Below are 104,384 nucleotides of genomic sequence, written 5' to 3' on the forward strand. Positions count from 1 at the left end.
CTCTTTCAGGACTTTATCCCTCTTTCTATGTAAATATATATATATAGATATATATATATCTACTAAAAAATGTGTTTAGTTGACTCTAAACTTTATTCCCATCCTTTAAATTGATAGATTACTAATTTTAAAATGAAGGAAAATTAACCAGGATAGAAAGGACCAGTGTGGTTTGAATTATAAAACAACATATTTTTCTCATAAAATCATTATGGTATGCGTGACTAAGGGTGTGATGGGGGCGTGATCAGGGGTGTGGCAGGGGCGTGGCTTAAGTGTACCTCTTTCTAATCTGAAAAAGTTGGGAGGTATGTTATTCATTTTTATTGATAAAGCGCCAACATATCGCTACAGGGAAAAGGAGTCAAAAGAAGGTTTTTCAAGTATAGGCGTGATGAGGGCTTGCTTGAGTGTGGAAGGAAATGTGCCCTTGGAGAGAGAAAGGTTGAAAAGGGAGATTAATGCAGGTGAGATGGTAGAAGATAGGTAATAAGGTGAGAGGGAATGGGGTCAAGGGTGCATGTAGTGGGATGTGATTTAGAGATGAGGCAGTGAGTTCATATAGGCCTCGATTCATGGAATGCAGAAAACGGCACACTTTACCGACCACACAGCAAGATCTGTATTCATAAAGGCTTTTCCGCATGAAAAGCCGACATTCGCGAGCAAAGTGATAAATCACCGCCTTGTGCGGTGATTATCACAGCAAAAGTAACAAGTGGTCAATTCATAAAAATTAGAGGTAGCGGTATGCGGACGGGTATTACCGCTACCTCTGATGTGGCGAGAAGCGTGCGGAATCCGTTGCAGTGAATGGGACAGACCTCCCAAGCAGCTGCAGAGAGAACACCGCACGGAGGGATTCCGCCTGCTTCTCCGGCTTCCGCATGTCTCCCGACAGCCTAACGCCTGCCTACAGCGGAGTATCTCCGCACGCCTGTCACAACAGGCAACATTTTTATGAATTACCACCCTGAAGGCGGAAATACCGACAGCGGTGTTTCCCCGCTCGACTTTCCCCGCTCGCAGGCACTTTTATGAATCGAGGCCATAGTGTTGAGATCATAGGAGAGCCTACAATCTCCAGGCAGAGGGTGTCTCCGCCAGGATTCAAACCCGTAGGACTCTGGTGCTAGAAGGTGATAGTACTAACCACTTAGTGTGGGTGCACACATCCATTTTGATTGGCCAGTTTTACCACATACATGTAGTATGAGAGCCAACAGATTTGGAATACTATGACCAGATTGTGTAGGTACTCATACTACAGGGAGGTGGTAAAATTGGCTGCATCCATTTCCAATCAGCAGGGAGGGAAGGGACGCGGGCGGAGAGTGGCGTCATAGAGGAGGCGGGGGAGCGGCGAAACTGACAGTGGCAATGTAAACAGCCGGCTATCGACACGCTGCATGTCGCTTAGCACAGCGTATGATTTATGGGGGCAAGCAGAGCGCAGGGGGAACTGTATAGCAACAGAGGCTGGGCATTCTATGCAGACCCAGCTCTCTGTGTGCAATTAGGATTCTTAGAACCCACCTCAGGATCTCTTTAAAGGATACCCAAGGCGACATGTGATATGATGAGATAGACATGTGTATGTACAGTGTCTAGCACACAAATATCTATGCTGTGTTCCTTTTTTTCCTTTCTCTTCCTGAGTTAAATATCAGGTATGTAAGTGGCAGTTCCTGTCTGAGTCAGGACTGGGTCAGACTACAGTGTGACCCTCACTGATAAGAAATTCAAACTATAAAACACTTTCCTAGCAGAAAATGGCTTCTGAGAGCAGGAAAGAGATGAAAAGGTTCAATTGTTTATAGATTTTAGCTCTGGCATACTTCAATGAATGTCTCATTGAGCAAAAACAATAAAACAATTAAAACTTGAAAAGTAGATTTAAACATAAAATACCGTGGATTATCTTAAAAAGTCATTTTTAGGAGAAGGAAGATAGATACAGTTGTTTATTTCATTAGTTTATTTTCGCCTTGGGTGTCCTTTAAAGTGAACCCAAGGTGAAAATAAACTGATGGGATAAACAATTGTGTTTATCCTCCTACTCTTAAAAAAATGTCTCTTTTTTAGATATCCCATGGTTTTATTTTATATTTAAACAATTAAAGTAGATTGAATGTCTTATTGTCTCTGCTAAATGGCAGTCTATTAAGTGTTCTAGAGTTAAAATATTGATTCTTCTCTATCTTTCCCCTGGCCTCAGAAGTTGTATTCTGCCAGGAAAACTTTTATGGCTGTAATTTGCTTATCCGTGATGTGTACTATATTCCCAACAAGATGCTGAAAGGACAGAAGCTGTCACTTGCATGCCTGAAAATTAACTGAAAAGTAAAAAGCCTGGTTTTTAATATTTTGCACTATACATACATTTTTTATCTCACTCTTTAACTGCTTCCGGACCGAAGTAGCACACATTTACGTCCAGCAGGTGGTGCTGCGGCTCTGACTGGACGTAGATTCTACTGCTTCGGTATCCCACGTCCCCGCCGGTACGCCGATCTCGCCGCTCTTTCCACGCCGCAATCCGTCTATAGGATGGCAGAGCTCTGTGAGCAGGTCGGGAGCTGCTTTCATTGTCTTCTGACCGCGTAATCACAGAGAGCCAATCACGTTGGCTCACATTGATAGACAGCTTCAGGAGCCTTTGAAAGCAGCTCCTGACCGGCTGACAGCGCTCTGCCACCATAGAGACGGCAAAGAGAGGAGCCTGTGGCGATGGGACACCGTCATGACCGGCGGATATGTACGGCGATTCGCCAGGTTTTACTGTACCAGCAGTCTCTGGTCCTTAATGGGTCTGAGACTGCTGGTACGGAGGTGGTTAAGCTAAAGACAAAAAATAATATAACAGACGGATCACAGCCTGAACTAACATTACACAAGTCATTCTTTATTTAGAATTATACAATGGTACAAAAAATGCCATATACATATCTATACAAAACAGAGCATCTCTTATGACAGGTTAGTGGTACACAATGTTGTTATGCAGGCACACAATCCACAATGACTGGACTCATCCTATAAGAACACAGGTAATTGTAATACAGCGACCAGCCACAATCTGCAAATTCTCATTTATCCAATCTGGAACTGCAATGATAAAGGACACTTTTACAATTGTACTAAGCTAAGTACCCAAAGATAAGATCGAGGAGCTCCGTCGACGAACAATAGATCCCTGACCAATCTTTCATTATCGGCGTAACGTGAACAACGGGACACGAATGATTCTTAAAATGATTTTTCAAATTAACCAATGTTTTTGCTTGAGTAGCAGACCCCCTCTTGGTCGCTTTAGTTACGCCACTTAGTTTGAGGCTGTTCAATAAATGTTAAATCTCAAAAAATTTGGCCCGAGACTAGCGATGATGGGCAGATTCGACCAAGGGACAAATCTTTCTCTGATCGAATCTGATTGGAGATCTGTTGGCTACCCATACTCTGCAGGACAATTCCCGATCAATTTCATGCTGAAATCAATCCAGAATCAGCCTTGTGACGCCGCATCCGACCCCCTCGCTGCCCCGACGCTTCCCCCCGTGCATGTTATACATTACCTGTCCGCGACATCCGATTGTCCCCGCTGGCTCCGGGCGCTCTCTATTTTTCATACCCGCGCACTACATGGTTGCCTAGTAATGTGGCTGTGTGTATGACGCCATATGCGCCCTTACTGGGAGACCACGTGGGGCGCGCGTGTATGTACAGCGCAGTGCTCCTGCAGCAGCAGAGGACAAGCGGAGGCCGCAGACAGGTAATGTATAACATGCACGGAGCAACGGGGGGGGACAGCGACGGGGGTTTCGTCACGTTCATCGATCGTCCCGAAATTGCTCGCCGTTACTGCCGCACACCCAATCGAGCAATTTGGCCCTACATGTTGCAGCACACACAATCGACTTACGCGACCAATTTCGTCCTGAAATTGGTCGCATTGTCGGTCGGGCATGCACTTGGCTGCACCATTTTTAATCGAATCGTATAGTCGATCGGCCGCCAAGTCACCTGATGTATGGCCACCTTTAGACTACATTTTAGGTTATAGTCCCTTACATGATTGAATTTGACACCCCTGGTATGAAGTCTCTAAGTATTAGTATTGTAGCCCATTCTAATATACTACACCACTGGGGTCCTGCTGTCTCTACTCTTCGGACCCGCTTCCACTTGTGCGTTGCGATTTTGTTGCAGAAAACGCGTCAACGAATCCGCATGTGGATGCGGATTCGTTCGCGTTTCCATGCGGATTTTCGCGCGGAATCACTCGCGGTTTGCGCTATGCGATTTTAACCATGTCAATGCCGGTAAGCATTGACATGGGTTTTTATGCGACGACGCACGCGAAAACGCATGGAAAACGTCAAGACAAAAACGTTTGCAGTTTTCCCATTAAATTACATTAGCGCCGATTCGCGTGCGGGTGTGCGGCATTCAAATTCTGACGGCTCTGCCATGCTTACCCGGGGCTTCTAATGGTCCCCCGCAGACATCATGTGCCCGCGCAGCCAGTCCCTGGTGCTCTGGCCCCGCCTCCGGTTCACTTCTGGAATTTCCAACTTTAAAGTCGGAAAATCGCTGCGACTGTGTGGCCGTGTCCTCACTACCTCTAATGTCACCAGGAGTGTACTGTGCAGGCCCAGCATGGCCTGCGTGTGCGCAGTACCCTCCTGGTGACGTCAGTGGGAGAGAGGGCGGGGCCGCGCAGGCGCAGTGGTTTTCTGACTTTAAAGTCGGAAATTCCAGAAGAGAACCAGTGGGACTGGAGCATCGGTGAGCGGCTGCGCGGGCACAGGACACCTGCGGGGGTACATTAGAAGCCCCAGGTAAGTTTAACTCTTTTTCCCCTACCCTCCTACAGTAGTCCTTTAAGGTTTTATTATTATTTAGTATTTATATAGCGCCGACATCTTCAGCAGTGCTGTACAGAGTATATTGTCTTGTCACTTAACTGTCCCTCAGAGGGGCTCACAATCGAATCCCTGCCATAGTCCTATGTTTATGTGTGTATCGTGTAGTGTATGTAGTGGGGAGGAGCATAATGAACCCTGGTTGGCTAGTGAGGAAAGCCAGAATATGGATTCCCATACAGCAAGCGGGACAATAGCTAAACAAGGAGATGTAATTGGATCAGGTGGATGTTCTATTTATTTCATTTGTACAGTACAGCTGAGTTCTGCTGTGTCATAACATGTTCATCAGGCAGAGTCCAATTGTTATTTCCTGTGGAGGACCTCAAAATCGACAGAGAATTTGATTGGTTGATACAGAGCGGCACACACAGTTAATTCCTCAGACATAATATATACATATATATATATTTTTTTTCTAATATATATTTAATTGTTCAGTGCATTCATTTTTTTGTTCACTCGAGTCTGAAGCGAGAATAGATCTCGCTTCAGACCTCATAGATAGCAGGGGCCACGTGTGCCCCTGCTAAAACGCCGCTATCCCGCGGCTTAACGGGGGTCCCTGTCCCCCCAAATCCCCTCCGTAATGCAGGGGAGCGCTTCCTGGTTGGGGCAGGGCTAACCGCCGCAGCCTTGCCCCATGCGCGTCTGTCAGCGCGTATCTCCGCCTCTCCCCCGCCCCTCTGTCTTCCTTCACTGAGAGGGGCGGGGGAAAGGCGGCGATGCGCGTCTGATAGACGCGACTGGAGGCAGGGCTGCAGCCGTTAGCCCTGCCTCCAGGAAGACAAATTCTACGACCAACTTTGCGACCAACTTTTGCGGGGGTTGGGTTGGGGGTGAAGGGACCCTCGTGCAGCCGCGGGATAGCGGCGTTTTAGCAGGGGCACACGTGCCCCTGCTATATATGAGAGCTGAAGCGAGATTTAGTCTCGCTTCAGTGTCTCTTTAAAGCACACCTGGGGCTTGATTGACTAAACCGTGATAACTCAAATATCACACCTTATCTAAGATCACATATTATGAAAAGATATCACACCTTATCAAAGATATCACACCTTATCAAAGTTAACACGCCTTATCAGAGTAGCACAGCGAGCACTACAAACTTATGCCTGCTAATTGGCAATGGCACTAGTCCTGCCCTGAGCCCCTGCGGGTGTGTAGCGCTCGCTATGCTACTCTGATAAGGTGTGATATCTTTGATAAGGTGTGATATCTTTGATAAGGTGTGATATTTGAGTTATCACGGTTTAGTGAATCAAGCCTCTGAAGTGGGAGGTATATGGAGGCTGCCATATTTATTTCCTTTTAAGTAATACCAGTTGCCTGGCTGTCCTGCTAATCCTCTGCCTAATGCTTTTAGCCATAGACCCTGAACAAGCATTCAACAGGTCAGGGGTTTCTGACTGAAGTCTGACTGGAGTAGCTGCATGCTTGTTTCAGGTGTGTGATTCAGACGCTACTGATGGCAGAAAGATCACCAGGGTTGCCAGGCAACTGGTAATGTATAAAGTGTACCTGAGATGTCCTCAATGTGTGTATTTATGCTTACCTGGGGCTTGGGGTCCCTCCCTGTCCGCTCCGTTGCCTTGTAATCTCCTCTGGTTATCTGTCCAGCTGTGCCCTTCTGCGCACGCTCGGCCACACGTGCGGCGGGGGAGTGCATGCGCAGAAGCACACAACTGGACAGATTACCAGAGGAGATTACAAGGCAACGGAGCAGCCGGAGAGGACAGGGAGGGACCCCAAGCCCCAGGTAAGTATAAATACACATATTGAGGACATCTCAGGTACACTTTAAAAGGAAATCAATATGGCAGCCTCCATATTCCTCTCACTTCAGGTTCCCTTTAATATATAAATAGCATCAGCATTCCGCTGCTCATAAGGCAAAAATATAATCACAACTATTAACTTCCCTTTACAACTATTAACTTCCCTTTACAGATTCCCTTAAAAGCCACATCATTAATCTGTATTTATAAGTGGCATTATCTTTATATTGAGTTACCACCAACCAGCTGAAATCAGGCTTGCAATAGGAGTGGCTACTTTGCAACTGACAGATACAAAGGAATTGAATGGCATAGTGGCAGGTAAAGAGCTTAAAGTGTTCATCATTGGTGTGGTGACAGGAGGAGGGGCAACAGACAGGAGGAGGGGCAACAGACAGGTGGAGGGGAAACATACAGGAGGAGAGGCAACAGACAGGTGGAGGGGCAACAGACAGGAGGAGGGGTAACAGACAGGAGGAGGGGCAACAGACAGGAGGAGGGGCAACAGACAGGTGGAGGGGAAACATACAGGAGGAGAGGCAACAGACAGGTGGAGGGGCAACAGACAGGAGGAGGGGTAACAGACAGGAGGAGGGGCAACAGACAGGAGGAGGGGCAACAGACAGGAGGACAGAAGTGACACAGAGTCAGAGTGCAGCGAGGCTTTGGTTGCTCTCGGCACTAGGCTTCTATATTAAAGGACAACTGAAGTGAGAAGAATATGGAGGCTGCCATATTTATTTCCTTTTAAACAATGCCAGTTGCCTGGCAACCTTGCTAATCTATTTGGCTGCAGTAGTGTCTGAATAACACCAGAAACAAGCATGCAGCTAATCTTGTCAGATCTGACAATAACGGCAGAAACATCTGACCTGCTGCATGCTTGTTCAGGGTCTATCGCTAAAAGCATTAGAGGCAGATGAGATGATCATCAGGATAGCCAGGCAACTGGTATAAGCAAATAAATATGGCAGCCTCCATATCCCTCAAGTTACAGTTGTCCTTTAAGTGAGCATGTTCTGGGGTTAGGGTGAAATGAAGGTCAGGTTCTGGGGTGGGTAAAGTTGCTGGGATATAGAGAGGGCTTATTTTTGGAGGAAGGTTATGTTATAGAGTGGCTTGCTAAAGTCTTGTACACACATTAGATAAAAGTCATTTGAAATGTCTGAGAACTACAGCTTTCACCGTTTTAGACAACGTAGCTAAAACGATAATGACGAGTGACCGATATTGGTTATTCTGCCTGACCTGTCGGATCAACTCAGACGATTATTGGGCAGATATCGTGCAATTGGCCAGGTGTGTACAAGTTGTTCAAATGACATGGTTCCAGCCCATTAGCACGTCATGTCACTTTCCACTTGTGTGCCCAGTTTTTGAACGCCATAATTGTTTAGAATATTGGTGCGTGTGGACAACATTGTATCAATTATTTGTCATTTCTTTTTTTCCTGGTAGTGTCATTTGAGTGATGCTGCTCCTTTGTGTGAGCCGAATTTTATCTAGCGTGTGTACAGAGGAACCTAAACCGATGTGTAAAAAGTTTATGCCGACCCCCTGCAGCCGCCCTGTGCCCGCGCCGTCACTCAAAGATCCTCCGGTCCCCTGCTGCGGCTCAGTTTCAATCCTGATGACCCAACCAGTTGATGGCCACTGTGCCTACGCAGCCCTGGCTGCACGCGTCCTCGATCAGGCATCCTGCACATGCGTAGTAGAGATTTTCTCGCACTGCGCATGCGCAACAAGCTCCTGGCAATGGGAGCGTGATAGAAGACACACGTGGCCAGGGCCGCGCAGTGGCCATCAACTGGCTGGGTCATCAGAATTGAAACTGAGGAGCAGCAGGGGACCGGAGGATCGTTCAGCGCTGGCACGGGCACAGAGCGGCTGCAGGGTGCTGGTAGAAGCCGCAGGTAACGTTTTTTTACACGTCGATTTAGGTTCCCTTTAAGACACAGGGAATAATCTTTTATGTTGGGGGCGAGATGGGGGGCACATTAGAGAGCGGATTGCTGGGACATAAAGAGCAAGTCTATTTTTTGGGTAGATTGAGAAGAATTTTCATTTTGAGGAGGGGGGAGATACTTATGGCTGGGATGGGGGAAAACTAATGGTCACCTTTAGCCCACAATACATTGCAGTGTGCTGACAGCTCTGGAGCCAAAACAACCCAGTGCAGAGTTCTCTGAAGTCACAATTATACATACAGGACCAGAAGTGTTACATGCATTATTCACAGATCTTTCCTAGAAAGTTCCTATGTATGCATGTTTCTACAGTGTCACTAGCACTAGACTGGTGGTGTCCTTTAAGGAACTACAATTCCCAACATACCATTGAAGTGACCCAAGTTGCCCAGATTTAAGATAAAGAGTCCCGGTGTCACACACGTATGGAGAGGAAGCAGCAAGGCTGTAAGTATAATGGATTCTGTCTCTGTACAGAGCTGTACACACCTTCCCTTGCAGTGCGTAGATCAGAACACACAGGCTAGACTGGGTTCCTAGCTAGTTGTATATACAGATGGGGCACAACACTTCATGCGCACACACACTCTGCACACCGCTATGCGCGCATACACACTCACTGCGTGCGCACATACACTCTCATGGGGTACACTGCTGCCATCTCACACACACACTCCTGGGACGCACTGCTACGTGCGCACACACCAGCGCGCACACACCAGCGCGCACACACACTTTGTCTTCTGCTATTTCCTGGTCAACAGCTGAATCTTCAGACCTGCAGAGGAAGAACAGTGATCAGTTATGGAGGATATAATAATGGTCTCAATTCACTAAGCATTAGCGCATTCGGTAATGCAGAAAACAGATGATTTTACCAATCACCTCGCCAAATGCCAATTCTCTAAACCTATTACCACACTGAAAAGTAAGATTACCGACTTGTGTGGGAAATACCTCAAGAAATGTAAATAAATTGCAATTCACAAAGATTTACACATTCGGTAACTCAAGTAAAAGTTTTTGGTATTTACCTTCAGCCGGTAACCTGACCAGCCGGTAACTCACCCTCTCAGATGCCGACAGATAGAGCAGACAGCCAATAGGGAGAGCTACACAGCCCTGCTTCTCACCCCATTTAATCCAATACTCTGGAGGGCAGGACTTCAGAATGGCAGAGCAGGAGAAATTTAAAAGGGCTTTTCTGTATCCCTTTAGATGTGCAGATCTATATACCTGTATACTGAAGAGTTCCCTCTGGTGGCTGCAGCACATCTAAAGGGATGGCAGGGATGCACTGGACAAAAAACCCAGAAACCACTTGTGGGAAGACTCACAGCTTCCTGCCTGTCCTGCTCCACAGCTGGTAAGTGTGACTTACCAAGCAGGGCTTAGTGAATTGAAATACGTTTTCTTGGTCAATTACCGAACTTCTACTGGAAAAAAAAGATTTAAAAAAGATTTAAAAAAAAGATGTAAAATACCGAATACAGTATTTTACAGACCTAAATTATTTTACCGAACTGTCAATCAAGTCAACGTTCTCCGCGGTGTACGTAGTACACTGCGGACGTCAACTTGATTGACAGCTGCGCTCGTGCAGGCACAGTAGAGGAGGTCGGCCGCTGCACCATCGGGGACCCCGGGCCAGCGGCTGCGAGCGGCTGCAAGGGGCTTGAGGTAGCCCCAGGTAAGTATTTCATGGGGCAGCAAAAAGTGATTGATGACTCCTTTAAAACTACAACTGTGATAGAATAATAATTCAATGTTGTAAAAAAAAAAAAATATATATATTTATAACTCAAACTAAAAATATGAGACTCTTTTCTTTACTACTTATGTTCTATTTATTATTTGTACTACACATACATTTCATTATATCAGAAAGTTTTTTTCGCTTCAGGTTTGGTTTAAATCGATAAATAACATCAGACAGAGATGTGAGTCAGGTGACACGTTACCTTGTGAGTCTGGGGTGGCATTTCGTCTTCAGAGCTCTCCTCTGGCACCGGTTCCGGGTGCTTGGCATTCTGTGCATCCTCGCTCCACCCTCCCATTGGCTGTCTCGCTACGTTAGTCGGGGCTCTCTGCATGGCTCCAAAATCTGCAAAAAAGCATTTCCAGCTCATACTAGGCTTGTTCTGAAACAGCATAAGCACTACAAACAGTTTTATGTGTTCAATAAGTCACAGCAGAGACGGCAAATAGGATGCTGATGCCATAACAGCTTGGAAATAGGCCAGTCAAAATCAACAGGAAGTTCGTTTAATTAGCCTAATTCCAAGCTGCATTGGATATGCATGAAATGTGCATGAAGGCTAGAACTATTGCATAACTATACATCTCACCGTCCATCTCTAGTCTCTGCACACTATCAGGGCCGGTTTTCTGTAACGCCACACAGGCCCGGGCTTTGGGCGGTTGCTGCCCAAGAGGCGGCTTAACATGGAAGAGTAAAAATGCACACAGAAAGAGGGGTTGCACATGGAAGGGCAATATTGTCCATGGATTGGGAGCAACAAGAAAGTTGGCCTGAAGCTGAAAAGTGTAAACCCGGCCTTGCACACTATGCAGTCTCCCTTCTGTCAGGAATGGAGCTCTACAGAGCCCCAGTGAGTCCTCATAGTCACATGAGAATGAACCCAACTACCAACTCCCTCCTCCCTTACCATCCTACAGTGGCCTTGGTATAAAGACATGACGGGAGGAGAAAAGAACAGAATGGGGCAGGAGGGGTCATAGCTGTGCTTCCACACCACGGAGTCCATGCATTTCCCATCAGATTGATGGTTAAATCGATTATTTCCAGCAGGTCCGATATGATTTTCAATCGTTTTTTCTGATTTTTGGATCTCTTCTCTACAAAAATTGATCAGAAAAACGATTGGAAATCAGATGTGTTGGAGATTATTGATTTGACCGCAACAAGCATGCCTGATCGACGATTCAGCAGATATCAGCCGAAAATCGGTCCAATGTATGGATAGTACATGCTGGGAAATATTGGGCCGATGTGGTGCGTAATGGCGTGTGATTTGGTAGTATCACAGCGACTGATGAAAATGAGGGAACCCTTGGCCGCTGTCCCCCAAATGTAAATGTGCCTCCCTGTTGCCTGTGCATTCAGATCTCCCCTGCTCCAGCTGCCGCGGCTGTCTAGTTGCTCCCAGTCTCGTTCCTTATTCTCCGCCTCCAAGTGCATGTGTGTGACGTGACGCGAGTCATGTGATATATGCAGCAACCACACAGGGCGCTCACGGGGAAGCAGCGGACGAGACCAGGAGCTGCTGGACAGTCGTGGTAGCTGGAACAGGTGAGATTTGAATGCAAAGGCACCGGGAGGGAGGGACACATTAACCTTTGGGGAGGACAGCAGCCAGAAGTCGTCATTTGGCCGATTCCCGAGATGCTGAAATCGATCGGGAATCAGTCTGTGGTATATGAGCAGCTAAAGATCTGTCTCTTCATCGATCTGCCCATAGATCGCTAGATGTATTGGCACCTTTTACCTCCTTAGCGGTAATCCCGAGTCAGGCTCGGGATGGAGGTCCATAGCTCAGAGTGGTAATCCCGCGCCTGAGTGAGTTATATGCAGGGGCAGCTGCAGATCGCTGTATGCTTTTTTTCTTGTTTTTATTGTCTAAAAGCTGCTTTTAGGATCTAAAAGCTTGTGTAAAATGTTCACGGCTTTTAGACCCTAAGGCCCGGTTCACATTAGCGGTTGTTTGCCAAACGGACCGGATGACCTGACCGGATCCGGATCGGAACCGTACGGTTCTGATCCGGATCCGATCCGGATCCGGTCAGGTTGCATCAGGTGGTAATCAGGATGCGATCCGGATCCGTTTGGCAAAGTTAACGTAAAAAAAAAATAAAATGTTGGGGTCTGGGAGGTCAGCAGAAGGGGGACCTGTGGAATCAGGCCCTCTGCTGTTTAGCACTCACCTCCACCTCCGACATGCTGCCAACATCCTGCCAACACCTCCAGCTCGTGCTGCTCCACTCCAAAATGCTTGCCCATGTGTCCCCAGCCAATATCGCCGCAAAAATCCGCATAGGAAGTGGGGTAGAACATCCGGATTTCTCAGCCAGTGTGTTGTGCGGCCTCCGGTTCCCATTTGTTTGTATTGGCCGGATGGTGCAGTCCGGCTCCGCCCCGGATACGGCTGCCGGAGGGGCCGGATGAAAAAATAGCGCATGTTGGAACGGAGGCCGGAGTCCGGATCCGGCCCGGATCCGGTCCGGCTCCGGTTCTGCAGAACGGACCCATGTGAACGGACGCATAGGCTTTAATTGCTATGCCGTGCGTCCGTTCCGTCCGTTCTGCAGGCGGTGCGGCTCCGGCACGGCGATTCCGGAGGGCCACCGCAAGTGTGAACCGGGCCTTAATCTGGAAATAATCATAATGCCTTGGAATGACATTAACCACTATTCATTTTTTTGCTTTGTTTAATGTTGAAGAGAAAAAATGTAATTTTGTTTCATAGTTTTGTAAATCTGACCTCTAATCGATTTCAAAAGAACATACCGTAGGCCTACCTAAAAGAAACACAACTGAAGTTCACCTAGATGGATCTGTAGAATGCCACTTACCGGTGCTGGCGCTGAACCTGTGAGTGCTGATAGGCTGCATCCTGTCCTCCTGCAGCAGTTCTCCGGGGGAGGGGCAGCTGGCAGAGGATGGAATGTTGGATGTAGTGTTAATCAGCCCATCCCCTGGCCCGCTATCTCCGCTGTCATCACTCTCCTGTCTGTGCCATATGTGCCGGCCGGGTGCCATACGGGTGTGCTGCTGATGCAACTGTCAGATGGGGGCACACAACAGAATACAGTACACTCATTATTAGTTTCTGTAAATGTTAGTGTCTATTTTCTAAATCACTCAACTAGAACAAGCATTCAGTATTTTCCAGCATATAAGATGCACTTTTTCTCCCCCCAAAAATGGGGATAAAAGGTTCCTGCGTCTTATATGCTAAATAAAGGGAGTCCCCGACTTAAAGAGAATCTGTACTGTCCGATTTGTACAATAAAAAAACATACCAATCAAGTCACTGTGATCTCCTGGATCCCTCTTTGCTGTTTCCGCCTCCCCCCGCCATGATCCTGGCATTTAATCGATCGTATATATATATATGTGTATATATATATATATATATATATATATATATATATATATATATATATATATATATATATATATATATATACACATATACATACATACATACATACACATATATATACAGTCTGGGATTCTCACAGCTTCTTAGCATGTGACAGGCAGCTCCCTCCCCCCTCAGCCTCACAAAATGGATCACAGAAAAGCTGAAACTGAGAGCAGAGAGTGAAGTGTAAACAAAGCACACAGAGCCTGCAGGGGGCGTGCATAACTTGTATTCATTACAACAGAGGCAGCCCATTCCTCCCTGAGTCGACAAAGCTTGACAAAGAAAAGAAGATTAGATATATTACAGAGACAGTGCAACTAGAAAAGGCTGCAGTAATCCAGACCACACTAGAACAGGTATAGGGACTTATAGGATAGAAGAAATAAGGCTGAAAATTTTGTTACAGTCTCTTTAAGAACATCCACTGATATGAACCGTTAACCCGCCAAGATGTCGGGACTACTTGTATTGTCCCCTTGTGTCCTCCTCCGAAGCCAGGGCTGCTGCTACTTACATTTAAGCACAGGGAGGGGACATGGGAGGGAACAGAGGAGGAAACGGGAATAGAAGTGCACAAACGGGGAGCAAAGAAGGATAAATGGGGACACAATAATTGTAGAAGAACATCTACAAGACGCTACTGGAACTTGGACGTACCAGGTTTAGTATATATATTTTTTCCCTTGCTTTTCCCCTCTAAACCTAGGCCAGACACAGAACATTTATATTTTCTCCTGGCGGACTCAAAGCGCCAGAGCTGCAGCCCCTAGGGCAAGTCTCCTTAACACTGCGTGCGCACCCATCGCGCTCCCATGCCCAGGAGTGACAGAACACTCCCAGAGACTTGAGCGTAACGGGGTGCATGCGCAAAAATAGCATGATTGGCAGCGAATGACCAGTCTACCGGGAATGGTTCTAAGGGAATGGAACGGACGGGGATGGCGGCGATGGACTCCAAACAGCTTCTGGTGCTGGAGGTAGCACCAGGTATGTAAACATTGGCCCATACACACCATCTCAGGCTCCCTTTTCCACTACTGTTTCAATACCCCATTGTTTCACCTACCACTCCCCACCTGTTCTACAAGAGTTATGCACATATTCTGTGCATTTACCACTCCCCACTTGCACCTGTTCTACAAGAGTTATGCATATATTCTGTGCATTTATTAAGCTTGGTTTGTATGGCGTAAACTTTCACCTCCAGCCGCTGCGGTAGAGGAGCTGTAAATGTGAAGCACATACTTACTTCATGCATGTACAAGGCATGTAGGCTCATCTCCATGGAGGCGTACTCAGACAGGGGTCCGCTGTTCATGGGACCCTCCCACAAACTGCTGCCAAAGCTTCCTCCCAGCAACCTAAGGAAAAGGATTACATTCATATGAGCTTACTTACATCTCCATGAAATGCAGCAAGGCATATAGCTTACCCCAAACACGAGCAGAGAGCAGGGCACTAACTATATAGCAGATTAGGCATCCTTTACACACGTAGCTAACGGTTAATCATATCACAGCGATATTATCCACTTTATCCACCACTACAGTATATCTACGTCCTCTGTGACTTAATCTAAGAGCTGTATGACATGACTGCTGTGGGGACAAGGGCAGAGGGCAGAAGTCCATTATTACACATTGCCTCCTCACCCGCTGTGGTTGGGCGCTGTATGACAAGACTGCTGTGGGGACAAGGAGCGGAGGGCAGAAGCCACCTCGGACACGGCAGACACGTGTGGTGAGCAGAGGACGTCAGAGCGGGGTGGGATCCCTCCCGGAGACATTCCAGTAAACACATTCGCCATAAGGCTTTGAGGCTGATGGAAGACAAAAAGGAGACTTTTTACACAAAGAAAACTCATAATAGGTAGACTATGCAATGTTTCATCACTGATTTCCTGAAGAACCTGAATTCTGTCCACTTCAGGTCAGGATCTGGCTGGCCAATGCGAGACGTGGAATGTACAAACCACATCATATGGACTTACGTCTTCGGACTTTGGTCGGCCAGAGTGGGAAATGGCAGAACCCGGCCGGCCAAGTCCCAAAGATGCCTATCCTGTAGCGGTAGTCAGGCCATCTGAGACCAAGGAGCGGTGAAGGTGTAGGGTGAAGACCAGAAGGGAACAACGGTGACTTAATTGCTATACCAGTCCGCTGCTTTACCAGTCCACCTTCCCTCGGCTACGCCATGTGTCTCCCCCCTCTGAATTTGACTTTCTACTGATTGTCTCTCTAGCATCCCACCACTGCCCCCCCCCCCCTCAATTAAGAGTTGGCATCTTACAGCAGGGAAAAGGGAAGCGGAAAGTGGGGAGGGCTGGCCAGATCCGAAAGCGGCCAACTTCAGTATCTGTCCATAACATGTTCATCTTCTGCATTTAAAGGTTTGTGTGCAAAGAAAACGCATCCATTCCGCAACACGGCAGAAACCAGCAGATGCAAGTGGACCCTTGCAGACGTTTTCTGCCTATTATGCTTAAACCATTTACTTACTTTGGTACCAACATTACCAGCACACATTTCATATACCCCTGGAGGTACAATGTATGGCCTTGGCACTCTCATCATCACTGTGAGGTTTGAGCCCTCATTGTTTATGAATGAAGTTTGAATTTTTAATGTGGTTTATGGATCACGAAAGTCTGAAGATTTCACCAGGATGTCCACCTCTCGTGTTTCTACTTGAAGACCTGTACTTTATTTTACGAGGTAGCACGCCACAGAGTGCCACTGTCTCTCCTCACTTTATGACACAATAGTAGAGTGGTGTACGTCAGCCACTTCAGGGAGCAGGTACATTTAAAGTAAACCTGAGATCTTTTATTAAAGTATGGTTCTTTTCCGTTAGCCAGGCAAAACCACTAGGTGGCGCCAAAACGCCAGCGACCGCTGGCAGCAGAGTTACATTCTTTTCCCTACTATCCATGGCGGCCTGGAGGGGGAATAGTAATTAACGCCACCTAGTGGTTGCGCCCGGCTAACGGAATAGTACCAAAAATATTTAATAAAAGTTAAAGTGTTCCTGAAGTGATGCCAAACTTAAAACAGAAAGACCAAAATTACTTACGGTAACGTCTTTTCCAGTAGTCGCGAAGACCGCACCCCTAATGAGACTTGTCTCCCTCCGAGCAACGGACAGGAAGCTGCAAAAGATTTAAAAATTTGCATAATCAGGCGGTCAATAGTATAAATAGGCATAGTCTCTCACTCTACCTTCAGTTCTATACAAACGACACGGACACCAAATGATGCTTAATGTTTTTAATATCTCTCTCTATATATATATATATATATATATATATACACATATACATACAATATATATATATTATTATTATTATTTTTGTACCCAGGGTGGGTTGTAGGGGTGCTGTCTTCGCGACTACTGGAAAAGACGTTACCGTAAGTAATTTTGGTCTTTCCCAGTACGTCTGCTCAGACAGCACCCCTAATGAGACGATATACACGATACATATATATATTTAGGGAGGGACCACAGCCTGCAGAACCTTTCTGCCAAATGATAAATCAGCGTTAGCTAACACATTAAGTCTATAGTGCTTTATAAATGTATTCTGGCTGGACCAGGTAGCTGCCCTGCATATCTGTTCGATGGAGGCTCCAGCCCTCTCTGCCCATGAGGTTGAAACAGCTCGCGTCGAATGTGCTCTCACTGGTGAAGATAGCTGTCTGCCTTGAATCTGATAAGCTGTCGCAATAGCCTGTTTTATCCACCTAGCCAGAGTGGTCTTAGACGCTCCTTTTCCTTTAGATTTTCCGGAAAAGATGACAACCATTGCCTCAGTCTGTCTCCATGATTTAGTTCTTTCCAGGTAATAAAGCAGACATCTCCTTACATCTAAGTGATGCAACTCTCTTTCTTTATCATTAGCTGGATTAGCACAAAAAGAAGGAATATACAGCTCCTGAGATTTATGAAATGTCGATACAACCTTGGGAAGGAAGGCAATGTCCAACCGCAATGTAACTCGATCATCAGATATCACACAGTATGGTTCCTTGATAGAAAGAGCTTGTAATTCCCCCAGTCGTCTAGCAGTAGTGATGGCTAATAGAAACGCAGTCTTAAGGGTTACCATCTTGTCTGATGCCTGTTCTAAGGGTTCAAACGGAGCTTTGCAAAGCCCCTGAAGGACTGTATTCAAGTCCCAAGTAGGCACTCTAGACTTTATAGTAGGCTTAATCCTCTTTAAAGCTTCAAAGAAACGGATCACTAAGTGTTCCTGAGCCAGTCTCCTCTCCAGAAATACAGACAAAGCAGAAGTTTGTACTTTAAGGGTGCTTATACTGAGTCCTTTCAGGAAACCATCATGTAAAAATTCCAGCACGGATGTGACAGAGTTATTGAGCATAGATTTCTCATTGCACCATTCATTAAACACTCTCCAGGCCTTTTGATAAATCTGACGAGTCACCTTCTTTCTACTCTGGATTAGAGTTTCCGCCAATCCATCAGAGAGTCCCTTTGCCTTTAACAATTTCCACTCAGGTTCCATGCTGTTAGATGAAGTAGATGTAGATTCTGGTGAAACACAGGTCCCTGAGACAGAAGGTCCGGGAGGAGAGGAAGAGTGATTGGCTGAGATATCGTTAAAGTCTGTAGTAACGTGAACCAAGGTCTTTTTGGCCAAAATGGTGCGATCAATATCACTCGAGCATGATCCCGTATGATCTTGTTCAAGACCTTGGGTATGAGAGGCAATGGGGGGAATGCATACATCAGATGGTGACCCCAGTTCATGGAGAAGGCATCTATCGCCCAAGGCTTGTCTCGTGGATGGAGCGAACAAAACTTCTGATACTTCGTATTTACTTTCCTGGCGAATAAATCTACCTCCGGACACCCCCATAAGTCCGTAATCTGTTGAAGGACCTCCTGCTTGAGAGTCCACTCGTTCTGGTCCAGGGTCTTTCTGCTCAAGAAGTCGGCCAGTTGATTCGATGTTCCCTTCAAATGGCTGGCGCTTAGGGAATCCAGGTTTGCCTCTGCCCAGTTTAGAATTCGAGATGACTGACGCCACAAAAGATGACTCCTTGTTCCTCCTTGGCGATTTATGTATGCCACCACACTGCTGTTGTCTGATCTTATCAAAACATGCTGGCCCTTGATGTGGCTGCTGAAAGACTGTAATGCCTGCCATACCGCTTCCAGTTCTCTGCTGTTTGACGAGCGAGACCTCAGCTTGGTTGACCAACGACCTTGGGCTGGAAGAAGATCCAGGTGGGCTCCCCATCCCCACGAACTGGCATCCGTAGTTATAATTGTCTGATTTGGATACTGCCAGAGACGCCCCCTTGAAAGATGGTCTCGATCATCACCTTCTTGTCTAGGGAAGATTGCTTCCTGTTCCAACTTTTTAAGATCCATATCTGTAAGCTTCTCGAGTGAAACTGTCCCCACTGAACCGCAGGGAATGAAGCTGTTAATAGTCCCAACATCGCCATTGCCCTTCTCAGTGAAATGCTTCTTGATGTCTGAAAAGAGAGAACAGCATTAAGTATGGAAGAGATCTTCCTATTAGGGAGAAAAACTCTTTCATTCAAAGTATCAACATTGAACCCTAGATACTCCATATTCTGGCAAGGGGATAAGGAAGACTTTTCCCAGTTTACTAGCCACCCTAACGACTGAAGGAAGGCTATGCAAGAGTCAAGATGGGAACTCACTAAGCTTGCAGATGAACCCCAAATCAGTAAATCATCCAGATAGGCTATGATATTAATTGATTCCATTCTCAAGACTGCAAGTACTTCTGCCATGACTTTAGTAAACAACCAGGGTGCTGAGGCTAACCCGAAGGGGAGAGCATTAAATTGAAAGTGTCTTACCTCTCCGTCCAGCAGGACTGCAAATCTGAGGAATTGCTGCGAGGACAGGTGGATAGGAATGTGCAGGTAAGCATCTTTCAGGTCCAGGGATGCCAGGAAGCAGTCCTTCTGTAAGAGACGAATCACAGACAAAATGTTGTCTATCCTGAACCTTCTGTATGTTACTGACTTGTTTAGACCCTTCAGGTTGATAATGAAGCGGAAGTCCCCTTGAGCCTTTTTGACCAGAAATACTGGCGAATAGAACCCTTGGCCTTTCTGACATGAGGGAACCTCCCTGATTACCTTCTTGTGGAGTAGAGATTTTACCTCGTTCTGAAGAGCAAGCTGTTTTAGCCTGTTTGAAGGTAAGGGAGTGAGAAGGAATCTCTGAGGAGGCGTGACATCGAATTCTATTCTGTACCCTTCTAATACAATGTGTAGGAGCCATGGATTTGTTCTGTAGAGCTGCCATGTCTCGAAGAAGTGGGAAAGTCTTCCTCCCACTGGGAGCCTGATGTCATTGTCTACTTGACTTGGTAATCGGGGGGTTGTTGGGCTTGTTCCTCTGGTTCCTATAAGGGGCCCATCTCCTTTTTGTGTTTGCTTTATCGTTACTCTCTGGCTTTGATGGCCCACGAAAGGGCCGTTTAAACTGAAAAGATCTCTTCCTAGTGGGAAAGTTTTTCTTTGTGTCAGCTGTTCTATCTAAGGTCTCGTCCAGTTTAGAACCGAACAAAAGACCCCCTTCACAAGGAATGCCGCAGAGTTTTGACTTAGACGAGTTATCGCCTCCCCAAGTTTTAACCCAAACTCCCCTTCTGGCAGAGTTCACTAGAGCAGTGGTTCTTGCTGTTAGCTTAACAGAGTCATCAGCGGCATCAGTAAGGTAATCAGCTGCATTAAACAAGTTGGGAAAATCTTTGAGTATCTCCTCCCTAGGTACGCCTGAAGCAACCTTGGCCTGCATCTCTAAAAGCCATGTTTTCATTGAACTACCCACTGCTGTGGATGCAACTGCAGGCTTGAAGGTCAGAGAGGAAGACTCCCAGGCTCTACGTAGGATATTGTCCATCTTTTTATCGATGGGATCTTTAAGATTCCCGAAATCCTCAAATAATAGGTCAGTCTTCCTTGACACCCTAGATAATGATGGGTCAAGCTTAGGCGGAGGACCCCAAAACCCCGAATCTTCGGGACTGAAGGGATAACGTTTGGACATAGATCGCGGCCAAAAGGCCCTCTTTTCTGGCATGTCCCATTCCTTCTTAATCATAGACTTGAGAGAGGAATGGACAGGGATAAAATGTGACTGGGGGTCCGCCAAGCTCTCGTACATTTGGTCGAGGGGTGTCAAGGATTTCTGCTCAGTTTTAATACCCATGGTACTATGTAAGGCAGAAATAAAATCTTTCATCAGTTCTGGGGAGAAGGCAAATTTCTGGGATTTATCTCCTTTTTCCCCAACCTCCTCTTCTGAAAGTTGTTCAAGAGAAGAAATCTCCCCTTCTGATAAATCGGATTCAATCACATCCTCAGCAGACCTCTTCCTCTTAGCGCCGATAGGGAGAGGTAAATTCACAATAGAGCCTGCTGGGGATACTGGTGGGAGAGAGGCAGGAGGTGCGAAAAAAACCACCAACAAAACTAGACAATAGCTAAGCAGTATGCCCCGCAGACTACTTGCCAGAGAGGATTCAGAGCCAGGTTCCACAGATAATGCAGTAGAGGATCCTGCAGCGTCCTCCATGATCTCAGCCGACATCTGAGATATGGGAAAAAAGGTGGCTTTTCAACTATCGGGAAAGTGATTTGCATAATTACCCCCAATCACCTGATACATTTCGTCCAGCTGGCGCTGCCCCGCCGCGGCCCCTGCCGCTAACTGCTCTGCAGCGCTTCCTGGTCACGTGGGACGCCTCCGCGTGACGACTTCCGGTTTCTCCGAGCGGAAGTTCCTGGAGCGCGCGTCTGCGCGCATAAATCTGCCGCCTTGCTGGGAGAAGCCTCCTGAATGCTGCTAGTCACATCATACCGCTCTCCCCTGGAGCGGACTATGCAGGAGACCTTGCAGCAAGCCCCAGTCATCTGACCGGATGGCACCTTGAGACCTCTCCCTCCTTCACGTCCGGACAGGAAACTAGAACTGAAGGTAGAGTGAGAGACTATGCCTATTTATACTATTGACCGCCTGATTATGCAAATTTTTAAATCTTTTGCAGCTTCCTGTCCGTTGCTCGGAGGGAGACAAGTCTCATTAGGGGTGCTGTCTGAGCAGACGTACTGGGAAAGTGTCCCCATGTGCTCTCACCCACCATGTTATCTTCTTACCCCCCCAATAAATAAGTACAGTGCATTAATCCCCTCGATCTACCCTACACCTCCCCCCCCCCCCCCCCCGTGTAATGTCTCACCTCTCCGCTGATGCAACTCCTGGCCTCCTCTTGTGTTCAGCATCACCAGGAGTGCCAGTTCCATGACTCGGCACATGCCAGCGTCACATGGAGCAGGCTCTTGTGGGGGCGGCGGACACTGGAGGAGGCCAGGCGCACATGATCGAGCCCTTGCGACTGAGATTTATGTCATTTCCTAACTATCCCTCAGACCAAATTTGGCCGGAAATGGATTGAAAGATCGATTGGGCAGCCATGTTACGGTACAGTTTGCTGTGCGCTGTGTGTGCACAGTAATTTTACTGGGGATTGATGAATAAACCCCCTTTGTATTTGACAGTAAGAGGATCAGGTGAACCTTTTCCTTCCATTGCAGGACACACAAATGAATGGAACAAAGGAAGCCTATACTCACCTCGGAATCAGACTGCAGGGACAGCCCTGAGAAGTGCAGCAGGTGGGCCAGTCCGGTGGGGTTCTTTGGGGTCCCTCCACCGCTGTCCTTCTGAACCCTCTCCCGCAGCTGGCTCAGGAATGCCGAGCACTCTCGTGGAGGCTGCCAGCGTGGGTTAGTGATGGCAAAATGCATGAGGGACAGTTCTGTCTTCCCATCCTCTGCCTGTTGGTAGACTGAGGCCTCTGTTTTCCCTGCAGACATCCACTGTAATGGAAGAACACAGGAGGAGAGTTATCTACTCTGCTGCTCAGAAATTAAATGGTTATTATTATGTATTTATATAGCACTGACATCTTCTGCAGCACTTTCAAGAGTACATAATCATGTCACTGACTGTCCTCAGAGGAGCTCACAATCTAATCCTAATACAGTCATAGTCTAATGTCCTACCATATTATTATTATTATTATTATGAATTTATATAGCAGTGACATCTTCTGCAGCACATTACAGAGTACATAGTCATGTCACAGAGAGTCCTCAGAGGAGCTCACAATCTAATCCTGCCATAGTCATAGTATAATGTCCTACCATATTATTATTATTATGTACTTATATAGCACTGACACCTTCTGCAGCACTTTACAGAGAACATAGTCATGTCACTGACTGTCCTCAGAGGAGCTCACAGTCTTATCCCTGCCATAGTCATAGTGTAATGTCCTACCATGCTATTATGTATTTATATATCACTGACATCTTCTGCAGCACATTACAGAGTACATAGTCATGTCACTGGCTGTCCTCAGAGGAGCTCACAATCTAATCCCACCATAGTCATAGTCTAATGTCTGCAGCACTTTACAGAGTAAAACTGGTCTTAAAAGAAAACCTATAATGCGAAAAACCTCCCCTGGGGGGTAGTCACCTCAGGAGGGGGTAGCCTCCGGATCCTATTGAGGCTTCCCCCGTCCTTCTTGGTCCCACGGCGGCGGCAATAAAGCTCCTTGAACAACGGGGATGTAAAATGTTTACCTTCCTGGCTCCAGCGCAGGCGCAGTATCCGCTCTCCGCCTTGGAGATTGGCTGTCGGGCTGCTCTACTGCGCAGGAGCAAGTCTCCTGCACCTGAGTAGTAGAGCGGACCCGACAGAGATCGGCTATTTCCGACTATCTCAGTGCTGAGAGCCACAACAGCGCCCCTCACTGGAGCCGGGAAGGTAAATATATCAGCGCTTGTCAGTCTTGACGAGGGAGGATTGCAGGAGACTTCGGGGGAGCCAGAGCTGGATTGCCTGCAGCTACAGGGGAGGGGGAAGCCTCATTGGGACCCTGAGGCTTCCCCCTCCCGAGGTGAGTACACCCCAGGGGAACTTTTTTTTGTTACAGGTTCTCTTTAAAGAAAAAGAAAAAACTTTACCATAAGACTGTAGTGGGGTAAAAAATATATCAATATATCACAAAAGGGAGAAGTTAGAACGATAGAAGCATTATCAAGAAATGACTGATATTCGCTGTGTAATTTGTTCATGTTGTTTGATCCACCATGAGCCAGCAGGTCAGCATCTTTACTACCGGCAGACATGAAAAAAAAAAACAGCAACAACTGCCCTTATCTATAATCACACCTACTAACAATGTGATAGGTTTTTATATCTACTGCTTGCTTGGCAGTTGGATAGCAAGTTATTAACTGTGAGACTTACCGATCCGAGCAGCATTAAGACACAGCCTTAAATGACAGTCTTTTACACTGGAAGCATTCTTTAAGGTAAAAGTGAATATCCTGAATAATGTATTACATTCTAATATATGTTGTTACGGTGCCTCTAAGATATCGCACATCAGTATAAGACTGATGGAGTTACTTATCAATACATGTTCCTGGGCACTCACTGCAGGATTGCCATGCTGTCGAACGTCCATTTGGGCGAATGAACAGGTGTCCCCGACACCCACCACCTCCACGGTGAAGTTTCGGAAGAAGTCGATGATCTCCAGTGACTTGGGGCGCAGCCGGAATATGAGAACGAGGGGTGTGAGCAGCGGGCTGAGCAGCTCCTCCAGAATGAAGACCTGGGTAGAAGAAAAGTATGATTATTATTACTATGTATTTATATAGCGCCAACATCTTCCGCAGCGCAGAGTATATGGTCGTGTCACTTAACTGTCCCTCAGAGAGGTTCACAATCTAATCCCTACCATAGTCCTATGTCTATGTATGTATCATGGGGGGTATGTATCATAAACTAGGGCCAATTAAAGAGGAACTTCAGCCTAAACAAACATACTGTCATTAAGTTACATTATTTATGTTAATTAAAATAGATAGGTAATATAATCTCTTACCCACCCTGTTTTAAAAGAACAGGCAAATGTTTGTGATTTCATGAGGGCAGCCATCTTTTTGGTTGAAAGGAGGTGACAGGGAGCATGAGACACAGTTCCTAGTGCGGAAACGTTGTGTGCTTTCTGCTGCTATGGAATCAAAAGTTTTCTGCTATAATTGCACAAATCCAGGTGGAGACCCAGTCTTCCTTTCTTGCTGGTCTGATTCACATGCACCTTGTTGGATCCAGGTGCAGACTGGTTGACTCCCTGGTGTTGAAACTCCACTACACAGTTGAGCTCTGGGACTTCTTTTCTTCTGTACACCGTTCCAACTGTCCTGTGTCCTTATCACCCCTCCCAGTTGCTAGGCAACGTGAATAACTACATAGGAAATCCCATCATGCTTTGCACAGCATCAGGGGGAAAAAGCCAGGGCAGTTTTCTTTGATAGGGCGGAGCTTAGCTAAAAATGCAGCTAAAAATGAGACTTCTATAAGAAAAACAAAGTTCTGATGCGTGAAACTGTTTTTTCAGTTGTGCGGAGTAGGTTTTTAGTTTGGAGGTTCACTTTAAAGGGATACTGTAGGGGGGTCAGGGGAAAATGAGCTGAACTTACCCGGGGCTTCTAATGGTCCCCCGCAGACATCCTGTGTTGGCGCAGCCACTCCCCGATGCTCCGGCCCGCCTCCAGTTCACTTCTGGAATTTCTGACTTCAAAGTCAGAAAACCACTGCGCCTGCGTTGCCATGTCCTCACTCCCGCTGATGTCACCAGGAGTGTACTGCGCAGACACAGACCATACTGGGCCTGCGTTGTGCGCTCTTGATGACATCAGCGGGATCGAGGACACAGCAACGCAGGCGCAGTGGTTTTCTGACTTTGAAGTCAGAAATTCCAAAAGTGAACTGGAGGCGGGGCCGGAGCATCGGGGAGTGGCTGCGCCAACACAGGATGTCTGCGGGGGACCATTAGAAGCCCCGGGTAAGTTCAACTCATTTTCCCCTGACCCCCCTACAGTATCCCTTTAAGGAAAGCCAATTAACTTATCTGTACGTTTTTGGGATGTGGGAGGAAATCAGAGTGCCCAGAGGAAACCCACGCAGACATGGGGGACATCCAAATGCCATGCAGATAGTGCCCTGGCTGGGATACAAAAGGGGACCCAGTGCTGCAGGGCTAGAGAGATAATTACTACACCACTGTGCTGCCACCAGCAACTCACATGACAAGTCAAATGCTGACCTGTATATGTTACTAAGGAAACACTGCAGATGTGCTACTGTCACATAAACCTCCCATTCACTCCTGAGCAGAGCTTCACAAACCACACTGGTAACTTAGAAAACAAGAAAAAGGATACTACAGCAGGCATTGAATAAAATCGATCCTGCTCTGATCTGAATCTGATGAGAGAGGATCAAATCCCTCCACACACAGATTTTCAACAGATTTCAGAACTTCGGGTTCCCTTTAAAGCAGACCTCTAGTGTAAGTTAAACTTTAATCAATACTGGAGGTTCCCTTTAAGGCACACTGAGCTTGATGCATGAAACTGCGCTAAATATACCAGGGCTGTGGAGTCGGAGTCGTGGAGTCGGGCAATTTTGGGTGCCTGGAGTCGGAGTCGGGAAAAAATGCACCGACTCCGACTCCTAATGAATTTGTAACTGTAATTAAAATAGAAAATATGATAAAATGTTCTATTTCTCAGATAAAAGTCATTAAAAATAATGTATATATACAGTAATAGCTGTGCTCAGTCCACAAAAATGAAATAAACCAATCAAAATTAGTTACTTGTGCTGCTTCAATAAAGCAGTCCCCGTATTTTTAAGGTCAGATATACATATCTGATTGTGACCGTATATATGATGTGTACACAGGAATCTCTTATATATACTAAATAACATCTATGCCTTAAGAATAAAGCCTGATGTGTAGCCGTGTCACTAATAGAGATGGTCAATGAGATGGAAATAATTCTGCACTGATGCTGATTTATGCAAATGTATGCACTCCCTTTGCTCATGAAATCAAATAATTTGATATGTTGTTAAAATTTGGTTTGGTGACTACAAATTAAAGGGTACCTGAGACGGATGAAAAGTAAAGTTTTATACATACCTGGGGCTTCCTCCAGCCCCCTTCAGGCTAATCAGTCCCTCGCTGTCCTCCACCACCCGGATCTTCTGCTATGAGTCCTGGTAATTCAGCCAGTCAGCGCTGTCCGGCCTCATGCCGCTCCCACAGCCAGGAACATTCTGCACCTGCGCAATAGTGCTGCACAGGTGTAGCATGCTCCTGGCGGCGGAGTGTGTGCATGCGCACTACGCCCGACTGGCTCAAGTACCTGGACTCATAGCAGAAGATCCAGGTGGCAGAGGAGGATAACGAGGGACTGATTATCCTGAAGGCGGCTGGAGGAAGCCCCAGGTATGTATAAAACTTTAATTTCATCTGTCTCAGGTTTACTTTGTTACACAGTAGTACTATTCTCTACATATGCACTCCCCACAGAGCTGCAGGGAATCCACTGAGAATGCTGTGCACATTGAACACAGAGGCGTTGTCTGTTTACAATCTCATTTCCCTGCAGAGTACCTGCACATCATTCTTATATGTACCCACACTTACATTGCCTAGGGCCTGATAGATGTTCTTTGTTCTGGTTTGTACCTTTTACAAGTACTCTTACCAAGGACTAGTTTTAGTCTAAAGGGAATAAATATAGTAGTCTACATATCCTTCTCACTTCAGTTGTCTTGTAAAATTCCTAAGCGTTGGCAGTTAAGAGACGAATTTCATGTTACATACTTTTAATCAACAAAATTGTAATATGCAAATTAGAGGAGTCGGAGTCGAGGAGTCGGAGTCGGTGGAATCCTAAACTGAGGAGTCGGAGTCGGTGGATTTTTGGACCGACTCCACAGCCCTGAAATATACAGTGCACACACAGCGTAGGTTAAAATTACTGTGCGCAGTTATATCAGCATAGCGCGTAACTGCTGCGCGATGAGCTCGTGGCGCGACTGTGGTACTCCACTAGTGCAGCCGCTACTATGGTAATTATCATAGTAGTGGGTGCACTAGTGGAGTACCGTGAAGCCCTATGAGTGCACTGTGCGGCAGTTGCGCGCATGCACAACACGGATATAACCGTGCACTGTTTTTGCGCAGTGATATTAACCCACACTGTGTGTATGCGGCTACATGTAGACAGAGGCGCCAACAAGGATAAAATTGATTAAAATCAGTTTAAAAGGCAATTAACTGGAGACAACGACATCGGGTCTGTACTGTGGCCAAGCGCCTCAGTACAGACTCGATTTCGTTGTTTCCACTTAATTGCCTGATGAAGCGGGATTGTTACCAGCGAAACGCGTTGCATCTTGGAGATTGTAATACACGCGATTTACAATAACGTTCCTTAGTCTGTTTTCCTTCGAGGGAGGTAATTCCACCGAACTTCCCCCTTTTAAACGGATTTTTTTGCAATTTTATCCTTGTTGGCGCCTCTGTATACATATTATAACCAGTCTAGTTCACCCATGGTGGAGGGGTGTATCCCCATTCCTTCCTATCTACAGAGAGCGACTTCTTAAACCTGAGTGGGGTCAGGTCATAATTCTCCCCACCCACCTTGCCAGTGGTTGCCTGGGTGGTAACCCATGTTTGTGAGTATAACTACTGATAATTGAAAATGAAATACTACACCACATTGGGGCTCTTGGTTCTTGTTATTTGTTTTAAGCAGCTACATGTAGCACAGGTTGATGCATCAAAGCCATTTTCTTTTGCAGAACAGAAAGGTCTTTTTTAACTTAAAGTGAACCACACAGCATTTTTAACACCCAAGGCATCTCAATAGCAATTAAATAAGCGTGCCAACTACGTGGCTCATTAATAAAAAAAAAATCAATTTTACCTCTTCTTTTTACATTTAAAAGTTTAGCAGAGGCCTCTATTCTCTTGCTTCCTCTTACTTTTGCGGCCTGGCCGACCACAGAAGTTTCAGGCAAATAAGGTAGATAGATCACTGCTTCAAAGAGTTTACAGAAGTCACAGATGCTATCTTCACAAACCTTATCGTATATAAAAATATGCAAGTGTCCCTGCATCCTCCTTTGTCTCTGTGTCCTTGGGTCCGTGCTTTTTGCACAGACCCGGACAGTCATTGAGACAGGAGGACGGGGACAGAGAGCCGGGCGTGTGTGCACGTGAAGGGTGCGCGCGCATGTGCACATGCGGCGGGTGTGCACGTATGCATACGTTCAAAAAACAGGCCTAGAGCCTGTTTTTAAACAGGCTTCGGTCTACTAGTCTAGGATAAATAATAGGCAGCTAGAAGGGGAGGTAGGAACATGCAGCTCCTATAGTTTTTAGAATCCAGGGAAAAAAGTGGTGCTTGGTTCCCTTTAACTATGCATAAAAAGATTTGTAAAAATTTTACAGATTTTGAAAAATAAAAGGGCAAATACTAGAAAGGTGCAGCGGCCGGTCTCCTGCTGTTTAGCGCTTGTGTTACACGGTAAATGCTGCAGGAGCTGGTGGTGAAGTGTAATGATACTCACTGCTTTGTACTGGAAGAGTTGTGCAAACTCGTTCCTCGTCTCGGCCCGGTGGGCGCTGCGCTGCCAGTGGTCAGGCATGTAGTGGATGTGAGCCAGGATCACCTTCAGCAGCTGCTCCGGACAGAAGACCATGTGCTCCTCTGGGATAAATGACCTGTAAGGAGGGAGATGGGAATTCACTTTCAGGAATCAAATTTCAGCTGTTGTGATGCAGTTTTTCCAGGGGCGGGGCATCACGCTGGAAGCTATCGCATTGAGGGGCTTTAAGAACGACTTCAGGGTAGAAGACGTCACAGGTAAATATAACTTTCCATTACAGGAGGATCAGTAGCCGGGCCAAGACAGAGGCAAGATAGGCTCCGGCCTCAGGGCGCAGTGTAGGAGGGGGCGCATAACTCACTCAGATATCATTCCCCTATTGTGTTTGAAGCAGAGAGAAATAAGAAAAGGGGATACATGGCTGTGCAGGTGCAATCTGCCTGCACAGTGAGCCAAGCTCCGTCAACAAGCCCTTATTGGCGGCTTTGGGGTATTTCAGCGCTGGAACGGCGAGGAGGGGGACGGGGGAGGCCTCTAGATTCTCTAGAAGATTCCCTTTACCCATTTGAGGCACTTTTTTTCACTGCAGGTACACTTTAAGCTATGGTTACTTTGAAACTGTAACCGAGCTCTTCAGACCAAATTAGTCACACAGGGATGGTCCATTTTCAAGCTGCATCCATTTGCATCTAATTAACCATCCCTAGAGGCACACAGTGCGGATAACGGTCAGGGCTACTAACCTGCAGACTGTCACAACGACCCCCAGTAGTGTCACCGTGGTCAGGACATGTTCCACAGCGAGAACGTCTTCATCGTAAACCGTAAGCGCTATAAGCACCGCCAGAACGGAGCCTGCCAGAAATCCTAAATGTTTAGCAGCCACAGCCAGCAGCGGGGACAGGAAGCAGTTCATGTACTTGCTGGCTGGCTTGTAGGCGCGGCTAAGTCTTGCCTGCAATTGGTGATCTAGCTCGTTAAAGTGGCGCAAGTAGCATCGGCCATACAAGGACCAACATCGGGCCCCGAGGCTGCCTGGCTCCCGACGAATCACCTCTGTGTAGCTGAAGAAGGCATACAGGATCTGCCAAACCAGAACCAGAGGACAGAGAACCAGGTTAGCCAGTCCAATCCAGAGAATGCGTTGGGAGAGCTTCTCGGCCAGCTCCAGGCGAGATCCCGCACGCTTGTACTCGGGTTTCAGGCTCCACTCGTTCTGGAAGAGGCAACCAGGGCCCCAGAAGAAGATGAGCTGAAAGTTGTACTTCAAGCCGCGAGTGTAGAAGATTGTGTCGCTCAGCAGGGGGAGCCTGTGCTGTAGGGGCAGTAGGTTCTTATTCACCATGGCCACCATGTAGTTCTTAAAGCGCAGGATTCGGTGGGAAACGTCCAACTCTGACAGTTCCTTCTTATGAATGCAGATCTGGTGCTCCTTCTGGATCTGAACGATTCTGCTTTGGACTTCCTCCCAAGTGTAATAGGGGAGGTCGGCCTGTAAGGGGCAGAAGTAAACAGGGAGATCAGCATTGACTCGATTGAGGCTAGGTTCACATAGGACATAGAGTTAAAATCCGGCGTTTCCGCAGGTGCGTTTATGTTTTTTTCGCACAGATGCGTTTTTAAAGCATTTTGCATGCGTTCTATTGCTTTTGCGGTTCTCTAATACAGAACGCATATGCGCTTTGTATGCGTTTTTACATTTACATATATGCAAATCAATAGAAAGACAACAGGAAGGGGAAATACGTCAGAGATTATTAATTTTGAATTAAAAAAAAGCATTGAAAACGCAATGCATATGCGTTACCATAGACTTTCATTATGTGCATTTTGGCAGTCAGCCTGCATATTATGCAACAATACAAGCGTCTGCAGAATGCTTACTGTAAATCGCAAGTGCAACACTTGTCCTTCTGTGTCCCATAGACTAACATTGCTGCATAAAACCAGGGCTGTGGAGTCGGAGTCGTGGAGTCGGGGCAATTTTGGGTGCCTGGAGTCTAAGTCGGAGTCGGGAAAAGTTGCACCGACTCCGACTCCTAATGAATTTAAACTGTAATTAAAATAGAAAATTTGATAAAATGTTCTATTTCTCATATAATAGTCATCATAAATAATTTATACATACAGTAATAGCTGTGCTTAGTCCACAAAAATGAAATAAACCAATCAAAATTAGTTACTTGTGCTGCTTCAATAAAGCAGTCCCCGTATTTTTAAAGTCAGATGTACACATCTGATTGTGACTGTATATATGATGTGTACACAGGAATCTCATATATACTAAATAACATCTATGCTGTAAGTATAAAGCCTGATGTGTAGCCGTGTCACTAATAGAGATGGTCAATGAGATGAAAATAATTCTGCGTGGATTCTGATTTATGCAAATGTACAAAACTCTTTTCTCATGAAATCAATAATTTGATATGTTAAAATTTGGTTTGGTGACTACGAATTAAATGGTACCTGAGAAGGATGAAAAGAAAAGTTTTATACATACCTGGGGCTTCCTCCAGCCCCATTCAGGCCAATCAGTCCCTCGCTGTTCAACTCCACCACCTGGATCTTCTGCTATGAGACCTGGTAATTCAGCCAGTCAGCGCAGTCCGGACGCATGCCGCTTCCACAGCCAGGAGCGCTCTGCACCTGCGCAATAGTGCTGCGCAGGTGTAGTACGCTCCCGGCGGCGGTGTGTGTGCATGCGCACTACGCCAGACTGGCTCAAGTACCTGGACTCATAGCAGAAGATCCAGGTGGCGGAGGAGATCAGCGAGGGACTGATTAGCCTGAAGGGGGCTGGAGGAAGCCCCAGGTATGTATAAAACTTTAATTTCATCTGTCTCAGAGTTACTTTGTTACACAGTAGTACTATACTCTACATCTGCACTCCCCACAGAGCTGCAGGGAATCCACTGAGAATGCTGTGCACATTGAACACAGAGGTGTGGTCTATCACCCATAAACCTGGTTCAGATTGTGCATAAAGAATGTGTAATAGAGGAAGAATCGCCTCATTTTCCTGCAGAGTACCTGCACATCACTCTTACATGTACCCACAGTTACATTGCCTAGGGCCTGATAGATGTTCTTTGTTCCGGTCTGTACCTTTTACAAGTATTCTTACCAAGGACTAGTTTTAGTCTATGACTAAAGGGAATAAATAAGGCAGTCTCCATATCCTTCTCACTTCAGTTGTCTTTTAAAATTCCTAAGCGTTGGCAGTTAAGAGATGCATTTCATGTTACATACTTTCAATCAACAAGATTGTAACATGCAAATTAGAGGAGTCGGAGTCGTGGAGTCGGAGTCGGTAGAATCCTAAACTAAGGAGTCGGAGTCGGTGGATTTTTGTACCAACTCCACAGCCCTGCATAAAAGGCAGCGTTTCCCGCTCCACAAGCGTTTCTACCATGTGTGCACCCGGCCTCAAAAAGCAATTTCTGATCTGCAGATGTTGAGGAACTGCAGCTTATCAATTAGCTTCTGAATGAAGTGGAAGTTAGATTATTAACCCCTACTTAACACAACCATATATATGTTTTCCCGTTAGTGGTATGCTGTGTTTAATATTTTAGACCAAAGATGAAATTTGAGTTTCATCCCACTTTAACCCTTTCCACATTGCTATTTTCCTGTTGCGCTCGTACGGTCCGCAGTGCGGGATATAAATATAGCGGCGGTTTGCAGGCGCATCTGTCCCCCAACAATGCCCGATCTCTCTCGCCTAGTGTACCCCCCCCCACACACACACACACACACACACACACAGGAAGTACCCCTGAAACCGGAAGTGTGCGATCAATGCTACTAGGAAGTGTCAGATTTCTTGCAGATTACTTGTAAAGTTGCAGAGAGGAGCAATGGCATCCTATCCATTGGAAGTGGAGGAGTGTCTAAATGGTAGCCAGCATTTCATTGCTCTAATGCCCAATCGAAATACAATGATTCAGGAGAGGAAAGGAGAGGCACTGTGCCCTTAAACACACCTTTATATGGTTCCAATGGACATCACATACAGGAGCGTACAGTGGGGGTTAGGTGAGGCCTGACAGCCGTTTCGTGTGCTAACGCGTCATCAGAGGCACTAACCAATCGAAATACCAAAGATTGCATCGTGTGTAGTGACATGAAGACACTAGGTGGCAGGCGTAAAACCACCTATTATTGTGAAACTTGCTCACGCAAGCCAGGATTACACCCAGGAAATTGCTTTACAATTTACCATACCTTGGCCAACTTCTCTGCTACCAGCCATTAGAAGATACCAGACTGTTCAAATAAGGTATTAAATTAAACGTTATAATGTGTTCTTTAAAATAAGATATACTATGTTACTATGTTACGTTCCATGTTACACTGGGATAGAGAGTAAGAGGGAGAGTGCATTTCTGTAAAAAACACAAAAAAACTCAGAAAACTTTAGGAAAAGGTTCAGAGTGGAAAGGGTTAATCAATCTATGAATGTCAAGCGCTTATCCCCCTTTATGGTTATTTTGGATGGAGGGTAGCGGAAATTCCAAATGCCGCCTGTCTCAACCCGCCAGTGAGAAAAAAGAAAACTCTAAGTTTAAAGGACCACTGTCGGCAAACATCGCACAATTTAAAATACATGCAAACACATAGAAATAAGAAGTATAGTATGTTTCTTACAGAGGAAAATGAGCTATACATTTATTTTCTTCTATGTTGCTATCACTTACAGTAGTTAGTTGAAAGCTGACAGAACTGACAGGTTTTGGACTAGTCTATGTCTTCATGCGGGATTTTCAGTATTGCAGTTATTCATTACAAAAGCACCTCCTGGAAAGCATCTATACAAAGATGCTGGCTGCCTCCCTACCTATTTTCTGGCAGGTGGACCGAGCAACTGCTGTTCGCTAAGTGCTTTTGAATAACCCGCCCCCCCCACACACACACACACCTACCTCAAAAAACAAAACACCTGAGAATCCCCCATGAGGAGATGGGATAGTCCAAAACTTGTCAGTTTTCTACTACCTACTGTAAGTGACAGCGACATAGGATAAGAGTAATTTCTAGCACATTTATGCGTTTTCATGTATTTTAAATGTTACAATTTTCTGCGATAGTGGACCTTTAAAGGACAACTGTAGTGAGAGGTATATGGAGGCTGCCATATTTATTTCCTTTTAAGCAATACGAGTTGCCTGGCAGCCCTGCTGATCTATTTGGCTGCAGTAGTGGCTGAATAACACCAGAAACAAGAATGCAGCTAATCTTGTCAGTTCTGATAATAATGTCAGAAACACCTGATCTGCTGCATGCTTGTTCAGGGGCTATGGCTGAAAGTATTAGAGGCAGAGGATCAGCAGGATAGCCAGGCATCTGGTATTGCTTAAAAGGAAATAAATATGGCAGCCTCCATAGCCCTCTCACTTCAGTTGTCCTTTAAGTACAAATGGAACCGTGCATATACATATTTATCTCATCAAGTCACATGACACTTCAGGTGCCCTTTAAGTATGTTTGTTTGTAGGCTTATAAGCTTCTATCAGGAATCCACAGTACACGGCAATGCATGCAGTAAGGGTAATTGGGCCCCATACACACCATAGGAATACGCAGAGCCTGTATGTAGAAGTTATAGATCTCCCAATAGCAGCAGATGTTGTATATGAACTTTATCAGCCTGTGAATCCAGAAGACTCCGGCAATGACCAGGAGGGAGGTCAGGAACCAGTTTTGTTGTATCCTGCAGACAACCAGAGAACACGGCAAACAAATCATTATTGTAGTTCTGGCCCACCTATCAACTGAATGTCCTGGTTCCTTATAGAAGAATCCACTAAAGAGACAGTGACACCACCATCGTGTCACCACTACTATGGTGTCACCAGCCCCTGACTAGCCTCTCAATAGGATTACACTGGGTATCCACTACAGGTAGTGAAAACAAAGGTAAAGTGTTCCCAAGGCAAACATTGGTTACAAAAAACACACCGTACTTACCTAAGAAGAGGGAAGCCTCTGGATCCTAAAGAAGCTTTCCATGCTGTCCTCCATCGCCCCCCCCCCCCCTCCCCCCCAAAAAAAACACAACAACAACAAGGGTTTTGTTCTGTTTGAGGGTTTTTTGCCTACGCGAGAATTACTTGGTTTTCCTTAATCATTTGACCTGCTTCTGTCATTTTTGCAATGCTGGTTTTCAACCTATACTTGGCTAACCTATACTGGGGCACCTATACCTGGCTAACCTATACTGGGGCACCTATGGCTGGCTAACCTATACTGGGGCACCTACACCTGGCTAACCTATACTGGGGCACCTATACCTGGCTAACCTATAATGGGGCACCTATGGATGGCTAATCAATAGCCTATACTGGGGCACCGATGGCTGGATAACCTATACTAGGGATACCAATACCCGGCTAACCTATACTGGGGCACCTATACCTGGCTAACCTATACTAGGGATACCTATACCTGGCTAACCTATACTGGGGCACCTATGCCTGGCTAACCTATACTGGGGCACCTATGCCTGGCTAACCTATAATGGGGCACCTATGGATGGCTAATCAATAGCCTATACTGGGGCACCGATGGCTGGATAACCTATACTAGGGATACCAATACCCGGCTAACCTATACTGGGGCACCTATACCTGGCTAACCTATACTGGGGCACCTATACCTGGCTAACCTATACTAGGGATACCTATACCTGGCTAACCTATACTGGGGCACCTATGCCTGGCTAACCTATAATGGGGCACCTATGGATGGCTAATCAATAGCCTATACTGGGGCACCTATGGCTGGATAACCTATACTAGGGATACCAATACCCGGCTAACCTATACTGGGGCACCTATACCTGGCTACCCTATACTGGGGCACCTATACCTGGCTAACCTATACTGGGGCACCTATACCTGTCTAACCTATGCTAGGGATACCTATACCTGGCTAACCTATACTGGGGCACCTATACCTGGCTAACCTATAATGGGGCACCTATGGCTGGCTAACATATACTGGGGCACCTATACCTGGCTAACCTATACTAGGGATACCTATACCTGGCTAACCTATACTGGGGCACCTATGCCTGGCTAACCTATACTGGGGCACCTATGCCTGGCCAACCTATAATGGGGCACCTATGGATGGCTAATCAATAGCCTATACTGGGGCACCTATGGCTGGATAACCTATACTAGGGATACCAATACCCGGCTAACCTATACTGGGGCACCTATACCTGGCTAACCTATACTGGGGCACCTATACCTGGCTAACCTATACTGGGGCACCTATACCTGTCTAACCTATGCTAGGGATACCTATACCTGGCTAACCTATACTGGGGCACCTATGGCTGGCTAACCTATACTGGGGCACCTATACCTGGCTAACCTATACTGGGGCACCTATACCTGTCTAACCTATACTAGGGATACCTATACCTGGCTAACCTATACTCAGGCACCTATACCTGGCTAACCTATACTAGGGATACATATACCTGGCTAACCTATACTGGGGCACCTATGCCTGGCTAACCTATACTGGGGCACCTATGCCTGGCTAACCTATAATGGGGCACCTATGGATGGCTAATCAATAGCCTATACTGGGGCACCTATGGCTGGATAACCTATACTAGGGATACCAATACCCGGCTAACCTATACTGGGGCACCTATACCTGGCTAACCTATACTGGGGCACCTATACATGGCTAACCTATACTGGGGCACCTATACCGTCTAACCTATGCTAGGGATACCTATACCTGGCTAACCTATACTGGGGCACCTATACCTGGCTAACCTATACTAGGGATACCTATACCTGGCTAACCTATACTGGGGCACCTATGCCTGGCTAACCTATAATGGGGCACCTATGCCTGGCTAACCTATAATGGGGCACCTATGGATGGCTAATCAATAGCCTATACTGGGGCACCTATGGCTGGATAACCTATACTAGGGATACCAATACCCGGCTAACCTATACTGGGGCACCTATACCCGGATAACCTATACTGGGGCACCTATACCTGGCTAACCTATGCTAGGGATACCTATACCTGGCTAACCTATACTGGTGCACCTATGGCTGGCTAACCTATACTAGGGATACCTATACCCGGCTAACCTATACTAGGGCACCTATGGCTGGCTAACCTATACTGGGGCACCTATACCTGGCTAACCTATACTGGGGCACCTATACCTGTCTAACCTATGCTAGGGATACCTATACCTGGCTAACCTATACTGGGGCACCTATACCTAGCTAACCTATACTAGGGATACATATACCTGGCTAACCTATACTGGGGCACCTATGCCTGGCTAACCTATACTGGGGCACCTATGCCTGGCTAACCTATAATGGGGCACCTATGGATGGCTAATCAATAGCCTATACTGGTGCACCTATGGCTGGATAACCTATACTAGGGATACCAATACCCGGCTAACCTATACTGGGGCACCTATACCTGGCTAACCTATACTGGGGCACCTATACCTGGCTAACCTATACTGGGGCACCTATACCTGTCTAACCTATGCTAGGAATACCTATACCTGGCTAACCTATACTGGTGCACCTATGGCTGGCTAACCTATACTAGGAATACCTATACCCGGCTAACCTATACTAGGGCACCTATGGCTGGCTAACCTATACTGGGGCACCTATACCTGGCTAACCTATACTGGGGCACCTATCGCTGGTTAACCTATATTGGGAAACCTATGGCTGGCTAACCTATACTGGGGCGCCTGTGGTTGGATAACTTATACTGGGGTGCAATTTTTACACCCTCGCCCTGGGAGCAATTTAGCCTATAAACTGCCTTGCATTTGGCCACTTAAAATAGAAGTACACTGCTTTAGATTTGTTGGTTAAAAAAGAGAAAATACCGGTCTCGGCAGACTCCCGGCAGCAGGAAGGCGTCCGGCAACGTCACCTTGTTGTTTTCACTTTGACTGTGGTTAACCATTTTGTTTGCAAAAAGGATGTCATAGTCCACACAGCTGACCAGGAAGGTGGTGAAGCTGACAACAAAGATGAACTGCCTGCAGGAGACAACACAAGACTTGTCAGTAACAGACACGATATGTACATACACACAACTTGTCACATGGGAAATGTTATCCAGAGTTCCCGAAAGCACTAAGAAATGTTTCTGTCACATGTGGCTGAGGCAGAATAAAGAACTAGTTATCTGAAGTAAAAAGAAGGGGTATTATTGGTAAAAGAGAAAGGAACTTATTCTATACAGTCTTTAGATACTTAAGAGTCAGGGGTGATTCTTCCATGAAGCAACATGAATAGAGTGCTTCAGGGTGGCGACAATTGGAGGGCAGCAAGAGGCGACTCCCCTCCTCAAATGTCCCCCTACTCGCACTTCCTGTCTCCCCCTCCTTAGATGCGTGGTGCGCTTCATTCACCTGCTCTCCGTGTTCCAGTGATGGAATGTTAATCTGCCTGTCCAGCTTCCTGTATCCATGGCTACAGCGGTGCCTCATGTGACCGGTTACGTGCTGCCGGGTCACATGAGGCGCCACTGCAGTCAGAGAGGAAGCAGGACTTGTGCAGCACATACCAGGCATCCTGGGGATCAGAAACTGCAGGCCAGCAGGTGGAGATGCTGTCCTGGAAGGACCAGAGGGAAGTAAGCATAGTGCCAATGCCTGCAATGCACAGCCCACGATGTGTCTCTTTTGCACACGGGAGGGGGGGTAAGAGGGGGGGCATGAGTGATGCGGCGCTGGTGCAGTACATACCCGGCATCCTGGGGGTCAGATGCTGCGGGCCAGCAGGGAGGAGATGCTGTATTGGAGGAAGCAGGAGGTATGTGTAGTGCCTGCAATGCACAGCCCGATGTGTCTCTCCTCTCTGGTTTTGCACACACGCGTATAGGGTGGGGGTTGGGGGGGGTCCTCACAATGTATTGCTTCAGGTGGCAAAGAGTCTAGAACCAGCTCTGCTCTGAGTCATATAATGACTTACCTAAGGTAGAGACCAGTAACTAACATGAAAGGAACTTGGGATGCCTGCAGCAGCCAGAGCCTATTGCGCTCATACAGAGCAGAGTACATGCAAAGTGCACTGCAGTATGTATAACTAAATGTCCACGCTCCGGCTCCCTTCCTCTAGTGCCTCATGCAGCTTATAGACTGGCCACTAGAGCTCTATGCTCATTGTCATGTGACCGCAGGAAGCCTGGAGCTCTAGTGGTCAGTTCAGAAGCTGCACAGCACACTAACGGAAATGGGGACGGGTAGCCATACATGCGCACTCTATAAACTGGCGCTCTGCACGGGGGAGGAGTGAAGGCGGCACATTAAGGGCGTTGGCCAATCAGTGGGTCACAGGTTTTGGCCTAATTTTTAGGCCATAAGTGGTGGGTCAGCAAATGGGCAGGAGGGCTTATCTGTGCCTATATACAGTAATATGTTAGGACCTCAGAGTATAATGTATACAGTCTCATTCAAAAAGAGTTAGAGACTGATAGGGGAATAAAGAGTAATAATCATGTATCAATGACGTATCAATAGTAAGGACTAGTGTTCATGGACCACTGAGTGCAATTTGTTTTCAGTTTACATTCAATTCACGTCCCAGTAAGTGACTAATTAACAACAAAAACAATAATAATGAAGAAGAAAGGTGAAGAAGTAAGAAAAAAAGAACAGAGTAGGAAAAAGAAAGTGTAAAGAAGAGACGATATTGTCCCTGTACACCAACCAGCAGCTTCAGTGGCCCTGCTCTTTGACTCATGTTAGGGGTAGTGCACAGGGACCTTTGACTTTAGCTAAATTGTCATTTTAACATTAATTTCACTGAATGTCAGCAGCAGCAACTGTAAGCCAACTGCTCATCATTTCCTAGATGCACATGGGCCTTTTCTTCAGTCTGACTCGGTTCTAAGCTGCGTACAGTTTTCATTTAACTGGCATACAAGTCAAAATGACTGGCATAAGAGAATAGGACAGCGGTGACACGCGCTAGCAGAGCATTAAGAAATAAACAGATTTACAGCAACTCGAAGATCTCTCCTATCAGCATGCAGGTGAAGCCGTTCTTCTGGTGCAGATTGTACACCTGGAGGGTGAGGGTTAAGGAAGGTGTTTAGTGTACAGTATGTGCTGTTGAGCGCAGGATATGGGTGTACGCCAAAGCTATGCATACTCTATCACACGTATGTCTGATATAGGAAGCGTTTCACCCTTTAGGAGCCAAATAAAGTCAAACATTATTTGGCAGCAGGACTGAATTTTTCCTGCAGCTTGGGAAGTCCGCCTTCCCTAGCCCGGCAGGCTAGCAGTGTATGCAGAGTGGTGCATAGAGCTTTTATAGTTACCTGTCCGGGCGGCTGGATCAGTTTCTTCTTCTTCCTCCTCCACTGGGGCGGCAATGCAATCTTGACTTGTCTGCTTGGTTCTGATCACATGATATCTGATCGGGATCCAGGCATCCATGTCAGAGTTACAGCGCCACCCTGTGGTGGAAGAGGGGTGATGGAAGAGACTCTTCCGTCTCTTCCATGGGTGGGGCTGTAACGCTGACATGGACGCCTGGATCACAATCAAATGTCATATCATGTGATCGGCAGGGCCTGATTTAGGCCAAGGCCGCCTAGGCCATGGCCTAGGGCACCACAGGAGGAAGGGCACCAAAGCAGCAGGCTGAATTTATGCAGCATTTGCAAGCTTGGAAATGCTGCAATGCAGGGAGATCACGCGAGCGCCTGACCACAGTACTCTGCTGCCAGCGGCTTGTGCAGCGGCCACCTTGCTCCCTGTGCACATTTGCATTGTGTTGGGCAGCTACTGACTTGGGCAGCATTGGAGACGGAAAGGAAGAGGAAGCTTCGGCACTGGAGACAAGAATAGAAATGAGTGACACTAGTGAATGCTGCGGTGTGAAGGCGAGCTGGCTACCTATACTGAAAGGGGGAGAGGGGGGGGGGGAGTGAGAAAAGGAGGTATTAAGGGAGTCATCTGGCTACCTATACTGGAGGGAAGGGGGGGAAGGGTCATCTGGCTACTTATATTGGGGGGGGGGTCATCCTTTAAAAGTTAAGCTCCTCTGAAGGAGAATGACATGAATCACTTTTAAAGGATCCAGTCAGGAGCCTATTTACTTCCTGCACCACAGACCTCCATATCTGTACACTGCAATCTTCACAGAGAGCTGTCCATGCCCCGCCTCCTTGTAGTCTGAGCAGTACAATTACGCAAAGGCAACAGTTACCACAACTCCTCCTTCAGAGATTGAATTAAAGCTCATCAGCTGAACTTCATCGGGTGGTGATGGGACAACTGAAGTGAGAGGCTGCCATATTTATTTCCTTTTAAACAATACCAGTTGCCTGGCAGCCCTGCTGGTCTATTTGGCTGCAGTACTGTTTGAATCACACCAGAAACAAGCATGCAGCTATAATCCAGTCAGATCTGAAAATAATATCAGAAACCCCCGATTTGATGCATGCTTGTCCAGGGTCTATGGCTAAAAAGTATTAGAAGCAGAGGATCAGCAGGATCAACAAAGGAGGATCCGCAGTCACAGCGAAGTTGTAAAAGCTGGTATTCTTTATTGAAAAACGCCACAAAAAATGACACATGTGGGACCACAAAAAGACTGACGCATATCGGGCTCAAAATCTGCCCTTAATCATAGTCATGACTATGATTAAGGGCAGATTTTGAGCCCGATACGCGTCAGTCTTTTTGTGGTCCCACATGTGTCATTTTTTGTGGCGTTTTTCAATAAAGAATACCAGCTTTTACAACTTCGCTGTGACTGCGGATCCTCCTTTGTTGATTCTACTTCTGGCGTGGCTTGCCTGATCCTGCACCGGTGGAGTGTTTGCCTTTTGGGGGTTTCAGAGCGTTTGGCTTTCCATTCCAGAGGATCAGCAGGACTGCCAGGCAACTGGTAATAAATATGGCAGCCTCCATATTACTCTCACTTCAGCTATCCTGTAAATGGAACCTTAAAGAGAACCAGAGATGAAGAACCCTCATGTATTTTACCTTATACATCAGTGGGAACATGACAGTAAACACCTAATCTGCTCTTTGTTTCATTGTTCCCTGTTTAATTTGCCTGTTATCACCTCTGATAAGAATCCCGACTGAACAGTCGGTCTGGCTTTGCTACAGAATGATTATAGCTGAGACTGTGTTCTTTGGTGTCTTTTCAAGTCCAAGCCTGCCCCCTGCTGGCTCTGCGCAGGAATCATTATAGCTGAGTCATTATAGCAAAGCCAGACTCAATGCTCAGTCCGGGATTCTTATCTCAGTTGATAACAGACACTTTTAGCAGTGAGGATGAAACAGAGAGCAGGGTAAATGTTTTCTCTAATGTTCCCACTGATTTCTATGGTAAAATATACGAGGGTGCTTCGTCTCTGGTTCACTTTAAATAAGAAGGATATGGATGTTTCCTTTTAAACAATATCTGCTGATCTCTTTGGCTGCAGTAGTGGCTGAATCACACACCTGAAATAAGCATGCAGCTAATCCAGTCTGACTTCAGTCAGAGCGCCTGATCTGCATGCTTGATGAGGGGCTGTGGCTAAAAGTATTAGAGACACAGGATCAGCAGGAGAGTCAGGCAACTGGTATTTTAAAAGTAAAAAAAAATCCATATCCTTCTCAGTTTAGGTTCCTTTTAAAGCAGAGCTTTTTGCTGCACATGCTTAATTTGATGCATGAAACTTAACTCCTGAGGATTTTGTATACTTAAAACTGTAGTGCCTGAAGTTGGGCTTTGAATTAAGGAAAAATACATTTTACACCATAAAGAGAAGAGAATATACCACGGGTTGTCATACTTTATACTAATATTTGACATTCTTTTATAGGATATACCGTATATACTTGAATATAAGTCGACTACAATGTTTGACCCTCTTAAGCTGGATTTTTTTTATTATTGACTCAAGTATAAGTCTACCCAGCAAAGTTAATGGCTGCACTTTGAAATCAGGAAGAATTAACAGCTGCACTTGGGGCCCAGGAGGGGTTAATGACTGCACTGCATACATTATTGCAGCCATTAACCCCTCCTGTCCCTTAAGTGCAGCCAATACCTCCTCCAGGCCCCCAAGTGCAGCAATTATTCACCCCTTTATGCAGCCCAGTATTTCCCCCTCTGCCCCTTTCCTTGTTAATAGTTGTGGCCAAAAAGACTTTCACACCTGTGTTTTCTTTGCATTTCCCTTATAAAAAAATTCTCACTTACCACTGGGTACATCGCTATAAATGGGAATGTTACTATTAGTACACACATTAGTCCGTGTGCCCAGTGTTGCCAGTGACTCGTGTATAAGCCCGACTCCTATACTTTTATTTAGTGAGTCAGACCTAAATTTCTAGACTTATACTCGAGTATATACAGTATACATATTCTGCACAGCAGGAGCACATAATCTCTGTGATGCACAGGTAAAAGGATACTCGGGAGAAGAAGAGGTCCAGGTTCTCAATGTGGTTCCATGGAGCTAGGACAGAGAAAATTACATATTATAACATGTTACATACATATATACAATGTTATACAATGATTGTATAGTTAGTGTTACGAAGCCAGTAGAAATAATACCTGGTCTCTCAGAAGGGGAGGAGAATGCCTTATAGCTAAACAACCTAGGCTAAGCATCACTGGTAGGGTGGGGCTACATACCAAATATACAGCATATATAGATTTAAGTGTTTCTGATGCTGAAACCAGGATAATTAACATAAAAGTGGGTATCCTAAATAATTTACTGCATTCTACTATACGTTACTACAGGGCCTCTTTAATACAATACAACCAATACTTTATTTCTCCCATAGGACTCAAGGGGAACACATTCAAGCTTCAATGCATTGAGTGAAATATATGTCCATACAGTGCTCTACCATGGAGAGACAGTGATGGAGTACTTACATTTGCTGCCCTCTGGGACATGTACCAGGAGGTCATCCTCTCCCAGCGGGGAGTCTGTATAGGAGGCCTCCAGCCTCTGGTACGGGGTGTCAAACACCGCCATGTCTCTAGCCTCTCACATCCAGACGTCAGCATTCACAAAGGCGGAGCCACTGCAAAACAAGGAGGAGCATGTGAAGTCAATCTGCTAGGTGTTAGGCACATGGTAGGCGTACCCCAGGGGGTGCTTTACTTTCCCCACTTCTCCCCTTTCAGTGGTTGCTAAAGGGATGGAAGTGAAGGGAGGTGACCCCGCCCTTATCTTCCTATCTCCCACCCCCTCAGCCTTGTCTCCACCCAACACTGTGCCTCTACACAGATGAGCCTCTGGACTCAACAACAGAGGGCGGGGCAACAGAGAAAGTGGTCAGATGATCTCTCATATAATCCCCTTCTAATAAAATACATTACATTTTTCAACCTCCCCAAAATGCACCAAGTACAAACATTATCTAGGGATTCATTGCACAAGCACTTTTAGGGCGATTTTGGAAATCGCCGGTGCTTAAAAAAAAGGCGAAAAACGCCCTTAGTGCGCACCCAAGATGCCACCCTGCAGTGATAGGGCTCTTTTCCACTAGCAGCGATTCCATCCAAATCGCAAAACGCTAGTGATTTTTAAATCGCTAGGGTTGCTAATTTAACATAGGAATCGCGGTAGTTATTTTCGATTCGTTTTTCTGCAAAGCGCAATCACTTTCTTGAGCGATTTTAAGAGCGATTGTGCAATGCAAATGTGTTTTGAATGAAAAATCGCATAACAAAATTAATGAAAACATTTGCAATCCCTGGCGTTTGTGATTTGCGTTTGCTAGTGAAAAAGGGAGTTTTGCCTAATGACTCCTTACTGTATAGGTACTGACCCTAACCAGGATTCAAACCCTGGTCTCCCACATCAAAGGCGGTGCCCTTAAGGTGGCCACACACACCATACAATTTTTTAAATATCTGTTCAATTTAAGAATTGCAATCAAATCTTTCTGACCGATTGTAACATTTCAAAAATATGACCAATGTACCACACACCTGTGTTCAATTTTTTCCCCAATTATGATAAAAATGATTGGAAACTGAGAAAGTTCCCTGGGTGTGTATATTAATAAATTGACAATCTAACACACACCATACAATCTTTGGAGAAATTGCAGAAAAATATCTGGCATTCCAGATAGATAACAAAATCGAAAAAAAATGGGAAATCCGATCGGATTTTTCAGTCGAATGAAAAAAAAAAAAGCCTTCAATTTTTTGGGGAGATCCGATCGTTTTTATCGAATTGCCGTAAAATCGGATCACTTTATTGTATTGTGTGTGGCCACATTTACCCAGTACACGATCCAACTTGATTGCTGGCTTAGCTGCTAGCTATCTGTTGCTGTGGTTTGAACGACGAGGTTGTCTATTTTGGTGACATTGTATGCTCAACATCACTTGAATAAGTCAATGATTATCTTATATCATCTAAATGGAAACTTTATGCACATGTATGCATCCCTCCCAATATTTTGAGATAAGAAAGAGGACCACGCCCCTGACACACCTCTAACCACACCCCCACCACACCCTTCGTCATGCATATCCCAAAGAACTGAGAAGCAAAAGATGTTGTTTAATCATTCAAACCACACCATAGTATGGATGTAATTGAATAATTGCTACATGTGTATTTTAGCTTTGTTCAGCTACTTTGCTTAGCTGTAGTACAGAGGCTGCTGCCAGCAATATTCAGTGCCAAGCAACGCCACACAAGACAGGGAGATGCCAAGCACAAATAATGGCATAACAAAGGTTTCTGGGATTCTAATGAACATTTGTTTCAGGCTTTTTAGACATCATTAGTGTGAAGCAATGCCTGGAGGGAACAGTGAGGGGGAACCTGCCAAGCATGAAACAGCTATAGTCAAATAGCCCTGAGAAGCGCTATGTCTGCATTACGCCCCAGCAGTCCTGTGTATACAACTGGCAACAAGGGAATATTGATAATCCGAATGTCTCCACTCACCGTGCTTACATGTGGAATACATCCCTCGCTTTCTGCATCTGTGATTAACACACATCACATCGAAATATAGTCCATCGTAAGGTGCTGCTGCACTTCAGTGCATGTTAAAGAGGACCTGTGCCCAGCTGTTTATGGAGCAAAAGTCAGGCCTGAGTCATGACATATCCCACCAGCATCACGTGACTAGAGATGCTGACAGTGGTGTCATAGTGATGAAGGAAGGAGTGGACAAAATTCACAGCTCACACCTGAGTCTTTCAAGTTGGACACATTTTTACTTTAAAGTGGTCTAACGCCCAGCATTTCAACTTTGCTTTAAAAGATTGCTTACAGCTTAGAAACTATTATGCCAGATTTTTTTTAAGCAGAAATTCACTGAATGGGTTAAACATGACATTTTAGTGTTGCATTTAGCTAGAAATCCGAGTTGTGCTGAGGTTTAGATACAAATGTATCATGTTTGGAATGTAAATAAACAAAAGCCTGTCTGAGAGATCACAGAGGGCTTCCCAGACAGGCTTTTCAGAGGTTTATTTGTATTCCAAACATGGTACATTTGTATCTAAACATCAACACAGATGCAGATTTCTAGCTAAATGCAACACTAAAATGTCATGTTTAACCCCCTTGGCGGTAATCCCGAGCTGAGCTCGGGGTATGCCGCCGGAGGTCGCCGCTCAGGCCCTGCTGGGCCGATTTTCAATCTGAAAAAAGCAGCACACGCAGCCGGCACTTTGCCAGCCGCGTGTGCTGCCCGATCGCCGCCGCTCCGCGGCGATCCGCCGCGTGCAGCGGCGAAAGAGGGTCCCCCCAGCCGCCCGAGCCCAGTGCAGCCGGAACAAACAGTTCCGGCCGGCGCTAGGGGCTGGATCGGGCGGCTCTGACGTCAGGACGTCGACTGACGTCCATGACGTCACTCCGCTCGTCGCCATGGCGACGAGGAAAGCGAAACAAGATAGGCCGCTCATTGCGGCCTATCTTGTTACTTTCGATTGCCGGAGGCGATCGAAAGTACGCTTCCGGAGCGCCCTCTAGTGGGCTTTCATGCAGCCAACTTTCAGTTGGCTGCATGAAATAGTTTTTTTTTAATTTAAAAAAAACCCTCCCGCAGCCTCCCTGGCGATTTTAATAGAACGCCAGGGAGGTTAACCCATTCAGTGAATTTCTGCTTAAAAAAAATCTGGAATAATAGTTTCTAAGCTGTAAGCAATCTTTTAAAGCAAAGTTGAAATGCTGGGTGTTAGACCACTTTAAAGTGGAGGGATATGCAGGCTGCCATATGTATTTCCTTTTAACCTCTTGACGACCAGCTAACGCCGATTGGCGTAAACTGGTCGTCTGCGGGTTACCATGGCCTTTCCATGTCAGTTCACGGAGGGTGTCTCCGTGAACAGCCGGAGAGCCGCCGATAGCGGCTCGCCGGCAAAATGTAAACAGGCGGGGAAGAAATCCCCGCTGTTTACATCATACGGCGCTGCTGCGCAGCAGCGCCGTAAGTCAGATCGGCGATCCCCGGCCTCTGATTGGCCGGGGATCGCCGCCATATGATAGGCTGAAGCCTATCCCACAATGCGCAGGACGGTTATCCGTCCTGCGCAGCCCAGCAAGGGAGAGGGAGGTAAGGGGAGGGAGGGAGCGCACAAAACGCTGCGGAGGGGGGCTTTGAGGAGCCCCCCCCCCCCCCGCTACCCACTAATGGCCGGCGGCGATCAGACCCCCCCAGCAGGACATCCCCCTAGTGGGGAAAAAAGGGGGGTAGTCTGATCGCCCTGCTGCACTGCTGATCGGTGCTGCGGGCTGTAGGGCCCACGCAGCACCGATCAGTGAAAATTCCCCTGGTCGGCAAGTGGTTAAACCAGGGCTGTGAGGTAAGTACAAAAATTATCCAACTCCTCAGTTTATAAACAGGTTACGACTCCAGGTACCCAAAAATTATCAGACTCCAAGACTCTGAATCCATCGTCCTAGCAGGGCTGTGGAATCAGTACACAAATCATCTGATTCCATCTCTGACTCCTCAGTTTATGAAACCACTGACTTCAACTCCAACTCCAAAATTGCACCGACTCCGACTCCACAGCCCTGTTTTAAACAATACTGATTGCCTGGCAGTCCAGTTAATCTCTTTGACGGCAGTAGTATCTGAATCACACACCTGAAACAAGCATGCAGCTTCAGACATCTGATCTGCATGCTTCACGGTCTATAGCTAAATGTATAAGAGGCAGAGCAGGACAGCCAGGCAATGTGTATTGGTTAAAAGTAAATACATGTGTCAGCCCACACATCCCTCTCAGTTATGGTGTGCTTAAAGGAGAACTGTAGTGAGAGGTATATGGAAGCTGCCCTATTTATTTCCTTTTAAGCAATACCAGTTGCCTGGCAGCTCTGCTGGTCTATTTGGCTGCAGTAGTGTCTGAATCACACCAGGAACAAACATGCAGCTAATCTTGCCATATCTGTCAAAATTGTCAGAAACACCTGATCTGCTGCATGCTTGTTCATGGTCTATGGCTGAAAGTATTAGAGGCAGAGGATTAGCAGGATAGAAAGGCAACTAGTATTGTTTAAAGGGAACCAGAGACGAAGCACACTTGTGTATTTTACCATATATATCAGTAAGAACATTAGAGAAAACACCTACCCTGCTCTCTGTTTCATCCTCACTGCTAAAAGTGTCTGTTAACAGCTGTGATAAGAATCCCGGACTGAGCATTTAGTCTGGCTTTGCGGGGAATAATTATAGCTGAGTCATTATAGCAGAGCCATAAGGGGGCAGGCTTGGGCTTGAAAAGACACCAGAGAAGACAGACTCAGCTATAATCTTTCTGTAGCAAAGCCAGACTGAGTGCTCAGTCGGGGATTCTTATCAGAGGTGATAACAGTCAGATTAAACAGGGAACAATGAAACAAAGAGCAGATTAGGTGTTTACTGTCATGTTCCCACTGATTTATAAGGTAAAATACAGGAGGGTGCTTCATCTCTGGTTCTCTTTAAATGGAAACAAATATGGCAGCCTTCATATACCTCTCACTACAGTTCTCCTTTAAAAATGAAACTTCAGTCACCACATACTATACATTGTGTAAAATGTACGCATTGCATTATAAAAGTTATTTCTTTAAACAAAGTCATTTTACTTTAATTTTCCCTGTCCTACGTTCAAATAATTGCTATTATGCTTACAGAGAGCTGCCAACTCAGATGCATGCTGGGAAAGAACTTAATTTGTTAATTATAAGTTTCTCTCCCAGCATGCATCTAATTTACTGTTGGACCTTACATTAGGCATAATCATGTGGCCACTTCAAACTCACAATGACGAAAGCCCACAGAAAAGCAATGTTTCTTTCGTGGGTCAAAGATGGTTTGGTACATCCATTGGGAGTAGCAATAACCCCTGCGACCCCAGCCATTGCAGGGGGGCCAGAGGCTTTAGGGGCCCTTTCTCCTCCCTCTCCCTAACCGCAAGTGCTAACAATTAGAACCCCCCCCCCCCCCACACTCATTCGCTCACAAAAAGGTGTGCAGGAGCATGTGTAATTTTTTTCCTGGCTCCAGATGCAAAACACTCTGCCATTCTGCTTCCATTTGCCGCCTTCCAATTACGAGACCCGCATGGGGTTCGAGTGTCCGCCCCAGAAAGTTTTTCCTGCCGGGTGGCATGAAAAAGTAGCCGGGTGGGCAGGGGCATAGCAATAAGGGTTGCAGAAGTAGCCACCGCATCAGGGCCCTTGGGCCAGAGGGGCCCTGTAGGTGGAGTACCCGGCTAAAAGAGCCTGGGGAGAACACTGGGGTTCGGGGACCAAGGGGGTCCTATGCTGTCATTTTTGCAGGGGGGCCCTATTAAGTCTAGTTACGGCCCCTGGGTACATCTAGAGTTAATTGAGGTGTTCCCCCTCGCCCCTTTATGATATCATTCGTGATATCTCACTAACCTTGTGTTGGGCCTCCCCTCTTCATAGAACAGAACAGGCTGCCAAGCAGCATGTCTGTACTGTGATTATTCCCCAAATATTTCCACAGCGTGCCCAGAATGATCTTTCCCATTGATAATTATTTATTGTGTCAAGGGAACAATATGAGGAAATGTGAACATACAGACAGAACATACAGCTTGTGTTCTCGTTCCTTTACCTGAAGCCCTAGAGGCATAACGGAGCATTAGAAATGCTGCCATGTGCTTGGCACACATAAAGCAGAAGCAGAAGGAACTTACCCAGCAATCCCAGGCTCCTCGCTGCTCTCTGGCATGTCCTGGTTTGGTTCAGAGGTTCACTAAACCCTCACAGTCTGTGTGACTCAGCTTCTCGCCCGCTGAACCTCATCACCGCCCTGGTCAGGAAAAAGGACAAACAGTCTTACCTCTAATACTCCAGCACTGGCAATGTGAATAGAGAGGCAGAGTTCTCTGGTAACTGGCAGCTGTAACTGGTACTGCAGGACACACTCACCCTGAGAAACTCCTGGTTGTCTGCCTGTGTCACTTCAAGCATAACGGAGATTCCTTCATGGCTGCAACAGGGAAAATGAAACTAAACTGTAACCATGAGTCATGAAGGCTGCACCCAACTGTTCTGTACACAGTGCACTGCAATCCGACCCCAGCAAGACACACTGTGCACGCAACAGCACTGCAAGCTGATGCCAGCCAAACACACTGTGCACGAAACAGCACTGCAAGCTGTTCCCAGCCAAACACACTGTGCACGCAGACACACTGCAAGCTGTTCACAGCAAGACACACTGTGTACGCAACCACACTGCAAACTGCTGTCAGCCAAACACACTGCACGAAACAGCACTGCAAGCTGCTCCCAGCAAAACACACTGTGCACGCAGCCACACTGCCAGCTGTTCCCAGCAAGACACACTGTGCACACAACAGCACTGCAAGCGGTTCCCAGCAAGACAAACTGTGCACACAACAGCACTTCAAGCTGTCCCCAGCAAAACATACTGTGCACGCAGACACACTACAAGCTGTTCCCTGCAAGACACACTGTGCACACAACCACACTGCAAGCTGTTCACAGCAAGACACACTGTGCACGCAACCACACTGCAAGCTGCTGCCAGCCAAACACACTGTGCACGCAACCACACTGCAAGCTGTTCACAACAAGACACACTGTGCACACAACCACACTGCAAGCTGTTCCCAGCCAAACACACGTTGCATGCAACCATACTGCAAGCTGTCACTGCACGCACACAGCAACACAACCACACTGCAAGCTGTTGCTGCACACACACAGCAACACCACCACACTGCAAGCGGTCCCCAGCAGGACACATTGTGTATGCAACCATACTGCAGGCTGCCACTGCACACACACAGCAACACAAATACACAGCGAACTGTCACAGCATACACACCGCAACACAACCACACTGCAAGCTGTCAACAACAACACACTATGCACACAACGCAACCACACTGCAAGCTGTAACTACACACACATATCAACACAGCCACACTGCAAGCTGTAACAGCACACACACATCTACACAACCACACTGCAAGCTGTAACTGCACACACACATCAACACAACCACACTGCAAGCTGTCACTACACACACACAGTCAGCTGTCATTGCACACACACAGCAATACAGCCTCACTGCAATCTGTCACTGCACACACACTGCAAGCTGTCACTGCACACACGGCAAGCTGTCACTGCACACACGGCAAGCTGTCACTGCACAACACAGCAAGCTGTCACTGCACAACACAGCAAGCTGTCACTGCACACATGGAAAGCTGTTACTGCACACACACACGGCAAGCTGTCACTGCACACACACACGGCAAGCTGTCACTGCACACACAGAGCAAGCTGTTGCTACACACACATGGCAAGCTGTCACTGCACGCAAACAGCAACACAACCACACAGCAAGCTGTCACTGCACTCACACAGCAATACAACCTCACTGCAAGCTGTCACTGCACACACACACCAATACAGCCTCACTGCAAGCTGTCACTGCACACACTGCAAGCTGTCACTGCACACACACAGCAACACAACCACACAGCAAGCTGTCACTGCACACGCAAGGCAATCACCCTGTGTATCTATAGCCTTCCAGCAGCAGAGACTGTACATTAAATACAATGTATGCTAGGCACACACACCAGATGGCACGCGGAACAGGCAGCCATTCTGAACCCTCTCAGCCAAGAATCTAGCATGTGTACAGGCATCCCCCGACATCGTATTGAGTCCAGATCACTGTGAGCATCAGTAAATGTGCATGTGTACACACCCTGACATATGTCTCTGCAGCCTGATACAAAAGGGTAAAACTGATTTCTCCTAGGGTGCCCAATAACAGTACAATCTCCAGAATGATCAATCAGATTGGGAACAGTTAGTGGTGCTGATCGCCAAACAATGATCAATGTTTTCTGTGTGGAAAAGAAACACTGCCAAATAGTGTTTGGGGTGGAAATGCTGCCTAATTATGTTGACTGGAGGCAACCCTCTACCCAATTATGTTTCTTTGGGGGCACGTTGCTGAATTGTGTGTTTTGGGGTAACACGCTGCCTGTATTGGGGGGGGGTCGATGCAGATAATCTGCCTGTATAATTATAATTTAATAAGTGGATGTTGTGGAAAATGTCTACTTTGCTATATCTCCGAAACAGTCTGCATGCATGTTGGATTATTATGGCTCTGTACAAATTAACAAGCTGATACATCATTGCATTCCAGCGGTTCTGGAGGTGTGTTTAGCTTCTAAGGGTACAATGGTTAATTTGCATATATTCAGCAGTGTTGCTCTGGGAGACATCTCAAGCTCACTCCAACCTGAATTATCGCAAATTCTTTCTGTTTTAGGAAAGCAAACTTTTGTTTTTCTTGCTATATCTCATATGGCCGTTTGTATGGTAACTATGGCTTTCTTCTGTATCAAAGGACAGAAGCATTTATCCAAAGTTTAGCCGGAGCAGTGCTTTTCAGCGCTGCTAGATTTGGGCGCAGCCGGCGCCTCCATAGGCTACAATAGGAATCACTCCTATTGCAGCGCTCAGTGAGTAACGTCGGCGCTGTCAGAAGACGGAGCCGAGGTTGCTTAAAAAAACACAATAATTCGGCCTCCAGCAATCGCTGAATGCCGAATTATTTCATTCCCCCGCTATCCATGGCGGCCTGGAGGGGGTATAGTAATTAACACGGGCCGGACTTGTGCAGAAGCAGGATCAGCCATATACCGGCTGTATCCTGCACCCAAGTCTACCGGCGCCGATTTCAAATGTACTCAAGTTTAGCTGTAGCGGCCCACTGTCTTTGAATTACACTGCTGCTAGGTTCATTTGGCATTTGGCTCCACCAATGACCCATCAATATAGTGCCCAATTTTTGGTGGAGCGCACTAGACAAGCCACACATTACTGCCTTCCTGATGCCCCTTCCTTCATGTCTCTTAAAACACAAGGGACATGCAATTCACTTTTTTCCTGAGTTTTCTCCTAGGAGATAATTTTTAATTTTGTATTTAAAATAATTTGCAAGCACTTTGAAAATGAAAAAGTACCAAAAATTAGTAGAAAAAGTAGTGTCAAAATTATTCGGAGTATTTTCTTGCTTGCTCGTGGCTTAAGAGGCATTTTATTGGCAATTTTGAAAATATTACCAAGGAGAAAACTAAGGCTATGCACACACTTGAGATAAAAATCTTTGGAAAAAGAAAGATCACAGACCAATTTTACCCCCTTCCATGTAGTATGAGAGCCATACCTACATAGTCTATTCTATGGAGATGAACTCCCCATCAGATAGAAATCTTTGCAAGATGCTGTAGACATTCAAAAGATCAGTATCTGCAAAAGATCTGTTCCTGCAAAATGCATTCATAGTCTATGATATCTGCAGATCTCATACACACCTTGTTTAATGGACAGTCATTTGCAGATCAGATCCACCAGGATGGATCTTCAGATATGCAGATGAATGTCTGTTAAACAAGGTGTGTATGAGGATCTGCAGATATAGACTATGAATGCATTTTGCAGGAACTGATCTTTTGCAGTTACTGATCTGTTGCATGTGTTGCATCTTTGTGTGCAGCATCTTGCAATGATTTTTATCTGATGGGGAGTTCAGCTCAATAGAATCCCCACTGTCAGTACATAACATCCCAATCGATTAACTGCGCTTCTCATACCCTGTAAAATCAATTAAAAAACGCACATAGTGCCAAGTATTGTCTAAAAAAGGCTACAACTTGCACCCCGTGCTCGCACTCCTGGGGGTAGTGCCTCCACCAAATAAGGGAAAAGACTGCGTCACTCTCCCCCTCGTGAGTGCACTTACCAGAAGCGCGTCTTGAATGTCAGCATATCACAATCATCCAGTGGTCAGCCAAGAAGGACCAGATTGTAAAGAAACATCCAGCTTTAATAACGTATTTAGGCGGAATAACAGCGGGTACATACGCTCCTTACCATGGATACAATGGAGCCGCACGCCACCACACTGCCTATCCTGCTCGTATCCTCGTGACGTCAGCGCGCACACCTCCGACTCCGACTGGGTCGGAGTCGGAGGTGTGCGCGCTGACGTCACGAGGATACGAGCAGGATAGGCAGTGTGGTGGCGTGCGGCTCCATTGTATCCATGGTAAGGAGCGTATGTACCCGCTGTTATTCCGCCTAAATACGTTATTAAAGCTGGATGTTTCTTTACAATCTGGTCCTTCTTGGCTGACCACTGGATGATTGTGATATGCTGACATTCAAGACGCGCTTCTGGTAAGTGCACTCACGAGGGGGAGAGTGACGCAGTCTTTTCCCTTATTTGGTGGAGGCACTACCCCCAGGAGTGCGAGCACGGGGTGCAAGTTGTAGCCTTTTTTAGACAATACTTGGCACTATGTGCGTTTTTTAATTGATTTTACAGGGTATGAGAAGCGCAGTTAATCGATTGGATTGTTGCTAAAAGTGTGGTAAAGTGACCTGCTGTTTTTTCTGCGAACCCCTGAGTATTGGAGGGAGTATTTATCCATTGGAGCGCAGTATATCTATTTTCTATTAGTACATAACATCCCACTGTCAGTATATAATGATCCCACTGTCAGTACATAACATCCCCACTGTCAGTACATAATGATCCCACTCTCAGTACATAATGATCCCACTATCAGTACATACAATCCCTACTGTCAGTACATAATGATCCCACTGTCAGTACATAATGATCCCACTGTCAGTACATAATGATCCCACTGTCAGTACATAATGATCCCACTGTCAGTACATAATGATCCCACTGTCAGTACATAATGATCCCACTGTCAGTACATAATGACCCCATTGTCAGTACATAATGACCCCACTGTCAGTACATAACGACCCCACTGTCAGTACATAACGACCCCACTGTCAGTACATAATGATCTCACTGTCAGTACATAACATCCCTACTGTTAGTACATAATGATCCCACTGTCAGTACATAATGACCCCACTGTCAGTACATAACATCCCCACTGTCAGTAAATAATGATCCCACTGTCAGTACATAACATCCCTACTGTCAGTACATAATGATCCCACTGCCAGTACATAACGATCCCACTGTCAGTACATAACATCCCCACTGTCAGTACATAATGATCCCACTCTCAGTACATAATGATCCCACTATCAGTACATACAATCCCTACTGTCAGTACATAATGATCCCACTGTCAGTACATAATGATCCCACTGTCAGTACATAATGATCCCACTGTCAGTACATAATGATCCCACTGTCAGTACATAATGATCCCACTGTCAGTACATAATGATCCCACTGTCAGTACATAATGACCCCATTGTCAGTACATAATGACCCCACTGTCAGTACATAACGACCCCACTGTCAGTACATAACGACCCCACTGTCAGTACATAATGATCTCACTGTCAGTACATAACATCCCTACTGTTAGTACATAATGATCCCACTGTCAGTACATAATGACCCCACTGTCAGTACATAACATCCCCACTGTCAGTAAATAATGATCCCACTGTCAGTACATAACATCCCTACTGTCAGTACATAATGATCCCACTGCCAGTACATAACGATCCCACTGTCAGTACATAACATCCCCACTGTCAGTACATAATGATCCCACTGTCAGTACATAATGACCCCATTGTCAGTACATAACATCCCCACTGTCAGTACATAATGATCTCACTGTCAGTACATAACATCCCTAATATTAGTACATAATGATCCCACTGTCAGTACATAATGACCCCACTGTCAGTACATAACATCCCCACTGTCAGTAAATAATGATCCCACTGTCAGTACATAACATCCCTACTGTCAGTACATAATGATCCCACTGCCAGTACATAACGATCCCACTGTCAGTACATAATGATCCCACTGTCAGTACATAAAATCCCTACTGTCAGTACATAATGAACCCACTGTCAGTACATAATGATCCCCACTGTCAGTACACAACATCCCCACTGTCAGTACATAACATCCCCACTGTCAGTACATAATGATCCCACTGTCAGTACATAACATCCCTACTGTCAGTACATAATGATCCCACTGTCAGTACATAAAGATCCCACTGTCAGTACATAAAGATCCCACTGTCAGTACATAACGATCCCACTGTCAGTACATAACGATCCCACTGTCAGTACATAACGATCCCACTGTCAGTACATAACGATCCCACTGTCAGTACATAACAATCCCATTGTCAGTACATAACAATCCCATTGTCAGTACATAATGATCCCACTGTCAGTAAATAACGATCCCATTGTCAGTCTGATGGGGAGTTCAGCTGAATAGAATCCCCACTGTCAGTACATAACATCCCACTGTCAGTATATAATGATCCCACTGTCAGTACATAACATCCCCACTGTCAGTACATAACATCCCCACTGTCAGTACATAATGATCCCACTCTCAGTACATAATGATCCCACTCTCAGTACATAATGATCCCACTCTCAGTACATAATGATCCCACTGTCAGTACATAATGATCCCACTGTCAGTACATAATGATCCCACTGTCAGTACATAATGACCCCATTGTCAGTACATAATGACCCCACTGTCAGTACAGAACATCCCCACTGTCAGTACATAATGATCTCACTGTCAGTACATAACATCCCTACTGTTAGTACATAATGATCCCACTGTCAGTACATAACATCCCCACTGTCAGTACATAACATCCCCACTGTCAGTACATAACATCCCCACTGTCAGTACATAACATCCCCACTGTCAGTAAATAATGATCCCACTGTCAGTACATAACATCCCTACTGTCAGTACATAACGATCCCACTGTCAGTACATAACATCCCCACTGTCAGTACATAATGAACCCACTGTCAGTACATAATGAACCCACTGTCAGTACATAATGATCCCCACTGTCAGTACATAATGATCCCCACTGTCAGTACACAACATCCCCACTGTCAGTACATAACATCCCCACTGTCAGTACATAATGATCCCACTGTCAGTACATAAAGATCCCACTGTCAGTACATAAAGATCCCACTGTCAGTACATAAAGATCCCACTGTCAGTACATAAAGATCCCACTGTCAGTACATAAAGATCCCACTGTCAGTACATAAAGATCCCACTGTCAGTACATAAAGATCCCACTGTCAGTACATAAAGATCCCACTGTCAGTACATAAAGATCCCACTGTCAGTACATAACGATCCCACTGTCAGTACATAACGATCCCACTGTCAGTACATAACGATCCCACTGTCAGTACATAACAATCCCACTGTCAGTACATAACAATCCCATTGTCAGTACATAATGATCCCACTGTCAGTAAATAACGATCCCATTGTCAGTACATAATGATCCCACTGTCAGTACATAACATCCCCACTGTCAGTACATAACATCCCCACTGTCAGTACATAATGATCCCACTGTCAGTACATAACGATCCCATTGTCAGTACATAATGATCCCCACTGTCAGTACATAATGATCCCACTGTCAGTACATAATGATCCCACTGTCAGTACATAATGATCCCACTGTCAGTACATAATGATCCCACTGTCAGTACATAACATCCCCACTGTCAGTACATAACATCCCCACTGTCAGTACATAATGATCCCACTGTCAGTACATAACGATCCTATTGTCAGTACATAATGATCCCCACTGTCAGTACATAACGATCCCATTGTCAGTACATAATGATCCCCACTGTCAGTACATAATGATCCCACTGTCAGTACATAATGATCCCACTGTCAGTACATAATGATCCCACTGTCAGTACATAACATCCCCACTGTCAGTACATAACATCCCCACTGTCAGTACATAAAATCCCTACTGTCAGTACATAAAGATCCCACTGTCAGTACATAAAGATCCCACTGTCAGTACATAAAGATCCCACTGTCAGTACATAAAGATCCCACTGTCAGTACATAACAATCCCACTGTCAGTACATAACGATCCCACTGTCAGTACATAACGATCCCACTGTCAGTACATAACGATCCCATTGTCAGTACATAATGATCCCCACTGTCAGTACATAAAGATCCCACTGTCAGTACATAAAGATCCCACTGTCAGTACATAAAGATCCCACTGTCAGTACATAACAATCCCACTGTCAGTACATAACGATCCCACTGTCAGTACATAACGATCCCACTGTCAGTACATAACGATCCCATTGTCAGTACATAATGATCCCCACTGTCAGTACATAAAGATCCCACTGTCAGTACATAAAGATCCCACTGTCAGTACATAAAGATCCCACTGTCAGTACATAAAGATCCCACTGTCAGTACATAACAATCCCACTGTCAGTACATAACGATCCCACTGTCAGTACATAACGATCCCACTGTCAGTACATAACGATCCCACTGTCAGTACATAACAATCCCACTGTCAGTACATAACAATCCCACTGTCAGTACATAACAATCCCATTGTCAGTACATAATGATCCCACTGTCAGTAAATAACGATCCCATTGTCAGTACATAATGATCCCACTGTCAGTACATAACATCCCCACTGTCAGTACATAACATCCCCACTGTCAGTACATAATGATCCCACTGTCAGTACATAACGATCCCATTGTCAGTACATAATGATCCCCACTGTCAGTACATAATGATCCCACTGTCAGTACATAATGATCCCACTGTCAGTACATAATGATCCCACTGTCAGTACATAATGATCCCACTGTCAGTACATAACATCCCCACTGTCAGTACATAACATCCCCACTGTCAGTACATAACATCCCCACTGTCAGTACATAATGATCCCACTGTCAGTACATAACGATCCTATTGTCAGTACATAATGATCCCCACTGTCAGTACATAACGATCCCATTGTCAGTACATAATGATCCCCACTGTCAGTACATAATGATCCCACTGTCAGTACATAATGATCCCACTGTCAGTACATAATGATCCCACTGTCAGTACATAACATCCCCACTGTCAGTACATAACATCCCCACTGTCAGTACATAAAATCCCTACTGTCAGTACATAATGATCCCACTGTCAGTACATAACATCCCCACTGTCAGTACATAAAATCCCTACTGTCAGTACATACTGATTTATCAGTCAGTAAACAATGATCAGTAAATTAGGATCCCACTGACAGTAAATACTGATCCCTCAGTCAGTGAATGAAGATACCTGTGTCAGTAAGTGATGCTCTTGCTATGTATGCTTAGCTTTGAGCAGTTGATGGCTATGCTTGTCAGTAAATGAGTATCCCTGTGTCAGTATTGGTGTCAGTGAGTAGCTGTCAGTGAATAAGCACTGCAGTATCAGTAACCTGCATGGTGTCCGTGCTACAGGTCAAGACTGGACAGTACCCTGCCCCCTGCCCCTCTTCGCTCACCCAGCAGCAGGCGTCTCCCTGGGGCTCCCGTATCTCTCTCAGCAGCACCTCGGCCTGCCAAGGCTGGCAGTGGCACCCAATCCCCAGGCGTGGCGGAGTCCCGCAGCCAATCACAGAAGGGGCAGGCAGCGAGCCCACCAATGCCGCTGTAGGAGGCGGGGCTACACTTTGTTTTGGGGCGAGAAGACCTCGCCTCCGCAACTAGTCGCTGCTGGGCGGAAGTGACGTCAGATACGGAAGAGAAGTGACAGCTGAAACCCACGTGAGCAGCATGGAGGGGTGAGAGGAGAATTTGTGTGATTTTCATGTGTGTCCATCACTGTGAGCAGATCTATGCTGTATGCAGCTGGCAGGAGCAGGTGTGGAGGCTTCATCTCAGCTGGACAGGAACTACAACTCCCAGAACCCCCCACTAAGTCCCGTATGTCAGTTTTACCATATGTTACACTATGGGACAACTCCTAGGAGTTCTGGTTCACCGTGAGCTTGCTGTGTAGTTTGTTACACTGTGGGACCAAAGGGTAGAAATTCATAGTCATTCATAGTTCTTCCAAAAAGAAAACAAGAGCAACAAAAAATAGAAAATGTTTCTTCTGTAGGATCTCAGGAGAGTTCAGAGAATGTAGTCCCTTTTCCTCCTACATGTCTGCTGATTTCTTTTTTCTGTAAGGTCACAGTTACAACCCAAAACAGGCAGGGAAATACTAGTGATAAACTTAAAAAAAGAAAATAAATAAACAAGACAGGAGACACCATAAGATTATTATTATTTAGTATTTATATAGTGCCAACATCTCATGCAGCGCTGTACAGAGAATATAGTCTTGTAACGCTAACTGTCCCTCAGAGGAGCTCACAATCTAATTGCTACCATACTCGTATGTCTATGTATGTATTTATTGTAGTCTAGGGCCAATTTTAGGGGGAGACAAATTAACTTATCTGTATGTTTTTGGGATGTGGGAAGAAACTGGGGTGCCCAGAGGAAACCCACGCAGACACGGGGAGAACATACAAACTTCTTGCAGATGTTGACCTGGCTGGAATGTGAACCAGGGACCCAGCGCTGCAAGGCGAGAGCGCTAACCACTACGCCACAGTGCTTTGTATAGACAAGAGTTAACACTAGAAAAAGAATGGACACAGAGAGCCCAATATAGTGTAATAAGCTGGGTGATGGGTAAATGGAAAAGTATATCATAGATATACTCACAAGTCAGGGTTACCAATTAGGCAACCACTTTATAGGCAGGTGAGGAGATTAGGCCTGTCCTCACTCAGGATTAAGATGTCGCTCTCTGTAGATCGGGAGAAGAAAAAGGGGAATTCAACCCCTCCACCAGGGGTGGATGCTAATATTGTAAGGAGAACCGAGGCGCCAACAGAATAAAATATATCTAAAAACTTTAAAATTCCTCAGAAGGTGGTGGTGGACTCATCTCCCCGAAGCAGACATGATACTGTCCGTTTTAGTACAAACAAATTTATTTATATACTCCAACATACAGTGCAACGCGTTTCGTGGTATATTCCCGCTTCTTCAGGCAATAACGAACAGGAGTACACACAGTGCAGTCTTAAGGTCACACTAAGCGCCTCTGAGGATCCTGGGAACAGCGGCAGACACAGACAGGTAAAGTATAGTGCATGGGGGGCACATTTGATATGGGGGGGACAGCTGCAAGGAGGTGGATGCTGCATCACAAGGCCAATTCCTGATCTATTTCAGCATGAAAGCAATTGGGAATAGGCCCGTGGTGTATGGACAGCCGACAGATCTCTCTCTAATCAGATTAGATCAGAGAGAGTTTTGTCTCTTGGTCAAATCTGCCCATCATCGCTAGAAGTATGGCTACCTTTAGGTGCCCAGAATCGAGTAACGGTTAATCAGTCAGCGGTGTTGGGATATGTTTTGTGGCAGATTTAATCCAAGTGAAAAAGTTGGCTGACAATCCAGACCATAATTTGCTGCGTAGCTGTTTCATAGTTGAGGTCCTGCTGAGACTTATATTTTTGGTCACTGTGAAACATACACATGAGAATGTTTCTTCTGATTATCTGCTCTCTCTGTTGTCACAGGTCCCCAGCATCACAGGCATATTGCCTCTTTGACCTGAACTCGGACAGCGCTGTGCTTTCAGGCCTCTCCCTCAATAATAACACGAATGCCAAAGATGAATTTGCAGAAGATAAAGTCAAAGCTGCAGGTATGTCTCTGCGCTGTCATTATGAGGATAAACAGGCGGCAAGACACAGATAATCTTCTGCATGAGAACTTTCTGCGTTCCTCAAAGCCACTAATCATAATCAGGGCCGGATTTGAACACCGCCCAAGGCCCACTGTCATTAACTGCCCCATCCTGTGCACCACCCATTCTGTGTGCGCCCCCATCCTGTGCACTTCCCTGGTCCTGGGTTTCATCCTCATTCTGTGCTGTCCTTGAGGGGTGGGGAGGGGGCACAGGATGGGGAGAGCATAGGGTCAGTGCTTCACTGCTCACCCTTGTAGAAGCAGGGCGGCCGCGGCCTGGGCTTTGACTGCTGCGGTTTACATGTTTGGCAGTTCAACTGCCTTTGGGCCCTTTTACACTTTATGCGTTGCATCACGTTTTGGCATCTGCTTTTTGGCAGGTGCCGCAACGCGTTAAGTGTAAAAGGGCCCAAAGGCAGTTGAACTGCCAAACATGTAAACTGCAGCAGTCAAACCGCCAGCCTGCTGCCTGCCCCCTGCTTCCTGATGTCCAAGGTCATGGCTTTTGCGGCCTTGCCTCAAATCTGGGCTACGATCATTAATCTTCCACCCGTTTACTGGCTGGCAGTAGAAGAATGAACGGCAGAATTTAGGTGTCAGATGCACTAACTAACAGTAATATTGTCTTGTGGAGACGGCACACAACAATATTACTGCTAGTTAGTGCATAAGACCAGGCTTTCTCAACCAGGGTTCCCTGGAACCGCAGGGTTCCTTAAGGCTGCTTCCACACAGGGACGTTACAGGCGCACGTTAGTGCAGCCTGTAACGCTCCCCCAACGCACAGCAATGTAACACAAGTGGGCTGTTCGCACTGCCCACGTTGCGCTACATGTAACGCTGCACGTTCTTCAGAAAGTGCAGCATACTATAGCGTTACAGCGGCTTAAGCCGCGTTAGACTGTCTGCACATGCTCAGTAATGTTGGGGAGGAGCGGAGAGCGGCCAGGCACATGGCTAATTAATATTCACTGCGCGTTGTGACGTGCAGTGTTTACTTCCTGGAGCGGCCGCTCTGTGCGGCGATTGGCCGGCGGGACCACGTGATGCCGCATGCGTCCAAGAGTACGCATCACGGACGCCTGAGTGAGCTGCACAGCGCAGCTCACTCTGACGTCCACATCGAAGAGCACCACGTGGCACCTAGCGCAACGTCTTAGTTTGCAAGTAGCCTAAAGGGACACTTAAGTCTCTGTAAAAAAATGAGTTTTACTCACCTGGGGCTTCCAGCAGCCCCCTGCAGCTGTATCGTGCCCACGCCGACTCCATCAGATGCTGCGCCGGCAGCCACTTCCGGTTTCGGTGACAGGAGCCGACAGGCCGGGAACACGAGTGATTCTTCGCGTTCCCGGCTACAATAGCGCCCTCTCTGCTGCTCTATGCTATAGCAGCATAGAGGGCGCTATTGTGCCCGGGTATGCGAAGAATCACTCGCGCTCCTGGCCCTGTCGGCTCCTGTCGCCGAAACCGGAAGTGGCTGCCGGCGGGGCCAGAGCATCTGATGGAGACTGCGTGGGCACGATACAGCTGCAGGGGGCTGCTAGAAGCCCCAGGTGAGTAAAACTCATTTTTTTTACAGAGACTTAAGTGTCCCCTTAAGTACTCTGCAGGGGTTCCTTGACATTCTCCCCCATTGTGGGAGAAGTATAATAGAGCACATTATAATAGGAAGTACTGTAAAAACAAGCACTAAATTGTACTAAATGAGTGGCACTTTAATAGGGGTAGTGAAATAAACAGCCTCAGTTACTTTGAAAGACCATGCCTCCTGCAAAATAAATGCAGGGGTTCCTCAAGATCAAAAAATTGTTTTCAGGGGTTCCTTGAGATCCAAAAGTTATTTGCAGGGTTCCTCCAGGGTACGAAGGTTGAGAAAGGCTGCATTAGACCCTTATATGCTGCTGAAGCCTCAGTTGAAGCACAGTGTTTACATGCATTTAAAACAACCTTATTTTAAAGAGAACCCGAGGTGTGTTTAAAGAATGTTATCTGCATACAGAGGCTGGATCTGCCTATACAGCCCAGCCTCTGTTGCTATCCCAAACCCCACTAAGGTCCCCCTGCACTCTGCAATCCCTCATAAATCACAGCCGTGCTGTGAGGCTGTGTTTACATCTGTAGTGTCAGTCTCAGCTGCTCCCCCACCTTCTGCATAGCTCCGGTCCCTGCCCCTGTGTCTTCCCTCCAATCAGCAGGGAGGGAAGGGATGCAGGCGGGGACTGGAGTTCTGCAGGAGGCAGGGAGAGCAGCAGACTGACACTATAGAGATAAACACAGCCAGCTCTGACAAGCGGTTTGTCAGCAGCGTGGCTGTGATTTATGAGGGATTGCAGAGTGCAGGGGGACCTTAGGGGGGTTTGGGATAGCAACAGAGGCTGGGCTGTATAGGCAGATCCAGCCTCTGTATGCAGATAATATTCTTCAAACCCACCTCGGGTTCTATTTAAAAAAGTCAAAACGGTATGAAAAAAACAAACAAGCAGTTTATAGTTAGTTTTAGTGTTCAAGCAAATCTGTCCTGGATTTATTAATAAAGTACGGTAACTGCTGTGATCAGACACACAAGGGGAACATATATTGCCCACTTTCCTCCCCTTTAGCTAAGTTTGGACTGCTGCAATGACACATACATTCCACAGGGAGGAGTCTCCCATGAGATGCTGGCTGTGTCTGCAGCTTTTTTGAGAAATCACTCCCATCTCAGTAACAGCTGACGGCCCTGTAAGGGCCAGTGCACACCTAAAAGAGCGCGTCCTAGTGGCTGCTGCTCTGGCGCTTTGAGTCCGCCAGGAGAAAAGCGTGATATAATTTTTATTTATTTTTTTAAACCGCTAAAGTAATGGCATACGCTCAGCGTTTTTAGAAGTGATTTTTCTTACCGATTTCAGGCATGTGTCCAGTGATTTTCTAGTTATGCCTAGCGATTTTTGGAGTGTTTTGGTGTAGCAATTTTTATCCAGTGATCCTCTGGGACAAGACTCCGAGATATCCACGCCCCTTCCAGGAAATATTTCAATCCCTCCCCTATAAAAGAAAGGCCATGAGAATCTCCCCTCAGTTTGAAATATTTCCTGCGCGAGAAGGAGGTTTCTTTCCCTCGGGTGAACCAGGTCTATGGTAGGTAGGGCCTGGGGAACCTTGTAGGGGGCTGCTGAGACTGAGTTGGTCAGTCTGGCAGCATCAAGGTTTATTACCTTGCCTCGTGTTTGCTCCCTTAAGAGGAGGGAGAAAACGGGATGGCGTCCTCGATCCCTCTGGCCTGGTTGGAGGTGGCGGTGGGCTGTCTTGCACGCAGCTGGAGACAGCGTCAGTGGAACAGAAGATCCATCGGGTCTGTTCTGGGGAAGTTTTATAGCCGCGCGCGCGGCTACCGCTGACGTCACTTCCGACGGAAACCAGGGCGGGGCTTTAGTATAAGGGAGGCGGTGGGACGCGCCGGCTTCCTCTCACTCTGGCTCTGTGGAGCGAACAGGACAGTCGCAATGTCTGTGGCTCCGGGGGAGGAAGGAGCTGGTTCTTCTAAGGTATTTTTCAGCGCTAGTAAAATACTTGGAACTTTTTGGGCAATTTTTTTCCATTCTAATGGTGGGCTATTGTGGATCATGTTTTGCAGGCAAAAGATGGATCCAAGAAAAAGTGCCCAGTATGCAATGCACGACTGCCAGCTGAATGGGAAAAGACACTCTGCAAATCCTGCTCTAAGAAGGTTTTAGCAGAGGATGGCCTCTTTGTCAAGGATACAATAAGAGCCTTTAGACAGGAAATGGCTGATACTATTAAACAGTTTAAATCTTCTTTGGCTGAAACTAAGACACAATCTAAACCAGAAGCCCCTGTACCAGCAGTTTCTTCTACTTCAGAAGGGGAGGTGGGTTCAGATTCCCATGATAGTGCAGAAGAATTTAAAGAGACCCCGTCTAAATTTAAATTTAAAGTAGAGGACACAGAGGGCCTTATTGATGCTATTGTTGATACATTACAGATTGATAAAGGGAATTCAGATTCGTTAACTCCTCATGATAAACTCTATGAAGGTTGGCAAGACAGTGAAGGCATTGTTTTTCAAGTTCATAAGTCTATTCGCCAGTCTATCCTGAAGGAATGGACCGAGCCTGATAAAAAACTTGTATTTTCTAAAGGAATGAAAAGAAGATTTCCGTTTAGTGAAGAGGAGGTTAATATTTGGAGTAAATGTCCTAAACTTGATACGCCTTTTTCTCAAATGGTCAAAGAGGGAGAGTTGGCCTTTGAAGATTTAGGCTCCTTAAAAGACCCGTTAGATAGGAAAACGGACGCTTTTTCTAAACGTACATGGGAGGCTATTTCGGCTATTTTTAGGCCGACCATAGCTTCTACGTGCGTATCTAGAACTATGTTGTTGTGGTTGGATCAATTTAAAAATAAGATTCAGGAAGGGGCTTCTAAGGAAGAACTTCTGGAGGCCTTAGAATTACTGTTTAAAGGCACTAGCTATCTGGCAGATGCATCAGCAGAGGGCATTAAGTATACAGCGAGAGCAGCTGGTCTAGCCAATGTTACTAGAAGATCAGTTTGGCTTAAAACTTGGGAAGGAAGTATCACTTCAAAATCCAGGTTATGTTCAGTTCCATTTACAGGTAATCTGTTGTTTGGGCCCGAGTTGGATGCTACCTTGGAAAGGACTTCTAGTAAAAAGAAGGTCTTTCCAAAGAAAAAGGTTACGCAGCCTATCAAACGTCCTTTCAATAGGCAGCGTAATCAGCGTCAAGGACAATCTAAAAGGAAAGGATGGTCCTTTAACAAAAATGGTAAGGGGAGTTTTCTTATCAAGCCCCAGGATAATAAGAAACCCCAATGACCATCAAGTGGGAGGTCGACTGAAGAACTTCAGCGAGGGGTGGAGGAATTCAGTCGACAGCCCATACATCTGCGCAATTGTGAAAATGGGTTATCGAATAGAGTTCAATTCTGTTCCTCCCAACAGATTTATGATAGCAAGGAGTTCGGCACCTCGCATTTTTACAAAAATTATGGCGGAAGCTCTGGTTCCTCTCCGGAACCAAGCTATCCAGGTGATTTTTTATCTCGACGATATTTTGATTTTTGCCGATTCGGTGGAGCTTTTGAAGGCACATCTAGAGACTTCTTTAAGGTATCTGGCAGATCTGGGGTGGTTGGTAAATCGAGAAAAATCTGTAATGATACCAACTCAAACGATAAAGTTTTTAGGAATGATGGTAGACACGTCAGTTCAAAAAATGTTCCTGCCACAGGAGAAGATAGACAAGGTTATGAACGAAATAACCGGTCTAAAAAGGAACCCAAAAGTTTCCCTAAGAGTGATTATGAGAACTCTGGGACTTTTGTCTTCCACAGCGCCAGCAGTTCAGTGGGCTTTAGCACACCAAAGACTGCTTCAGTCTTTTCTATTAAAGAACTGGGACAGATCCCAGCGGAACTTGGATCAGGAAGTTATGCTTCCCTTAACAGTCATCCAGGATTTGGACTGGTGGCTGAACAAGGGAAATCTGACCCAGGGGAATTTATGGGTATACCCCAGAGAAGTAACTATAACGACAGATGCCAGTGCTTGGGGGTGGGGTGCTCACGTGGAGCATCAGGCCTTTCAGGGACAGTGGAGTCAGGAAGAGAGAAAGTTCTCGTCCAATCGGAGAGAATTGAGAGCAGTGAAGTTGGCTCTCATTCAGGCACAAAAGATTGTACAAAACAAACATGTTATGGTGAGGTCAGACAATTCCACCACTGTGGCATATATAAACAAGCAAGGGGGCACGAGGTCGGAATGGTTGCAAGAGGAGGCAGAGGAAATCTGTACTTGGGCCCAGGTGAATATACTATCTCTGAAAGCTCTCCATCTGAAGGGTCTTCAGAATTTAGATGCGGACAAGTTAAGCAGGAATGCGGTTCTTCCGGGAGAATGGGCCCTGAACAGACAGGTTTTTGCTCTGATTTTAGATGTCTGGGGTGTTCCGTCAATTGATCTTTTTGCAACGAGGCAGAATGCTCTTCTGCCAGTTTTTTGCTCGATAAATCCAAGGGACGATCCTTGGGGAATAGATGCGTTATCACAAGTATGGAACTTTCCTCTGGCGTTTGCTTTTCCTCCTCTGCCTCTCATTCCATTAGTCATCAAAAAATGGAAGGAGATAAAAGCCCCATTAATTCTGATTGCACCGATGTGGCCAAAAAGAAGTTGGTTCCCAATTCTAAAAAAGTTAGCTGTGGAACCTCCTCTGAAGCTACCGGACAGGAAAGATCTACTGTACCAGGGAAAGCTTTGGCATCCGGAGGTAGAAAAGTTAAAACTGGCAGCCTGGATCCTGAGGTAGTTTGGCTTAAGAGCAAGGGGCTTTCCAGTAGAGTTATTCAAACTTTATTGAAAAGCAGAAAGGATTCTACTAGAAGTATGTATATTAAGTATTGGAAAACTTTTTTCCATTGGTTAGATTCTTCTTCTTATGAGTCTTTTTCTATTCCAGCTTTATTGGATTTTTTGCAGGAAGGCTGGGAAAAAGGTTTATCGGTCAGCACATTAAAAGTGCAGGTATCAGCCTTGGCAGCTATGACAGGGAGAAAATTAGCTGGAGAGGACTTGGTGATTAGATTTTTTAGAGCTATTGGCAGACAGGTACCAATAAAAGCACCTAATGTGTCCCCGTGGGATCTACCGTCAGTGCTAAAAGGGTTATCCAGGACTCCATTTGAACCATTGGACCAGAGTGATTTATTGCATGTTACAATTAAAACTGTGTTCCTCACCGCCATATCTACAGCTAGGAGGGTCAGTGAGATACAAGCGTTATCTTGTAAGCCTCCATATTTTCAGGATTTAGGAGACAGATTAGTTTTGCAGACAGACCCAGGGTTTCTTCCCAAGGTGGTGTCCAAATACCATAGATCTCAATCTATTGTTATCCCTTCCTTTAAGCAGGCCATACACTGGCTCGATTCACGGCCGTTTCGACAGCAGATCCGATCCTGGGATCGGATCTGCTGCCAATCGCTTGCGCTAAACGCACCCGCCGATCCGATTCCCTCCCGAAATCGGATCGGACCGTCGATCGCGCCGTGCGGGAAATTACCCTCGATCGCCCGGCGGTAGGAGCGCGTCGCTTGCGGCGTACGATTCGGGCCCGATCCGAGCATGTATACATTACCTGAAGCTGGCTCCGGGGTCCTCTTCTCCTCGCTGCACCGCATTTCCGCATGTCCCAGTGTACGCTTATACTTCCTGTGTCACTCCGGTGACCAGGAAGTTGAAATAGAGGGCGCTCTATTTGAACTTCCTGGTCACGGAGTAACACAGGAAGCGCCGGGCTGGAGCAAGAACAGCGGTGCGGTGCAGTGCGGAGAAGACGCCCGGGAGCCAGCCTCAGGTAATGTATACGGGGGGGGGACAGGCGGCAGGAGCAGCTGAACAGATTGTGATCGGTTTCAGGCTGAAATCGATTCACAATCTGTTTGCAGTAAAGGCAGCCATACGATCCCTATCTGATCAGATTCGATCAGATAGGGATCTGTCAGCTGGTCGATCTAATGGCACATCGACCAGTGTATGGCCACCTTTAGTGTCCAGGGGGGAAAAAGGATAAAGATCTGTACCTAGTAGATGTTAGAAGGTGTATTTTACACTATATCAAGTCTACTTCAGAATTTAGGAAGTCGGATTCCTTGTTTGTTCTATTTGGGGGTAAGAATAAAGGTTGCACTGCATCCAAATGTACTTTATCTAGATGGATTAAGAAAGCTATTAATATGGCTTATTCTTTATTGAACCTGGAACTCCCATTGTCCTTCACGGCACATTCAACTAGAGCAGTGGCATCATCCTGGGCACATAATTCTGGTGCTACCCCGGAGCAGATTTGCAAAGCCGCTACGTGGTCAAGTTTTAACACTTTTGTGAAACATTATAAATTGGATGTGTTATCGGAACAACAGCAAGCCTTTGGTCGTAAGGTCCTGAAGGCTGCTACCCACCCTGAGGTTTGATTCTTGCTTATCATCTCGGAGTCTTGTCCCAGAGGATCACTGGATAAAACTATAGTTACTCACCGGGTAACGTTCTTTCTAGTGATCCTCTGGGACAAGAGTCCCACCCAAATGGGGTATAATAAAATAATTCTGTACTTAGTATGGAGTGGTTCATAGTATAAATAAGGAAAGGAAGAGTTCTAGACAGTTATTATTTAAGACTGAGGGGAGATTCTCATGGCCTTTCTTTTATAGGGGAGGGATTGAAATATTTCCTGGAAGGGGCGTGGATATCTCGGAGTCTTGTCCCAGAGGATCACTAGAAAGAACGTTACCCGGTGAGTAACTATTGTTTTTATTTTTTGTATACTAGATTTAGAAGTGTACAGCTTTTGTAAAAAAAAAAAAGCTTTGAAATTCGCTCAGTTTTAGCAATTTTTAGAACGTTTTTCCACTTTCCTATACTTAAAGGGACTCCGAGGAGTAAAAAAAAATAAAATCAGAACTTACCTGGGGCTTTCTCCAGCCCACCGTAGGTCGGCAGCTCCCCCAGCATCATCCTGGCTCTTCTCCCGGTCCCTCAGCAGAAATCACGACCGGCGACACTGGGGCCGAGTATCGGGCTGACACTTCCTGAATGATGACGCTCGTCGTCCTCACCGGCGGCCAGCATGACAGTACCGCGTATGCACGGTTTACAGTTAGAAAACCACGCATGCGTGGTTTACAGTTAGAAAACCGTGCATGTGCAGTACTGTCACGCCGGCCGCCGTGAAGACGCGTAGCGGCCGGTGTGATGACAACGAGCGTCACCGTTCAGGAAGTGGCAGCCCGACACTCGACCCCGGTGTCGACGGTCGTGATTTCTGCGGAGGGACTGGAAGAGGAGCCAGGAGGATGCTGGGGGACCTCCCGACCTACGGTGCGCTGGAGGGAGCCCCAGGTAAGTTCCGATTTTGTTTTGTTTTTTTACTCCTCAGAGTAAACCGGAGCTGACGTCATATGAAAAATCAAGGTACGTATCCGCGCAGCCGGCAGGTGGCGCTAATTACTATTCCCCCTCCAGGCCGCCATGGATAGTAGGGAAAGATGTAACTCTGGTGGAGTTTTGTCGCCACCTGCCGGATGCACCCGGCTAACGGATAAGTACCAAAATCGATACTTAACCAAGGTCTTCTGCGCATGCAGAAACGCTCAGAAATGCTGCAGGATCACATGGCTCTGGTGTGATCCATCCCATTTAAATACATTAGCCAAGTGCTTTTCAAAGCGGTAGTATATTCAAAAGCGCTCAGAAGCGCTCTTGGTGTGCACCAGGGCCATTTTCCAATAAAGCGATTGCTGAATCGCAAATCGCTAGTGATTTTTAAATTGCTAGGGTTGTTACTTTATCATAGAAATCACGAGAAGTATATTCCACTACAGTGATTCGATTTGGAAATCGCAATCGCTTGCTGGAGCGATTTTTACAATGATAATGCGATGAAAATCGCAATCGCATAACAGAATTAATGAAAAATCGCAATCGCTGGCGTTTGTGATTTGTGATTGCTAGTGGAAAAGGGCCCTAGGCAGCTTTCTCAGTGAAGCTTCAGAGGACAGCAAGGGAAAACACATGAGTAATCACTGGTATGTCATTGTGATGCAGCCAGTTAAAAATACCTGAAATGTATTACTTATTTGATTGGCTAGACTTTGTATGGAAATACAATGGATTAGGCATGTGATTTTGTTATTTTTGTGTTTTTCTTTTCCCTTTTTTTATTATGTTCCTATTTTCTGCCTAGAAAGCAATTGTGGTGAAAATCGGGGGCCCAGCCTCCTGGAAATCTCCGATCGGATGAGCTGCGCCGCCTGTCAGTGCACATTTGACAGCAGAGAGGAGCAGGTAACGGGCATCAGACTTCCTGCCAGATCCATCTTTACTCGTCCACTATCCTCTGTCAGTGATCTGCAAACTCGGCTCTCCAGCTGTTAAGGAACTACAAGTCCCACAATGCATTTGCCTTTATGAGTCATGACTGTGGCTGTCGGACTCCTGCAATGCATTGTGGGACTTGTAGTTCCTTAACAGCTGGAGAGCCATGTTTGCAGATCACTGTGTTATACCAATGGTGAAACTCCAAAAATTAGAATATCATGCAAAAGTCCATTTTATTTCAGTAACTTAACTTAAAAGGTGAAACTTATATATGAAATAGAATCATTACATGCAAAGCGAGATATTTCAAGCCTTTATTTGTTATAAGTTTGATTATAGCTTACAGCTTATGAAAACCCAAGTCTCAGATCATTAGAATATTGTGAAAATGTTCAATATTCTACACTCAGTGTGAGACACTAATCAGCTAATTCATACAAAACACCTGCAAAGGGTTCCTATTCCATAGATTAGTTGCACCTTTTAAAGAGACTCTGAAGCAAGTCAAAATCCATGTTTACAACTTTTATTAATGTTAAGCACTACAGCTAGTGCTAAACCGCCACATCCCCTCGGCAAAACGAGGGGTTTATACCCCAAATCCCCTTGTCTGATTGTGGGGAGCGCTTCCTGATTGAGGCAGAGCTTAGGGCTTCAGCTCTGCCTCTTCGCGCGTCAATCCCCGCTGATCGCCGCCTCTCCCCGCCCCTCTCAGTCTTCCTTCACTGAGAGGGGCGGGGCGGAGATCCGCGGGCAGATTGACAGGAATGGAGGCAGAGCTGCAGCTCATAGCTCTGCCTCCATGAGCAGCAAAATCCATGACCAAGAAAGTCGTGGATTTTGCACAGGGTATTTGGGGGATATAAACCCCTCGTTTTGCCGCGGGGATGCGGCGGTTTAGCACTAGCTATAGTGCTTAACATAAATAAAAGTTAAAAACATGGATTTTGACTCGCTTCAGAGTCTCTTTAAGTTAAACTACTGAAATAAATGGACTGTTGCGTGCTAATCTGATTTTTCTAGTTTCACCTGCAGTTGGGAATTTTTTTTTTTTCGGATGGATGTGATGGTGGTGCAGTACATAGCAGTGTCGCCTTGCAGCGTTGGGTCCCTGGTTTAGATCTGGGCCAAGACACTATCTGCATCTCATGTGTATGTTCTCCCAGACACTACAGTTGTCTCCCACATCCCAAACACACATAAGTTAATTGGTATCCCCCAGAATTAACAATGGGGACTTATGACTGTTATGTATTTATATAGCAGTGACATCTCCTGCAGCACTTTATAGAGTACATAGTCATGTCACTGACTGTCCTTAGAGGAGCTCACAATCTAATCCTACCATAGTCATAGTCTAATGTCCTAACATATTATTATTATTATTATTATTATTATTATTATGTATTTATATAGCACTGACATCTTCTGCAGCACTTTACAGAGTACCTAGTCCAGTATTCTTTTGAACCCAAACAAGTCCTTTTGATTTTCAATTTTAAGCGGACCTGAACTCGTTCATCTCTGCTCTAAAAGACACACAACAGCATAATAACTTTTAAAGAAAAAAGTCTTACAGCTGATACAAATCCTGCAATAAATCTGCAGTGTGTCTACTTCCTGCGTACATTGAAGCAGACTTATTGTTAACATCCTGTGTTTACAAATTAGCTGCTCTGACATGGCAGCCAGCTGACACCACTGAGAGATCAAATTACAGTGGTGATTAGTCACAGATGAGGGGGAGTTAGACAGGCTAAACTCTCTAAATACATACACGGTGCATTTCTCTCTATTTTGATTCTGTTCTATGCAAGAGTTCAGGTCTACTTTAATTGTGGGCAGTTTATTAATTGGAAGGGCAATAACTCATGGTGGAAAATGTTTGCTCTGACGGGGGCAGGGGTGACAGGGGAGCGATGGCTACATAGTATTTCACTCCATTCAGGATCAAGCCAAACGGCTACTAGTTCTGGAACAATACCATCAGACTCAGTAAAGCTGATCAGGCTGCACTGTGGTGTTCTGGAAGTTTTAGCCCATCTGGCAGACAGAAGAATGGCAGCTTGTATCCGAGACTTTCACTCCAAATCATTTCCTTTGACATATTCCCTGTAGAACTGTAATTTAATTATTGCATATTGATTTTCAGTAATTTGATATACTGCTTACTTACTTGGCTGGATAGTGTACTAGTTAAGGGCTTTGCCTCTCACACAGGAGACCAGGGTTTGGATCATGGCTCTGCCTGTTCAGTAAGTCTCAGTAAGAAGATCTTGGCCAAGACGCCTTAACAATGCTACTGCCTATAGAGAGCGCCCTAGTGGCTGCAGCTCTGGCGCTTTGAAACCACCAGGAGAAAAGCGCAATGTAAATGTTCTGTGTCTTATCTTTTCTAAAGAAAGAACACTACACCCTGGATTGGCACCGATTTAACTTGAAACGGAGAATCAAGGGGGCGACCACTGTGAGTGAGGAAGACTTCCAAGACCGAACACAGGCAGGTGAGAGTGACTGTCTCCAGGGGGAGGTATGAGGGACAAAAAAGGAGGTCCGTAAGGAGAGAGGAAATAAGTAAGACACGGGTGAAAAGTATTAAGGGAAATAAGTCGCCTTCTCTCTCTCACAGGGGATCTCTCCAGTATTTCTGGCTCAGACTCGGAGAGCTCAGATGAAGGCGATTCAGGAACCTCCTTAGAGCCAAATATTCAATACTCCCTCCTTTCGGGTCATCCAAGCCGAACGCAGAGAGTTCTGTTCAGGAACGGTCATGGGAAGCTGCTGTCGGTCTACCGCTGTGCACTGGCGGCAGAGAAGGTAAGGCACACATCCAGCTGCACATGGGCAGCTACACAAGCACATAATCCGCTGCACACGAGCATACAGCCGGCTTCACGCATCCAGCTTCACACGAGCACGCATCCAGCTTCACACGAGCACAGCTTCGCGCGAGCGCGTAGCCAGTTTCCCGCAGACACGTAATGAGTGTTCTCTGTATTCCAGGACACACAGGTGAGCCCCGAGCAGCTGCTGAGCTATGTGAAGAGCCTGCAGGAGCAGCCGGTGGTGGTGATTCTCATGGCCGGGGGAGGACACTTTGCTGGTGCCGTTTTCAAAGGGTGACTCATTATCTCATCTCATTGTCACATCTGTTAGTGAAAGGGAAATCTCACCTTTATTGCAAAAATGCATTCTGTTCATCTCAGCTCTACATGTCACAAGTTTAAACGGCAAACTTTATTTCTGCATTTCTTTTCTTGCTTCCTGTCCACATAAAATACAGCCCTTCCACAGTGTTACTAAGAGAAACGGTTGGGTAGGACTGTCAGTGTTTGCTGCCAGTCACAGAATTCATGAAAATGTTTAAAATGAGTAACAACGGCTCCTGATCTGTGAAGCCACTTATATGTGCGGCAGCATGGATGTTTATGGACAGTGCCTCCAAGCAGGGTGCTGGTGCCATGATTGCAAAGTAGATGAATGTAAACTTGGTCTGTATATATGCATGGATAATTTTAAGGCCCCGTGCCCACTGGCATTTTGAACCGGCATTGCGTTACCCTTTCTTATTGCAAGTGCAATGTAAGCTAATGGAGCCTTGCAGAGTTAGTGCAGCGTGATGCGCCGAAATGACGCAAACTCTGCAGCGCAAAATCGCGCTTACCGTAGAGATCCTGCAGTAATGCAAGTCAACTGGTGACCCAGGCAGTGTACATAAAGGGAGCGCGGTGCAGCGTTCCTGCGCGGACCGACAGGAAACCCAGTTATGTACTTCCTGTCCAGCAGGGAGTACGTCACTAAAAAGGAGGCGGGCCTATGCATAGGATCCTGTCGCTGCACCGTGGCGCAGGGTCATCTGAAGCCTCATTTCTGTGGTGTGCACAATGCACTACATCGCATGCAAAAAGTGTCATATAGGCCTTAGGCCTCTTGCCCACTACATGCGATTCTGATTGTTTTTACACGATCTGATTTTTTTTTTATTTCGATTAAAAAAAAGTATGCAGTACTTTTTTTAAATCGGAATCAAAAATCAGATCGTATAAAAAATTTGAATCGCATGTAGTGTGCTAGAGGCCTAAAAGTTATGTTGTCTGCTAGGTGGTATTCCTCTGCGCCACTCCTCGGGCAGCCTTTGGCGCTACTTATATCCCCAAGTTGTCCAAAGACGAGCTTATCTGCACAGCAAATGTGCAAGGCCGGTGCCATCTGGATGCACTCGTTTTCAGAAATTCTGAGGGCTCGTTCACACTAAGGGCGTTTTTGGCTTTTTTTTCAAACACGGGCGATTTTCAAAATCGCCCTAAAAAAGCTTGTGCAATGATTCTGTATGACAGAGTTCACATCTGTAGATAAGATAACCGGTCTCCTGGATGTGATTGTATGCTGGTGTTGGGCTCCCAGGCTGCTCAAAGTATATATGTAGAAAGAGGAGTCCACACAGACTTGCTGGAATGTTGCTTGAATTTTATTGTTCCACCACACACACATGCAATCTGTGATCTGACCATATTGGCCGACGATCGTTTCGGGGCCTGCAAGAGGTCCCCTTTGTCAAGGCATCGGCAGAAGAAAACATGTTTTCTTCTGCCTATGCCTTGACAAAGGGGACCTCTTGCAGGCCCCGAAACGATCGTCGCCCAATACGGTCAGATCACAAGCAGAGTTCACATCTGAGCGGTTCGTTTCTGATCCGCTCAGAGAAGCACTGCATAGGCCATTTTTGAGGAGATTCCGTCTCAATGGAAGGTGTAGGAAAAACGCAAAACGCTCACGAAATTGCTTTGTGCAGTGATTGCGTTTGAGTTTTTAAGAATAAATACATTGTATTTATTCTTTTCCAGGTCAAAGAGTTCACTTCCTGAGTTGCGTCAGGGAGTGGATTACAAAACTTGCTCGGGAAAAACGCTTAGCAATCCGCTTAGCACAAAGACAAATCGCCCACCCAAGCGCCGGGAATCGGAAATAAAAACATGTCAAACGCCCAATGCTAACGGCCACGCGAAAGGAACGTAAACAAGGCCTTAGGGAAGGGAGTACTACCGACGGGTGTGCTGGGGACAGCCCAGGAACGACAGGACGGACTGAGGACCGGGGACACTCTATGGTATGCATGATATGCAGCTTGAAACTGGGCCAAAAAATGGACTTTCTGCCATTTTGGTTGGCTGTGTTAAATTTGCATGTGAGCCGGAACTATTGGCATCTCATTCACTATCGCTGCTTCTCAGGAAAGGTGGCGGGATACGCTAGTAACAGAGATGCAGCGCTGATCTACCTTTAGGTCATTTTACAAAGAAAGTGGAATTTCTCTTGAAACTGTAAATTATCAGACTGTAATTGCAATAAAAATTTGTTTCCATAATTTTTATTGCCTGGTAAATTTTCGCTGTGGTTTTACTTTAAAGCGGTTTAAAACTCTGACAAAATTTTCAACAAAAATGTGTGTTCCTACTTTTTATAACCCATACAATTATCATATTTGTTTTCGTGCACAAGTATGATTATTCAGTTAGACATTATAACTACCCAAAGTTCAGTTAATTTATTTTTAAAGCTGCTGGTGCATTTTATTCATAACTGTTGTCATTCTGTTGTGAATGCTGCCAGCAGTGATTTCTGACCTGTTTCACCCCAGGACTCATCAGCTGAAGTCCTGCACAGCCAGAGAATGTTTACATAAATGTATCAAATAAAGAATGTGTACACAAGATAAGCTTAACAGCAGTTCAGATTCAGTTCTCCCTGCAGAAGAAAGAGTCAGGCCAGAAACCCACTAGGAGCGATTTCTAAGCGCTAGCGATTTGAAAAAGCTCTTGCTAATGCAATGCTATGGGGGATTTTTATAAAATCAAATCGCTCAAGTGGGATCACACCCATAGTATTACATTAGCAAGAGTTTTCAAATCGCAAATCGCTCAGCAAATTGCTCCTAGTGGGTTTCTGGCCTCAGCCCTGTGATGTAACCCTTTGAATGCTGTTTTACTAAAAAAACAAACAAAAAAAAAACATTGTGTTGGTATATTATATGCTGTAAATAATCTTTTAGAGCAAAGAAGACATTTTGGGTTATATTCCGCTTTAACCTTCTTCTCTGATGTATTTCTGTCCCTTGTTTGCGTCACACAGGAAGGAGGTACTGAAGCACAAGACCATCCACCGCTATACAGTGCGGGCAAAAAGGGGGACGGCGCAGTCACTGCACGACGCCCAGAACCACAGTCACATGGCCAAGTCAGCTGGGGCAACCCTGAGACGGTATAATCAGGCAGCTCTGATAGCGGTGAGGAGTGTGCGGGGGAGATCTGTAGAAAACAAAAAGTTCAGATCTTTCGCAAAGTTTATTTTTAAACTTTCAGTGAGATTGTTGAAGGCTGTTCATTGTTTCACGTTTGTATGCATGATTAATATACTGTATAATAATATGTTCTAGTAAGTGTATTTTCAAATAAAATGTGTTAGAACTGGATGTTAAGCAGGCTTTCTGTTCAGGCTGTTTTGCATAGAATTCCTGTCCCTTTTGATTTGACCACATGTGTTGCTCTTCATGTTGTGACATTGTTGGTGTGGTTTTTGTGGTTCTTTACACTTATCGGCAGCACTTTGTGTTCTCTCCATCAGGATATCCACCAGCTGTTACAGAGCTGGGCAGAACACATTACAGAAGCTCGGGGGATCTTCCTGCGGGCCCCTCGCTCTGACAGGACTCTGTTCTTGGGGAAGAACTCCCCCATTCTGAAGAAGGACCCCCGGGTCCACGGCGTTCCCTTCAGCACCAGGAGAGCCACGTTCCGGGAGGTGCAGCGCGTGCACACACAGCTATTTACACTGCAGGTGCATGGTGAGAGCAGGGGGTGTGGCCTGTCTGTGGGGGAGGGCTGTATAAAGGAGAAGCGTAGTGAAGGTAACTGATCGCATAAATATAGAACAGCCCCAAATTTCCCTTAATCTTAATCTCCCTTAATGCAGTGATGTGTTAGGGTCGGGGCCCACTAGAGAGCGCTGTTAAAATAGGAATTACGGATATAGCGGTGCTCAGTGCCGTCAAAAGACGGAGATCAAATTACTTTTAAAAGACTGTAATTCGTCCGCCAGCTATAGATGAAAGCCGAATTACATCTTTCCCCCCTATCCATGGCGGCCTGGAGAGGGAATAGTAATTAACGAGCCCGGCGCCGGGACTTGTGCAGAAGCCGGGTAAGCCGTATATCGGCTTTATCCTGCGCCCAAATCTCCCAGTGGCATATTTATAGGCACAGACTAACCAGCAAGCTCATGGTGACCCAGAACTCATTGGGGTGTGTAAGGGACTACAATGGTCCTAAAAGCCCCCTTACTAAGATGTTAAGAAAAACAAAAGTTTGCTTTCCTAAAACAGAAAGAATTTGCGATAATTCAGGTTAGAGTGAGCTCGAGATGTCTCCCAGGCACCACTGCTGAATATATCCATGTGCATATGGTTAATTTGCATATATTCAGCAGTGGTGCCTGGGAGACATCTCGAGCTCACTCCAACCTGAATTATCGCAAATTCTTTCTGTTTTAGGAAAGCAAACTTTTGTTTTTCTTAGCATATTTATAGGTATGTTTCACTAGGGTGTGTTTGGCAGTGTTTTGGGACCGCTGACAATTGCCAGCGATTCCCAGAAACGATTTCCCAATGAAAGTGAGTGGTGGGGAATCCATTAGTGTGATTGCAATTGGGGTTAATTGCAGTCTCAGGACATGCAGCATTTTGAATGTGTTTGTGCTCAATGCTGGGTATTGTAGCTTTTCAAAAGTGCTTTTGCAGCGATTTGATGGGGGGGGTCAAGCGATAAAAAATGTAAGTAAAGTTATTTATACTTACTGGGTGTCCGTATTTCAAGCTTCTGCCCATAGCCCGCCCCCTAGCAGAAGGTCACAGATGCTTTTCTGGTCCTAGAGAAGCACCTATGACCTCTTCCTTTGGGGGCGGAGCTACAGACAAAAGCCAGACATCCAACACCCAATAAGTATATAAGTTTATTTAACAAAAAAAAACCTGCATATTGGTAATTGGAAGCGCTGTACAGTTTACTGTACAGCACTTCTAATCGCCGGGAACTGCAATCGCCGTAGGAATTGCTGCACACAGCGCTGTGGTCATTTTAAAATGCTGCAGTGATTCCTAGTGGATTCCAGGCCTTACTGATTATCGCAACTGTGCCGGTTCTGTGAAGGGATCAGTTTTGTGAGGCTAGACAAGATGTGCTGTTGTATTCCGTTCCCTGCACTCTACTGATTCTTGCTCATGTATATTCACCTTGTGATTCTGCACAGAAAAGGGAGTACCTGTCTCGGGAACACAGGAGCGACCTGCCAGACCTAGAAGACTGAGACAGACGGCAAAGCAGGAAGCGATAAATGGTGAGAGCTGAAAAGGGATGAATAGATATTCATGATAGTCTTGCCTACATCTCTCAGTGGTGTAAATTGCATAGCCAAGAACATGATCTGACTATTCTCCTCGGCACTCCAGAACAGGAGCACACTGATGAGTCATCACTTTTCCACTTTTTTTTATTTTTTTTATTTTAAAGAGACACTGAAGCGGAAAAAAAAATGTTATAGTGAATTGGTTGTGTACTATGAATAATTACTAGAAGATTAGCAGCAAAGAAAATATTCTCATACTTTTATTTTCAGGTATAAAGTGTTTTTTCTAACATTGCATCATTCTATAATATGTGCAGATTACACAACACTCAGCATTCAAAATGAGTCTTTCAGAGCAGTCTGTGAAGTAATGACCTCTCCTCTAGCAGAGGAAAAGTAAATAGTCCAGGAACAGTTGAGATAATAAAAGTCAGATAACAGCCCTCTCCACGACTAACTTAGTCGGAGAGCTTAATGGCTTGTTTGCATAGAGATAACAACTGGAGTTTCTCAACTCTTCCTGTACTGGAAACAAGTACACTGATGTATCTGATCTTAATGTTTTATTTCTTAGCTGTGCTACACATACAAATCATAATATCATCATTTTTTTTTTCGCTTCAGTGCCTCTTTAAGGCTGCTGTTAGCATAACACTGGCAGGCAGGGCTTTGGAGTGGGTACAGAAATCATCAGACTCCTCAGTTTATGAAACCACCGACTCAGGCTCCAGGTACCCAAAATTGCTCCCAGGGCCCCCATCAGAAATTTTTGTGCCCCATACTGGGCAAACCTACTGACCCCCCTCACTCCCCTCTGCCCTACATGGAAAATCACTATCTTTGAAGGCCTGAACACACTAACCGCTTTTCATGCACTCCCTTGACTGGGAGCATTTTGCATATGTTCAGTTCATTAACACTGTAACTGTGCAGAACACTTCCAGCTATGGGAGCGCAATAGAGGAGGTGGGCATCCCAGAACAGTGCATGCGGAGTGCCCCGCAACCCAGCTGGATTGTGCAAACTTCACGGTAGCACAACCGATGGGACCAGAAGCGTATCAAGGGAGCTGATGGACTGCAAGGGGCTGGAAGGAGTCCCAGGAAAGTAATAGAAAACAAAAGTTTGCTTTCTTAAAACAGAAAGAATTTGCCATAATTCAGGTTGGAGTGAGCTCTGACCGTGCACTGATGAGGATCAACCAATCCGAAACAGTCTGTATCCATGTTGGATTATTATGGCTCTGTACAAATTAACAAGCTGACACATCATTGCATTCCAGCGGTTCTGGAGGTGTGTTTAGCTTCTAAGGGCAACAATGGTTAAGTTGCATATATTCAGCAGTGATGCATTGTGGGAGACATCTCGGAGCTCACTCCAACCTGAATTATTGCAAATTCTTTCTGTTTTAAAAAGCAAACTTTTTGTTTTCCTTAGTATTTTAGTAAGGGTTTTTTTTAGGACCATTATAGCCCCTCACACACTCCAATGAGTTCTGGGTCACCATGAGCTTGCTGGTTGGTCTGTACCCCAGGAAAGTAAAAATCCTCCCCCCCCACCCCCCATTTGTCTCAGGTTTACTTTATTCAGTAACTGACTAAGGTAACTCCTGGATGGCCTTTTGGCTAAGATCAACTGTAGTATCTGTTCTTATCAGTGTCAGGGAGGCATGTTACTGGGAACCCTGGCCTGGTCACCTGGGAGAAGGACGCCTTGAACGACCGACTGAGGGAGAGCTGAACCTCAGGTCCTCCAAGTGAAAGTGTCCGTCCTGGTTCATAATTCCCAGAGGCTGACTGAATGGATCTACCATAATCGAAGCTGAAGGGCTGAGGGCTTTGCTTAGGTGTACTGCCCCTGGAAGTGGCGCTCCAGGAGTACCTGAAAAACCTGGGACCTGGAAAACCCCATGGTGGAGTAAGGTGCTTAGGTCTGTACTGCCCATATGCATTGCCGACTAAAGCAGCTCCCCGGCCTTTTGGCTAGGGAGAGTGCGAAATTTTTATGACGCCGGCCGCAAGGTCAGGGCCAGCTTGCTGGCACTGGGGACTTGTCCCCTGGGGACTTTAGTCTCTGCCCCAACTGGGCAGTTGGGGGTCCTCCTATCCTTCGGGTGTTGGAGGACCCAAAAGCCCCATGCGCCGATGGCAATGGGGGAAGTTCCCTTCGGGGAACACCGGAAAGGGCCCTGCTTTTGTGGGGCCCGGGGCTGCTCATGCACGTTTTTGAGGGGTGTTTATGCACTTCCACTTTTTCCGTGCATGGGCATAAAGCCTTGCTTACTCCGGGCTCCTGTTGCATGCAACAGGAGTCAAGAAAGCTAAAATAAAACAAAAAAACTCCTGGATGAGCCTCTCGGCACCTCTCACCACATTAATGGGCAGCCAGAAGGACAGACACAGACTGCAGTTGGGGCCTGTGTGTGGCACTGTTCACCAGGCCCCAAATTCACTCAAGCCCCAAACAGCAGTCCCCCCGTGATGTCCCCGAAGGCGGCGCTGATTTCTTCAACTCCACAGCCCTGCTGGCATAATGGGATCATAGAGGACGGCGCGGGCACATGACAGCTGCAGAGGGCCGGTAGACGTCCCAGGTAAGTGTCAGTTTTTGTTTTTAAAACTCCCCTCAGAACCCCTTTAATATTGTATTTTGAACTTGAGATTCGGATCGGGATCGCTTTAAAAGAAAATAAACTAATATATGAAATAGGAACCCTTTGCAGGTTTTTAGTTTGATTAATTAGCAGATTAGTGTCTGACACTTTGAGCATGGAATAGTGAACATATTCACAATATTCTAATGGTCTGAAATCTCATAAGCTGTAAGCCATAATCCTCAATATTATCACCAATAACGGCTTGGCATATCTCGCTTTGCATGTCAGGAGTCTATTTCATATATTAGTTTCACTTTCTAAGTTGAATTACTGGAATAATTTGACTTTTGTATGATGATGTATGATGACATTTTACAATTTTTCACAATAGTGCTCCTTTTAGGATTTCTGATTTAAATTTTTATACAGGTATAGATGGGACTTTGCTCAATTTGAAATGCTAACTAGTTTAAAATAACAAGTTAAAAAAAAAAAAATTTTTTTTTTTGCTTTTCTCTATGGTATTTACAGTTAGCTCCATAAGTTTGGACAGAGACATCTTTTTTTCTGATGTTTGTTCTGGACATTACCAAGATGAATTTTGAATTCTCAGATGCAGTTGAACTGCAGACCTTCAGCTTTAGGGCCGGTTCACACGGACGGCAGGCGGCGTTGGGGTGGCCAGGAAGTCGCGTCGTCATGCGACGTCCCGTTCGGTGGCGGCGGTACAGAGATCGTCGCGATCGGCGTTTCTCGTCCCCGCAGGGGGACATATAGCCGCGCCGGCTAGCCGTCCCTGGACGTTGCATGCGGCTTCTAGGGACGGCCGAAACGATGCGTTAAATCGGGATCAGAACGCCGCGTTTATGCAATCGACGGTAATCGACGGTAACCGCGCAATGCTAAACGCTCCTATTCACTTGAATGGGATAGTTTAGCCGATGGGTCCCGAACGCTTGACGGTAGACGCCGCCAAGCGTCCGTGTGAACCGGCCCTTAAAGAGACTCTGTAACAATTTTTTCAGCCTTAGTTCTTCTATCCTATAAGTTCCTATGCCTGTTCTAATGTGCTGGGGCTTACTGCAGCCTTTCCTAATTACACTGTCTCTGTAATAAATCAATGTATCTTTCCCCTGTCGTGTCTGTCGGGCTAAAGCTGAGTACACACGTACGATAACGATCGTTCAAAAACGAACGATAACGACAATCGGAACGATAATCGTGCGTTCAAAAAGTGTGAACGATCGTTTTTGTGAACGATAACGATCATTATCGTTCAATCGGACCGATCCAACCCGGCGGATTTTTTCGAAAGATAATCGTTCAATCGTTGCAGTGTGTACAAAGATCGTCCGATAACGCATGTTCTTATTGCCTGTCATAACGTCACTTCCGTTTGCGCACGCATTTTTTAATCGTTCGTCGTTCAGTACTTTATACTTATATCGTTCACGTGTGTACACAATCGTTCATTACGAACGATCTTTTCCGTCTAATTTGAATATCGTGTAAACGTCACGAATCGTTCGTAACGAACGATCTTTATCGGACGTGTATACGAACCTTAAGGCTTTGAATGTGTGGAATGTGCAGGGCTGCTTGTCATTGGATAGAAGCGATACACACCCTCTGCAGGCCCCCTGCATACTCTGAATGACTCATACACTATGCTTAGCTGAGCCTATTAGGAGCTGGTTAGTTTGTTTGTAAACACTGCCTAAAACTGTTAATTACAAGCCAGGATTGCAGCAGAGAGTGGCAGAAACAGCACAGAGGGGCACAGGAGAAAATAAGGAATAGAATGGTATGCTTTTTAGTGTAAGAATATTAGAGTACAGATTCTCTTTAAAGAGAATCTGTACTCTAATATTCTTACAATAAAAAGCATACCATTCTATTCATTATTTTCTCCTGTGCCCCTCTGTGCTGTTTCTGCCACTCCCTGCTGCAATCCTGGCTTGTAATTAACAGTTTTAGGCAGTGTTTACAAACAAACTAACCAGCTCCTAATAGGCTCAGCTAAGCATAGTGTATGAGTCATTCAGAGTATGCAGGGGGCCTGCAGAGGGTGTGTATCGCTTCTACCAATCACAAGCAGCCCTGCACATTCCACACAATCAAGCTTTAGCCCGACAAACAGGACAGAGGAAAGATACATTGATTTATTACAGAGACAGTGCAGTTAGGAAAGACTGTAGTAAGCCAGAGCAGATTAGAACAGGCATAGGAACTTATAGGATAGAAGAACTAAGGCTGAAAAAATTGTTACAGTCTCTCTTTAATGCAGTGGGGTGAACAAAACGATTGCATAAAAATATGAGGCAACTAAAGGTAGCCATACACTAGTCGATTTGCCATCAGATCGACCAACAGATAGATCCCTCTCTGATCGAATCTGATCAGAGAGGGATCGTATGGCTGCCTTTTCTGCAAACAGATTGTGAATCGATTTCAACATGAAATCGATTCACCATCTGTGAAGCTGCTGCTGCCGCCTCCTCCCGCCAGCTATATATTAACTGCTCCGCCGGCGCAAGTCCCCCGGTCTCCGCTGTCTTGTTCTCCGCGCTAGGCTCCAAGTCCGGCTGGCTTCACTGAACTTCCTGCTCCGGGGAACAGTAGAGGGCACTCTGCTGTTTAAACTTCCTGCCAGGACAGGAAGTTCAGTGAAGCCAGCCGGACTCTGAGCCCAGGCGGAGAACAAGAGAGCAGGGACACGCGCAGGCGGAACAGGAAATGTATTGCAGCTAGCGTCGGTCGTCGGGCATTCGAACGCCGATATCGACACGCTCCCAATCCGCCGGCGATCGAGCAAAATCTTCCGCACGGGAACGATTGATTTCGGACAGAAATCGATCGTTCTGTCAGCGTTTGCCCAACGATTTCACAGCAGATTCGATCACAGTAATCGAATCTGCTGTATATCGGCGGGAAAATCGTTAGGTGTATGGGCCCCTTAAAGCATTTTGTTATTAGATTTTCAGATCCTCTTCTGCCTGAAATGCTGTATGCTCATCTGATATGTTATCAAAAAGGAAAATTAAATTGGTTATCCGCCTGTATGTCCTCTATGCCGCTTTGTCAGATGCCACTGAACTATCGGACGATGATGATCCGGAGCCGGGAGAGTATGTGGTAGAAGAGCTGACACTCAGCACACTGGATCTCCGGGAACATGAAGTGTATCCAAAAAGAAAAAGGAAAAAGAAGAAGAAAAAGGATGGATCAGGTGACTATACAGATTATCATTAGCAATACAACTGACTGCTATTATGTGCTGTTGGTGTTTATGTAGGTGACATCTACTCTGCAGTACAGTAACAAGAGCGTGTATTTCAGGTGGCAGCAAGTATGCGATCTATTCATCAGCACATTGTATTACACGTTGTCAATGATCAGAAAATGTATACTTAAAGGATACCCGAGGTGACATGAGATGGACATGTGTATGTACAGTGCCTAGCACACAAATAACTATGCTGTGCTCCTTTTTTTCTTTCTCAGCCTGAAAGAGTTAAATATCAGGTATGTGAGTGGCTGACTCAGTCCTGACTCAGACAGGAAGTGACTACAGTGTGACCCTCACTGATAAGAAATTCCAACTATTAAACACTTTCCTAGCAGAAAATGGCTTATGAAAGCAGGAAATAGATAAAAAGGGTCAATGGTTGATAGATTTTAGCTCTGGCATACTTCAGTGAATGTGTCATTGACCAAAAACAGTAAACCAGTTAAAACTTAAAAAAAGTAGATTTAAGCATAAAATAAAACCATGGAAAATCTTAAAGGGGAACTGAAGTAAGAGGTATACGAAGGCTGCCATATTTATTTCCTTTTAATCAATACCAGTTGCCTGGCAGCCCTGCTGGCCTATTTCTCTGCAGTAGTATCTGAATAACACCAGAAACAAGCATGCAGCTAGTCTTGTCAGATCTGACTTTAAAGTCTGAAACACCTGATCTGCTGCATGCTTGTTCAGGGGCTATGGGTAATAGTGTTAGAGGCAGAGGATCAGCAGGGCTGCCAGGCAACTGGTATTGCTTAAAAGAAAAGAGGGAGAGAGCCGTGTGCTTGCGAGCTTACAATCTAAAGGAGTAGGTTTTGTTCAGGATCGATTTGACAGTGCTGGCTCAGGTACTGATGTCCCTATGCTGCTCAGAGCCTCATCAAGGTGCTAAGATGCAGCAGATTAACTGACAGAGATAAAGGCCAATCGCGCAAGTCTGTAAATAAGATTGTTTTCTCTACAGTTACTCAGACTTTTTTGTATTGGCAAAAAAAATAAAATAAGAAAATCCAGATTGTTGCAGCAAAAACGGGGGTAAAAATTACCAAATGTGTCCAAACATGAGGAGAGGCCAATGGATATCACAGTACTGAAAGTAAAGACTAGGGATGGTCTATGAGATGCTAATAATTTTGAGTTGATGCAGCATTATGTACATTTTTTGTATGGAAATGTATGCAGCTTAAACATGAAACAATCAAATCCTGGTGAGGTTAAATTTGATTGGTCCATTTTCAAGTTGCATAAATATGCATACAAAATTTGCATAATCCTGCATCAACACAAAATTATTTGCATCTCAGTGACCATCCCTACTAAAGACTTCTCTCCCAGTCTGTACGGCTGTGATAACGTGTACAGGGAGTGCAGAATTATTAGGCAAATCAGTATTTTGACCACATCCTCCTCTTTATGCATGTTGTCTTAGGCTGGTTTCACACCAGGACGTTGCGTTTTAGAGACGTTATGGTCGCATAACCTGCCCCTAACACAACGCCTGGTGCTCCCTGCTTTGGACGTCAGAGTGAGCCGCGTTGTGCAGCTCACTCTGGCGTCCGTGATGCCGTGATGCGCACTCTTGGACGCATGCGGCATCACGTGGTCCCGCCGGCCAATCGCGGCACAGAGCGGCCGTTCCAAGAAGTAAACACTGCACATCACTGAGTGCAGTGAATATTAATTAGCCATGTGCCTGGCCGCTCTCCGCTCCTCCCCAATGTTACTGAGCATGTGCAAGTAGTCTAACGCGGCTCTGCCGCTTACAAAGTACTGCATGCAGTACGTTGACTTATGGCGCAGCGTTACTGTGTAACGCAACGTGGGCACTGTGAACAGCCCATTGATTTTTCATTGCTGTGCGGTGGGCTGCGTTACAGGCTGCTCTAACGTGCGCCTGTAACGTCCCACTGTGAAACCAGCCTTACTCCAAGCTGTATAGGCTCGAAAGCCTACTACCAATTAAGCATATTAGGTGATGTCATCTCATTGACCATCCCTACTAAAGACTTCTCTCCCAGTCTGTACGGCTGTGATGATAACGTGTACAGGGAGTGCAGAATTATTAGGCAAATGAGTATTTTGACCGCATCATCCTCTTTATGCATGTTGTCTTACCCTAAGCTGTATAGGCTCGAAAGCCTACTACCAATTAAGCATATTAGGTGATGTGCATCTCTGTAATGAGAAGGGGTGTGGTCTAATGACATCAACATCCTATATCAGGTGTACATAATTATTAGGCAACTTCCTTTCCTTTGGCAAAATGGGTCAAAAGAAGGACTTGACAGGCTCAGAAAAGTCAAAAATAGTGAGATATCTTGCAGAGGGATGCAGCACTCTTAAAATTGCAAAGCTTCTGAAGCGTGATCATCGAACCATCAAGCGTTTCATTCAAAATAGTCAACAGGGTCGCAAGAAGCGTGTGGAAAAACCAAGGCGCAAAATAACTGCCCATGAACTGAGATAAGTCAAGCGTGCCGCTGTCAAGATGCCACTTGCCACCAGTTTGACCATATTTCAGAGCTGCAACATCACTGGAGTGCCCAAAAGCACAAGGTGTGCAATACTCAGAGACATGGCCAAGGTAAGAAAGGCTGATACGACCACCACTGAACAAGACACACAAGCTGAAACGTCAAGACTGTGCCAAGAAATATCACAAGACTGATTTTTCTAAGGTTTTATGGACTGATGAAATGGAGTGAGTCTTGATGGGCCAGATGGATGGGCCCGTGGCTGGATTGGTAAAGGGCAGAGAGCTCCAGTCCGACTCAGACGCCAGCAAGGTGGAGGTGGAGTACTGGTTTGGGCTGGTATCATCAAAGATGAGCTTGTGGGGCCTTTTCGGGTTGAGGATGGAGTCAAGCTCAACTCCCAGTCCTACTGCCAGTTTTTGGAAGACATCTTCTTCAAGCAGTGGTACAGGAAGAAGTCTGCATCCTTCAAGAAAAACATGATTTTCATGCAGGACAATGCTCCATCACACGCGTCCAAGTACTCCACAGCGTGGCTGGCAAGAAAGGGTATAAAAGAAGAAAAACTAATTACATGGCCTCCTTGTTCACCTGATCTGAACACCATTGAGAACCTGTGGTCCATCATAAAATGTGAGATTTACAAGGAGGGAAAACAGTACACCTCTCTGAACAGTGTCTGGGAGGCTGTGGTTGCTGCTGCATGCAATGTTGATGGTGAACAGATCAAAACACTGACAGAATCCATGGATGGCAGGCTTTTGAGTGTCCTTGCAAAGAAAGGTGACTATATTGGTCACTGATTTGTTTTTGAATGTCAGAAATGTATATTTGTGAATGTTGAGATGTTATATTGGTTTCACTGGTAAAATAAATAATTGAAATGGGTATATATTTGTTTTTTGTTAAGTTGCCTTATAATTATGCACAGTAATAGTCACCTGCACACACAGATATCCCCCTAAAATAGCTAAAACTAAAAACAAACTAAAAACTACTTTCAAAAATATTCAGCTTTGATATTAATGAGTTTTTTGGGTTCATTGAGAACATGGTTGTTCAATAATAAAATTATTCCTCAAAAATACAACTTGGCTAATAATTCTGCACTCCCTGTATGTCCTTTGTTTTATCTAATAGAATCCCTGGGTGTCCAGGATGTCAGAGGATCAGACTCCACCTCTCAGAGGCAGGTGGGCGATGCCGGGGATGACTGTATGGATGATGATTTAGCCAATCTGGAGCCAACAATGGCAGCAGTGGAAGGTAAGAACTTCCTGAATGGAACACATGTATAAGGAGTTTTATCAGAAAAATGACCACCTGTGATGGTGCCAGATAAACGTTTATCTGAGCCTTCCTAAGTACTGCAGATGCTAGCCTAAGATGATTGCATGCCGACTTACACACTGTTAAGGTGCCCATACACTGGTCAATTTGCCATCAGATCGACCAACAGATAGATCCCTCTCTGATCGAATCTGATCAGAGAGGGATCGTATGGCTGCCTTTACTGCAAACAGATTGTGAATCGATTTCACTAGGAAACCGATTCACAATCTGTGAAGCTGCTGCCCCCCCCCCATACATTACCTGCTTCGCCGGCGTGTGTCCCCGCTGTCACTGCTGTTCCTTCTCTGCTGGGTTCCGGCAGGATTCACTTCTTCCTGTCCGGGGAAGTTTAAACAGTAGAGAGCGCTCTACTGTTTAAACTTCCTGTCGGGACAGGAAGAAGTGAAGCCTGCCGGAACCCAGCAGAGAAGGAACAGCAGAGACACTGTAATGTATTGTCACTAGCGTAGGTCGTCGGACATTCGAACGCTGCTATCGACACACTCCCGACCCGCCGGCGATCGAGCGAAATCTTCCGGATCGACGAAAACGATCGATTTTGGACGGAAAACGATCGTTCAGTCAGCGTTTGCGCAACGATTTCACAGCAGATTTGATCACGGTGATCGAATCTGCTGTATATCGGTGGGCAAATCATTAGGTGTATGGGCCCCTTTACATTTATGACTAAGGTATCTGGAGTAGAAGTAGTCTTTACATGGCAGTAGTCATGTCGATCGTTTAAAATGCCCAAGCTTCATTGTGGATTGTTCGTTTTTGCCATTGTTATTCATATTATTTAGAATTAATATAGCACCAACATCTTCCACAGCACTTCACAGAGTATATATAGTCATGTCACTGACTATTCTCAGAGGAGCTCACAATCTACTCCCTACCATAGTCACAGTCTAATGTCCTACCATATTATTATGTATTTATATAGCACTGACATCTTCTACAGCACTTTACAGAGTACATAGTCATGTCACTGACTGTCCTCAGAGGAACACCCAATGTAATCCAGTTATAGTCATTGTCTAATGTTCTACCATATTATTAATATTATGTATTTATATAGCACTGACCTCTACTGCAGCAGTATACAGAGTACATAGTCATGTCACTGACTGTCCTCACGGGAGCTCACAATCTAATCCTGCCATAGTCATAGTCTAATGTCCTACCATATTATTATTATGTATTTATATAGCACTGACATCTTCTGAAGCAGTATACAGAGTACATAGTCATGTCACTGACTGTCCTCAGAGGAGCTCACAATCTAATCCCTACCATAGTCATATGTCCATTATAGTCTAGGACCAATTTTCCTTTGCCCCAATTTGTCTTTACTGTAGTGGTTCTACCGAAACATGTATTTGCATTGTTGGATGTTTACATTTTATATGAATTTTTGAGCCATCCTGTCTTATGAACTGGCGCCCACTTTTGTCTCCTTTTATACTTTGCACAGCGTCATGGAAAATAATGACACTATATGCATAAAGTGAAAAATCCATCTGTACCGGTAATGTTCTGTTCCACCAGGTGATGAGCAGAGCCGGCTGCGGAATGCCTTATTCACGTGCTGCAAGACTGGAGATTGTGAGACCGCTAAACTGCTGCTGGGTAGTCTCCTTCCTGGCGTTTCCTCCTCCCCCTTGGCCACTGAGTCTATGAGCGGTCTGGTGAACGAGCGCCTTCCGGTAGAGCGCCGCACTCTCCTTCATGTGGCTGCAGCAGCTGGACACGGAGGCGTGGCCTGTCTACTAATGGATGCTGGCTGGGACCCGGCGCTCAGGTAATACACCTCTACTCCGCCTCCTCATTACACGCCTGTTAAAGTGGACCTGAACTCTTGCACAGGACAGAAGGAATACCTAGAGAAATGCACCCTGTATGTATCAGACTTTTTTTTTTAAAACAAAAAGTTTATTGCTCAGGATTTTGCATTTTACAAGGTGTATATATGTATGTAGATAAATCTTAAAGGTATATGCATGGCTGTATTACAGGTATAGGGTAAGTAGTACATTAAGAAGTTGCAGTTGTCCATTGGTAGGAGAACAATAGAAGATATAAACTTTATAGGGGATAACAAATCAGGGCATGCGAATGAAGGTCAACAAACCTTGTGAGATAGACAGAGACATAACCCGTGTCCTTAATTCCAATTCTTAAGCTGGCCATACACTAGGCCGATTCCCCGCCGATCGACAGCAGATTCCATCACTGGGATCGAATCTGCTGTCACATCGTTCACGCTACACGCTAAATTTTGATCTATTTCGTCCCGAAATAGATCGATCGCTCCGTGCGGGTAATTACCGTCGATCGCCCGCTGGTAGGGAGAGCGTCGTTAGCGGTGTTCGAGTGCCCGACGACCGACGCAATAGAGCGGCAATACATTACCTGCTCCGCCGGCGCGACTCCCCCTGGTCACCGCTGCTCCGTCTCCGCTCTGGTCTGGTCTCCGGCATGCTTCACTTCTTCCTGCCCGGCAGGAAGTTTAAACAGTAGAGGGCGCTCTACTGTTTAAACTTCCTGCCGGGCAGGAAGAAGTGAAGCATGCCGGACCCGGAGACCAGACCAGAGTGGAGAAGACAGCGGAGACCTGGGAAGTTGCGCCAGCGGAGCAGGTAATGTATGCGGGGGGGGGGGGGGGGGAGCGGCAGCACCACCACCTCCACAGATTGTGAACGGTTTTAGGCTGAAATCGGTTCACAATCTGTTTGCAGTAAAGGTGGCCATACGTTCCCTCTCTGATCAGATTCGATAAGAGAGAGATCTATCTGTTGGTCGAATCTGATGGCAAATCGACTAGTGTATGGCTACCTTTAGTGTTGAGAATACATGCATTACCGATTTTTCCACCTGTCCCAAACCAAGTGAAACTTCTTGCTTGAACCTCTGTGCAAATACACAAGCTTTTTTTATGGAATGGCATTGCTTACTCTTTTAACCCAGTTTCCGAAAGAGGGCGCTCCTGGGGATAACCATCTGAGTGCCACTTCCTGTCTGGCCATGAAGAGCATTTCAGATAGAAAGGTTTTTAACGAGTTGTCAAGGGCCTCGTTTTGTATTACACCAAGGAGGCAGAGAATAGGGTCAGAATTCAGGGGGCAGCCCATCTTATTATGTAGGAACTTGGTGATTTGAGCGTATGTATCAGACTTTAGCATTGCTTTAAAGGGAACCCGAGGTGAGAAGGATTTGGAGGCTGCCATATTTATTTCCTTTTAAACAATACCAGTTGCCTGGAAGCCCTGCTGACCCTCTGCCTCTAATACTTGTAGCCATACACCCTGAACAAGCATATGCAGATAAGGTTCTCTGACTAAGCTGACTCAGGTTTTACTGGATTAGCCATGTGCTTGTTCCAGGGTTTTGACAGACACTACTTATGCCAGAAGATCAACAGGGCTGCCAGGCAACTGGAATTGTTTACAAAGAAATAAATATGAAAGCCCCCATATAACTCTCACCTCAGGTTCCCTTTAAGCAGGGGCGTAACTAGACATCACTGCCCCCCCCCCCACCCCCTGCGAAACTTTGGATGGAGCCCCCCCAGCCCCCTCGCTTTCTGCACAGGAAAACTGAGGACCAATGTGTTTTCCTTATGCAGATAAAAACACTTAGACTTCAAGTAAATGTCGGCATTCTATGCTACCCCCAGATCTACTTACCTGGGGCTTCCTCCAGCCCCTTGCAGCCGACAAGTCCCTCGTTGCAGCTCTGCTCCCAGTACATACATACACACACAGCCATATTATTTTACTACATGAGAGAACATGCTATATGGAAGAACAACAATGACATGCTGAACATAAGATATAGTATTTACTGTAACTTTGGCAAACATTCAGAATGTCACTGATTGATACACTTATTATGGGATCTTGGACTCCATGTGAGACAACAAGCTCTTAATGAAGCAGCAACAGTAAGACATCAATCTCCACTCCACTGTGTTGTAAAAGTAATCAGAGCCATAAGGTCATTAGCCCATGTGATAAGAATCTAGGAATCCTTTTCAGAATGATTGCTGAAAAGGGAAAGTCTACAACTTTTTTTCAAAATGTGACTCCTTTGTTTGTAAGGTTGTACAGGAAGTCATCAGAACTTTGCAGCAGTGAGAGACAGATGTTTTTTACGAATCCTAGGGAGCAGGGACAGAGTGCAAATTCCAAAGTGTGTGTGAGTCCTTATCTGTGTTGTGGACACATGCAGTCAATATAAGAATGGTGAGGGAGCAGAATACGTTTTTTCTCTCCATGCCCTTAGTTGTGGCTTCTGGGCCCCCCTGCGGAGGCATCCCTTGCAGGGTCTATTGTTACGCCCCTGCCTTTAAAGCGGACCCAAACCAAACATTTTTTTAATTAAAAATATTTAATTGCACCACTCTGACACATACAAAGATAAATAAACACTCCTTCAAACCTATGATCATTTCAGTGCATGCTTTTCACCCTTCTCTTTTCATAGCTAGGATTATACTAGGGGTAGCCATTAGCAATTCCTCCATTGCCAGACATCATCTACTCCACCAGTTTGCCGGAAAAATCCCGGCAATTTGAAAGGAAGGGAGGGGTTCCTCCAATAAATATAAAATATTTTATATTTGTCATCATGCAGCTGAAAAAAGGCTGCTATTCATTATTATAATTTAGAAAATAGATTTTATTTCTAAAATCTTGTATTTTTAATTTGGGTCCATTTTAAGGATTTACAGAAGAAGTCCACCACGCCTTGTCTTCTATTGTAGAGACAGAAAGCTGCATTGACTGAGAACGGATGAGTGGTGGATGAGTTAGAGCAGTGTGCAGAGTACGGATAGCACCCAACTATCAGCCTTGGAATCGTTTTACTTCCTCCTCTTGTTTCGTCACTGGCTGAAATATCCTGTCTCTTCCAGGGACTCCTCCGCACAGACCCCGTATTCTGTATCGGCAGATAAGCGCACCAGGAACAGCTTCCGGAAATACCGGGAGGACCACCCAGACAAATACGACTACAGCAAGTCCCAGGTGACTATCTGCATGGAGCTTGTGTGTTCCAATATATTTGATCAATAAATACATTTTTTTCACACTGGTGGTTAGTCAAGCACCTTCTTGTGAGTGGCCTATAGGACATTGGTGCTCTAACCGGGACTGGTTTTCCCACAGTGGTAAAATCCATTGTATTAAGAAGTTTTGTCCTTTATTCTCCTTCCCCAGCTAATTCTCCTTTTTATCCCCAGACCCATTAACCTCCCTGGCGTTGTGATTATTTCACGATTTTAGGGTCTAAAAGCCGTGCAATTTTTTTCACATGCTTTTAGGCCTTGAAAGCAGAAAAAAAAAATTACACTGCAGTGATATCTGCGGCAGCCCTGTACTTACCTCCCTGGGATCACGATCCAGCACTGCAATTCTCTTCCCATCCACCGTGTGACGCTGTACCCCTATAGTGAGATTGCAATCTGTCGTCATGACGATAAACGGCTATCTCACCTATGGGATCCAGAGCCTCTGAGGCCCGGAATCCTGGAGGAGATTAGTTGCAAAGCCCGCTGCGCATAAGGGTCTGTACAGACCTTCCGGGGCTACCCAGAGTCAGGTTCAGGGTTACCACTCCTGGCTTCTTTTTTCCACCCCAAGCCTGACTCGGGGTTACCACCAAGGAGGTTAAAGTGGATCCGAGATAAACTTTTACTCACTGCATAATTGTGTTCCTTTCATATAGTTTATAGGGCATTCCTCAAGCCAAATACTTTTTTTGTTTTGTTTTAATACCCTAATTACTAAACAAGCCTCACCCACCACTCCTTTTGTGCCTTGGTACTATAGCAAGGGCTTATGGGATCTCAGTCTGGGCAGGACGAGGAGGAGGTTACTAGCCATTGATTTCAGAGGCAGAGGGGAGGAGGAAAGGGGACTGGATTTACACACAGGCAAGCTGATAGCATCTCCAGCCCTCAGCCTGTGACAATGTGACAAACCGCACATGGCTGCCCTCATTGTATCACAGGAATAAATAATCACAAATTGTTGAAGCTGTTTGCAGCTAGATATGCTGTGTAAACTATCTAAGCTTTAGATAAGATATATAGACAGAGTAGTTGTTATAGTTAGTTTTTCATCTCGGATCCGCTTTAATAAGTTTGTGTGTTCTTCCCATGTTTGCTACACTCACATAAGAATATATGGGAGAGTATTCTCCCAAAGATATTCAATATTTTATCTTCAATGGGTAGTCCACCACACCCGCCTGACAATCTCTTTTGTCATAGGACGACCATTAAACCAGTTCAGGAAGCTGATGAAGAGTAGGGTTTCATCCTTCAGGATAAATTCTCTAATGCCTTCCGCCAGCCGGGGATCCAAACCACCTTGCAAGCGGACGAGGAGTTGCTAAAGGAGGAAACCCCTCTCTTGTTATCACTGTAGTTGAATCCTTTCTATTTGGAATTTGGAAAACTGATATATAAGAGCTCGATGCTAAACCATTAAGCACACTCTATTCAAATTGCAAATCGTCTTGCTTTTATTGTATTAGATTTCCTAACAGTGTAACATGTGATCGACCAGTACCAGCTGCTGGTAGTAGATAGGAGACAAAGGTTCTCACAGTCCTTCAAATACCCGCTAGTGACTGGTCATATTAGCCGTATGAGGGCTAGAGTCTTTAGTTCAAGATCATGTGTCTCTTAAAGGACACCCGAGGCGACAATAAACTAATGAAATAAACAATTGTATCTATCTCCCTTCTCCTAAAAATGACTTTTTAAGATATTCCTCAGTTTTATTTTATGGTTAAATCTACTTTTTATGTTTTAACTGTTTGTTTTATTGATTTTGCTCAATGACCCATTCATTGAAGTATGCTAGAGCTAACATCTATGAACTTTTGGCCCTTTTTATCTCTTTCCTGCTCTCAGAAGCAATTTTCAGCTAGGAAAGTGTTTTATAGTTAGAATTTCTTGTCAGTGAGGGTCACACTGTAGTCACTTCCTGTCTGAGTCAGGACTGAGTCAGCCACTTACATACCTGTTATTTATCTACTTCAGGCAGAGAAAGAAAAAAAGGAACACAGCATACTGTAGTTATTTGTATGCTAGGCACTGTACATACCCATGTCTATCTCATCATGTCACAGGTCACTTCAGGTATCCTTTAAATCATAGTGGCTTAAAAGACACACAAAAAACAGCCTCTTCAATATGTACTGAGACGTGATTCTGATGTCAGATTCCAGGGCCGGTGCTGGAGGAGGTGGAGTCTCGCAGGGCGGAGAAGAAGCGCGCACAGAAAGCCCAGAAGAAGCAGAGAGAGAGGGAAGAGAAGGAGGAGAGGCTGAAGAAGGAGGCCGAGGAGGCTGAGAAGAAGAGATTTGCAGCACTGAGCGACCGTGAAAAGGTGAGTGGAGGGTAGTGATGCAAATCTGTACGCTGCTCAAAACTGAGCCCATCCAAATGATCAGGAAGTGAATATCATTGGCTCAGTCCCATACTGCGTACAGCTTTGAATTGATTGTGGAATTGACTTGCATCTCTCGCTGATGTTTAGTGATTTACGATGAAAGTCATTCTATTTATCATATCACAACTAAAATCTGCCAAGAGGGAGAGATTGCTTGTTTTGCTAATGCGGTTGTCTCTGCGCCATCAAAGACTTAAAGGGGAACGAAAGCCTAAACAAACATACTGTCATTAAGTTACATTAGTTATGTTAATTGAAATAGATGGGTAATATAATCTCATACCCACCCTGTTTTAAAAGAACAAGCAATTGTTTGTGATGTCATAGGGGCAGCCATCTTTTTGGTTGAAAGGGGGTGACAGGGAGCATGATACAGTTCCAACTGCCCTGTGTCCTAATCACCCCCTCCCAGCTGCATGCGCTAAGCTTCAAATCTCAAATTAAAAATTAAAAAAAAAAATTGCACTAAAACAGCAGAACGACAACAACATCATCAGAAATCCCATCATGCTTTGCACAGCATCAGAGGAAAAATGCCCGGGCAGCTAAAAATGAGACTTGGGTAACAAAAACAAAGTTCTGATGCTGTGAAACTGTTAAAGAAACACCAAGCATTTTCACTGCTGCTGAGTAGATTTTTAGGCTGGAGGTTCACTTTAAAGCTAACATGAGGATTATGGTCTTTCTGTTCAATTCACATTTCAGTTTAGGCCTGTGTGTTTTACCACAGGGCAAAGCAATGGAAATGCAAGTCAATTTTCCAAAACTGGCGACGCAAAGTCTGCAGGGTGTTACTGTATGACTTCCATGTTGATGCAGCAGCCGCGCAAGTCATTGCCGTCAATGGGCGATGCAGGAATTTCATCGATGGGAGCGTGGTGCGTTCTGCCCTACAGGAATCCCAGTGAAGTTCTTGCTGCCCAGCAGGGAGTATGTCACTGAGTGGGGGGGGCGGTGCTGTGCATTTTACCCTGTCGATGCACTTTGTCACATAGTCATATGTTTGTCATTTTTTGTGTTGGGATGGGAAGGGCAGCACGGTGGCGTAGTGGTTAGCGCTCTCACCTTGCAGCGCTGGATTGCCAGTTCGTATCCCAGCCAGGTCAACATCCTCAAGGAGTTTGTATGTTCCCCCTGTGTCTACGTGGGTTTCCTTCGGGCGCTCCGGTTTACTCTCACATCCCAAAAACATACAGATAAGTTAATTGGCTTCCCCCTAAAATTGGCCCTAGACTACAATACATACACTACACAGTTAGTGACAAGACAAACTCTGTACAGCACTGTGTAATATGTCGGCCCTATATAAATACATAAAATCAAATAAATAGATGTGGCAGGAGCATCACAGACCCACTGCAACGCAAAAAATAAGTATAAAACCAGCCTCCTTGTCAAAGGAAAAATGACGCAAATTAACAATTTTTTTTTTTAGTTTAAGAGAGAAATTGGTCTAATTGCCATTATCAGAGCTGCTGCTGCCATAGGGTCACCCTGAGCAATTGCCCTAGGCACTTCCTGTCCCTCCCCTAATTGGGTTTGCAGGGGACCCTGGATATTTTCTTGCAGTTTAGCGACTTGCCTGTCCCGGCTGGCATCTTTGTGCCCACCTCTGCATCTTCTCCATGACGTGTTGCGTGACATTCTGTAATAACATGCGGCGGGTCACTTAGAAGACCCGCCCCTGTGAGGATGAAGCCACAAATGCAGAGAGCAAAGGAGCAGCGCACCACCTGGGACAGTTGCGATATTGGCAAAAACTTTGCAGGTGCCCCAGGTAGCACAGTAAAGGTGGGGGGAGGGGGAGAGATCTGGAACCCTTGGCTTGGAAGTAAATTTGTTGCCTTGGGGGTCAGGGGGCTCCCCAGGTTACCTTTGCCCCAAGGCTCCTTTGCTAGAACCAGCTCTGACCATGCTCGTGTGTAGATTCATCTGATGGCAATGCAGTCACTTTTTAAAGAGAACCCGAGGTGGATTCTAAGAATGATATCCGCACACAGAGGCTGGGTCTGCCTATACAGCCCAGCCTCTGTTGCTATGTAATGACCCCCCAGGCCCTCTCTGCGCTCTGCTATGCCCCCATAAATCACAGCCGCGCTGCCGACACACAGAATGTCGCAGCAGGCTGTGTTTACCTATGTAGTGTCACTCTTGCCGCTCCCCCGCCTCCTGCATAGCTCCGGTCCCCGCCCTCCCCGCTGATTGGAGGGAAGGGACGCGGGCGGGGACCGGAGCTATGCAGGAGGCGGGGGAGCGGCGAGAGTGACACTACATAGGTAAACACAGCCTGCTGCCCGCTCTGAGTAGCCCACATAGCCAGGCTGAGGAAGGCACAGTTCCTCAGCGGCAGGAAAAATGCAGTCCTGCAGCCACATAAAGTTTTACTCTATGTGGCTGCTAAAAGGTTAACAAGCATTTATTGAAAACTATGACAATAACCTAACATATTGCCACTTTTATGGATGATATGAGAGGAGCGTAGCAGCTTTGTAAACCTGGGCTGTGGAGTGGAGTCGAGGAGTTGGAGCCATTTTGGGTACCTGGAGTCGGAGGTTTCATAAAATGAGGAGTCAGATGATTTTTGTACAGACTCCACAGCCCTGTTGTAAACTAGAATATAATCTGTAGTTTTAGAATGCCTTGTCAGCAGTCTTTCTCTACTTGCGCACCTTAGATTTTACTCCCCGAAAACGATAAATGGTGGTCATTTCATTCACTTTGAATGCAACAAGATGTGTAAACAAGATGGAAAACTTGTAGTAGGTACTATTGGCCATATAGATCTACAGCTGTATATGGAAGCCATGCCGTCTATTCAGGATTGTCTGACTGTTCTGCGATTACATTGATGTTCGGTAGTCTCCCGTCTGGTCTGCCCTGATTTATCTAGACCTGACCTCTTCCTGTTCCTCCACAGAGAGCTCTGGCTGCAGAACGGAGATTGGCTTTTCAGCTCAGCCTCAACAAAGACACTGCTGGGAGTGACGTCAGGTATTGTGATAACCAGCCTGGGATTACTGGGGGAAAGGGTGCATGGAGAGGGGGGGGGGGGGATTCTCGGACAAGGTGGCCGGTGGGGGCGTTTTAATGGAAATGACATGAGCTCTCTTGATTTGACTTTGGATCATCAATCGCTTGCTTTTTTTCTGGATCAGCTAGAGATAAGGCTGTATAGCTTTGTACTGCATACAGGTAGTCCTCAAGTTGTGAACACCTGATGTATGGACTGCTAATTACTTTGTCACCAATTCACATTTTGTTTGCCAGTGTCTATATTTGGTGTATACCATTGTCAGTATTCTGAACCCATGTTTGTTTCTTACTCTATACAGCCCCATGAAATATGTTGGTGCTTTATAAAGCAATAACATACAAAACGAGAGAGATTTCCAATAGCTCAGTCCTGAAGTGGTTAAAAAAAAATCCCTAATTCTGTATTCCTTAAAGGGAACCAGAGATGAACGATTCACACAAAATAAACATATCAGTTGATAGCTTGTAAAGAATAAATGCTCTACCTGATAATTTCGCAACTCTGGTGTGCCTTTTTGAGTGTTTTTTTATCCATTATTGCTCCAGGAAATATCCAATATGGCCGCCGGCTCATATATCTTCTGCTTCCAGGTTATAAACTGTTCTGGGTGTGCTGTCTAGCCTCCGAGACTATAGACAAGCAGGGCTGCTGCAGCAGGCTTTCATCTGTGTGCTTTCAACTTTATTATTCTGGTATGCTGTGTGGCTGCCTGTAGGAAGTGTCTCTCTGTCTCTCATAGAAATAGAACTGCATACAGTAGATAATGACTGGCTGCACAGTGCACACAGATACACTTGTGTGTGTCAGAGCTTCTTTCTCGGCAGCAGCAGCCCCTCCCATGTCAACAGCTCTGAGTAGGAAATGTGAGCCAGGAGGTGGCAGGCTTGGGCTTGAAAAGACTCCACAGAAGAGTGACTCAGCTATAATGATTCCAGGTCAAACCTCGACTGAATAGTCGGTGGATTCTTATCACAGTTGATAACAGATAGATTAGACTGAGAAGAATAAAACTAAAAGCAGGGTAGGTGTTTACTGTCATGTTACCACTGATAAATGTAATAAAATACATGAGGGTGCTTCGTCTCTGGTTCTCTTTAAGATATTTGTTCAAAAGTATATTTAAAGGACAACTATCGATGTAACAATGTTTTTTAAACTGGCACGAGAATAGCTTGTATAGGTGTTCTTAAGTACTGCTTTATATCTCCCCCTGCTTATCTCTTCCTTTAATGTTCTCAAATTCCTTTCATGGAGGGTTGTTGGATCAGGGCTCTAGTCAGTGAATCAGGAGGTGAGGGGGGAATCGCTCTCCCTACATCTGTTAACCCTGTGTGTACTTCTTTTCTTTTGCGGATGACAGGTCACAAGCTTAAAACTGTAGCTGTAGTTTTGCCTCTCTGAATAGCTCACGCAGAGAGCAAACACTAAGACTTTGAGGGTTGGCTGTCTGGGAAGAATAATGCACTATGTGCAGGGCTAGCAGGCTGAAATATGTATTGACGGTTACTGATCACTGGTGTTTCCGTGTCCTGCAGGCGGTGCTGGCTATGCGGAGAGTCTCTGCAAGGAAAGATGCCGTTTGAATACCTGGATTTCTCCTTCTGCTCCACCCGCTGCTTACATGAACATCGCCGGAGTCAGACCAGCAAGACTCAGCAGTAGTTGTGTGCTTCCTGAGAAGATGGCATATTCTGTCAGATGCAGAGTCTCTCTGCTGACACCACTATCTACCTCTCTCCTGACACGGCTCGCTGTAAAGACTGGCACACACATCCAATTCTGATTGGCCAATTTTACCGTTTTCATGTAGTTTGGGAGTTCACCTACACAATAAGCATGATTCACAAAGCTTTTTCACCTGTTTTCACCTTATCTATGTTACATTTGTAAGCTCACAAAGAGCAAAAATATAATATAAATAAGGTAAGATAAGTAATATTGAAATGAAGTTAATCAGGAACAACTTACTTTGAGTGATTATTTTGCTTGTAAATGTGCTGAAAGGTTATTTCTATTAATTAGGTGATAAATAAGACATTTATGAGAAGTTTTGTGAATAGAGCCCAATCTGTTTGTAGTGTTGGCCCTCCTGTTCCATGGATTTATAATTGGGCAATTAAAATTGAATGTGTGCACCAGGCTGTAGCTCATGTGAGAGGGCCAGAAGCCTTTACAAAGGATTCTGTAATTGGTTCTGCCTGTAATTTGACATGAATGTATCAGTATTCAGGTGCGTACACACGTCCAATTTTGATTGGGCAATTTTTTACCACCTCCAGGAAGTATCGGGGCCTACAGATTTTGGATACTATGAACAGCTTGTGCAGGTAAGCTGTCATACTACATGGAAGTGGTGAAATTGGCCAATCACAATTGGATGGGTGTATGCACCCTGACTGCGAAGCCATTTAGAAACATTGTAAAAGAACTGTGATCTCTATTTTTCACCACGGGTGCTGATGTCATTAGCTTCCAAAAGCTAATGATTAATTAAAGAGGAACTCCAGTGAAAATAATGTAATAAAAAAGTGCCTCATTTTTACAATAATTATGTATAAATGATTTAGTCAGTGTTTGCCCATTGTAAAATCTTTTAAATCCCTGATTTACATTCTGACATTTATTACATGGTGACATTTTTACTGCTGGCAGGTGATGTAGCTGCTGCTTGCTGATTTGGCAGTTGGAAACAGCTGTAAAAAGCTATTTCCCACAATGCAGCAAGGTTCACAGACAGGAAACTGCCAAGAGTACGTACTTTTCTTGTGGGAGGGGTTTCACTACAATATCAGTCATACAGCGCCCCCTGATGGTCTGTTTGTGAAAAGTAATAGATTTCTCATGTAAAAGTTATTCAAATCTGATCATCTTTATGCAAGACTCTAGTTCATTACCTGCTAGTTCTTGTTCCAAAAGCACTAAAGAAATGCTAAAGGAGGAGGTGCGTGGCCAGCCAGCTTAGCGGGGGTCGCCGCTGCTGACCGGAGGGGCTTGGATCAGCGTTGAGGGCACAGGCGGACTCCGGGGCATTGCAAGCCTCAGGTAAGTAAGGTGAACTAATTTTTGCTAAATACCTTAAGATTTCCTTTAAAGAGACTCTGAAGTCTAATAAAAATCATGTTTTTATAATAAAAAAAATCTCTTTAACATGATAGCCCTAACTAAAATGCAGCATCCCTGCGGCTGTAATCTAACTAAATCCCCCCCAAACTTCCCGGGGCACACTGCGGGGAGCGCTTTCAGCTGCAGCTCTGCCTCTACACATGTCCATCAGCGTGGTTTGCCAACTCCACCCACCCTTCTGTCTTCCTTCACTGAGAG

At 45.7% G+C, this 104,384-nt stretch overlaps 2 protein-coding genes across 4 annotated transcripts; one reads left to right on the plus strand and one right to left on the minus strand.

Moving 5' to 3' along the window:
* Positions 1-8,331: 8,331 nt before the first annotated feature.
* Positions 8,332-60,422, minus strand: ATG9A (autophagy related 9A). The gene is made up of 17 exons (XM_068245968.1): positions 60,333-60,422; positions 50,835-50,895; positions 50,600-50,715; positions 44,339-44,490; positions 43,864-43,907; positions 40,437-40,501; positions 38,314-38,469; positions 34,980-35,121; positions 30,149-30,897; positions 29,367-29,520; positions 24,361-24,540; positions 22,484-22,729; positions 15,494-15,660; positions 15,091-15,202; positions 13,264-13,471; positions 10,632-10,774; positions 8,332-9,448 (listed from the first exon to the last, which is right to left on the minus strand). The coding sequence occupies exons 4-17, from the start codon at positions 44,439-44,441 to the stop codon at positions 9,443-9,445; spliced, it is 2,475 nt and encodes an 824-aa protein (XP_068102069.1). The 5' UTR covers positions 44,442-44,490; positions 50,600-50,715; positions 50,835-50,895; positions 60,333-60,422; the 3' UTR covers positions 8,332-9,442.
* Positions 60,423-60,551: 129 nt separating this feature from the next.
* Positions 60,552-103,611, plus strand: ANKZF1 (ankyrin repeat and zinc finger peptidyl tRNA hydrolase 1). Of its 3 annotated transcripts, none has more exons than XM_068245969.1 (16): positions 60,552-60,611; positions 62,412-62,539; positions 72,345-72,445; positions 74,880-74,982; positions 75,108-75,295; positions 75,482-75,597; positions 78,608-78,761; positions 79,100-79,319; positions 80,780-80,866; positions 86,557-86,700; positions 90,372-90,497; positions 92,115-92,367; positions 95,482-95,593; positions 97,799-97,966; positions 100,947-101,020; positions 102,599-103,611. In XM_068245969.1, exons 1-16 carry the CDS (start codon positions 60,604-60,606, stop codon positions 102,723-102,725), a joined length of 2,109 nt encoding a protein of 702 aa, XP_068102070.1. In that variant the 5' UTR covers positions 60,552-60,603; the 3' UTR covers positions 102,726-103,611. The 3 variants fall into 3 exon arrangements, with proteins under 3 accessions (XP_068102070.1, XP_068102071.1, XP_068102072.1); XM_068245970.1 differs by lacking the exon at positions 60,552-60,611 and adding an exon at positions 61,770-61,965; XM_068245971.1 differs by lacking the exons at positions 60,552-60,611; positions 62,412-62,539 and adding an exon at positions 70,813-70,895.
* Positions 103,612-104,384: the final 773 nt, after the last annotated feature.

This window comes from Hyperolius riggenbachi, chromosome 7, assembly GCF_040937935.1.
Source record: "Hyperolius riggenbachi isolate aHypRig1 chromosome 7, aHypRig1.pri, whole genome shotgun sequence".
Taxonomy (NCBI): Eukaryota; Metazoa; Chordata; class Amphibia; order Anura; family Hyperoliidae; genus Hyperolius; species Hyperolius riggenbachi.

What these genes read in the sequence shown, in the direction of transcription:
- ATG9A (XM_068245968.1), bottom strand. Translation starts at nt 44,441, where the DNA reads ATGGCGGTGTTTGACACCCCGTACCAGAGGCTGGAGGCCTCCTATACA. An exon ending in TGGACCTCTTCTTCTCCCGA is followed by an intron (nt 40,502 to 43,863) that starts GTATCCTTTTAC and finishes CTCACCCTCCAG; the next exon opens with GTGTACAATCTGCACCAGAA. An exon ending in GGAGAGATCTTCGAGTTGCT is followed by an intron (nt 38,470 to 40,436) that starts GTAAATCTGTTT and finishes TGTCTCCTGCAG; the next exon opens with GCAGTTCATCTTTGTTGTCA.
- ANKZF1 (XM_068245969.1), top strand. An exon ending in GCTGGTGCCGTTTTCAAAGG is followed by an intron (nt 75,598 to 78,607) that starts GTGACTCATTAT and finishes TGCGTCACACAG; the next exon opens with GAAGGAGGTACTGAAGCACA. An exon ending in AACAATGGCAGCAGTGGAAG is followed by an intron (nt 90,498 to 92,114) that starts GTAAGAACTTCC and finishes CTGTTCCACCAG; the next exon opens with GTGATGAGCAGAGCCGGCTG.